General features: G+C 44.4%; 8 protein-coding genes across 8 annotated transcripts; 5 read left to right on the top strand and 3 right to left on the bottom strand.

Annotated features, from left to right (window-relative positions):
* Nucleotides 1–47,390: 47,390 nt before the first annotated feature.
* LOC131293262 (stress-induced-phosphoprotein 1) lies at nucleotides 47,391–48,985 on the top strand. The gene is made up of 2 exons (XM_058321346.1): nucleotides 47,391–48,593; nucleotides 48,674–48,985. The coding sequence occupies exons 1-2, from the start codon at nucleotides 47,686–47,688 to the stop codon at nucleotides 48,744–48,746; spliced, it is 981 nt and encodes a 326-aa protein (XP_058177329.1). The 5' UTR covers nucleotides 47,391–47,685; the 3' UTR covers nucleotides 48,747–48,985.
* A 3,892-nt stretch (nucleotides 48,986–52,877) lies between these two features.
* On the bottom strand, nucleotides 52,878–80,974 carry LOC131282532 (arf-GAP domain and FG repeat-containing protein 1). Its single transcript, XM_058312027.1, has 9 exons — nucleotides 80,958–80,974; nucleotides 77,670–77,849; nucleotides 58,341–58,529; nucleotides 57,418–58,172; nucleotides 56,594–57,171; nucleotides 56,404–56,512; nucleotides 54,885–55,118; nucleotides 54,376–54,803; nucleotides 52,878–54,290 (listed from the first exon to the last, which is right to left on the bottom strand). Exons 2-9 carry the CDS (start codon nucleotides 77,831–77,833, stop codon nucleotides 54,246–54,248), a joined length of 2,502 nt encoding a protein of 833 aa, XP_058168010.1. The 5' UTR covers nucleotides 77,834–77,849; nucleotides 80,958–80,974; the 3' UTR covers nucleotides 52,878–54,245.
* Nucleotides 80,975–83,695: 2,721 nt separating this feature from the next.
* LOC131288586 (reticulocalbin-2) lies at nucleotides 83,696–84,929 on the top strand. The gene is made up of 2 exons (XM_058317734.1): nucleotides 83,696–84,620; nucleotides 84,698–84,929. The coding sequence occupies exons 1-2, from the start codon at nucleotides 83,797–83,799 to the stop codon at nucleotides 84,867–84,869; spliced, it is 996 nt and encodes a 331-aa protein (XP_058173717.1). The 5' UTR covers nucleotides 83,696–83,796; the 3' UTR covers nucleotides 84,870–84,929.
* A 1,382-nt stretch (nucleotides 84,930–86,311) lies between these two features.
* Nucleotides 86,312–93,574, bottom strand: LOC131282035 (dedicator of cytokinesis protein 7). Its single transcript, XM_058311421.1, has 7 exons — nucleotides 93,439–93,574; nucleotides 93,240–93,324; nucleotides 90,720–93,158; nucleotides 88,312–90,336; nucleotides 87,180–88,224; nucleotides 86,714–87,113; nucleotides 86,312–86,635 (listed from the first exon to the last, which is right to left on the bottom strand). Exons 1-7 carry the CDS (start codon nucleotides 93,477–93,479, stop codon nucleotides 86,431–86,433), a joined length of 6,240 nt encoding a protein of 2,079 aa, XP_058167404.1. The 5' UTR covers nucleotides 93,480–93,574; the 3' UTR covers nucleotides 86,312–86,430.
* Nucleotides 93,575–94,654: 1,080 nt separating this feature from the next.
* On the top strand, nucleotides 94,655–96,259 carry LOC131294212 (glucoside xylosyltransferase 2). The gene is made up of 3 exons (XM_058322258.1): nucleotides 94,655–94,870; nucleotides 94,944–95,259; nucleotides 95,349–96,259. The coding sequence occupies exons 1-3, from the start codon at nucleotides 94,719–94,721 to the stop codon at nucleotides 96,018–96,020; spliced, it is 1,140 nt and encodes a 379-aa protein (XP_058178241.1). The 5' UTR covers nucleotides 94,655–94,718; the 3' UTR covers nucleotides 96,021–96,259.
* A 16,747-nt stretch (nucleotides 96,260–113,006) lies between these two features.
* Nucleotides 113,007–116,282, top strand: LOC131285490 (uncharacterized). The gene is made up of 2 exons (XM_058314350.1): nucleotides 113,007–113,154; nucleotides 115,720–116,282. Exons 1-2 carry the CDS (start codon nucleotides 113,007–113,009, stop codon nucleotides 116,280–116,282), a joined length of 711 nt encoding a protein of 236 aa, XP_058170333.1.
* A 2,110-nt stretch (nucleotides 116,283–118,392) lies between these two features.
* LOC131293519 (U2 small nuclear ribonucleoprotein auxiliary factor 35 kDa subunit-related protein 2) lies at nucleotides 118,393–120,499 on the top strand. Its single transcript, XM_058321595.1, has 6 exons — nucleotides 118,393–118,418; nucleotides 118,488–119,064; nucleotides 119,129–119,367; nucleotides 119,431–119,534; nucleotides 119,737–119,893; nucleotides 119,962–120,499. The coding sequence occupies exons 1-6, from the start codon at nucleotides 118,393–118,395 to the stop codon at nucleotides 120,497–120,499; spliced, it is 1,641 nt and encodes a 546-aa protein (XP_058177578.1).
* Nucleotides 120,500–121,044: 545 nt separating this feature from the next.
* On the bottom strand, nucleotides 121,045–122,514 carry LOC131293518 (putative gustatory receptor 28a). Its single transcript, XM_058321594.1, has 2 exons — nucleotides 121,249–122,514; nucleotides 121,045–121,164 (listed from the first exon to the last, which is right to left on the bottom strand). Exons 1-2 carry the CDS (start codon nucleotides 122,512–122,514, stop codon nucleotides 121,045–121,047), a joined length of 1,386 nt encoding a protein of 461 aa, XP_058177577.1.
* Nucleotides 122,515–136,431: the final 13,917 nt, after the last annotated feature.

Raw genomic sequence — 136,431 nt, 5'->3', positions numbered from 1 at the left:
CTGCTCGTTCTCTTCACGATCACTTACGTTTTTCAGCGCCAGGCGCCCGCCGGGTTGCGTTATCGAAAACTGTGTTTTGTGTGTTGTGTATGTTTCTTTTCCTTCTTTTTCTTCCCCCGACTGAGCTGATTAATTACCGGTGCACATCATTAAAGCACTAGTGCTCCTTTCAATTAGCATACACAACGAAACATTGCCGAAACCGGTACAACCGATTTGCGGGCGAGCTCGTGCCGGATCCGTGCTGATTGCGATTTTTTCTTCTCCCGGGGCCGCTTTTCCTGAGCCACAACACCTCCACCGTTGCTTTCTTCGGCCGTTGTTTTCACTGCTCCAGTAACCCGGAAAGTAATCAAAATTGTTTCACTCTCCGGCGATCCGCGGCACTGCCGGTTTGCAAACACACGATCACTCTCTGCTGGAGTTGGCCTGGACACTTCCTTCCGTAGTATTGCGGATAACGCAATTTGCTTACGATAAAGGCAACGATGGACGATTTCTGTTTCGAAACGGTTTCGAACAATCGCAGGAATCGGATGCACAGATGACGTCAATGCCCCCCTACGATCCTGCGATGGACGCGGAGTCACATACACACCGTGCACACCACCTTCCTGGCTTTCTGCTTCGTTCTTCTGGCCTCGAACCGAGCGGTTGGCAATCCTGCGTTATGCAGCGCAGCGACACAGCGACGTCGTCACACCGAACAGCACACTTTCAAACTGAATGCGATGGCGCGTTCCAAAGCAGCCCAAACATCTGCCCCGTCCGCGGAACGCGCAGCGTAAACCGCTCGATCCGAACGCGTTTACGCACACATGCCTGCCTCCAGGTGAACGCTGGAGGACGGTTCGTTGTGGTGGTTTCAGCTCGGGTGAAACTAGGGAGACCAGGGCAATGTGGACCAAGTTTGTTTTACTGAAACTGCATGTGGTTACGGTAAACATTAAACATTGGTTTGCTTTAGAGTTGTGTAAATCTGATTCAGATTAATGAATCTAAATCAATCTCTGCCTTATAAGGGATTCATGAATCTTTCGTCGAGAGATGCTTGAGGGTGATACGGGTGATTTTCGCTATGACGTGCGGTTCGTTAGGCTGCGTTCCGTTAGACGATGAGGTATTCTGATTCTGAGGTTCCATTGTGGATTATTTTTCTGATTCTTGTTCGATCGGGGTCACCAATATATAGTGTGTTTTATATTTATTCAAATGCTTCCCAGTTGGAAGCCAAGATTGAACTTGCTTGCAAGCTGGCGTTTTCTTCTTTATATACTGATGCACAGCTTGCTTGACTTATAATGTTTTACTTAGCCTACTTATTTCGATACTGCTATGTACGCTACATATTACTAAATGCTAGGTCCTAATATGTAAAAATTGTTTTCTATTCAAAATTTAAAATTAAGTTCGTACAGTTCACAGAGCCCTGTACACCCCTATCTTTATTTATCCGTTTACGATACACACGTTGATCAAAACTATAGGGGACAGCACTCTCTGGTCCCTTAACTGTCAGACGGCAAAAGCGGCAACAGCGCACCGCGGGTTCCAAGACCGGTACCGAGATGCTGTATCCTGAACGTTTCGAGGTTCGGCCGAGCACATAAACACACACACACACATGAGTACAGGGTGCATGCATCGTAAAGGTGTAGAAAACAATCAGCCAAAGGTGCAACACGGTGCAGCATGCAAGCGCTTGTACTGGACACCTTTATTGCTTGCGCCTCACGACGCACACTACCGCGCGGACCTTTGTGCAGAATGGCGGAATCGGCAAAAACTTGTTTAATTCGAAAGCGGTTTGGTTGTAGGAAGAATTTACTCAGCCCCGGGAGTTATCGTTCTTAGCGCATGGAGAACGAGCGCGATCGATCCGCAATTGATCGTGGGTGATGTAATTAAGTCAGAATAAATTACTCCAACTGTACTATTTCGCCCAGACTACAGTTTCAACAATTTAAAATGAAAGGAAATCTTTGCATCCAAGTAACTTAAGAAATGTTAACACCTAGTTTCAATTTGTATAATCTTATTTTTGTTTTAATCTAGTAATTGTAGTTGATATTTCTGTATTTGACCATTTTTAAACATCAACGTAATAAGTATATTTCATTAGGGTAAATGCAGAAGCAAAATTTATAAATATATAGTATTTCCGGTTGGAAACTATAAATATTCATTGCTTAATGTTCTCCATGTAGTCATTCGAATATCATAATGAAATGATTTTGGTTTTATACATCTAATAATAAAATTTGTTAATTCCACGAGAATTAGTTCCACGTCCAAATTTTCTTCATCCTTCCAATAACTTTTTCTCCACATTCTGACAAGAAACATTTTTATGCTCCTTGTGGCGTGTCGCGTAGACTATCCTCCTTGTATGCTCCGATCTCGCTATTTGCCCAGTTGTACCTTGATGATCCGTTTCCCTTCCTATGCCCACACTCTGCCTATGGTCCTTCACCTTCGCCTGCTCAATTCCTCCGTTTCGCTTCATCTGCACCCAGATTCTCCCGATTCCGCATGTTTCGTCTTCTCTTCGAACGAGATTCTTCTTGCAGACTGGAACGATAATACGAGAGAATGCGCCTACGAGAAACAGTTTGCGCATTTTTCTTTCCGCTGTTTATTGTTTACTGAAGAACAAAAACTGTTTACTCGACGATTCGCCCGATGTCTGTCGGGGATAATATGTCCTCGGGTGAGGTATGTGTAAAAAAAGACGGCAAGAGAAAAAAAAACTTTGTCCAAAATTAGCTACCCATGGAATCCCTTTCTGGTGGAGTTTAAAAGAAATCGTGCTGTTTAGGTGGAAAACAGTTGGACCACTCCATGAATATTGTCCCCTCCGTTGACACATCACGTCCATGTGGAATGGTTTTAATGTGCAGTGTCTCAGCAGTGTTTCGCAAAATTGAAAAGAAAAAACGCAACATCGTGTTGCTAAATCGAAAACGATAAATCTACGGCAACGAACGCTGCAGTTGAGGTCAGGCACTCAACTACGGGTCCTCCAAGTGTCAAGCTCGGGGCCCAAAGTAGCACAAGATCATTCACGGAACGGGATTTCACATTCTGCCCGGTGGAGGAAAATCCTGTTCGCCGATGCGTGTGCGCACACGGACGCCAACATGGCAAAATCTGACCGATCACATGCCGATACGTATGTGGGTATGTGTTAGGGGCGATCGTCGACGCCGTCTTCGCCAATGACCGCTCGCGAGAGCAATGAACGGGAAAATGCAACCTCCTTCCTGTCCAGCAGCGTCGTTTCGCCATCGCCAAGACCACAAATGCACACATGTGTGTGACGTTCGCTTGCGGGGCCGGGAGACCCGGAGGGCACAGGAAGGAGTCCCTTTTCTCCGTAGGCGAGGAACCCTTCGATCGGAGTGCATCGGTGCAACGGAAGGCGCAAGATGTGCCAAAACCGGTACGAAAGCCAATCATTTGCCTCGGCAAGAGGAGGAGAAAAGTGGTTCTATAGCGTAAGATCCGGCTGATTACCGTTTTCAGCGCTGTCCGGCCATTTCTCCGCCTTGCGTCCGGGTCGCTGTCGGGTACCGGTTTCCAGCAGGCCCCCGCCCTCCCGCCACTTCTGTGCAGCCGCGTCCGGGAGTTCGTACGAAATGTCAGCAGCTCTGACGCGCTCGGCACCTCGGCCTCGGCGACGGATGGATGTCTTGCTTGGCTATCGCCGTGTTTCCCCTCGCATCCCATCGTGGGCCATTTTCCACGCCACTTTTCGATTTTCCATGATGCTCCCTTTTGCCACCGCGCAGTGCCTCGGTAATTAGAATGTTCATCGCACATGTTATTAGCATGGAATTAAGACAAGTCTCAGTTCTGGTTCAGTCAGTACGTCGTGGGTAAGTGCATTGGCCCGGCACCGTTGCCCTTTTGCAACGTTGCGCAAACGATGCTTGCTTACGCAGTATACATAGAGCATCGGGAGCCACATACTCTTCCGCCGTCTGCCCCCGGAAATGGTGCCGAAAGGAGTAGATGGACGGGGTTTTCCCGAGCTCAAGCCACGCTAAGACGCGCAGACATCCATCGATTGCAGCGGTACTTTCTATGCTGCGGAAGTTCAACCAGGCGGAAACTAGGACCTGTGCGTGCATTCTTTGCATAAACCTCCATCCTCCTCATCCCCTTCCAAATGGCTGCTGACTGTCTTTGAATGGCCTCGTATGCAAAGATGAGCTCTTGTTTGATGCTTCCATGATGGATGGCGCCAATTGAAGCTTTTCTTGTCAATCTCAACGGTACTTTGATGTTAATTCTACTTTATAGAGCACTGTATCAAAGACTTCTGGGAAGACTAAGCCTTTCGGAAGACGGTTTATTTATATTCACTGAACTTACAGTAAATGTTAAAACAGGCGCAAGAGCCACTTCAAGTTTAAGTGGTTTTTTACACCTTAAATATTGAATCTGAATCTTACAGGAAACAGTTGGATATATAAACACAAACCTAATAAATATCTCCAATGAATCCAATTTTATAGCACGTTCTTCTTCTTTTCTGGTATGTTCGCTTTAATCAATGTAATGTTTTACTAAATCAAATTTACATAATCCATCATACATCACATGTGTAGAAACAAGATAGTGATTTTTTAAACATTGTTAGCATAACTACACAAAAATTTTAAAACGAGTTTTTAATCAATTTGTTTGAAAAAATATTCCATAAGATATCAAAAACCCACCTTGAATAAAACAAAATAAAATATGCACCAGGAAACATTCCTCAGGTTCATCAACTTGAATATTCCGCAGATCACTCAACTGATATTTGAATGTTTTTGTTAGCTTTTCTCAAACAATAAAATACATTGTAGGTTGAAGATGTTTTATATTTTATAATCAAAAAAAGAAAGATTGAAACCCATTTCTTATACATCGTCTTAAAAATGAATAGCAAATAAAAGGTTTTTTAATGTTGAAAAAGTACAAAATAAATAAGTATTTATAACTTTTATTTTGGTGCTGGAAGAGTACAAAATTTAGTTATAGCTTGTTGCCTGACTTGTCGAAATTGTTTGTCGCAAAATCTAATCCATTGTTTTGATATTTTCTTGTGCAATTCCGAACATAGCAACAAAGTAGAAAGCAGCGCAGACGCAGCAATATACAATTTATAGATTTTTTCGAGTTGCTGCTCGGTTCATAAAAAACTCCACCAGCGGATGCATTTCATTCTGACAAGTGTGACAAGCTGTCAATGGAACTGTATCGCTTCTCTTCAAATTAAACTGTTGATAAACTAATTATCGATAGCACCATCCCATCGCCGGGTTTAAAGAATGTCAGTTTGGTAGACACGGACAGACGACCATGGCTCGATGAAATGCAGCGAAAAAAAAATCTACCAGCCGTAAATGGGAATAGCATTAACACCAGCTGATAAATGTACCATCGCTCGTCGCTTCTTTGGAGTGTAGTTTTCTTCTGCCTCCTCTGTATTGCTTCTACGGCTATCTTTCAAAATGCCCTTCTCGAAGACAAATTAGTGCGCCTTTCCACGCCACGGATGGTTTGCGTGTTTTCCGGGTCGTAGAAAAAGTATCATTTTCATAGCTGACATCGTTTTGAAGTCGCCCATACGCGCCGCGGGATCCTGAGGCCCCCGATCGGAAGTATCGCTCGCCGGCACGCAACACACAGATCCTTCTGTCCGCTGTTTTTGTTGTTTCTCCACCCTCTCCCACTCTCTGTTGTCCGACCGATGATTAACGCTGCACCAAAGTCGCACTAAGCCCTTCGTTGAGAAGTTCAGCGTCGGTGGGAGGAAGGGGCGGACATATTAATTCTAACGATAAAAATAGCTGTAAATTATGATACTGGTTGCCCAATATTGAATTTCCTCCGAAATCGTACAAAATTTATTCGAATATCGCCGCTAATCGCCACGGCAAAGGGATGGGATTAATAAAAAGACGAACCATTTGGGATTTTTGGGAGCCGGGACCCTTTCGGTCGACGGCAGCGGATGGCAAGCGGATAGATAAACAGCCGGTCCAGATTGCCGGAACAGGTAGAAATGGACCTCGATCCGTTGCGTACATTAGTCATATGGACGTGATCGGCCGTAGATTATGAGCGGGCGCTCGGCGGAGTGCTGCTCAATCTGCTGTGCATCCCTTTTCCCGCGGACGATGCGGGCCTGGGATGCAGGGAACCGGCGCTGAGGTGTTGAATAAATGGCTTCATTTGGAAAGACATGCCGGCCGGGAACCTGGACCGGGGTTGCTAGATTTAAGTGGGTCTTGTAGGACAACGATTTGAATTTTCATTACAGTTTGTGAGGGTCTTTGGTGCCGTTGGAATGGTTGTTTAACTGTCTCTAGTGAGTTTACACAGAGTCTGAGTTTTATGAGATGGTTCATATTTGTTATAAAATGTATTTTCCACTACAATACTTCCAATATTTTAAAATATGTCACTAGCAAACAAATTGTTTATTTTCTACATTTATTTTCTGAACCGTAATATTATAAAGGATTTAATAAAGCGAAAAAAAATCCAAAAAGTTCAAACTAAAATCAAAATGTTCGAAAATCAAATCATATAAAAATTGTCTTACCAAAGAAAAATCCAAAAGATTTACGAAATTGTAGTGTTCATCATATTTTGTATTCTAAAATTTTGGTTTTTTGATTTCATACACAATATGATTAATTTTGAAATAAATTTTGATATAAATTAAAACAAAATGAAATTTGATTTTTCTAAACGCAATAGGACGTTATAATAATTGCTCCTCAGTTTATCAACCTAAGATTGATTACATTGTTTGCTTTCAGCTTAAATGTATTGAGCTTCAAATAATGAATAACAAAGATATGTTAAAATTCTCCATTTGAAAAAGTAACACCGAAAGTTATTAGAAAAACTAAAGAACATAAAAAAATGTCATGCACAAAAATCAAATTTTTCGATTTTTTGTCGTGATCGCAAACCTCTAAAATTTCTTGAAAAGTTTAACCGAAAATGTACATATTGAAGCTACTGATCATTAGTGTCTATCGTCTAATGTTTGTGTGTGGCAATGCTTTCATAAAGAGAGCCATTATTTACTAGCTTTAATGCACTCGGACTGAGCATGGAACATTCAAAAAGAATAAATGACGGTGCATGCATGCAATTTATTGCAACACACCCGCACACCCGCGTCAGCGAAGCCCAGAATGGCGCACATACAGCAACTCGACGCAAAGAAAGAGGCCTAAGACCGAAGGCAAAAAACTTACAAAACAAGAAAAGACAACAGACGTCTTGAGGGGGTTATTTTTACGATGATGTTTTTTTTTATTCTTGTTTTACATTGGGAGAAGGGCGCAGGCGAAAGGCACGGTGCTGGCAAGCCCGTATTTGCTTTGAAAACATCAGGTTTGGTGACAGGAGACACGAGAAGAACGGAGACCGGCGATGAGGGGGGGTTGGGTTAAGGAATAGTACAAGACACCTCCAAAAGAGACACGAGCAGCGAAGACGCGAAGGAGACGGATTGACGGAAGACAAAAGTGAGCAACAACAGCGGTATAGGGGCTCGGAAACGAGGGGCGAACCAGGGAGTTCGAAAATGAAAAGCTCTCCAACGATCAACAAGCACCACGATCCGCCGGCCCCGTTCCCTCCCGAACCCGTTCCACGCCAAGAAACTGCCGTTCCTTCAGAAAAAGGGAACGGTTCGGGTCGGAAACCGGGCAGCATAAAAGCCGCACTTGGAAAGGTGAACCTGGTAACGGCTTCGGGTTCGCCGCATCAACACCAACAAACCCGCCGGCAATGGCTGACGCACACACACACACACAGCAGCAGCAGCATGAGCAGCATAGAAGGCATGCTTTGCTGGAGTGCCCGAAGAGGTGCGATCAGGTCCGCGATCGTACGCCAACTGCTGCTTCGGACCACGAAGATCAAGATGGCTGCCGGTTCTTGTGGACTCGGGACCGGTTGGGAGGCTTTTAAATTTTTACATAAATGAATATTTATCGGCGTCTCCGAGCGCCCTGTTGCCAAGTCGAGCCAGCCCAGCATCAGAAAGCCCACCGGATTGCGGAGAGGAAAGACGGAGAACGGAGCACGACGCGACGTAAGGGTTTCTTTCTATGTTTTGATGAGGTGAGTTTCGTAGCGGTCCGCGTTTGCCTTGTTTTCGCCGTCATGTTCCAGGGACCGGACGCCGCTGGTGGGCGGTTGGGTAGGGTAAACTTGAATTTATGTTTTGACCAAAGCTTCGAAAAATGCGAGAGAAAGCAAACGGCGACGAGCTAGGAGTGGTGTCCACCTCTTCCGCGCAGAATGAAGAACGTGTTCTGGGAGACGATCGGGGGAGGCGGGAAGTCCGGGGTAGACGACGCAAGACGCTTGGAGGCTGCGGTACGTGCCAAAACGCGATGACGAGCATGACCGAAACGAGTCGCAACGGTTGACGGAAACGCTCCGGGAGATGGTTTTCACCCCGTTTTTGCCGAGCTCATTATCGCCCGGCTTGAGTTTCCTCCCGGGCGGCACCGACTTGTGCGCTCCGCGCAGCATCCTCCCCTCCCATCCCCCGGGGCGTGTTGCAGTGGAAATGATCGCCTTCCGACAAATTACTATTCCGCCACCGCACACCGTTTGATCGTCGGTTCGCGCCATCGACGGCAAGTGACGATTTACTACGGCCGTTTTGTAGTCCAACAACGCCGCGCACCATTTGTACGTTTAATTTCTTTTTCCGGATGTCCCGGGCGGTGATCGGTCGGCGATAGTGACGACCGGACGTGTCGTCGCTATGCGGACACATTGGTGTTTCTTCTCGTACGAGACAATGCAACTTTTCCGGTCGGTTTCCAGCGGAGCTCATTTCCTGGCGATTGATCGGAGAGAGCAGTATCATGGCTCATTTACGCTGTCAGGGAAAAAACGATTGCAAATTTAATAGAAAATATTTTAGTTGCGCATGGTCCTTTTTAGTCTTGTTAATGACTTATGAATTTTATCAAAATTGCTATAAAAACCAAAATATTTGATAATTTCTGCTAACAAAACTTAATTTCGAATAACGATTAGAATTTAGGTTGTTAGTAATGGTTGCTAATGCTACACAAAAACAACTTTTCTCTACCAACCTTCAACAAGGGATGCCAAATCTAAAAGGATCTTCTAGCCTGAGAATAAATTAAACTGGGATTTTTCGCAAAAACCTTTCTCAATTTGAATCTATAACATGTTATGCTATGAAGGTTCATATAATCATTGCGATGGAATGTTATCCTGGAACCTGTAAATACAATAGTTTCACTGTATTTTGGATCATTTTAGTTAGTTAGTTTTTTTTAACTATTTTCTTTGGACTTATTTTCATTCGACGAGTGTGAACACTAAAAAAACCTAAAGCTTATCATTAGGAAAAGAGTAGCCTTGTAATCGAAAATATGTAAGATCAATTAAATTTCACTATGGAAACGGAACAAAACCAGGAGTTCGATCAAACCAGACAATGATATAACAAACATGCAAATTGCAATAAGTTATCGTCTTGCAAATTAAAACATTAAAAATATTGATAGGTTTCATTCTAAATTGAGTGAACGAATGAGTTTAATTCTAATGAACTAATGAGTTTGAATAAGTAAAAATTTAGTAAAATAGTGACGATTACTGTTGACCTATGATTTAAAATTTTAGCTATGATTTAAATTGTTACGATGAATTTTGATGAACAATTATTGCTTTGAATCGATAGAAACATGTAAATAAAGAGCCGCATAAAAATAATTGTAAACTTCCCTTACAGCTTACAGCTTATCTTTAAGAGGACATAAGCTTCCCTTAAAGCTTGCCATCGGTGTCTCCAAGATGACTGGCGTTGTCTCGTTGTATTCTGACATGCTGACGGTTCAACGAAGTGGATCGAAGAGATTTTCCCCCCCTCACTTGCCGTCACGTGATTTGATTTGACTTCATAAACATATCACAAGTCACAAACGGACAGAAACCAGCGCTCTCGTTTCTCGGAAGATGGCGACATTCCGAGAACGCACGCACCCGTCCCGGGCCCTCGTACGTTGGCCAAAGTTGATGGTGTTCCACCCGGAAAGCTGCAGCGGGTGCTGAAACAAAACGGACAGACCCGGTTTCCATAAAGAGCGGCTCCGAGCGCTCCGTAAAAAAGCACTGCTATTTCCTTCACCGGAAAGGCAGTGAGGCGTTTTAAATTTCGCCAAAATCAATTATACAGAAAAGGATTTTTCACCACGCAGCAGCGAAGGGTTCGCGCCGTGGGACGTGATTCAAGCGTGCAAAACGTGATCACTGGTAATAAACTGCATTGGCAAGTTCGAAGGACGCACCATGCGGGGTTTGCGTACATCCCAAAAATGAGCCAACCAAATATCTGTCTTTGGAAAACTCTTCCTTAGTGGCGCGAATTAGCGCGCCCTCAAAACATCCCCATCAATCGGGTTGGGAAAAATTCAAACAGAACACGTCCGCGGCCTCCAACAAATCCATTCGTCATAACTCGAAACTCCGAAAGCCACCGACTAAAGTACTTTCTGTAATAAGACGATTCGGGGGAACGAACGGACGAACTTCTCCGTGCCCGTCATTTTCCGTGCCGGTGGCCATTTTCGGCGCACCGTGCGAGCGTCTTTTCGCCAAATTGAAACTCAAATTATGCGACCATAAAAGACGGACAAGGAAGGAGCGCATGCACCGAGGGCGGGGAAGTGATAGAAAAACTGCACCCAACTACTTTTGGCAAGTTGGTCCTCCTTTCGGTTCGCCCGATGGGTGCATAAGGGAGAACAAATACACACACACACACCGAAAGGAGGTGGGAGTGGGTTTGTGCGAAGAAAGAAAGAAGGGAAATTGCTCCCTCGGTCTCATGTGCTGCTCCGTTGGCATGCAACGCGGTCCAAAAGTCAGCCGATGGCACTGATGCTGCTGCTGATGATGATGATGATGCCTCCTCGTCCTTCTCCTCGCCTACTCCCGTCGAAACGTTTTGCTTCTGGTGGTTCCGGGGAGACATTTGGGGTGAAAACTTTTGGAGCAGATAACGGTTTATCTGTTTTGCTCCTACTTTATGAAGTTTGCTCACGAAACTTACCGGACAGGGCGACGCGAGCCTTCCCTCTGTTTGGCATGCACGGCGCGGTCCGGGAAATGGCCAGGAAGCGTTCCTTGCGCGGGTCCTTGCCGTGTGTTTGGCTTTGTGTCATTTGCTTCGCGTTTGTCGAAAACACGATTGTTGATGATTATTTTAGTGGTTCTTTAATTAAGATGTAATTATGTTGATAAAAACAACAACTTTTTGCGGACCCGACTGTTCGGGCCAGCATCGGAATGTCAACACGCGGGAGGGTAGTGGGGAGGTGGGGATCGCCCAAGAAAGGAATATTGGCAAAATATTGCAATACAGAGCGGGTCAACAGCTCTGGCGGAAATCGTAGCGTCTGGTTTTCGCCCAGGCCAAATTGGGGGCAACTTTCGGGCGGGAGGTTGTCGATGGTTTTGATTTTGCCAGAAACGGTCTCGGTAAACATGAAACTCGCGTGTTTACGGTGTGCCAGACTGCCGTTTCATTTCCAGAAGGACCGAAACTTGCGCTTCGTTGTGAAGTGAAGTTTTACTATCGGAGCGTCCGTGCATCGTCTTACTTTTGGCGAGTATTGGACTGCAAAATCTTACAGATTATTGATCCGCACCGGAATGCAACCGACTCGAGGCGAGGTATCGGTATCCAACGGGAAATGGTGACAATTATTCCAACACCATGTTTATGTTTACTATTCCAGCTCGGGTGAGGTTGTCTGTGGAAAGTTGTTCCGCAAGAATCGATCTACACAAAATTGTTGTGAGCAGATCCGAACGTTGAACGTTGAACGTTGAATTTTCACATTAGCAACGAAAGATAGTACAAGAAAATCACCAAGTGTCAATTATGGATGTTCTTCACCATCCATTCTGCCAGGGATGATGCTGAATGGAGTAAGTTTTCACCGCCATCAAAGTTTCTTCCGCTGGCTCTCCGTAAACCTCGCAAAACGAATCTTGCCCAAAACGGCGGAACTCAACTTTATCAATCCTTTTTCCCTTTTCCAGCGAAGATTGGTGCGGGTTTCGGTTGGGCAAATCGAACCTATCCCGGAATGCCGGGAAACGAGAAAGCGAGAAAACTTCAAGTAGCGTCACATGAGTGTCGCACACACACACACACACACACACACACCCGGCAACACATACATCCCGGGAAAGGATACGTTGTGGCGGGAAATGGATAAAGTTTTTCCTCCGTCAACCAAGCGTCCCGGGGCCGGGTGGCAGGCTGATCAATATTCAGGAATCGTAGCGTTTAGCGTAAAGTGTGCATATAATGGGAGCACTTTCAATCACTTTTCAAACAGGGAGCACATTTTAAAACAATAATCTAGTGGAAATAGAATGGAAAAGTTGCAGGGTGGTTTCGAAGGCGGTTCGGATTTTATGCCGGATTGCAGCGGGACGGTTCTGGTGTGTTTATCAAATTTAATTCAGTTTCGACATTCCTTTTATCAATCTGGGCCAGGCTGATTACTGGCGCGAACAAATGCTCCCATTATTTCTCCCATCCACCGACCACCGATGCGCTTTTCCGACGGACAGAGGGCAAGAGCGAAGCAAAAGGGGGAGGGGTGATAAAATCTCCATTTTCAAACGGGGTCTACCACACGGGTTTCCCGCGAAAGGCATTTGCCAAACATTTCCACGGATGTTATGCGGCTTTTGGCACCTCGGGGGCACACGTACAGGTACACACACACATACACAAACGCAAAACAAAAGATTGACAAAATGCTACTTAAAATTGAATTGAAAAACCGACACCGGCTTTCCGCCGGCAAGTAAGTCAGATAACTGTACCGTGAATCATTTTTCCACCGTCACGTAAGAGACTTTTCATTTCACGAAACGCCCGACAATGGCGCGGTGAACCATTTTTCTTGCCCGCCGGCACCACCTTCGGGCGGCGGCGAACGCGGGAAATATGCGGGAATCAAGTTTCCAGTTACCGCGACACGACAATGCCCATTATTAAGAGCATATTAATTCTCATAATCTAGCGCTGGAGGTTGTGCTAAATGGAAAAATAATTAAGCTCCAAAGCAACTGACACTCGGCGACTCCGGTTGGGTTGGGTTTCGGGTTTTTTGTTTTTTTAATTCCGTTTTTGTTTTTCGCTTACGTTTTCCATTTATTTGAACTGCTCGGTGCGCCTTCAAGAGCCTTCGCCCGAGAGTAAAGCACGGCGTTAACCTTTGGGGGCCGATGTAAGCTTTTAACTGCCCAACACGCAAATCGTAAACCGTCGCCAGATTTAGCTAAGCAAGCCACAAATTACACGCTAATCGCACTTTAATAACTCAATCGCGGGCATTGTGCTAACGATTTGACGATGATCTGTTTGGTAGGAAAAAGTAAGTTGTTAGGTCAACGCTTCGCGTGAGGCCGTCGTACGGTTTGATATGAAGTCGAGCGCTTGTTTGTTTTTCACCATTTCCACGCTTTTCTGGTATTTCACAAAATACCCGACCCACCATTAGAAAGCTTAAATCTTGTCTTAAAAATCAACACGTATAAAGAGCATCCAAGAGGTACTTAAAAGAAGGACAACCCGTCCAATTCGAACAGCTGAACCGTAATCAGAAAGTAAGTCATCTGATGATACGTCGAAGGACAAGCCAGCAGGTCTCTTGAGGTCAATATCCGGATTGGGTTAGGCGGAATTGAATTCATGATGCGCAAGATTCTTCAGAATTTCCATTGATATCTCATTAGTTAAGATTTTTTATAGCAATTTCGTGGAGTTCGTATCATTACGCAGCGCCAATGTTGCTCTTATCTCGATGAACTACGAAACAAAACCCGCAAACAAGAGAATCGCACAGGCAAAGAACAGTTAATACGGGCGAATTGTCTATGAAACTAGTGCATTACTGTGGTTCAAAATTTTTCTAATACAAGGGTTTTTCATTCCATTAAATGTTTTCCTTCATACAAAACAAAACATACATTATGTTAATTCAAACATATGATATAGCCACATCAGGAATTAAACCTTAACTACAAAGCGGAAATAATATTACCTCAACCACAATGGGGAAAGATAACTCATTATTTTATAATTCTAACATCCGCAAAAAATAAATGAATGTATAAATGGATATAAATCGTTAATTACTACTACCACGTTCTAGTTAAAAATTCTAATTGTCAAAAAATTTGTCCAAGTGAGATTCAGTTTTTAAATTCGTGAAAAAAAAAACTAATTCTTCGATTTGAAAGCGAACGTTTAAAAATAAGAACTTAAAGAGCATTATTTATGATTTTATGTTAATCAGATGTGTTGAAGATTTACAAATAATACCATAAGCAAACTCCGTACAATGTTTGAGGTTCGTTTTGTTTCGTTTCTTAATATAGAGCATGCATGTTTTTATCGGATGCTCAATAGTAAGAAAAACAGACAAGTCAATGCAAAATAAAACTGAATGCTTTAAAAAAACAAGTTTTTTGGTGAATAGAATACAAGGAATATAATTACTGAAGTATCATTATCTGCTCCTAAAATCACAGAATGAAAAACGCTGAGCCAACATTATCGGACAATTCTGAAAACATATCTTGTGGATCTGAAAATATATCTTGATGCAAAAACAAATCGGAGCATTAAAAGCGAATTGCTTTCCATGAGTAGCTCAACTAGCACAAGTGCAATCCTGTAACGACTCTTCCATTTATTACTAAAGATCACCCTTTTATTGTTATGCACATGTGTCGAGCTTCGATCGACATAAATGTGTTTTGGTGAATGGTAACTGCTGTTGCACTTGCACCAACGATTGTTACCCCACCGCCAGCCATGACTCACAAGGGAAGAAACCTACCACAACCGACCCGTTCCGGAAGATGATTCCTTCGAGCTGATACTTGACGCACCCTAGTTCTGAACAAAACCATTCCACATTTCCAGCAGGCACTTTGCGTGAAGCACAACTTCCTGTTCGTCACGACAACGGTTGAACTGCTCCACGAGTTGGTTTGTTTTTTTTCTCGACTTCCTCATTCCGGCACATATGCGCCACATTTCCTTCAGGTTAACGCAACTCAGTCATAAACCCGGCTCGACGAGGGAAGCTCCTGCAGGGGTTTGCTTTCGATTATTAAACAATTTCGGTTACACTTTACGCTCCGGCTGGCGTCAGTGGCGAGGGGCGATGGCGGTTGAAACTGCCCACCAGCACCGTTTGACGCCCATGGCTGAAACGGCCGTTGGGCAAGATGCACTTGCCGGTTTGGTAGAACCCTTAGCCGTTTAATTTCGTCCAGCCCACATACGATCGCGTGGGTTTGCTCAGCGGTTGACCCCGAGGGGAGCCGAAACAAGCGAACCGTGTGGACGCGCGTTCCATAACTTCGAAACGCGGAAGAAAAATGTCATTTCTGTCGTGACGATTGCTATCGGCACACATAATACGATGCACGATCGCTGCCCAATTCGGTTAACGATTTCACTCCAATTTTCCATTGTTTTCCACCTCTCTCCTGTGACGAAACGGTGGATGGTACGGAATCTGGTGGGACTTTCTTTTCCTGCGCCCGAATCGGGAGTCGCCATCAGGGATGGGATTCATCACGTCCCATTACTGTCACCGTTGACTGCCGGAAAACAATGTCCTGCCGATCGAGGTTTGTCGAGGAAAGTTCGCTCGAGCCAGTTCGTTTGTTTCAGGCAACCGTTGTGCTTCCCAGACCGGGGTAAAAGTTGACTTAATTACCCTCCCAAAACTCCTGCCGGTGTAAGGCATCGCGAGCAGATCGTTTCATTCTCAAACTGGACGCAACCATATTCGAAAATGGCCTCATTTCGTCCTCTTCCAGACGCCTACGCGCGATGAAACGCTTGAATCGTAGTATTGTTTCACGTTTCGTTCCAAAAACGAACGGTAAGCGGCTGATTAGGGGCTGAGCGGTAAGTGGCCAATCGTGGATCGTAAAGATGATTCGAACGAACGGGAACGAGACGGGGAAGGCGGACGTTGAACTGAATTATATGCAAAACTTGTTTGGTTTGACATTCAAATGTGGATCATAAACCTTTCCTCTAAAATGACATTATTAGACCAGTTTACACGAGCTGAATTCGTAACACGATCAAGCACCATAATTTAAATAAATATTTACGTTTTGGCTCGTTTGGTTAGAGTCATCATTTTACAATATTAAACGTTTTGGTAACATTTTCCACAGTCATTCTTTGGTGTTTAGCGACAAAGCATAAATAACTATACACACTTTTAAGTTATAAAATGTAGAATTGAAGATAGTGTCTTCTGAAACAGGTTCTATACAATGCTGATTCCGCGGGGATCCGCGAAGGCCGAGCGGTAGCGCCGGTTAGAAAATCGGCCCATGATCGCCGGGGCTCACCACCTCGACGGCGTGGGTTCGAATCCCAACAGAGACGGACCCTCCCCTGTACGAGAGGATCCACGTACAACAGGGAAACAAGTATCGTAAATCCTTAACGGGCAGGCATGACCAAAAGGTCGTTACGCCAAGAAGAAGAAGACCATGCTGATTGCATACTTATGTTGATATTGATGGCATATCACATCAAATGTTCAAACGATCCGCCATTTTGATGTTTTCAATAAAATACTAAAGCGTTTATTTTATGTAGTGTAATTGTATGTAATAATATTAATTTTATCTTACTGAACTCAGCTAATGAATACAAAGAGAAGTTATTGTATGTTGAAAATTACTAACAAATGAGCATTGCATCGTGTTCTTTCTTTTATCAACGATGTTAAAATAGTCTAAGTAATTTATAATTCTGAAATGTCAAATTTGTCATTGTCATGCATTTGAAACCATTTGTAAGTTATATTGAATCCATTTATCAAGTTATAAAATTTATCCAATTGACACACAGTCAAATTGAACATGGTATAAACATTTCCTTCCCAAGTTAGTTTTCATGTGACGCATCAGAAATAAACTAAATGAAACCCGCTGAAATAGATAAAATGTGGCCCTCGAACCGTTTTTGGACAAATTTGTTTCCCCATGTTTACCTGTCTATTCCCATGCGGTGCTTGTCGTGTTGGAATGAAATCGTTCAATTTACCACATTTCATAACCACACGAACGCACCGACTTTCGACTACTACTACTTCTACTACTACTACTAATACTACTGCTCCTACTACTAGCTGCTTCATCCTGCGCCGAGCGATGTGGCCGCTAATGTTTTGACAGCAACACACTAATCCAACGCAAAGTAAATACACCATCCGCAATAATCGGAATGGCCTCGGAATCCGTGTGCAAATAGCCTGTCACCGAATTTCAACTCGAGCCCGCATTTTCGACCACTCGCCACCGGATGGACGGATCGACCGGTGCAGCACGGCCCATCTGCACTTTTCCATTTCCTCGCATTCGTCACAATTGCACAAGCCCGATGGTGGGGATAGAGGGGCTGGTGGGTGGGGTCTCGTACGTGTGCATTAGATTCACGGATGGAGGCGCCTCGATTATAAGCTCGGCCCCGGTATGGGCCACATTGATTGAGACCGATTATTGCCGATTGGTGGTGTCGATCGGAGTGAATTTTCCGAAACACGGTAATTAAATTAGCCCCAAGTTGATATCATGTCAACCGATTTACACGTACGGTCGGGTACTTCCGTCTGCGTTCAACGTGCTCGATGTTGCGTCGGTTTCGTATTTTAGGAGGACTGTAATTTTATCCCCACGACGCACATGGCGCTGGAAGCTTTGGGGAATTTCTCGTGAATTTTGTATAACTCATGGACCGTTCGGAGTGCACACTCGAGCAGACGAAAGCTGTCACACTGGAGTGATGTTACTGACGGTCGCTATCCAACATTGATGCAAATTGTTACAAATATCTCGTACACTTCAGGTCGTTGGTTTTTCAAGTGTCACACTTGAACCCATTAAATTCATGTGAAGTGTGTGAACCCATTAAATTCATTTGCAGTAAACACAATATCATTCGAAATATCTGACTTAAACATGTCGAAAGTCATTTGAAACTCATCAAAGTGAGATTTTGCTTGATTTGAATACAAAGTCAACACAGTGTTTTTTCTAGTGGCGGATTTAACGGTGCGCGGACTGAGCGGCCACTGGGAGCACAAGCTCTCAAGGGGCCAACTAACACCAAAGGCCAAGTTCGTAAGATTTATGCTTAAACAAATATTCTTAACAATTCATCAATCTTCTTAATGAGCGATAAGTAAAAGATTGGAACGAGGTCAGTTTTACAATAGCTGGTTACTTACTGTTAATAATCTAATATAACAATTAATGCTAAGAAACATACTTATAGTATAATCAGAACTGAAGAGTAATAAAATAAAAATGTTTTACAGTAAAACAATTAGAACCAAGCGTGTATTTGCAAAAAAACAACAAGATTTGAGAATATATCAAGCATAGGGCTACAATAATGTGTTGAAAAACTTAAACAGTTGCATCCACCTGATATCGAGGAATGTGTTTTTGACATATCCAATTAGATCTTGCTATACATATGAAAAAGCTGCATACAATTCTATGTAAAAATTGTTATTCCTTCTAAAACGAGTTACTTGTTTAAAGGAATACTTCATGCGGATCTTAACGAGGGAAATTAAAATTGTTTAATTTTTCTACTCTATTGGTTGAATAAAAATTGTTGGGCAAAATTGACATAATCAAACATTGAGGAGATCGCTAGAAAACTTATTGATTTTGGGATAAAAGTAATAGCTAGTATTAATTTTGTTGAAAAGTATAGAAACAAGATGAAAATTTATAATTTTTTATGGTATTGCATAGGGACCCCGTTCATTTGACCGCTTAGGGCCCCCATGAATGTAAATCCGCCACTTAATTAGTGACTAGGCACCGATCACCACAGATGACAGAGAATATCTTCACTTTCTTCGTGAAGGCTTCAAACTGCACAATTTCCTGGTAATCACAGGCTCATTGGGCTACGCGAAAGGTTTGTAAACTGGTACTTCCGCAAATCACGATCGATAATGAGACGCCCATTAGAGCCCACGGAGGAGCTAATGAGACCAGCCTTGCATCCAAACCCATCTCTAATCGATGGTAAATTTATTATAATTTCCAACCCTCAATCTCATCGTTTCATCGCGGACGAGCTGCACGATTTACGACGCGACCTGCATTACGGTTCATTCGCCAAACTGCTTCACGGATAGGCAGTTCCGTGGAGACGTGATGCTGGCCCTCAACCTAGAGTGACAGAACGACCGCCGCGGCGTTGAACCCTCTTCCGGCGTTCATTGATAGGTGCTGGCCTTTTTTTGCCTAAACGGCGGTCTATTTTCTCCCATTTTTACGCACGCCTATCCATGAAATGACGGAGTTCGTGGTTTCGGGAGATCCGATCTTGTGGGAGGTAAATGAAGGTAAGATCAAGCGCGAGAAAAGGCTCTTCAGGGAAAGGAGGTGACCGTTGTTAAGTGGCCTGTAAAACTGGCACTGGGAGGAGTTGGACGAGCGGGAAAACTCCGTGTCGTCACGCGTCAAGCGGTCTCCACGGGGCCATCGACCGCGGGTGGCAGGGGTTCTGGTTCTAATACGGAGTTCTGCAGCCAAATACTCTATTCTGGTGCGCGTTCTTCCAGCGTGATCCAGCGTTTACGGCAGCCCAACGACCGGAACCACCGGAGGCCTACGAATTAGAACCGTCGCAAAGTTTGGCTAGGCTTCGGACACGCCTGACAGCGCCACGGTTTGGCCACGGGGAAGACCCGATCGGATCGATACAACTCGCAGCCATCGCTCGCGGAGCTGCCTCGGCGTGGGGAGGGATTGGTAAACGAGCGCAACGAAACTTCAATTGGAAAATCGTGATTCTCATTTGAATTTTAGGTACATTTATTCGCCCGACCGTCCGACCCCGAATTCCCGCTCGCTTTCCATTTATCTCTCCCCCGAGGGCGTCCTGTAGTTGCTTTTGGTGGTTCTGAAGTGGACAACATGAAATACGGTAGCATGTACGTGCGTTAAATTAATATGTAATTACATCACTGGCCACAGGGGCTCAACGTTAGCGATCGATGGTTCGCTCGGGGTTGATCGACGCATGGTCGGGACTCGTTTTGCATTCATACACGGTTGCGGTTGGTTTTGTGGACCATAAGCCCGAGTATGTGACTGCTCCCGAATCGATTATTTATACGATAATGAGCCAAACTACACCTTTTTCCCTCTATGCTTCTGAAGTGAAGGGATTTCAACTCCGTTATGCGGCCAGAAAGCGACCGAATAAATTCACTTCAGCTTCACATTTATTGCCTGGGTTTTCATTTTTCACACTCATTCCATCTAATTTCTTCTACTTTTGATCGCGATGAAAAAGATCCGCGCTAGGTTGCTTTGTACCGAATGTGCCAAGAACTTTCGGAACATGTACACAAATTTGCGGATGATATGCCCCTGAAGAACCGAAACCATTATTAGCCAGCGCAGCATAAAACAACGAGTCACTGAGGGCAGCGAAGGAAAATAAACGCCAAAACAATTGCCAGAAGTCTATTAGGCTTTCCGCTGCCCATGTCCACCGAACCATCGCCATGTTTACAACGCGCCTAGCCTAGCCGAGGCTAACTTTACTTTGTACTTTTTCGATTGCTGCCGCTGACAGACTTCGATTGTTTTGTTAATCGAAGCAAAAATTCAAACTCAATTACGATGCTCGTGAAATGCTATTTTGTATGTGGCATGTTCATATTACAGCCACACGCCACTCGTACTCGAACGACCGATGGGGCGATTCCGATCGGACCTGCGAAAACTGTACTCAAGGAGAAACTTCTGCATGTAGATAAGTTACTTTCCAACACCAGTGGTCGGCAAAGCTGTTAATCCTAAGAATTGTCTAACTTAAAGATTGCTTCAAAACTTAAATAGAATATTGTTATACGTATATTGTCCTAATTGGTTACAAATTATCTCTTGCACTGATACGATAAATCTTTGGTGTAGATTATAAATTCCAAAAACAGAACTAAGTTCCATAATGATGGCAACAGCTCCCATACAAAGGTAACCAATGTTACTTGTTAAAAATAAATCAGTTATTGTCGGTAAACTATCCGCTCTTAGATACGTTAGCATTTTTTAAATGTGAGTGTAGCAGATACCTAGTTATTCTAGCTTTATTGGTTATATAAGGCTCTCAAAAAATATTTCATAATATTAGTAATACGGGTATGTAAAACGAATATATTAAAGGGACAACCTTGATAAATTTGATTAAAAAACTAGAGGAACTAGAAACATGACAACTCTTGTTCCTTCAAGATACCAGAAACTGGAACTTAAAGTTTCCGATGTTTTGCTGAATCAGGCGAATAGATATACAATAATTTTCGTTACTCAAAATTGTATCTCTTACATTTCTCTTCCAATTCTTGAACTTAATTGATACTTAAACATAATAAAGGAGATCGGTTGAGGGAAGTGAACGCATCGCCACAATTGCTTCACTTTCGTCGTCCAGCAAAGGCCGACAGGTAATGACAGGAACGTAGAGGAGTCATTAGAGAGGCCGCACAACGAAAAACAACAGGTTCTTAGGATCATCATTGCAACCATTCAGAAGCAACTATTCTCGATGCAAAGCAGGAACAACAACAATGTAAACTCACTCGGAACGTCAATCAACCGGTTGCTTTCTACTAAAAATTGTCTAATGAGGGTCCCGTATCGGGCGGGGCACCGAATGCAAGAGGTGCGCAATAGAATCGCCCATAATTGGAGATAATTTGTGCGTAATCCAGTTTCTTCTGTTGCTCTTGTTCGGTAGAAGTACCGAACCTGGTGTGCCTAGGAGCTGCTAGCCAGATTGATCCGAGGGTTTGGGCGCCTACGGGCGCACCTGAGAGTCTCAGCAATTAAGCGGCCGCCAGTTCGGAGGTCATACTCTCGTCGGGCATCCTGGTGTTCGACGTGATTACTCGGCGAGTGAAAGACTTTATCCGTTTCTAACGATTCATCGCTCGATGTCGAGCAATGAGTTATACCGGGAGTCCCTCTGTAGCCCTTCTTAGTTCACATTTTTCTTCAGAACTTGGAAAGACCAAGTGGATGGAGCCGAGGAGCTGATGCAATTGAACTTTTCTATCCGCTGACTTCCGGCCCCGACCGGGGGACGGCACTGCTGTGAAAGGCTTCCTATTCATCGCCAACTTTTCCAAGCCTCCGGCGACTCACCCGACGTTGTCCAGGGATCCGCCGGATTTGGATCTATGCGGGACGGGTCGGCTGTCAACAGCCAATCCTCGTACTGACTCGGACCACAGCTCGTGCAACCACCAACTCTAGCCCGAGGACGGGATGCATCGAAAGCCAAATGGCTGCAAACAAATTCATTTCGTACGTGATTTTTTCCGGACGCAACTTTGCATACAGAACAGAACGTCGGTTGTCGAAACCCGGCGTTGACCCGGTCGATCTGTATCCAAGTTCAAGTCTCCGCCCAGCACCTCCGCAACCACGAGGGAGCGTTGCGGTTCCGAGTGCCGGGACATTCGGGACGGGAATGCTTCATTAGCATTCAACAGCACTTCAAATCCGCAGCCAAAGAGCCATAAAATAACAACGAAAGTTGACTGCCGAGGACGAGCCACCCGGAGCCGGCATCGAGCGGATGGCTCCGCGGGTGGGGAGCACTTCGGGGAGCAGGACAAAAAACACGACGATTCTTTGGAAAATTACTTATGTTTCGCTTCGGAAAGTTTTCTGTCGCGTTTCAGCTGTTTTAATTTGAAGTCACCCGCTGGCAGCGGTCAGGGCTCGGGCGAAGGGCGTCGTGGGCCGCCGCAACCATCGTTTCCTATCCGCCCCCTTCCAGGTTGTTCCCAAAATTAAATAGGAAAAAATATTCACGTCCCACGACCGAAACACAAAACCCACCAACTTCTGCATATAAAGGCTACTAACTTCGCACCGGGGTGGATTATAACTGGCCAAAACTCCCGCATCTTTTCCCGGACCGGCCGTGGGCACGATTTATTTCTGCAACGCGCGTAAACCGCGATGTTTCGGGTGCGCATAACAACGGCCAGCTTCCTGCCTTGGCGTTCACCTCGGTCAGGAGTGAAATTAAAATGAGTTAAATGAGTATATTATTAAACACCTCAACAAATCACCTTCAGAGAGACTAAAGAAAAAGATAAATAAGTTGAAAGAACAGATGAAAAACAATCATTGAAAATCTCCCATGGGATGGGTTTTTTGTGAAAACTGCACTTTACAGAAATTTTTATGACATTAAAAACGAAAAACATAAGAAACGATTCACGAACGAATTAAGCAATGTAAGTTTACAACTTAGTTCATTGCGTTATTTGTGATCGATCAAAAGAAAAACAATTGCCAACAATTCAGAGACCTTTACCAGACGTTTTATTCAATTTTACAAAAACAGACCACTTTTGTAACACCGAAAGAAGGTTGAAAAGTTTCATCTTTCCATTCGTAGTATGTAACCCCCTTAACCGAGCCTGGTTCGATGTAGTTACAGTTGCATACATTTAGGCGTAACAGCTTGGAATCGAGATTTCTGAATGATGATTGAACTTTACGTAGCAAAGCATGTTTAGAGCAAAGTAAATAAGTATTTTATCATGCATGGGAATATTAAGCTTATGTTTGACTGTTTCTCTCGCCATAATCAGCCTTGACGACGTTGTAAACAAAAACTTCGAAAAAGCTAATTGCAATAAATCCTAACGGCGGTGCACCCGCACGGTCCAACCATATCACAAACGTCGCCTCACTTCGGCCATCATTGCGTGCTTTCCACCGATGCGGCACCGATAACCCCGCGCGCATAAACCATAATCATAACTTTCGCTTTACAAGTGCAAAATTTAAGATGAATGTCCACGGGCCGGCCACATGCTACCACGGAGCTGCGCTTGCACCCGCGTAAGATACGATGGCTTTTACGAGGCCAATCTTTGACATTCGGTAATGACACTTTACACACTGCCATCGCACCTGATGTAGTTTGACTTTGTTTCGCGCGATGGATCGGTGGCCGGGGCCAACTGCAAAAAGCCGTCGGGGGCTGGCCTCCCCGGTGACTTCCCGGTGGGCGCAAGTTTTTGGCAAACGACCGACACGGTTGCACAGGCGGCGTCACACGGTCAACATTTGCACGTAGAGCGGTTTAAGTGAAACGGCTTTTGTTGACGCTTGTGGAAGGCGGAGGGTGGCGACGCTGACGACGACATGTCGGCGAGATCTTGGCTCGTGGATTTCGGTCGTGTCGCCGGGGAACTTGGATTGCCAACGCTTTATGACCACGTGGCACTTTTACACGAGACGGCCCCGCTGCGAGATGAAACGACAGAAATGGCGCGCCCAACGGTGGTGCTGCAAATTTTCTCCACTTCAGGAAAATCGTGGCCATATCTCGGCCCGGCGCGGATGTCACTTGCCGGCAGGTGGTGTTACTCACTCGTTTTCCACCATATCTTTCTTTTCCCTCTATCCGTTGGGCGCTGACTACATCCGCCCGTGCGACGTTTTGCCGGTGCTGGTCGCTCATTTTCCGCCGACCTTCGCGATATGCCATTACCGCGCTCATTGGGCCTCGCTTGACGTTTCTTTTATGTTGCAGCTTAATTTTCATCGTACTCCGAGCGAAATATGTTTTATTTATGACACGGTGGATAAGCGTTAAGCATTAAAAAGTCGTAAATCTTTCAAGCAATGCCCCTTTTCGAAAAATTTAAAATTTAAATATCGCAGAAAAGGAAAGCCAGCGGCTGCGAAGTGCAGTACCCGAAAGAAGAAACTACACAGGGACACAAACCGTCGAACGCCAACGCCCGGCAGCATTGTTGTTAGCGAACGGTATGGAGCGTATGGTGCCGTCGACCGTTTGCGATTTGGGCGATTTTCCAGCCTTTCCTGAAGCGGACAAAACACCCAGCTCCAGCAACAGATGGATGCTTCAAAGGGTTTGATGAAGCCTGGTTTGTAGGTGCTGGAAATGAACTGAACGAAATAAGTTGGGAACTTAAAATGGGTTGAAAAAATATTTCAGAATCAGTGATGAGGCGTACAGCATTCTTGGAACAAGGAAAAATTTAGCAAAGTACGGTGCACACCGAAACGTTGTTAGTTTTTTTTTTTGAAGAGTTAAACTAGAAATAGAAAATTTTGTATTTTTATTTTATTTTGGATAGATGAATTTATTTGGATTAAATGAAAAGGTGGTGCATAAAATTGTAGATTGCAAAATTAAGTCAGTTTTTTAAACCTTTTTTATCAAAAAAATATCGAAATTTAAAAGCTAAAACTTGATAGCCAATTTAAATTTTGTTTTACATTGTATGATTCTATGAATAAATAAAATGATAAAATTCACTGTTTAATTTTGTATTTTTATTTTATTTGGAAGAGATGAACTTATTTGGTTTAATTGAAAAAAAGAATCTAAAATTGTAGTTTGTAAAATTAAGTTATTTTAACAAAGAATTATCGAAATGTAAAAGGTTAAACTTGAGAGCCAAGTTAAATTTTATTTTTCCTTATATGATTCTACAATAATAAATAAAACTCACTGTTTAATTTTACGTATTGTACAATAAGAGGAAAAAACGCATTAAACATTGTGACATCAATAGTGGAATAAAATGGGTATGTTGTAAATTTTATTTATGAAAAGTTTATTTATTTGCTTATATTTATGAATATTATTCACACTTTAAATGTTCTCAATGTGTAACCTATGTTTTGCAAGTTATTTTGTAAAGTTGTTTAATTCTAACAAAAAAATTTGTTAGAATAAATTTTCAACAATGCGGCAACGTCCGTAATACCATGGTAAATAATAAAAATAAATAAATTAGATTAAATTTTCTAGCATTTGCTTTGTGCAAACTACGCGCAAAAAAACCTTTTACATATTGCTTTTACAATGATCGGCACGAGCTCACATGTTTCGCTTATCCCCTGAACAGTACTATTGAAGTATTCATCCATTTATACCTCAAATAAAAAGTATGTCCTCGTCATCCGAAATCGGTTCGTGCAACTGTTCGTCGGTACAATTTGCTCGTACCAGATAAATAAAACCATTTCCCGGCACAATCCGCACGGATTGGCATTTCCACCGCTGGCAATTGGTCGCGACTGCTCAGCGTGTCAATTTTCTACGATTTTCCATCACACCACCGCTCGCGGATGATAAATCGTTCCTCGCGCTGGGCCGGTTGACTGTCCCTTTTTGGTTTTGTTTCTCCTTCAAGGACAATACACCAGGATGGTCCGGTCCGCACATCGCATGTCGATTAGAGTCGTGCCATGTGGAACCGCCGAAAAACTTCGCCACTCCGGACGTTCGTGTCCAGCCGGGAGTGCGCAATAAAACCTTCGCAAGCGTGGTGGAAAATAAATGAACTGGTCCAGCGTGGTCGAGGACGAACGACAACAATGGCCAGTGGGCGAAAGGGAGGAAGCCAACAAACAGAAGCACCCAAGCCAGTTTTCCTCCCGACTCGGGTCAACTTTTCGATACGAGCAAACGTTTATACGAGCGAATCGTGACTTTGGCCAACGATCGCAGCTAATCGTCTCTTGCCATGCCTGCAGCCACCGTTTGTATGTGTGTGTCTGTGTGTGCGCGCGTGGAAAATTATCACCAAGAGCTGGTGACATCCGAAGAACAACAGTGGGCGAATTTCGGGCAGTTAGCGTGTCTCAAGACAAACGTCTCACTGACTGATGCTTGCACACACGCACACATACGACTGCGGCAGCAGCTTACCAACGCTGCGGCGTTTACGAGCCTGGCGAACGAAAAGCCATCTCGGGAAAATCCCGCTCCATCCCGCGGCGTGTGAAGGTCCGCGTGCGGTCGGATCGATAGACAATGAACCCCGAAAAGTCATTATTATTCGCCTAGCACACGCCGGCAATGGCTCGTAAAACATACGTTACGAAGCTGTTTATTTCTCACAAGTAATATGCATCTTCTTCGGATCGTATAATACGACCAGATGCCCCCCTCCAGCCCTGCCCCCTGTTCCGTCAGGCACGTAGGATCAGGTGAACGGTTTTTACGATCCGCCCGATCTCGGGGTTCGACTCCTCGACACGATCCGACCGAACCACTACCACCACCACAATAAAATGCCCGTACAACGGGAGTGTGTATCGAAAACACACAAAAGTGTGCACCACCCCAGGTCCCTCCTTACACCGCACCCTCACGCCGGCGCAGAGCCGGGGACAAATCGTCGTAAAGCATATTTTTCAATGGCACTATCAAAATTTCATAAACGAAATTGCCAGCATCCGGCGTCGCATCGTCCTCGTCGTTGCCGGTTGTTTATCCCGAGGACACAAGTCACGGGTGCAGTTGATTTGGCCGTTCCGAACCCATCCCGGTTCCGCCCCGGCAGCGCCATAATCCGATATCGGGGAACAGGGACACGAAAATCAAGCAATAGAAATGGGTAAGTGTCTTAAAACTGGTGTCCCGCGAACCGTTTTCCCCCGCCCCGTTGCATACCCTCCCCCAGTCTCGTGCGGGCAATAAACCATTCATGAGCTCCGAGAACATCTCAGGGCGCCAAGACTATAAATGGAGAAATTTGCCACATCCTTCGGTTCAACGGCACCGGGAAGGCGAAAGAAGACCGGGCGGACGTGGAGTCGACCATGCATCGTCGGTTTGGCTTGAACTGGGTCAAACGATGTATAAAACGGGAACGTAAGCAATGTCGATCGTCGATCGACGTCGTCTAAGATTTCATCCCTGGGCTAATCGTTAAAGGGTGTGAAATCGGGTTCCGAAACGATGATTCTGCTTGGGGAAATTCGGCATTCTTGGAAATGCACTTTTTAAAAACGGATCTTCACACTAGTTTTTGCTCGGGAAAGAAAATCAATCGGTTTATAATTTCGAAACAAACAGATTGAAGACCATTTTTTGTGAACTAATCACTGAGTCTCACCTAAACAAAATCCTAAAAGGAGAAAATTGAATTAGGAAGGATGCGAACATTGTAAATATTGACAAAAACAGATAGTATCATGCTTGAATTGAATTTAAAGATATTCTAAGATGAATACTTCTCAAACTTTCTTTTAAAGCAAGTCCACCTAGATGAACATTTTTCAATTTTTATTTTATTTGATATATACTTATAAGTAACAATAATACCTATTATATATATGACCTTGAAATTATTATATTGTTCTATTGATGACGTAAAATGTTTTCTTTTCTATAACATTCTTGCCTAGAAATCATTAAAAAAATAAAATAATTTAGATGATGAAATGAAAGTCAAATTTTTCAAAATAATTCTTTGCTATTATTTTGGTATTGAGTTTCTTTAAAACGTACAACATCGAAATACCTAATTTGTTAAAACATAGTATGATACCATCTATATTCCATAAACGACTTGTATGATTTATGGAAGCTTTAAACGCTCTTGAGAAAAACTTGATGTATCTTTGGTTGAAAGCTAAGTTTAGATTAGCAACACTAACTGAGAAAAACCATATTATTTTTCATTCCTTAGCCATTTCGGTCCATGTTGAAAAAAAATTATACGTTACACTGTAAGACAAAACATAATTGTTACATTTGGATGCTAAAACACTGATCAAGGAAATTACTCAGTTGATGCGAAACTTGAAGACAGACATACAGAACATCGAAAGTCGTTTTTGCTGGAAATTGTTATTGATTTGTGGAAGCTGTGTCAATTCGTATGTGCCCATGATGGAAATCATGTAGCACAAGGAAACTTCGCACCACCGGAAGGCAAAGTCCTTTCGTTTTCTTGAAAATTGTGTACTATCTAAACGATGCTGTCTCGTTCACACTACCCAGATGATGTCGATCGATTTCATCGAAGAAACAGATGCATCGAGTATGCTGACAACATAGGAAGTTGCGTTTCGAAGGTCAGAAAAAATAAATGCGACACTCGGTTTTCCTGAGTAGTGTCCATTTAGTATAGGATTTAAGAAGACCTGCTTTCTACGATTTTTCTCGTAGCAGACACATCAAACGAATTTATTATTCTACTCACTGTTGATAGCAATAAATTTGTCATTGGAAAAAATAGCAGAAGGTTAAAATAATCATATTTTTTTGTCTGCTTTCTTATCCAACCAGGTTTCGATTTAAGCGATTTTCAGTAAAACTTATAAAACTCCAATTTAAAGCAACTCAATAAGTGTCAAATTCAATTCAAAATAGTAAAAATAAACAATTAACAAAGTGACACTATGTAAATTAGGAAAAGTTCACCCTCGAGCCCTCAAAACCATATGTAACAAATTGTGTCAAAGAGCAAGATGGAAGTGGATAACAACGGATGAAAGTTTCATTACAATCCAATGTCACGTGATTAAGTTGCTACAGTGGCGCGAATTGAATGACCGTGAGTAGTTTCGGTTTTGTTAGCTGGTTCTTTATTTTGCGCGGACTAAAAAAGTTCTGTCCTCGTTCGAAACAACTCCGAAGCACCATTTAGCACATCTTCATAATTAACCCAGCTTGTAGTTTTCATCCGAACAAATGTCCAATGTTTCCATTTCACTGTAGTCCCCTCAAACACCTCCGTAGTTGTTATGCTTTCTCCAAAACTCCACCCTGCCCTCGGTCGCCGCCATTTTCCCATTGGTCGCCAACAAATTGGGTGGGTTTTTGTCGTCGTAATATTATTAGTATCATTTTGGCGATCAACTGAACAGGCTCATGCCGGCTTGCACCGTACGTTTGGTGAGTGAACGCCGGCTAAAAAGTTAATTACTTAAAAAGCTTTCACGTTTGTTTTATGTGTCTCGCTTTCCGAGCATCGCTGCTCGGCCACTATTTTGTGTTTTTTTTTTTGGTTTTTCTTTCCAGCTCCCGGGCCATTTTTGCCATCACCTAGCGCCTTTTCCGATGAGCCCAAATGACCAATGCTGGGGGCATTATTCGAGGGAGAGTCACTGTCATTTCCATCGTCTGGAAAAGTTCTAGCACTTACCCCGGCCTCGGTTGCCCGCCGATTGCGTCCGAGCGAAAGTGCAAGGCGATGAAATATGCTCAAGTGGGCAAGCAAAGCAAACAAAAAAAACACAAACATACACACACAGACAAACACACTCACCAACGGAATGCGCAGTGCAATGCAAACACTGGCGGATCTGCACGATAATTGCATCCGGTCTGTCCTAGCTTTTGCTGCTGCTGCTGCTGCATTTTGCACTAATTTGGTAAACATTTTAACTTAATTTACGCCTGTCGAGCTTCGGGCCGGCGTCTGCTACTAAGTTACGAAGGGCCGGATCCTGTTAGTGCTGTCCGCTGAAGTCATATTTCTTTACATTCTTGCCTGCCTTTTCCGCCGGGATTAACGCTAGACGACGATTCGATGGACCGTTGGTGAACTTTTTATTCCGCTTGACGCGACAGAAACAAATGTTGTCTTCGAGTCAACACTTGTCCAATCAACGGAAATAATTAAAAACCTGTTTCGGAATTATGATCTCACTTTATCGGGATGATTCTTGTTTACACGTCCCTCAGGTGTATAAATACATTGTAATCCGATTTAAATTTGCTGTCAACTACATCGACAATGCTTAACTAAAAAAAGGATGAGTGTAAACAATAAACTAAAGTGGGTTGTCTCTTAGTTTTCTGAGTCAACAAGAGGCAAGGAAAGAATGTTGAAATCTTTTATGATGCAACCAGGTTGAATCAAATAATTAAATAATTAGTAATAGGTTCAAAATAATTGCGACAATTCAAAATAATTACGTGTCAAAAATACAACTTTTTGAAGATGTTGTTTTGTGCAAAACATTCATTTTAGTAATTTTTTCAAAATATTTCAAAACAAATTATATTTTTTCGATGCTTATTTAGTCATATTTGTTTCCCACTTTTACCATCCATTGCTCGTGTGATAATCTCACATTCCATCGCATGAATAGTCACATCAAACTTAAATTTAGCTGATGGCTGTAATAAACCATCTGTGACAAAAGTTAGGCATTTCGTTATATGTCAAACATTAAAATGTTTCCGTCATAATCCTACCTCTTCCGTTTATTTATAAATAAAGTATAAAATTGAAATAAATGGTTGCGATCATACAAACTCACTTATAAAGCATCAAAGTGCATTTTATTTACGTATGAGTTGAGTGAAAGTAGAATTTCCAATTTGTAAAACAAAAAGTAAAAATAAATAATTTGAAAGATAGCTCATTGGTATGCACAATGACCATTCAATGACCGCTCGGTATAAGTAATTTCTGCTGTCCGCCCCGACCGACATTCAAATGCAGATATCGACCGAGCAGGCGACGGGCATTTAATCACACTCAAGGACGCGCATTATGAAATGTTTAATTTCGGCATTAAGATTAGTTTAATTACAACCTCTTCACGCTCCATCGCCGGGCAGTGAGAGCCGATATGGCCGTTCGACGCTTCCAGGACCCCAGACCGGAGAGCTGCGAAAAGCTGGACGTAAACACGTTTAAGGCCGTTTAAATTTATGATTTTAATTAAACCCCCTGCACCGGAAAAGCATGAACACTTCTACATTCGATCCGCCATGCCCAGTGTCCGCCGTGACACACCCTGTGGGTCAGTGGAAAAACTTAGAACTTTTACTGCCAACGCCCGCTGTTTGCCTGGGAAAAACAAAACATCCAGTCCAGTTCACAAACCGCGCGGGGTTTTCATTCGGAAAGCGAATAAATCCATCGAGCACTAAATGCGAACATGCCCGCGGTCCAATCATCAGTCCCTTTCCCTCCGTGTACCTCCGAAAAAAAACTCGATCGAGCTGCCCAAACGCTGAAAGGGATTTTAGTTCGATTTTCATCGCCCCCCCCGACCACCGAAAGCGCACCAAGGGGGAGGAAATAGGAAAATTATATTTTATAATTTTCACGTGCACCAAGAACCAAAGCCCTCCCATTTTCCACCCTCCTACCGAGGGATTGTCCGCATCGTCGCGCATATTGATATTGGCTCCGAAAACGGACGGCATCTTTCACATCTGATTAACCCTGCTCAAACAATGCGCACCGCAGGATGTGTACGCTGGGCCAGCCGTTTTTGGGAAAGTGTAGTTAGCGATCGACACGGTGCCTAGTGGCCTAGTAGTGGTTTCCTTTCGCCTTCCCCCGGCGAAACCGGAGTCCGGGCAGTCCGGGGAGTCGGTGTTCCGGCGTCGCCTAAAAGCATCCCACGACGCCATTTGCGGTGCGACGATGCTCTCGCCACTGCGCCAACTGCGGACCCGCATTATGCACACGCCATAAAGCCTTCAATAAAGTTGACAATATTTGATATTCTTCGCCGTTTTTGAAAATGCATTTCATTGTTCTACCCTCCGGTCCGGGCGTTCGGAGGGAGGTCTCTATCGGTGATTGCACCCGGGCCCGGGCGCGCCAAGTCAGTGGGAGGACGAAATCAAAATCGTACCAAGCCAGCATACAGCGTAGGTTTTGGGAAAGGGGACAGCGCTTCGGTTTGTTCCGGTGACAGTTCGGTTGGTCGGAACGGGTTGGGGCTGTTGATTTGGGCGTCGACTATGCGGAAACTTCGTGCCATTGCCGAATCTGAGAGCACTTTGGAACATCATCATCATGTTGAGCGGTAAAACAGTTGCGACACTCGTGTGCAGAGCATCAGCAATTGAATGCAAACGTTAAAATGTTAAATTTAGATTCTAGAATTTTAATTCTAATCTTCTAATGTCTCTAAGAAAGACATCGTAAAACAAAATTATTAACCAACAGTTTAAAGTAAAATTATGATCGAAAAATTAAATCACTAAAGATACATTCTTATGTGTTGAGAAACAAAATGGAAACAATCAACCGTTTCAAAATGAAACTAAGCTTAAATTTCGTCAAAATTCAAACTCCATTTTCGTAAATACGTGTTGATTAGATGGTTTGAAAATAATATGTTATCCGAAACCTATTCTTCACCGTTCTGCGACGATACACAGCGTTTCATGACGAAAATAAAATGACTGCAAATCGATCTGAAACAATCGGCGATCCTTTAATCCCGTCCACCAGTGTTCCAGGCAAATGTGGTGGCGCTTTTCAACGAGCCCGTAAAAAAAATGGACGACCCATTCGGTTTTTCACTTTCATGCTCCGGTGTCAAACGGATCTTGGTGACGGCGCGGGCACATAATAATTTTGCTATTGAATGCAATTTCCTACGATTGTGGTGTACAAAATTTCACCCCCGGGGCGTCCCCCGAAAAACTGCAAACATCTGTGATGATGACGATCCTCTTCCCCGATCTGTGCGCCCGCCATGACTGTCACATTGTGGCGTTTAATGGCGGAGCACGATAGGGCCGGATGACACTTCGGGAATCGGATAGAATAAAAGAGTGTAGTTGAGTGAGTGACACAGGGTTCCTTGGGGTGGGTGGGGGCAAACAGGGGCCGCGGAAAGTGCTGGCGGGAGATGGAAAAAATGGCTGGAAAACAAAGTGCTCCCAAGACCAGACGGGGAACGCTGATGTTTGCCGTAAGGAAACCAGCGTGGGGAAATGCTCCTCTGGCCCAAAACGTGCAGAGTAGGTTTGCTATAATGAAAACTTATTGTTATGCAACTCTGACTTTCCACACACTCTAACGTTGCACTTCGCTGCACTACAGTTTGTGAGTAATGCAGTTCCCATCCGTCTGGCTGGCGGGTCCGTGCTACGGAGCTTTCGTTGTGAACTGTCTGTTTGTCTTGTGATGGAACCCGGAATGGAGTCGGGATCCTAGTCCCTTCGCCCTCGCTTTGGCCAAAGTGCACCGTCCACCTGCACCATCAACTTCCATGGTCCCATGTGAAATAAACTCACTGCGTAAATTGTGCATGTGTGTCATAAAAATCGAGTCACGATAGAAATGCTACCGAGAGGATGCATAAAACGAACGAAAAAAACAGGATTCCATTTCTTTCAAGCCCAGCACGAGCAAAAGGCACCCGACGTACCGCACGTCGTCGCATCGGTAGGACGAAAAACTAAGAATCCCAAATGCATCCCCGTGCCGGTAGACTGGGCCGGCAGATTTCCAAGCATTATCATGACTACGGGCCATGCAGAGTATCACCGAATCATAAATAAGGTTTTGATTTGACATCATTCCCTTCCCGGCACGATCCAGCACCAGGAGAAGGGCTGGAGGGAGCGCAGTGGGACATGTTTGAAATAATAAAGTCAAAGGCGGCCGGGGGTGGGGTGTAAAATGTTGCGATGACGTATTGTTGACATACTATTTCGTTGGGAAAGTTTGCGGCAACACATTCAGCTTCGCTCATGCTGAACTGACGCTGTCGAGCAACATTATAGCATAGCCTTCCCCCTCACTGGCAACAAAGAAGCTGAGAAATTGCAAACGAATCATGCTGGAAGCTTAAAGCTGAACAGAAATCTAGAACTCTTTAGTTTTTTGTGTCTAATCTAGCTGTTTTATCCGTGCTTGTTATTTTGAGGATTTTAACCCACTTCCAAGAAAGCTTGACATGATTCTGTGAGAAATACAACGAACATGATAATGCTAAAGGATAGCATGGATTCTAGGGATAAGAGTTCAGTTTTTACTTTTATTCATCCCCCTTTTAATAGCATGCCTAGTAAAATTATTAACTGAGATGCTTTGGAAGGAATTAAAAGCAATGCATGCATAAGTTTCTCAAAATTATCAAAATCTATATCCAATTTTGTGGCAAAAAGTTTTTACTAAATGAAAATTATTTTCTCAACTATTCTACAGAATCATTCTAGTGTTAGATAACGGACAAACTGTTAACAGACTGTCATTCAAAGATAGTTAGGTAGAAATGTTCAAATTAAAGTGAATAGAGATTTTTAAACGTGCAGCAAAGTTTTTCTTAGAAGAAATGAAAAATCAAATGTACTTTTACGATTTTTTTTTATAAAATTGCTTACACAAGGGTTTGATCTGTTAATTTTGTTCAAGTACCTTGTAAAATATGGATCCTTTTTAGCTTGCGCTATCAAAACTTACAGTCTTAACTCACGTTTTTTTTTACTTTTTACCAATGAATAAAATAGTGAATAATTAATTTAAACGAGAGAAAAAAGCCAACAATAATGAGAGTAATAAAGAAGATTGGAGATTAGAGAATGCATTATACCATCTGATTTGGATCACAGATCATATTTGAAACTTTTTTTTATAAAACTTGCTAAACTCTTTGCTTGTGAAAAATGAATCAGTAAGGTGTTTAATTTATTTATGTGCAATTTGTAGAGTATATCACACATCGTAATTAAGAAGTAGCGTCCAACATCCGTTTGTTCTACAAAACTGAAAGCATTTCGTTATATTTTTGATTAAATTGGTCTTCAAAAGCTACAACACTTGGTTACAAAAGGTAGTACAAATAACAAGTACGGTAGATGCTTTTGACGGTAGAATAACTTTCTATAAAATGGAAGTCCACTAATGGAATCTCGTTAAACGTAAACAGACCAAACAAGTTGTTGAAGCCTCCGTGCAGTATAAATCTTAGCGCAAGCCCACCTCTTTCGCGCACCGCAGCAATCAAGCAACGCAAACAAATGCAATCGGCTCTATTTAGCGAGAGAACGCGCGGGCTTTGATTAGGATGTCAATATGAGCGTGCGTTTCGTCGAGTGGACGACGGAATGCATTAATTTCAATTTCCACCTACGGCACACGGGTGCATCTTTTTTTTCCTGCTGGGCGCTTACGGACACCATCGGTTGGAGTGGAAAGCGGTGGGCGTGGAAAGTGTAGATAAAAACAGCTCGTGGAAAAAGTATATCGTGGGTAAAATATGTTACTATATTGCGCGCGTTAAATGTGTTTACACTCACTCAGCGCGGCGTACGGACGCGGAACCGTTCACGTATGAACGCCACCATCAACGCATCGAGCGCTCATCCGCGCGGAAATGGAATAAACTTCCGGCGATATGATGATGGCGGCAAATGGGATCGACCGAGGGACAGAAAAAACAAGCTGCGCGTCGTGGCCGTGCCCGATGGAAAATGATAGAAAAACATTGCATCCCAATACCAAATCACCCGTTTAATTGGTACAAATTTAATCTGAACAAATTGAAAAATCTATCTGATTGGAAATCGCGTGCAAGTGGTGGAAAAACTGTTGGTGTGGGAAGTGGAGAAAGAATTTCCCACTTTTTTATCGCCATCGGCAGAGCGCCCGAATATGTGCCCCAAGCACTCGGCACCCTGAAAGTGGTCACTGATGAGGATAAATTTGTACAATTTATTTCATACAAATTGATTCAAATTTAACGCTGCATCTTTTTTTTGTATTTGCTTTGGCCTTCCCATCGGTGAAATATTGTTTCGACTGAGGCGTCCCGCTCTGTTTGATGCCGACTGCGAGCCAATTTTATTACGCCACTCTTGAACGGTGAATTATAGCGTAATATTTGTGCGCTGCTTCCGTTCGGTGCATTTAACTGTAATGAAGAACCTGCTCGATTGTTCCGCATGGCGAACATCCGTTGTGCAACAGGACGTTGCACGGTGAGTTGCTTTAATCAAGAGTCCAAATTAACTGATTCCGAAATGAAGCATTTTTACAATGCTTCCAGTGCTTGAAACATTCCACTTCAAACCAGTAACGTAAAATTAATTTCTGCTCCCAAATATACAAAGTGTTTTACACATGTCATCGCAATGACATCTTCTTCTTCTTCTTCTTGGCGTAACGACCTCTTGGTCATGCCTGCCCCGTTAAGGGCTTACGAGACTTGTTTCCCTGTTGTACGTGGATAGTCAGTCCTCTCGTACAGGGTAGAGTCCGGTCTCAGTTGGGATTCGAACCCACGCCGTCGAAGTGGTGGACCCAAAATGACATATAACTGTCAATTAAAAACACATTCCCTAAAATGAACAGAATTCGTTCGCTTGAAACGATGTTGATAGGAAACACTGCCGAAAAACTAGTCTTGTTTAAGGATTGGAAGTCACGAACGTTAATGTTACCTAAGACTTTATTGCGTTACCATTGAACGGTTAAGCATAAAAAGTAGTTATTTATTTTTTTCTAACATCATTGAACGGTTAAGCATAAAAAGTAGTTATTTATTTTTTTCTAACATCATCAAATCTAAAAAGAACAATGATAGAGTCCCTGTAGCAAACAACATGGCCGTTAACGTGTTACCAAAAAAGGCTACATCACAAACCTTGTAAAATTGTTTGCGGTATCGATAAATATAAAAACCGATTTTTATTATATTTTCAATGGTACTCATACGCTCGGGAAAATTTTATTCATGATTCGATTTTTATTTTCATTTGAAATATTATCTGTCAGGAATTGGATAACGAAACTAATCGTGCGTTAATCAAGTGTAACTTCTAATCTTCCATGATAGGTTTTATTTTCTCGACTACAATAATTGAAATGAACGATGTGAAACTTTTCTTCAATTTTCCTTTGATTTTAAGTCAAAAAATTACGGTGCGATTACCGTGAAAAGGAGGAACAATTAAATTATTTTGAATTTTGTGTAGAAAAATAAATAAGAGGTGTTACTAGATTCGTTCGAAATGAATAATCAATTTAAAACTAACCCAAAGGAGACTCTTCCCAATCAAAACTGGGTTTGGCTTTAATTTGCTTTAATTAATTTAGTGATAATAAAACTCACCCTTGCAACACAGATTTCAACTAAAATTTTAATGGATCTAATGAACTAACTTTCCGCTGCACAGTAATCACGTCATGATGAGTATGAGGTTTTATGTAAAAAAGAAATAAATCCTTGTGATCGACTGACAATATGTGTTCGTCACAAAAAAAGCGAAGGGATGCGCCATAACACTCCAATCCTGGACCGGTCCATTTATCGCGGTATCGTAATTCCCCCCCACTCCCGGCACTCATTCGCACGCTGTCGATAGATTTATGTAAACGGTCGTTAATCATATTTAATGTGACACTTTTAACACCGGGAGAGCATACATCATCCGCTATTAATAAGCACACGACGGACAGCGTGCACCATGGTGGTCAGTCTCCGGTCTCTTCCGGTTTCGTCGCTGACGTTGGCTCTGACTTATCGAATCCTTTCGAACGCGCCAGTCCTCACGGGACGCTTCTGCTGCACATTTCGTGCGTTCCGATAGCGTTCGGAGGTTTCTCCGCACCCTGACCACCTGACCCAACCGCTGCGGCTGACTTTTGATCCCGGGTGCTCGCGCGTATCCTGGGGTGCCTGTGATCAAAGACCAGCACCGGACCAGATGCTGACCGAACGCGATTAAGCCCAACGGGCCCTATTAGCAGGCTCGAGCCCAATCGTTGCTCCGGGCATCACACCGGCTCGGACATCCTGACTGCTTCAGTCGATTCCTGGAGGGTGCATTATCCCACCGACTCTTTTAGATCAGAGCCAGTTGCTGGGTGTGTGTATGCTTGAGCCTCCTTTTTCGAACCACCTTCCCCCCCTGGGCCAGCTGTGTCTTGCAGCAGCGCTTGAAATGTTCGACAATCGGAAAACGCTTCGCAATCGGTCGAATCATATTATATTTTCAATTATTTCCAGCGGCTTTTGTCCCGGTAATGAAGTTAATTGTTTCGAGATTAGCTTTCGTTCAATTTGTCTTTGCGCAGGACAAACCACGGCTGGAAGATGCGACCGAGCCATCGTCGGCGTTCCCAAAACCTCGAGCAAGCCTTCAAGTTTTGTCGCCAGAAACTACGTTTAATTGAATCCTCAGTACGATCAAGGCCGCGGCACGGTATGTGTCTCCGTGTCCCCGGTGGCAGCCCCGATCGGCATCGGCATCAGACAGGCAAAAGTTGCTGATTCCCGCCGTTGCATGCCGGGACGGGCTCGGGCAAGGAACCATTGTTGGCGTTTGCCAAAGACAAAATTCCTACGACGAGACAACGGCACCTTGGTGAGGGGCAGATCCTGGATGGGGTTGAAAACCTTAAAAAGCCGCCGATACCACGGCTAATGCCCCGTGGGCTGGCTCGGTGCCTGCCTGGCTGGCTGGCTGGCTGGCGCAATGTTTGATTAGAGATTTCGCCAGTTGATAATGTTTAAGGTTTGTGCCACCGTTCCAAACCGCAACAATAATGATGCGGTTTTGTGGTTCCGATTCACCGAAGCGCCGGCGCTATGGAGATGCCCCGTGCTGGGATTTGGGGATTCTCCAAGAAAGCACAATAACACACACACACACACACACACACACGTACAGCGTATGGGCCGGAGCATGGGGAAAGTTCCTGCGGGATACGCCGGGGTGTGCCTCGAGGGCGATCCCGATTGAATCACAGCGGCACGGCGGTTTTGCAGGAGATGAAAACTAAACTATGCTTATTGATAATCTTTAATTAATCCTGCGGCGGGCAAACAGTGAACTGATTATACGGACGAATTCCCGGCGAGATAACGGTGCTTTCTGTTCCGGATTGTGCCGGATTGGGACGTGATTAGTGCGACTATTGACGTATTGATCTGAAAACTTGGCGAAAGGATATGATGAAAGCTTATTCAACGGAAATAACATGACTTTTACCTCCGAATGGAATTGTCTTCATTATCGCGTGTTAGCCAAACAAACTTTGGGGGGATGTACAAACTAGCATAATATGAAAAACAGTGTTTGATTTAACAAACAGCTTATATATTAACTTTGAAGAATAATGCAAAATGAGAGAAAACAAAATAAAAGGAAAAGAAAAGTGTACTACACTAAGTTTATATTGTTGCGAAGTTATACGCGATATAAGAGAAATATTTTTATGATTAAAATTAAACTCATTGATAATTGTTGGGATAGATTTCAATCGTAATTATGCATGTATTAAAAAGCATGTTTCCAAGCTTAAACTTTAAATTTACATAGCTTTGTTTTCAAATGTACTGTTCAGGTATACTGATATTGTGTTGGTTACTTAAAATTGATCTAGGGTTTCTTATATAATTTTACAAATTCGAAAAGGATAATCTTCATATAGAAATGTTTTTACACTCAAAAATACGTTTGGCGAAATGGATTTGGTTTGGATTTCTTTTAAAATGACTTATCAAGGAGAGAATCATGACAGAGTTTCTTCATGCTCGTGTTTCTCGTTAGTTGAAAGATAATTTTGATCCTCTTGAAAACTAGTAACGCATATTTTCATTGTTTTATTTAAAGTTTGAATATTAGATCATCTTTATATTTTTTTAATTAAATGAGTAAACAAATCAACTACCTTACAACAAACTAAGAATCAAGCCGAATAATTTTATTACGACCCTTTGCTTACTTTTAACAACCGCCAGTAATGTAAAACTCCTTTCGCGATCCACCCCCGTTTGAAGTAATGTTACAAATTTGCTACTCTTAAGCATCATTATTATTTCATACGACTACCATCTACTCTAATGTCTGCATTACACCACGGATCACATCATGTTGCGCATTCAACCCAGACCCCCAAAGCCTTGTTCGCAACGACGTTCGCTCACAGTGAAAGTTACCTTTTAAATTATACTCCTCCGGGATGCGTAGGTACCGGCTGCCCAACTTTTCTACCGAGAGATCTGCCACCATGGATCCGTGGATCGTCGTGTAAGATCTTCAATTTCACTTCGAGCTCAGTTTTGTCAAGCATTATCTGACTAACAGCGTAATAAACATATAAACAATATAATATCACTTATGCTACCCCACCCGGGGGGATGGCCTTCCTTGTTGGTTCTTCCGCGTTTCGCACACGGAACAAACGGTCCGGGGGATGTTTTCCCGGGACGAAAGAAGCTTTTTACTATCTGTCGTGTGTTTCGGTGTGTTCCTGTCACTATCATCCCCGTTTCCGGGTTCCCGTGGATAAGCGCCCGGCAGACAAATGGGAGAAAACTTTTTTTTCGGAACGCGTCCCGCCAGAACGAGTGAAAGCGCTCGTGTTTATGTTTGTGTGTGCATCGGGGGGGGAGGGGGCACAGGTTTGGTGCGGTCGAGTTCTACACTTTCGGCAAAGCGCCATTGTTCAAGTGCCACCGCCAGTACAGCAAACATAAACACACGCGGCTTCGTGCCGAGAGCATCTAGCGCTTCTGGGGAAAGTTTCAACTGCATTCAACACTTTGCACAATGTCCCCCGGCTTCCTCACCCACCCCGTGCGACCGCCTTTTGGCACGAGCGCTCGCCGTTTTCCCTACATGTCGTGTGTAAAGTTTTCTATTTGCAACTACGGCAAGTGAAAATCCTATCTGCATTGGATTTCAAAAGTTAACTGAAATTTCAAATAAAACGTGTGATGTGCATGTGGAACTGGAACCGCAATTCACACCGCTGATACCTGAGGCATGGCGTATGAAGCGATGTTTCATTAATGTTGGACTCCATTTTCACCCGAGTGGCTGGTGGAAAGTTTTCACAGCCAAATTAAAAACACCCGATAGTCTCAATTTACCAACAACTAATGAACAGTCCAACACCGTTCGATCGACCATGATGGCATGAACATTCGACGAGCGGTCTATGTTGGCACCACCGGATGTGTGAGGCATGGCCGCCTGTCTTCCAGGAGCGTACGCTCGCCCTGGAAAGCCCCTCGGGCCGTGTTCAGCTAGGTACAATGCTCCGGTGTTGTAATCTTTGCCATCGGAGCGTCAGCTACAGAGCTCCCGTAAAATCTTTCCCATTTGCAGCGTCCTGTCGGAGCCAAAACGGAGCTGGCGAGAGGGTAGGAACATGGGAGGAAGTATGCCTGAGGTGAACATTTTTACCCTCCTCTCCCAGTTGCCACAGTACTTCCTCGTCCCGTGGAACATGCGCCAACAACAAGTGCATGGGAACGGCTCGGAATGAAGCAACAGCATTCGGGCGCCATAACCAAATCAGCCACTGCTTTTGGGATAGCTTGAGTGTTTTGCTGGTTTTGTGTCGGGTTTTTCTTCCCTCGGTTCCCGGGTTTCCAGCAACCGAGGTGTGTAACCACCGACCGGGCGACTACCGCTGTTCGTACGCTTGCAGCTGCGTTCCCGTCAACGTCCTGCTGATTCCGAAATGATCTGCATGTGTGAGCGGAGGGAAGTTCGCTGGAGTCGGTGAATAAAATGTTAAAACGTTGCTGTTGTTGTTACTATTTCTGGCGCTCTCGGCTCACGGGGATGATGTTCTTTCGCATTCGGCGGCCATCACCCACGTACGGCACTGCAACGTACACGCTGCTACGATACCAGAAAATGTGTAATTTTGTTGTGCCAACGTCGACTAGCGCCACCTAATTCGCCCGAAGCCTTACTCCGGCCACTAACACCTAGCGCTTGCCGACGGAATGCGTCGGTTCGGTACATCTGCATCTTGATGTTTCTACCTTTCCTCGGATCCTGTGTTTTTTTTATCATGTTTTTGGTCGGCGCAGTTGCATCCCGACCGTTGAAGGACGCGTTGGTTCCTACGGCCAAAATAAGACGTTGGGCAGAAGGCAGAATGTATCCTTTAAAATGAACGTCGCCACACCCGCGGCCGGAAAAGCGGTGGTGCCGAAGCTGCATTCGACGTTGGTGGTGTTTTGTTAATGAAGAAATGCTTATTAGTGCACGCTAGTCGGCGGTGGCGGATCCGTTGGCTCGGAAAGAAAGTAAATTAACGCACCGCGAAGCAGACACAGCAGTCGTTTTCCGGCAACAAGGTAACAACAGATAAACACACCCCCTCCGAGGCGGGAGTCGTCAAGATACTCGGCTTACAGAGGCGGCCAAAGTTTCCAGACAACTAATTATCAAACTATGTGGAACGTACGGAATTGTTGCGAACTAGATCGGTGAGAAACAGTTTGTGCACTAATTAGGTGTTAAGGTGGATATGGTACCCGAATTAATTATTCATCGTCGCTTCCTTCCGTTTATTAAGTTTGAGAAGCAGTGTTGTTAAAGTTAAAGTTAAAAAATTGTTTACGCATGTCAATATTTATTTTTTTTTTATTTTATGCACCTAATGCATTCAGAAAACAATTTATCGTCCTTAACATCATATTAAATTGTAAAGGATCAACTTAATCATATTCATACTTCGGTTCTTGCAAAACAATATGTCGCCAAAAGCCTCGCATAGACTTTTTAATAGTTTAATCTTATTACAAACATTTCTAGTTTTACAGATGCTTTAACACTAGATTCGCCAATCAAACATAATCAATCTTAAATCGGTCAGGAATTTATATGTAGTTTGTAGTTACTTTGTAAATCGAAAATCTCTTTTTCAAGCAATGATATTCGACAAAATAGAACGCCTAGTTTTGAATTATTAATTTATGAATAATGCCTAAACTTTGAAAAACATTTGCTATAAATTAAGGAGTGATATAAATTTAAAATATAGCTCCAAATTAGGGCTGGAATTCAAATTATCTTATGATTCTGTTCCGAATCCTAAATTTAAGATGAAATTGGTCTCTAAAACAAATTCAGGCATATAAAATAAAAACACCGCAAACCTGTAAAAGCCTTCCCAACGCATTATCGGCACAAAACGCCACCGAGAAACAACGCGACTCCCCGAATGGCAGCCAAAACCGAAAATTGAAAGTCTATGTTCGCGAGGCGTTAAGAAAAACAAACTCCCGAGGGCTTTGCGCGTGCACGTGCGAAACAAAAACAAAATATTAATGCATTTCCGGATGGTTCGTAAAAGATACCGCTCCGAAATAACTAGCATCGGTGGCCATAAATAACTGCGTATGAGTTGCTCGCTGCTTTGTAGGAAAATCGATTGAAAAAGCACCCTCGGGCGACGGGGGAAAGGATGCGTGGACGGGTGAATCGAAAGCTTTTTTGTTGGAATGTTCGAATAGGATCCCGCACCATCCCCCACTCACTCCTTGCTCACTGATTATTAATATGAACAACTATTTGGTGCCCACACGCCGGAGCTCGGACCGGAAAAGCCATTCTAAAATGTTCCCACTGGCACCTGATCTACATAACTTATTTATGGTGCTGTTATTGTTATTCTGTGGACGAATCAATTCCTGCATAAAACTATAAATATTATTTTGTCGCCTTTGCGGATCGGTTGGCTCGTTGTTTCGGTGCGAAAACGGGACCGGGTTCGGGTAAACCAGGAAATAATGTTAGTTTTTCGTTTCGTTACTTCGAAGTATCATTTGCTCGGGTCTGAAAGGGTGCTTTTAGCCCGCGGGGTGCAAATAACGGGCCAATTAATGCACTCGGCACCGTTCGATGCCCTGGGAAATATTTCAATTGCTTGAATGCATTTTTTCCCATTGTTCCCACTACTCCATTCGCGATCGTAAAACTTTCGACAAACGAACGTGAAACATTTTAAACTTTAATGAAACAAAATAAACACGCAGTGAAAAATTCAAAATCATGCACTACTGCAAAACCGCCACGCTGTGCCGAGTCGGGAGCAGTATACCGATAAACGGAAATTAAAAGTAGCACCAATGGCGGACGAAACTGCATACTGCAATTGTGCAGGTGCACTGCACTGGTGTTTATCATCGTCGCTCTAACGTGCACACGCTGGAATACAAATGCCGAAAGAGCCGAACCAACAAAAAAATGGTGGGGAAAAATGACTTTCAAAAATCGTTTGAAAGCGGAAATGCCACGAGCGGAGCACCAAACGATGAACATGCGCTGAGAGGGGTACGACGGAATGAAATTAATTTATTTCAACTCACTATTAACGCTCTCCGCGGAATGTTGTGTGCTCCATTTTCACCACGCTGGCGCCACTGATAGGAAAATCACAATGACTTTCACAGGGCGGGGGATGGGGAAGGGAATCGCACTGGGAACGGTGTATGCAAGGACAACTGTATGTGTGCACCCCGCGGGCTGCAGGTGTAATTTAACGCCTGGTTAAATGCTAGAGGTTGATTAAAATTAAAGCATCGAGTTGCAACACTCGTAACGATCAAGCTCCAATTCGTCCACCAGAGGACTCCCGCTGGTGTGTAATCATATTATCTCCCCTATCACTGTGTGCACATATTCGGTTTAATTATGACCTAATGCGCCCTTGGCCACAGGGTATCCTGTGTCCCGGAATCGTCGACGTCCACATCCGGTCCACAGCTGGTCCCGGCCTTCCAGAGGCAAGTCCTTTTCAAGTAGCCGGCAAGTGATGCTACTGCCCGATCCCACCCGGCACTCGGCAATGATGCAGAAAATACTTAATTGAATCGGTGTTTGGTCCTTTATTAATACAGCTGTGGGAATTTGGGTTGGCGGGGACCATGTGTGCGTGTATTTATACTTTCAATTGACAACCGACTGGGATTAGGTTAATCACCGGCGTGCACCACCCTAATCATCGGACTATTCACGCCGATTAAGTTTATTCACAGCGAAAGTTTCATCAACCATCAACCTCCCAGTATGACCTGCCAACGGACAATTGTAGACGTCCATCCAGCATTGAGGTGACACTCAGGGGTTTTAACTAACTCTCACACAATGCCGACACTTTTCGCTTAATAAAACACCCGTTGTTAAAGATTTTTCTTTTCATAAATAATGTATTTATGCTGGGTTTAAAATTTACATTACATAAAACCCCTATAGCTTACAAGCTGGGGAATAATGAACTATTCTCTTTATCACTACTTTAAGTTGTTTTAGTGTAACATTGAGTCTATGAACTATCGTTTTGTTTTTGACATTATCATTCAGGTATTTCCAATTCGAAACGAGCTTAAGCTGCTTATAGAATATGATTTATTGACCCATTTTATGTCTTGCTTAACTACAAGTTTTATTCGTCTGATTGTTCTAGTTATGCGCCGCACCACGTACGCTGTTTCAATGTGGTTATGCACCATTAGCACGATGACATTCCCAAAACGCAGTCTATCATAGGCTGGATCTGGCACCAAGGGCTAAAAAATAGGTTACAAAACTTTATCGACATGCCCAGTTACCCAGTACCACAAACGAGAAGTGGCAAAGCAAAAATACACGATCTCCATTTGGTCCATTTTGGTTTTCCACTTCGACCCTAAAGGCATGTTATTTATTCAGCTCTTAACCACAAATACATTTCAGTCCAGGAAAAAAACACACAAACGTGAATGGTGTGGTGGACTGATAACACGATTTGGAGTTGGTGCAGATAGTTAATAAAAAAAAACGATGGGGCTGACGAAACCAATGCCCTGCGATATTGCATCGTACTATAATGAAGCAGGCTTTAAAAATTGACAAAGGTTTGCAAACAAAAAGGTTAATGTTTTATTACCATCCAGGTTACAATAAAGATTTATTTTATCCAAACACTCAACAAAGGAGGGAAACATAGAAAACAATTTGGAAACATCAAGATTTTAACGTATGGCGGGTTTTTTTGTAGATTTTTGCTCTTCATTTGGATATTATTGAAATGAGGTGCAATAATAGAAAGAAATTCCAATGCCGTTAAATTTACTCGTGCAACCCAATGACAAATTATGTGTATTGAATTGTTTAGTAACCAAAAAAAATGTTTATTCAACCAATTATTCAATGATGGAGACGCCTGGTGCGCCACGACATCCTGAGGTAACGCAGAAGTTTTTAGAATTGAACTTGCAAGGAAGTAACTTTTCACAGTTTGAAGCCTAAGCATGTGTTAGTCAAAAGCACTGGAGATATGACAAATTGAACGAACAAAATATATTTACGAAGTAAATCTAGCGAATATAAGGAGCGGCCAATCATTAATATTATCGCCAAATAAAGTGATGGATAAACATGACTAGTCTTGAAACAGATCTTTGTATAACAAATACAACGCTTTGCGAAAATGTTACGTTCCAACCAAAACTGGTTTGCAACAAGTTCATAAATTTAAAAAAGTCGGTTGAAAAATCATTGTCCATTTTTTAAAATTTGACATATAAATATGCAACCCAGTGTAGCTGTCAAAATGAACGGCAGGTTACTGCAACAGAGCAAAACTACAAAAATTGAGAGCTTTGCTTCGTTCTGGTAACCTTGTGCGAATTTACTAAAAGCTGGTATTTATGACATACGCGTTTGAAATTCTATAATTAATTTAACTAATATTTTGTACTACAAATTCGAGAGGTAAATCAATTAAATTACAATTTCAAGAACTTTCCTATCTATGTATCTTTACCAACCGACGATTCGAACAGCGGAAACCGTCAAAAATGACATTTTGTAAAACTTGTCAAAATCAAGATAAAGAGCTCAAGAAATGCTTCGTTCCAGTAACCTTAACTGCAAAACATGCTTTTCGTTCTCGATTGTTCCACACATTTCACGAGAACACCAGTTCTAGATCTTGCAGCTGACGGTGATTTTACCATTTCGGTGCACAGTTAAAAACCAATAGTCGACGTATCGAGAAGAATTGCAACATCACGGACGTGTGTTCGGTGATACGATAAAATAAAGAAAAGTTGAATCATCGACGTAACAACTCAACGTTTGGCAGTGTAACGAAGCGGAAGAAAAAAGAAAGACCGGGTTTACGGAAAGTGTGGTATTTTCTCGTTTACTCGCTATCCTTTGTCCATCGCATTACCGAGCAGTACCGCACAGTGATTTGAAGGCCAAAAATGGCAACCTCTGAAGAAAATAAGGCGCTGGCGCTGAAGGAAAAGGATCTCGGCAATGCGGCGTACAAAAAGAAAGACTTCGAAACAGCGCTTCAGCATTACCGGGCCGCCCTGACGCACGACCCTACGGACATAACATTCCACAATAATATTGCGGCGGTGTACTTCGAGCAGAAAGAGTTCAAAAAATGCATCGAGGAGTGCGAGAAGGCGGTTGAGGTAGGTCGAGAGAACCGGGCCGATTACAAGCTGATTGCAAAGGCGTTCACGCGCACGGGCAATGCTTACCGGCGGCTGGAGGATTACAAATCCGCCAAGACCTACTTTGAAAAGTCACTGTCCGAACACCGAACACCGGAGGTTAAGTCGTTACTAAGCGACACGGAGAAACGAATCAAGGATATGGAGCGTCTGGCCTACATCGATCCTGCCAAGGCGGAGGAAGAGAAGGAGAAGGGTAACGAGTTCTTCAAGAAGGGCGACTACAGTATGGCCGTGAAGCACTACTCGGAAGCGATCAAGCGCAACCCGGACGACGCGAAACTGTACAGTAACCGTGCGGCTTGCTATACCAAACTGGCCGCCTTCGATCTCGGGCTGAAGGATTGCGAAACCTGCTGCCGGCTGGACGAAACGTTCATCAAAGGATGGATCCGCAAGGGTAAAATCCTGCAAGTGATGCAGAAGCCCTCGGAAGCGCTAACTACCTACCAGAAAGCGCTAGAAATTGACCCCAACAATGCGGAAGCACTGGAAGGATACCGGGCTTGCTCGGTGGCCGTGCATGCCAACCCCAAGGAGGTCATGAAGAAAGCCATGAACGATCCGGAGGTGCAACAGATCCTGAAAGATCCGGCGATGCGCGTTATCCTAGAACAGATGCAAAACGATCCAAAGGCAGTGCAAGAGTACGTGTGCCTCGGTTACAGTGGACCAAAATGCATTTTCTAATGTTTACCTTTTCTTTTCTTTTTACTGCTCATTTCAGGCATCTCAAAAATCCACAAGTTGCTTCCAAAATACAGAAACTTTTGGAGTCTGGAATCATTCAGATCTACTAAAAACGCTTATCGAACGCGATGGTATATGCAACGCATCAACTCTAATATCCCCGCTCATTCTCTACTGATACTACAACGATCCCAATCCGTACGGAAAGCGTGCTAGAAAATCGAAACAAGACCACACCATGACAAACACCGGCGCAAAAGGGACTGAAATTCGCCCTCCAACTACTGTTACATTGGGACATGTGTCTTAATTTAACATGCGGAACCGGCTTTTAACCAACATAAAGTCCTAGGGGGAGTTTTTGTTCGTTCCTTTCTGCGCATGTGATTGTTTACGATAACAGCAGGAGACCGGGATAACGGAAGGTTTAAACCATTGCCGGATGGTCGTTTTTTCGTTTAAATTTTACGTACCCTTAGTTCGTTTGGCCATTGAGTTATGGGTTTTCCTAAGAGTTCGTCTTGCGAGCGTTTGTTTCAGTGTTTATCCTCACTTCGCCATTAAGTTTGCTATTGCGTAGTTGAAAGAATATATCATCAATACAAAGGCTAGAGCGCTGTGGCAAGCACGGAGAAGGAGGTGCCCAATCTTTCCGACGTTCAGCCGCACTATTGCACCGCACCGCAGAACCGCCTAAGAACAACTGTTAAGAATCCAACTAAGCTTAGGGATACGTAAAATTTACTAATAGTTCAGTAACAATAAAACTATAAGGAAGCGATGATGATAAGAGAGTGCGCCAGTTTGAAAATAAAAATGTAGTGGTAAAAGGCGAAATAAAGGAAAATAAAATATTTCTACAACTAAAACCGCATTCAGTAGGAACTTTGTTTGTCTCGTTTTATTTTTAAACTATTAAACATCGGGATGACCGTTGTTGGTGTAAGTCTACTATAGTCTTCGGGTATAAAATTAGATTTACCGATCGAGAACGTAACCGTGATCTGGCAGAAAACTTGTTTATTGCGCCTCTGCATTCGAATTTTCCAGATTCGTAAAACCACAACGTTTAGATTAGGTAAAAATAGACGTGTCCTTACTTCTTGTCGTAACGACCGTCTTCGGCATTGTCTATCCGTTAAGGGCTTACTAGACTTTTTTCTTTTGTGTACGTGGATAGTTAGGCCTCTCATCAGTCTCCACGTCCGTGGGGAGGGTCTTTCACGGTTGGGATTCAAACCCACGCCGTCCAGGGAGTCCTTCGGCATCCGCGTTCTGATTTTTTAACCTGCGTAACCACTCGGCTATCGCAGACCCCCTGTGTCCTTTTTATTGTCCATTTTTACCCTTTTACCATTCCGGCAAAATTCAAACTAAGCCTTGCAAGCCGTGTTCAAAGCCGGCTACACCTGCTGTAAGACTATTTGGGTTGGGTGGGGGTTTCATTCGAAACTTAACTGGTTAATTAATATGTAAAAATTCATTAACCTGTATTCAACCTTCATTGCATGATTAGTTTAAACCGTTATGTTCTTTTAAGCGTTAGCGTTCATATATTCGAATGAAGAATGCATGTGTCACGCTTTGCATATCTTCATGCGCAACAGCGAGCAAGTAGGAAGACGATATTTTTTATCGATTGATAAATCCGCAAAGAATCATGGATCACCAAAGATTAATGAATCTTTTTCAATTTTTCCTTCATTAAAGATTCACATGAATAAATTTCACCCAAAGATTCATAAGATCCAACTCTAGTTTTGTTTAGTTTTAGATTGCACCGATTGCATACATTTAGGAACATCGTTTTTAGCAGGCTCACCAAAAACAGAAACCATATAGACATTTTATGAAAGATACATCTTAATCTATAGCAAAAAATAACTTATTCTTTCAACAATCTCATAGAAAACCAACCGTCATTTGTGAGAAGAGAAGATTAAATCGAATTGTGAGAATTGAGAAACCCAAACACAATCCATGTGTCACCTAATAAATATTAAATATTTTTCTTTATTTACGACTTTTGAAACATAATTAGCTCATAAACTTGTAATCATATGTTTATGTATAAGTATATATATAGACGAATCTTATCTTTTTATACCTCAAATGTTCCATTTCACTCTACGGTACCATAGTGTTGGTTGTATAATAATTTTTGTTCAGTTTAGAAGATGAATGTAACTTTTTCGATTTATATCGCTAGATCGCTTTAGTTAGTAGTTCAGTTTGAAACTTTGTGTTGAGTTAAAACCATTGGCTTACATAGTAGTTTTTCACAACAATTTGTTCATCTTTTTTAATTATTCGTGTACTTTTCCGTTCCACGTCTAACCAGCTCGTAAGCACGGCTTGATACCTACACCATACTACTTCAACCAAGAGTGAGAGTCTATCCGGCATGAATCGGTTTCGCTTTAGAGAAATTGATCGAAAGCAAGAAAGGTGTTTTCCATTAATGGTAATTAAACCATTTACAACAGCATTTTGGAAGCAAAATTTAACCGGACAAAGAACTTCTCTACTCTGTTAGGGAAAAAAGTATAACCGATACGAGGAAGCTGAAGGAATCATTATTCAATTTTCCAACTGGTCTCCGGCTAATGCCATCCGGAGAAATATAAATCTGTTTGCTAGCTCCCGTCCACCAGTAGCGATGGGAAACAATTTTAAAATGCACTTAAAACACAGTTGTTGCAAATTAAGGCACAACACAGTTGGATGTGTATCCATCTATCTGAAAATCACATTCACGTCAAATCACCAGTGCGTTACGCATAGATATACAAGCAAACAATCGTAAATCTGGTAGCCAAATCGCAATTGTTCATGTTTTGTTTGATATTTTCCGGTTGCGAGATACTCCATTGCTTAAAAAACAACCAGTAATTGTTCATTTTGTTCCGCTTTTACGATTAGAATAATAGATTATGCATTAAAGAAAGCGTTTTACGAGAAAATAAAAAAAATAGGAAGAGTAAATTTACTGAAAATGTCATTCGTAACCACATTTGTCGGTCGTTTCTTACTTTTGTTTTTCTAAGCGGACCATTTTCGTTCCTAATTTCTTATCTATTATATCTCACTATCACTTCGCTATTTATTTTTAGAAGGCGGTATTTATTATGCTCATACCAATTTCTCGTGTGTTTGCGCTATCACTTGCGTAACGTTTTAATATTTTTTATCTTTTCCGTTATGTTATTTAATATATTTCTTGATTTTTTAGCTCATTATGCGACACAGACGGATTAATCCGTATTCTTTCGCGTTTTCACTCTTAAAGTTGATAGTGAATTTAAGAACTTTGATTCGAATTAGAATTGCTAGCCAGGTAACTGCATGCAGTAAGGTTGATTCTGGAAATTTGATAAAACCCCTTCTTTCCGTCTTCTTAAAATCCCCCTCGGCTTAGTATATTTCACCTCATGATCATTCTAGCATGTCCACGAACACGCGGGACATCGAATAGGTACTGCATTTGGTTGGTATCCTTGGTGTTAGTCTTTTGCAGTAGCTGTTTGTCTATACTCTACAAACCTTATGATGCGATTTAAAAATCGTATTTAAGAGCGTTTGCTGGTTACGTTTTATTCTTGTTGTTCAATTTAGTATGTTTTTAAATATAAGGCCACATGAGCGTTTTCTTTAAAATCCACACTCTTTCGACCTTCGAAGCATCGGAGCGGAGCTTTGATCGCTAGCTGTAGGATTTATAGTTTTGTTTTAGCTATTTTTAATGCTGTTGGAGTTAGTGGCAATCAATCAAAACGAGACAAGATTGAGCAAACATTTGGTAGGGAGTGTGTTCCGAGTAGTTTTCCTCGCGACGTTTAGCTAACACCATTTCTTTGGCTTAAACGTTCAACTTGGTTTTCGCCCTTTCTATTGATTCTACCAACGATGGGTATAAATTCTTTAAGTAGAGAGAGAGATATATATATGTATAACATAGTGTAGTGGATTCAAACGCTCCTAATGTGTTACATTTCTTTCTTATTTGTAGCCCAATGACCGTTAACGTTTCTACTATCTTTATTTAACACCACGTCACACTCTCCGCATAAGGGAAGGAGCATAAGTCACCGTAAATAGGGCTCCTCTAGTGGCAGAAATCGTCCAAAAAGCTTGGTATCTAATACTCATATTTTATCACCGTTGCTCGCATATATAAATTCCACGAATTGTGAATGCTATGGATAAAACCAACTCTTATTAACTCCTACTTTGCGTCTATTTTTACAACCGTTCCTGTAGTTCTGATGCGCTTCACATTTGATTATTATGCGTACGATTATCGACTACTCTAAGAAGTTATAGGATTTCTTAAAAGTACCATAAAATCGCCTTACATTTGTTATTGGTCTGTAAACCGGTTGTTAAACGTTCTTCGATGTGATAGCTAGGCTACACGTGCTATGTGCATATTTTCTTATGCAACTTTTCTCTGCGTAAAAAAACTATACATTGACATGAAAGACTTAACAAGCATGCAGAAAACCCTTCCCGATCCATAAGGTACGGTAAAGCGGAAAAAAATCGTTTCAAATGGACTTTATCGTATCGGTCATTCGATCGAAATAGAACATACGTGTCCAAGAGAATGATGTGTCCGATTCTGAAATGCGTGACTGTCACATTAGCAAGTCTGCTAATAAAGAGGACGCCATGATATGGGGCACCGCAAGACCGCCGTCGATTCGAAAGCGTCCATTATCGTTCGTAGCGCCGGTGCGTACGAACCCAATGGAAGTATTTTGGACGATGGAAGATGTTCTCCAGTAAGGCTGTTTGAGTATTTTTAACACACCTTTTCCAGCCACCATATCGCACACAGCTTTGCAAACACTGCCAACGACCCTGGGGAACCGTGGCTTGCAGATGCGTCTCGTTCCGCATGAACATCCTATTTTGAACACTCAAAATCGGTACTGCAGGGGATTTTTTTTAACTATTGCACCTATTGGGTATCATGGCTAACGTACTGTCAATATACATCTATAATTGTAAATGGTATTTTCCGCTTGTTTGTTTTGTAAAATCAACGCTGAGAAAATTCAGCAGATGCTAAGCCGAGCTCGCTGCTAGAGTAAAGTGAAACCTCACGCATGTATGTGGACGATTTTGTGTATGTTTTAAAGCTCCTCGAATTCAAATCACTCACTGTGTGTGGTTGTGCCGATCAACGGATGAAAGCTAAGCCGGTGTCCCGAATCGCCGTAAAGCTGCATTTGCGTAATATGTCATGGTATAGCGAAGGTTGTCCGCCGGTTTGTTTACAGCATTTTGTTCTTTAAACTATGCCTTTCGTCGGAGTTTGCTTGCTTGTTCTACCCTCCTCGTGCGCATTTGATAGTTGATGATAGTTTGTTAAGTTAAAATCTATGTACACTTCTTCTACAACCACACCGTTGTAATCTCGTTCTGTCGGTTTGTCTCTGCCAGCATCCATCCATACGATTAATGACTTGCATTGTATGTTTCCAACTCGGTGCCTTCACTTATTTTCCAATCATCTGTGCAGATAATTTCATTTACATGTCGGTATTTGTTTTTTTTTTTTTTGTAAAGCAGATAATTTACTATCTATACAAGATCTACGCTACTCATAAGAAAGGATTATTCGAGCTTCCTGCTGTCGTACCGGTGGCCTAAAACAAAGGAAAAACGAGAGTGATATGTGTTATCAAACCATCGGCTTACAGTAACAATGGATCCTCATTCGAGCTTCCTTACCATAAACGGGTTTCCAAAGTTTCCAAAATGATGCACCGGGTTGGAGTTAACGCCGGGTACTACTCCGTTTAGCGTAGCATTAAATTGCCCAGCATGCAAGCCACCGTTCGGGCCACCTACTGCCATCGCGTATCCATTACCGTTCGGTTGATGGTACCCGGTGGGTAGATAGCTACCGACGGCTCCGCCAACATTCCCATTGGCCACTGGGGTACCATTGTACAGCTGCGGACTGGAACCGTGCACAAATCCTCCTTGGTACGGTGACGTCGCGTAGAAACCAGCTCCATTTGGCAGCGCCTGATCTCGCGGTGTCCCTCCGTTCATACCATTAACTGGCCATGCCATCGTTTGCTGCTGCTGTTGCTGTTGCTGCTGTTGCAGCTGCTGGAACGGATTTGCCGTTTTGAACGGGTTTGCCGTGGACACTGTGAACGTAAATGTGGAAAAATTGTATGAATATCGGATCGGATCGGAGATTACACACGGCACCGGCGCCAAAAGCATACCTTGGGACGCGTGAGGATCGGCTGTACCATGACCATTCGTTATGCCGTTGGACGTCACCGTATTGTTGTTTGCTTCGGCCTGCTGTTCTAATTTTATCTCCCGGAACTGTTCATCCAGATCCTTCAGTGCGGCGTATCGATCGACGGATGGTGTTGAGTGCATGGACGTATTGCCATTGTTGGTGCCGTTCAGGTTACCATTTGAACCGGTCGCTCCAAGCGGCATCGGAAGACCTACAGGCGGAAGAACATCAATCGGTTAGAGAAATGTTGCAAGCAAAACACGGTAACAGACACTCTTTTATGAAAAACTCAAACACTATTTCAGTATGATGCGTTATAAACACAAGCTAGAAAGGAATGTAAAACTAAGATTATTAACTGCAAAAATAAGCTTATTCAATGCAATCCACATGTATAAGTGTTAATAAAGATAAAAATGTTTGCAACCATTATTGTAACGAAAAGCGCGATCCTACAGAACAAAAAATAAATGTCTGATAACAAACGATTTGTTGCTAAAGCTAATAAGAAAATGTTTATCGTTTGGAAATTCATTCACCGCCTCTTCCCAAAACCAAAACCAACGGAATGTAAAATAACAGAAAAAATATTACCATACTAAAACCGATCAAATAAATGTACGGTATGAAGTAAAATTGTTTGTACTATTCACAATAATTGTCGTCGTTTGCAATTGCATTTAATCTATAAGTTGCTATTTTTAACACAAAAGTGGTAGTATATCACTTTATCTGGTAACTAAATTATAAATTAGCTTTACTTTTAACACATTGAACGCCAAATCAGCTACTCCCTAGCCCCAACTATAGTATTGGACTCATTAGCTAGGGTAATTATAAAAAATTATCCTTAGCAAATCCTAGTTTTGCTTGATTTTTGATTGCCTTACGATTAATACATTTTATAACCAAATTTTAGGGAAACTAATTGTACTAAGCTTGGCCGTCAACGTGTTAACTACATTCCATAGTTTTCAAAACTTTATTCAAACAAAAAAAAAAATTTTTCCTGTAGGCTTTAAAAGAAGTTCAGGTTATTCTGTACTATTGAATTTTGTCCTAATATGTTCATGGATATCTCGACACAAAACATAAGTAGAATTCCATTTTGCTTTAGTAGTTCAATCGTTATCATGATTCTAATGCAACAAAAAAATAAACCAGCACATTCAGACTGGAGGATGGAAAATAATGGACGAACATGTACAAACGGTGCCTAGTGTTACGATGGTATACTATAAAACAAAACTGAATAAAGCATCACCAAAAATGTTTAATAATCAAAACGATCGACCACAATTTCCGGCCGCATCGCCAATGAAGCACCTTTCCAAATGAGTCACTCATGCTCTGATATAAATAAATATCTTAAAACACGAAAGTCCAACGAAACGGAGCGGACAGCCAACACTCTCAAACACACAACCATCGAAGGGAAGTGTTGGGTGCTGAATTTCATTTTTTTTTTGTTTTGCGATCCGCCACACCAAACTTACTCCATCGATACTGATCTGAGCGATAGTTTGTTGTTTGGGCAACCGCAGCAGCATGTTGCGGACTCGTCATCTGCAGAGCATGATTGTTACGAAACGGTTGCTGCTGCTGATGCTGCTGTAGTTCCTGCAACTGTTGACGGTATTGTAGTTGCTGTTGCTGTTGCTGTTGCTGTTGCTGTTGCTGATACTGTTGAAACTGATCCTCGGCTGGCCAGCAGCTATTGCCAAACTGTTGCCAAAAGTTCCACTGTACCGTCTCGTTCGGTGATGTATCCTCGTTACCGGAGTTATTGTTGAAATGATTTGCATTCACTGTGCATCCCAAGGAATTTCCGTTACCCAGCGGATGGTTCTCCTGTAGCGAGCCCGGGCCTTTGGGTCCCCCCGAAGGTAAATGATACTGAAAGGGAGCCCCAGTGGGGCCACTCTGGATGGAGTTTGCATTCGGCGAAAAACGGGTTTCAGTGGTGAAAGTATTTCCGAACCCATAGCTGCGACTTTGCGGCTTGCCCGTGTGCAAATTGTCTTCCGGTGACATACAAGTGTAGCCGGCAGTACCGTACTTCGCCGACGGACCGGTTCCGGATGAGGACGCCGTCGGTGTGCCAGCATTGGACCCCGCGTTGCTGCAGTTGCCCGCCAGTGTGTGCGAGTAAAAGTTTGCAAACGGATCGGATCCGGTCAGGCTTTGCACGCTGGCCGTGCTGCTGACGCTGTTGGTGGTGCTGCTATCGAAACTGTTCGAGCTGAAGTATGATTTCATGTTTTCTACGATTGCGCGTTCCATTGAACAGAATGCCATATGCCACCGACGAGTCCAAAAGCCGCAGGAAAGGACATAAAGAATAGGATATAATGTATGTTTTATCGCAACTTCCACTGGTTGCCGTGTAATGAGTAAAGTTCTGAACCATAAATGCCTTTCTTTTTAGACCTGCTCCCATTCCCCCTCCCCCCACTCACCCAAGAATCAACGCACAACCGATATTAGCTGTTCAATCGTTATTTAATTACCTGCCGAATTGAAGATAGGATTGTGGTCGAAATCGGCAAAGTTTTCCATCTCCCTGGCGGACGCTTTGCCGTTGAGTCCATTGTGCTGCCCGTAGCTCCCGTTCTCGCTACTGCTTCCGTTCTTCAAACTGCTCGTGCTGCCGTAGTGGCTGCCCCCGTTGCTGACGTTGTTGACGATGTTTGCGCTACCAAAGTCGGCCACAAAGTCCCCGTCCGGTGTAAACTTGTTGGCGTTGATATCGCCGCTGCTTCCCGCAAAACCCCCACCGCCGGTGCTGCTGTTGTTAAGCAATCCGTTCTTCTGATTGCGCTCGAACGTTGGCGGCAGTTGACCCTTCGCTGCGGCGGCTCCTCCCTTGATCTTGATGCCGTTCTTTCGCTGAAGCGCCGACTGACCCTTCTGCGGTGTCGGTGGCAGGATTTTGGGTGGATCCGCCGACGTCGAGCCGAAAAATCCACTGTCGTCCGGTGAGAATTGCTGCTGGAACTGGACGCCCGCTGTCGCACCGCCTGCCGCCGCCGGGGCAACGATCGAAGAGGATGAGTTCACCGTATTCAGCCCGTTGCACGAGCCGGAGTTGTTACGATTCAAGCGCAGCTTGGCCGGTGGGGGCGTTAGCGTTGGCGTTTTGAGAGGAACTAAACTTTCATTGGCATTCTTGTTGCTACTCCCTCCTCCTACCGACAGTGACGTCAGCGAGCTCGACGCGTTCGTGGGCAGCGACTTCAGCGGACTAGCAGGTTCCAGGTAGTATCTGTGGTGATGGGGATAAGTGGGCCGAAGTGGAACAGATTCGTCAATTAGTATTAGATGCCGTGCTGTCTGAAGTGACCGTCGACTGGCGACTGTGAGGCCGAACCAATCCCCGTATCGCAAATAGTACTTCAGTGAACCGCCACGGTCCCCCTTTGGCCGTACCTACCTTTGCTTTTCGTATTTGTCTATCATGAAGTCACGATGTTCCTGCTTGATTGCACGCTTGGGATCCCACAGGCCCAACCACGTCCGGCTGCAGTTGTCGTTGCCATTCTGTTTGAGAAACTCTATTTCCTCCTGTGTGAATGTGGCCATCGAGATCGATTTCACTCGATGCGGTGGTGTGAGACCTCGTCTGAAAGGAAAGAAAATTCAAACACATTAATTACCACTGAAATTGTGTTCTTTTCAAAAAGAGACTTATTAGATAGATATATTGCACAATAGCCGTATTAAATTTCTCGTTCTATGAAAAAAAAACATTGGGTTCTTTAATACTATATTAACCCATTTAACGTTAAGTGCAGGTGCTACGTTTTTCAAAGAATTTTAGTTCACGGAGAACTGAAGGAACTGTGGCTTATGAATTTTCAGGCATGATTTATTCATATAAATCTTTCACCTAAGATTCATTCAGATTTTATTCATGAATCCCTAAGGATTCAAATCTTCAAACGTTGATGAATCTTACGAAACCTTAATAAATCTTTCATGGGCATTTCACGAATCTAGAAAATTATTTCATTTGCGTGGATCATGCGACAAAAAAACCGGGTCCCTCTATCTATTTTTTGATCTTTAAACATGAATGAATCTTTGGGATTCATACATCTCTCATTAAAAGGTTCATGAATCTCTGAAACGATGCAAAGAATCATTCACATTCATGAATCTGAATCAGAATTACACAACTAGAAGGAACAGCAACATTGAAGGCCGTTATAAACATATGTGCCAAATTTCCCCGTAAACATAATAACGATTCAGTCCTGCTGTGAGCAAATTAGTTGATTAAATAACTCCAATGATTGATCTCAATTGGGCGCAATTAAATAACGAATTCACTAAACGAATTAGTACAATACTATCCGAATCCAATTAGATCAACTTGCCACGGCATCTTCGGCTACTTCGGCGCATTTCTTAACCGTTTTCCCATCTTTCCGATTGCGGTAGGAAAATTGTGATTGATTGCGTTATGTCCGCCGGTGGGCCAAAGTCTAGCGATAATCAATCGATCGAGGCGCGATAGTAAGTCGATTACTCGCGCCGTGTTCGTCTTTTACGCTTTCGTCCGCCTGTGTGCCGCACACAACCGGGAAACGCCATTAGACAAATGTTTGTATAAACAGTGCAATCCACCGGGGCCGGGTGTCGGTGTGGGCCAGCCGATGGGCAAGTGGTAGGCAGAAAAGGAGCAGCTACGGTGGCAGAATTCGACGAACTTAATCACTCTCCTCACGTAACGAACACCCGACGCCCTTGGGCGGTTTGTGCGCGAATAGTTCCCTGGCGGTTAGCCTAGTGGTCCCGGGGTTGCTTGGCAAACGGTATTGCGCATTAATCTCATCTTAACAGCCGTGATTCCCGTGTCTGGTCGGGCCCGACCCCCTTCCCGAAGGGCGCCCCCCTAGGTGCCGGCGATGGTATGGCGTGCCGGGATGCATTTGTGCTCGTGTATTGCAGCTGTTGACGCCACGCTCATGTCGGCATCGATTCTGATCCTTCCCTTGAGAAGCCGAGTTCCAGAGAGAGAAATAATATAGTGCTGTAATCAAACCAAACTGACAGCCCAAAGCAAAACAAAGAAGTAAAAACAAAAGATCCTTCCTGTATCCTGTACTACTAATACGTATAACTCAAGATTTAGTATAAATCCCAGCTGTTTTGAAATGCAAATATCTTCATCTTAACTTCTTTTTTGCAGAGAAAACATACCGCGCATTTTAATTAGAGAAAAAAAAAACCAATGACCGGCTTTGTTTACTACACACTCACAGACAAATTCGCAGCCAATGGCCCTCGTAAAAGAACTGCCGTTATCGGCGAGCAAACAACAAGCGGATTTATCGCCGATCGGAACAAGCAGTCACGTAGCGCGTTTATCTTTCGCTTTATGATGGCACGTTATTATAAGGAGTAGAAGAGCAAACAAACCTCCCGGTGCAAGGGAAGTAAACGCAAAAAGGCTGAAGCGAGCCATTTTAATCTTTACTTGCGTTCAATCCGGCCCACGGACAACGGATTGGGAACCCGGCAGGTTTATTTTTGTTCCAATATCCTTTGGTGGCATTATCTACTGTCTGGAGGGATTTATCCTTTGTCTGCTGCTGCACAATAAAGCTTAACGGTTGAGGCTTAAATTTTTTATTTAACAAATTTGAAACCTATAAAGAAGTTATACCCCGTTGAGGGTTTTTACAAAGAGTTGTAGATCATTGTTTTATTGTGTTAGTTGTAGATCTTTGTTTTGTAACAAATTGTAAAACTTCTATTTAGCTTATATAAATCATATAAATTGTCATGCTCTCTTCATGGATTCTTTCAAAAGAAAGAAGAAGATCTGTTAGTTGTAGATTATTGTTTTCAAGTAAATTAAAATTTCAATTTAGCCAACGACACATAAAAATTGTTATGTTTTTATTGCGTTACCATTCTCAAAACAGTAGAAATTTAAATTGTAATAAAATGAGGAAAAATTAAATTTGTAGCTCAAAAACAAACAATCTTGATTTTAATTTCTATAAAACTAATAGGAATCAATCGACTTTCCCACGCGTCGGCACACTCCTTCTTCTCTACAAGTAGAAGTAATGGGAATAATCTAGCTCATTCTTCTGTAAATCTAGTTTCAAATGTCACGTAGTACTTTAGCACGGAGCCCAAAGCGCCTTTCACTGATTGTGTCATACACTTTTTGCTGTGCGGCGCCAAGTCGAAACTCCGAAGGGAACTCAAAAAAAAAATGCCAAGACACGACACGGATTGAATAATAGTGACGCACGCTAAGATGCAGCATGACGGCTCGACGGTAAAACGTGAGTCATTTTATTTGACTATTTTTCCCTTTTCGGTACATCTGCTAGCACATAGGCTTAGCTGAGGAGAGCCGATTGGCCAATATTCTTCTTCCTCAAATGTCAACGGCGAGCACAAATCGATTGCCGTCGCCATCGCTCGGTCTTAAGGCACAATTAGAATGGAATGTCTGCCTTGGAGGAGCTTGGAGAACGCGAATAGACGGAGATTGCAAAACTACAGTTTTCGAATGAATGGTGAGAATGGGATTCCACTGGAAATGGGTGCATTCGTTCGCGTGATGTTAACACGTTAGCGTTTACTGGAAGAACCGGGCTTGGGAAAGAAAGATGGACGATTGCATATTTTCGTTAAAGAATGCAAGGGAGGAAAAAGATCGGAAGGGCGGTGGTGTTAGTATTTGAACAAGTTCACTAGCCAGTGCTACAGAAATTCCTTTCTCATTAGTCAATATGTTTCCCATATGCAGTGTGTTCTCATATATTTTCTTCAATAAGGCAACGAAAATAATAGATCATGTAGAGATACTTTTCTCTCCATCTAAGGTATTTTTGACACATGATCCAAGCTATTAAAAACACATACTCTTCGCCCGTCTTGTCCATTTTATCTCAATCAATTTTGAAGCCATAATATGCCGCAACGGCGCGTAATCACTTAGATACGATGTTATACCGTCGTGCATGCCCGATTTCTCCTCCAGACGGCCGCCACTCCATCGGACACCACGGCTTTCAGCACGTCAATCTACGCACCACCGATGAGGTAACGCGATTGATCACATAATCTTGTCTTTTCACTACTATCGTTGCCGCGCGAGACTTTTCTTTTTATGCTCGCAATAGGAAGCAGTTTTTAAAACGACGCCAGTGGACAACATTTCTTTCTAAGGATAGTTAGAGAAAGAAAAATTGGAAGTCCCATCAACGGAAAGGGAGTATGAACGCTCGCCAGGTAAGCAATTGAGAAATGGAAGGTAGGTTGTTGGAATGGGAAGACCTAATTTTAGCCACAACACTAGCGGGTAAAAAAAAAAGGAAAAACACACCAAAACTAGAACCTATCCATCCCCATCATACCATGTGGCCGACGACGTAAGGCAATCGTCCGGAACTAAAATGCCTAGGCAGAAGTGGGTGGGAGAAACTATTTTTAAACACCTGTTTACATCCGTGATGTATTTCACGACCCCCTCCCTCGCAAGGCGGGGTTGTGTGTTTTTAACTTTGGCCAACACTCATTCACTCATCGATGGTACGTGTGGGGTTAGTTTTCTTTTTTTTCGCACAACACAAACAAGCCCTTTTTTGGGCAAGAAAAGAAATGTTGCCTTGATCATGGGAGGGGTTCCTTTTTCGTTTCTTTTTTACAATCACGGCAGAAATAGTGCGTGACGTAAGATAGGCGAATTCGATAATAACAGTGGCTGCAAAATAAGTTCAACGTTAAACGGTAGAGTGTACGCTCAGTGATGGCAGTTTTATTTGGACGTTATATATTTTTTTATATGAACCACTCGGAACCGAAATTCATGCGTTTTATGCGAGGTGTTCAGTGCGAAGCGCATTTGGTAGCGGAAAAAGTTCAGCCGTGAAAACAATCATCTGTGACGCCACTGGGGATGGAATTAGGTTGCTGGTTTCTTATTTTCCGTCACCGGTTCGACCAACCGAAGCTGCGAACACGACGGTGGTTCGGTCCGAGGGAAAGAAAACCTCATCTTTATGACCTACCGACTGACTGACTGCACGCGTAATGCACCACCCTGTTGTCGCCTCTTTGTTTTTGTCGGCCGGCCGACGTCTTGATGGCGGAACAAGAGTGTCGCGACATGGTCTGTGGCGGTTTGACGCCGTACCTTGTCGAAGGCCTCTTCTTGTCCGTGATACATCGTCGTCGTACGGTTGGTGTTAGACTCCGGGATGGAAAACGATCCCGTCCGCGGTGCAACGTCAGCGGTTAGTACTTAACGCTGCTCTGAAAATGCGCATTAAGACGCCTTCGGAGCTTCGTCTGAACTTTTGTCTTGGGTCTTAAGTCGTGCTCTGGCGAGTAATAAGATTAAATATCTTTTTGCCAACCATTTGAAGTTATTGACAACGAGTGCGGAATGAAAGCGAAGCGGAAGGCCACCACCGTAGACCGGTTTGTTCAGTCGCATGGTTTGAATTCAAATCGGTACCATTACCCATTGCAAAATGACTCATCTTAGCACCCCTCTGCCCCACCCTGCCTTTGTGTGCCCACGAAAGTGCCGAACCTAAAGTGAAAAACTTTTACTTTTGCTTGCCATTCCAATCCGGAGGGCCGGAGAGACCTTTTCGATAAGGCAAGGGGGAGTCACAAGTCTACCAATAACATACACACACACACACATTCCCTGCAGACATAATCCGGATAGGCAGCAGTTTTTTTCTTCTTTTGCAAACCACTTCACTTTCCGCGACGAGGCTTTTCCTCCGGCAAAGGCAGCGCGCGCCTCGGCCGCAACGGAGTATCGCATTTCCACGCCAGCTTGTCTCCAGTTCCCAATGTGTACCTCTCCCCGCTTGTGTGCGGACAAAACCCCCCGTTCGTCATGTGGCCGAATGAGTAATGTCTGATACGGCGCGACGAGCCCTTCTGGGGGTGCAGTGTACGGTGTTTGTTTTCCGCCAGCTCGCTTTATCCACTGAGCCATGCAACTCCTCGTGCATGCAGCACTGCAGCAGCTTTCTTCATTGTTTGGCCGCCCGATGGAAGCTACAAAAAAGGGAATTTGATTGTTTATAGCCAGAAGTGGGATGATTGTTTTCCAATCGTTTGTGCTGGCTTTGTTTTCCATTTTTCAATAATTTCATCTCCTTTTAAGTAAACTGAAGTTTCTGAAGTTCAGAGACGCTTTGGGACGCTAAAACTTTTATACCACAGTAAAAACACTTTCCAAATATTTAGTTTAAGGGACTGCAAATGATGTTGAAGATCTTACAACATAACATAACGTTTTAAAAAACACGTCTTTAAAAACATATTTCCTCAAAACATGCTTGTGTTGCATTTTAATTTTAATAAAAAGAGACCCTAAAATTAACTATTTTCAACGTTGTTAACACTCTTTGAATGTAGGCAATATTTTCCAACATCAGCATATGTGTTGTAAAACATTTTAAAGTTTAAAAAGCTATATTATCGAAATTCCACTTTTCTTTTGTTCCGAATAGGCTAAGGGGACCAGTTCTTGAACTTTTTCTTGAAGTTTTAAAGTTGAAAGTTTATAGCAACTCATGTTAATTCTTGTGTGCCGGCTTATCACGAATAAAAAGAAATAAATCAAGTGCAATGAGTAATCAAAGGGGGATGTAAGTTTTGTAATTGAAATTTACATTTTATACCCTAAAGGGCTATGTATAATCTGTAAATAACACTAGAGATAGGCTTTACAGAGCTGAGGCGCCCTTTCCGAGAACATAAGAATCTCTTTTCTTAATAACTAATACTTTGAATGACTGTTTACTTAGTAAGACATCATATATCTTTAAAGCTAGGTTGAGTCAATCGGAATTTATTAAAGTTTTCTACTTAAAACGTAGTTAAATATTTTCTGAGACTTTTTCTTGACGCAAGTTCAATTGCATGGCCGCTTATTTTGCGTTTAACACTAAAAGCGCAGTTCATCATGGCGACTGAACGGGAAACACAAACGGGCCGCACTGGTGACATTTGAGTTTCACTTGCACACCCCTCCCACAACAGGATCATTACCCCCCACCCCCTGAGGGGGAGGTAGAAAAGTCGTCGCGGTAATGACAATGTTCCTAGAGTACGGGGTTTGCACTTTTCTGCCTTGGCTGATCTCGCAGAAGAATCGGACGGGGCATAGCAATTACCCTTCGTGCCCAACGGACGCCGTCCCCGTCGTTCCCCCTTCTAACCTTGGCCCGTTCCGCGCAATAGTTAAACACATTTTAATGCCGCGTGTGCGCGGATCGACGCCACGGCCCGCCACACTCACTGCCCCATTATGCCCGACGACCCCGAAAGGTGGAAAATTGTCCTCACGGACGCCACCACACAAACACACAGAGTGTTAGAGCCGCTTTCCGCACATTAGACATGCGTGGTGTCATTGCTGAACTTCTTGCACCCTCAATGCCGTTCGCTCAAGAAGCCGTCCACCGGCAGCAGGCAGCCAAGAGTGGTGATGTCTTGCATCTGTCGCGAAACCGGAAGCCGAAACAAAAGCTTAGCGATCGTTTCGCCTGTTCGTTTTCCGGCCCGACGCCGGCAAACATACGTTGGCGGTGCTTGGGGGGGTTTTCTTCTTATGTTGCTCAAGCTTTGCGGCATTTTTAACGACCAAAGGGGTTCCGTTTCCTCCCCCTCTCCGGCAATGGGTGCCATGCGTGCGGAGGCCAATGTGATGTATGTAAAATGATTGCTGAATGGATAACACAATAAGACTCGGCTGAGCAGGTTTTCCATCTTGGAAGGCGCTCGCGTTGAGAAAATTAGAAATCCAGCAAGGACAAAACGCTTATTTTATGTATCCCTTGGAAAAAAGGCAACCTTATGTGCGGCCGAATGGCAGATTAATTATTTTCGGCTTTGTAATTCACAGCTGTCACAGTTAATTTCTGCCTAAAAGGTACAAATTATTTATATCGAATTATTTGTTTAAATATCGTCCGCCGGTAGTACATCCAATTTTTTGGTACACATTGTGAGAAAGAAGTTTGACTTAAAAAACATCAAATTATATTTGGTTGTGTTGCCACTAAAATCAAATCAAAAACGTATCACATTTTCCGTGTATAACGACCTCTTTTTCACGTTCAAAAATGATCAAAGTTCGATTAAGGGAGTCGTTATAAACGGGTAGTAACTTTTCGATGCGATCATAGAGTGGAGGTTAAAACAAACAAAAAATTGTTAGAACTGATGAGAATTAGAAAAAACAACATTTTTTTTTCAAGAATATTGAATTTTTTGGGAGGTCGTTATTCAGGGGAAAAAACGGTATATAGTTGAACTGCTATTAAACAATCGGAATTTAAAATGTAAACAAGGTAAAATAACAACGTGTGTTTATCTTTAAATTGCTTAATTGCAATTGACATCGCTGAATGTCGCTAAACTGTTGATCCTATATTGATAGTGTTTTCGAATGAAAAATGGTTGAACTATTCGCATGATAGTTAGCACTTGGGCTTCAATTTACAATTAAATTGGGTTATTTTATTCTACAAGAAAACATTATTTCAATAATACAACCACATCAAGTTGTTATAATGATGTTTTTTTTGTAATGGTTTCAGCATCCCATGGGTATTTTTTATCTTACATCTAATACAATTTCTGTACAATGTCGTGTATAAAGCTACGTTTTTCATCCAAATCTCAATAGAACTGAAGCTGTTTTTTTTTAATATTCTAGGTGAACTAAATATGACTTTCATTCATTTACGATAAGCATATAAAAATTATTACTATGAACTATAAATAAAATTATTCGTCTTTTTCTATTTTTTTAATAAATAAGCATGGCATCAAAAAATGAAGAGCTAACAGCGATACACTTTTTTTTTTAAATTAAACAAATTCAGTAAAAAATCTATGTTGTTAGTAAAACAACTTTAAAAAGAACTTGTTCTAAAAAACCCACTTTTAACTGGGATGATTATGCGAAAATTGTGTAAGCTGTAAGATAAATATTACCGGGATGCTGAAACAGTTAATAGTGCTGGCGTCAATGAGCTCTCGATATCCCTGAACTGTAACACGCCATGAATGGGACTTCCTCAAAGGCCCGAGGGACGTTAAATGGACGTCAAAGCACTGCAGATATGCAATAAAACGAGGAACTGCATCGTACTGATAAGGGTGTAACCGTTTGTGGCATTTGTCGTCTGCTTCCGGAAAGACGCTGCTATCAACCAGACTGACCCTGATTTTGTCGTACTAAACTACGTCACTGTAAATTGATAACCTATCCATCCTACGCTTCTTGTGCGGGATTATATTGCATCCGCAGCTCATTAAAATTTGATGTAAGCTTTTTCCAGCTATGGTTAGAGAATAATTTCCCGGACTGACAATCGTTGCAAATCGGTCGTAATCGAGTCCCCCCACCCTGAAGTCCTCGTAAAAAGGAGATTAATAGTGCAGTCGGTGGGACGGGAGAGATGGTGGCAGCCATCACTAACGCCCCCGAACATTCGTTCGTTTGTTTAAAGGCGTTTTTAACAACGATGTAAATCGTGTACTACAAAACCGGCGTTCCACAAAGGCGCACGAACGGAAACCTCGACCGTTTGGGCGGAAGTGGCCGCGTGTTGGCTTACGTTCGCTTCACGTCCCGTTCGCGGGCGCCTACAGGTGCCTTAATGCTGCTCGACAGACTTGCCAAGCCGCCCGCCACCCAATCAGGCCAATGGGATTCCGTCCGCCTTGAACGAAGTGAGCATTAGAGGCAAAGAAAAAATCGAGCGCCAGCGCGATGATCTGTAACACTGCCTCATACACCTCCTCTCCTCGGCCAGGTTGCTGCAGTAGATTGTGGTACGTCACGAATCAAGGCTTCTGATTGATGCATCACACGCAATGCTGGGTGGTGGATGGGTCGGTTAGTTAACAGGTGACTTCGGTTTCAATCGTTGATCGCTTGACTAGGCTTTTTTTTTCGTTCGGTTTTAATTCGTGCATCGGCGAATTAAGATAGCCGACACTTTAGAAGCATTTACCGAATGGTAAACGGGCTCATGTCTGACGTGTTCCAAGGTAATTGATTATCTAGTACCTTTGCATTCCAAATTAAGACGTTAGTCTATTCGCAATGTAAAATTTGAGGTATATTTATAAATATTTGATAAAGGGTTGCGTTTAGAAAAAAAATCCTGTTTTGAATGATCCTTCAATGTTTTGTATAATTAACAAGGTACGCTTGGTAAATTTTATTTTTTTTTTAGAAAAGGAGTTTAACGATTTTTGTGCTGTTAATTGGGTGCCGGCTTTCAAGCTATTTTTTCCAACCAATCAGACCCATTTATGAGAAACTGCATTGCAGTGCCCTGCTCCTCCGGATGGCATGATGCGCCTGGTATTCAAAGTCCGTGCACGAACCAATAACCGTTTCTCATCAGCAAGGAGGACCCCCTCGCACATGGCTAGCGAATTCCATTCTATCACGGGCAACACGACAACATTCGGGCAACATAACTGACCTTCCGTTAGACATGCATATTTGGGCCACTGCCTACCGGCAAAGGTCCAAAGAAGACGCGAGAAGCTGACACCAGCTCGGCTGATACCGACGATTGATTTCGGTCGGCGGGTCCTCCTTAGGTCCTCCGCTGCAGTGCGACGAAAAGGGATGGCATGACCCATGTGTGCGCCAAAGGAAAGGTATCGAAACGGACCTCTCCTAGAAGGTCTGCGCGCCTGATACTCCGGCCGCGGCATCAAACGATGCCGACACCTTTTGATCATCCCGTGTGTTTGCGTTGGGTTTTTCGATTCGCTTTAATGCGATAATAATTGTTTGGCCCCGGGACACCCCGAAAGGTCCGCTCCTGACCGGCGAATGGTGGAGGCGAGGCGAGCATAGTAGAACACAGCGAAGGAAGGCAGGCATGCCAACATAACACGCGAGGCGACTTCTTGGTGTTTATGTCTGGTGAATGTGTTCAGGTGGATGTTTTCACACGCGCGAGATAGAAGAAAAACACAACTGCCTCTGAATATATATTAAGAACGATTAGAAAAATGTTCATTAAATGAAATGATTCAATTAAATGTAGGACTAAAAACGACAGGAAATATAAACATTGATAATTTTAATCCTACCAACTATCATGAACATTGAAAGCTAATTTTTCAGAAAACTTTCGTTTCCGATTGCTGTAAAATTTGAGCTAGTAAAAACTAATTTAGAGCGATTTAATACTAGAATACGATTTTTGAAGATTTTTCAAAAAAGTTAACGGCTACTTTTTAATATATTTGTTGATTTTTTTTGCGGTTTTTGGTTTTTCGATGCACCTCTTCATCCTTCCGCTAGCTCGGTATAAAGCAAAGAAGATCTATGTGAATCGAATTTTAATCCTTCTCAACTTTTACTTTTTCGAGTATTTCGCAAATGCACAAAAAAGTGTGCGTTAGAATGCTGATACATTAGGCCGCCAATGAGGATTTACATAATACATTTTGAAATAATAAAATCTAAAAAAACCTCTTTTCGTCCTTTTTTGCTTTACTACGAGATGAAGAGATGCATCGAAAAACCAAAAACGTTAAAAATAGTCAATAAATATACTGAAAAAAGTCTTTTACGGATTTGAAAAATCTCCAAAAATAGCGAAATTATAACGGTTTAAGAAGAGTCAAATTGGTTTTCGGAACAGGTCAAACAAAACAAAATTATTTTAGTTGTAGTTTTGGATTTTAAGAAAAGCCTTTTTTTGCAAAAAGCTGTTAAAATCGAAGAAATCGTTGCGGTCAATATGACCGCTGTTTGGATTCTCGTGTTTGGAAATAACACATTTTGTACGAACAACGTGCAAACATGAAAAATTGACCAATCTCTGAGTCACCTACTACTGGTTCGGAAAGTGAATGAAGCCCCGGCACCGGAACGTCGTGGAACGCTTTCTCAAGGCGCTTTCACGAGCCTCGACATTGATTTGGCATGCAAATTAGATCATTAATCCTAGCCCTCCCTCCTCATCCTACCCCGCCTTCTTCCGCTCACCCTGGGGGCTCAGACAGTCTCATCCTTCTCACCGTTCGCCTGCATTTTATGCCCATCCGATGTAGCGTCGTTTGGCTTTCTCATGTGTCTACCTTCGCCCCTTCTCACTCTCCCCCGTTTGGCGAGACCTCTTTGTCGAGGAAGCCAGTTTTTCCTCCATTGTGGCATTGTTTTCGCCTGCAATCTAGGTTTTCCCGGTTGATGTGCATGCATCTCATTTTTGCCGACCGACACACCACCAACTCGAAAGAAGCCACTCGAGCGCAAATGAAACTGGACAGTTGGAAGGCTTCTTCTTCTCCGTTCCCCCTCCCCCATGGGCAGCTTCGGTGACACTGCTCCACTGTACAGCGAAATTTGTTATGCATTGCAAACGCCAACAAAAAGGCGCTTGGTGTGGCTTAACAGTGCATCATTGCGATCCGGCGATCATATTGCCGCGGCCGACCCAGTTTCCGGGGCTCCCAGCGGCCGAAGCGAAAGAGAGAAGCCGGCTTCCGATGGCGATGGTTGTGGGGAGGGAAAAGTAGTGCAACGTTTTCATTTTCCGCTAACGACATTGACTTATTTTCATCAGCCGGCGGATGTGGGGATGGTGGGGGAGTCACTTTCACATCTTAGGCTCATGAATTTTCCATACCGTGCAAAATTTGCTTTTAAGATTTGATCGGAAACTGTGTCTCGGCCGAGATAGAAAACAAAATGCGCGTGGTTTTATTGTTTTACGCCACAACCGGCTCGTGAAAAACACAAGCACTAAAATTAATTTAGTTTTCAGCATAAATCATTGATAAGGACCTTAACAAATAAACCACAAGCCAGTTTGTGAAACAAAATGTAGTTTGTAAGATAACTGTAGATCTGAAGCAAATTTCAAACCATGAAATTTAAAAATTAATATGTTTTAAAACAATATTACGGAGGCTTCCCAAATGAAACGATGAAATTTGTACAAAAGTTTAATATATTTTTTAGTATAGGTATCTTACTTTAAAAATATAAGAAATAGTAGGAGAAATACGTCAATTTTAACTTCAAAAACAAATAAAACAAACATTAATCTTCAAATTGGTGCTCATTTTTCATATTTTTTGGTGTACCTGCTTTAATATAAAAAAATAAATACTATTATGAAATTAATTTTTGAAAATTTTATTTCACAAAAGAGAATTGATGTAGGGACATCTGGCACCTCAATCTACTTCATATTTTAGCTTTTTCTTATGTATGGAGTTCTGTGTACACTAAAAACTCGACCTATACTGAACCGTCGCTTCTGAAACTATTCACACGTTAAGTTTAAGTACTGCAGATGTTGTTGATGGCTTGTGTAGAGTAAGTATATTTTTGTATGCAAACCGCATTGTAAAATCATGATTGAACATTTTCGTTAAATAAACGATTCCTACACGACCATCTGTCGTTTCGTCAAACGACTGCAAATAGTGATTCGTTTACTCCACGGTTCACTTCAAGTGACCATACTGGTTTTAGCTTGTGTTTGCTTTTTGGTCCGTGGGTTTTGAGTGTGAATACTTCTTTTTGTTTGCGGCCAACGTTGTTTGCCACGGTTTGGTGATAAGAGACAATCTCCTAACCAGAGTGTCACGGTCATGATGCCTCGGTCGTTTGGCTCGACAAATCACCGACAACATCGAGCGGACGAATGACTGACCATTGACATCATCCGAAAAATAATGGCACAGCAGCACGTTCTCCCATACTAACCCCTCCCGGGAAAAATCTAATTTAAATTATAGCTCACTTGTTTTTAATTTATTTTATTATCGACCCCAGGACGACGTTGCCTTGGAACAGTTGCAATATGAACTATTTCATGCACAAGCTCTGTCAAGAAATCTTCAACTACTTTTATAAACAATGCGTCTCCTTGTAGAGGAGGACATTTCTAGGTGGTAAAAATAAACTGAACGAGATTGAAATTGCTGCTAGAGTGAGTAGTGACGATGCAATTTTTCCCCGCTTTACGTACGATTTGCGTTGAAAGTAAAATGCAACACGCACCAAGGGGCCATTTTTCCGCGTCCAGTTCGCCAAACGAACCAGGCGAACGCTTCAGTTATGCGGAAAGTGAAAGAGGAAAGTAAACCCCCATATGCCGACACAAAGCAGCACCCGGACGGTATGGTGATTGGTTGGCCACGACGGCGGGAATGGAGTGTGTTTGGAGGAAAAGATGTGGAGAAATTTTAATAATTTAACGACCGCCACGGAACGGGTTGCGGCGACCGGACCAACTCCACCGTTTGCGTGGTGAGTGGGGTGATGAGTTACGTACTTCGTCTTGTGTGAAGATAAACCCCAAGCTTAATGCTTGCCAGTGGAGTGCAGCAGAAGTGCTAAATACTCCACATTTCCTTTAAATTTTCCGATTGCAATCTGGCTTCCATGAACTGCGGGAATCCATAGCTGCAGCTCCAGATGGTCCGACGGGGCTCTCTCGGCATCGATCGAGAATTTGCATTGCACATCTCCCACCCCCATGCTTTTTTTTCTTTGTTTTGCACACCACGATGCACACCAAAGCACACCAGCCCCGCCGGCGAACGACGGTGCGTAGGAAGCATTTATGTATTTTGCCGTAGAGAGGTGGCGTCGTCAAACATTTGAGGCACTTTCGCGGAGACACCAATATCCGGTTTCGCCGGCGCGAAGAGAGAAAGGACAGAGAAAGGGGATCAGTTGTCAATCGATATTCCAACGACCTTTTGCACCGCCCCCACTGGGGGCAAACATCCTGGGCAAACCTTTTTATTTTTCGCAGCCCGTTTTTCTCCATCCATTTAGCACGCTCGACAAACACCGTCGAGAAATGCAATTTTGAATTGGGCGAGCCGTTTTTTTTCTTCTTCGTCATTCCCAAAGGCGGGCACACGGGGGTTTGGAAAATCGAACAAGCACCCTTCCTCGCAATAGGGGTATCATTGGACTAATGGAAAAAAGGATTCGATAGTATGGCTTTTGGCATGGTTGCTGCAGCGGCCTACATTCTTCACGCCAACCGAAACACGTGTACGGCCCAAAGCCTGAACCAGAAAAAGGCGATTTTATCGACAGCCAATCGAAACATACACCGATTGGCGTTCATTCCCCGTGTGATTGCCAACACAAAAAACGAGAAAAAAACAACGGCCAGAAGCAGAAAGATTTGCAAATCAATCCCTGACAATGTTTGGGTGATTTTTTTTTCATAAGACCAAAACACATTACACGCCTCCGTTTTTGGGAGATGGATGTGTCATTTTTGTTCAATTTCAAGGACAGTTTTGTTTCGACGATGGGGTGGGGGGAGGGGGGGGGGGGGATGAGTGAGGGATGGTTTTCAATCAATTCAACTCATCCATTTCCAACAACCGGGATGATGATTGGGGCAAATATAAATCACCGGGCGAACGTAACTACCATCCACCAGGACGATATCATGAAGTGACGATACATTTCGTTCGTAACCGTTATCCACTTAATTTTGATCAAATAAGTCCATCAGCGCAACAGCATCCTACGGCCATTATCGACGCGTTCTGGCATAAAAAGGTACATTATTCATGGGCGATGAAACCTGTTTCTCATCGGCGGAATGGATGTGACCCAAAAAAGCTCACAATCACCCGGGTATTTGGGAAAAAGGAGGGCGAAATGCACATTCGTGGGGGGGTAAGCAGTCTCGACCAAGAAGCGCAATGGACCGCTGTTTAATTGATGACTCATCCGGTGGCAAGTGCGGGTCGACTGTCACATTCCGGTCCTCATTTCTGGGAGAAGGCGTCCCAGACAAAAAAGGGGTTATTTTTGTGAAGAGAATCCACCATCGTCGATTATTTGGGATTGGCCGTTTCTTATGTATTTTTATGCAATGACTTTGAAAGATTTGTCCTTTGGATGGTAAATAACATGTTTGCATAGGTACACCCTAGAAAAACACAGGGCAGAAGATCAACGCCGCTTCTTTCTACGGCTCCATCATCGAGCGTTTTCGAGTGAAGTTGCTTCCTTCGTCGGCATGAGTCAACGAGTCATCGAACAAACGCAATACAACCGCCGAGCAAGCTCGCGAGCAAAAAATGCCAGCAAGCGGGAAAGACCAGTATCACGTACTTGGCGAACCGTACGGGGTAGCTTCGGAGCGGTTTGGAATTTCATAAATGGAAACGAAAACCGGTTCTGCCATCGCCATCGAAATGACGGGCGGGCGAAAAGGGGTTGGGGGGGGCAAATCGCAACTGACCGAGCAAGCCGCAGCAAATCGGACACAGAAACGCGACTGGAATGGAATGCGCGGAAGAAGCTGGCCCATGGAGGCGAAGGGGGCACCCAGCGAAGAAGCCTCCGACGTCGTCGTCTCTGTTCGCCATGCGAGAGTTTTTGTACTTTGTTCGCGCCCTCGGCGGCGCTGTTGTTGTTGTTGATGGAGGAAGTTTTGCTTTTGGTCGCGATCGCTCGAACCTCGAGGAACCTCTTTGGCGCTGCCACTGGCCACCACCGTCTGCCAACGCGAAATGAGGTTTGTTTTGAATGCATGCGCTGACCTAAACAACGGAAACGCCGCGCAATGGCCGCGATCTCGCCGCGGCGCAACTATTTTTCCAATACACAGTGTGCACGGGCTGAAGCATTCAACCATCAAGTAATAATAATAACAATCCCAAGAGAACATTCTGGCCACTGATAAGGAACAGTGATTGCAGTTGAAACTAGTCGGAAACGGAAGCAAAAGTGTTGGTTGAAGCAATTTACAAAATGAGATCATTAAAATCAATCCAAAGATAAACGAAGAAAAAACCCTTGCAAAAAGAAGAGCATATACAAGACATATGGAAAACATAAATCAAAACGTAATAGAGCTGACTTGGTTCTGTCTCGCCTGAAACCTATTTTTAGCAACGATCGCATGTGATCGCATTTTAGATCGCATATCAGGACCAGATAAGTAAAACGTTCAATCTACACTAGAATCGTCTATGTGGCTGATGAATACAATAAATTAAGAACAACTGTTCCGATACGGGATACAAAAAGGACTTATTTTTACTAATTTATAAATGAAGTTGTACAACGTTGAAAATTAAAAAAAAAAACCCCAACCCCCATCATTTATTTATCCATCAATCCGAAATGGTTCATACTCGGATTTTATACTCGAAGTAGTTTCTACTACTAGCGATTCCCCACATGTCTTTCCTACTTAAATTAAAAAATGTGAAACGTCAAAATTAATCCAAATTTAGGTGATGATCATGCCTAAGCCTATCGCACTGTCCAATGGCACAAGTGTAATATGTCATGTTTAATTTAGGGATATTATTTGTAATCCATAAAGTACAGTATAATATCGCTTTAACATTTTTTCCAGTTTTAAAACTTCTAAATGTAATAGTCTACTAGCATGAGACACGTCTGCACTTATTAATGGAACACATTAATGTCTACTTCAAAGCTTAATAACTGTAGCATAGTCGTTTGTTTAAACTGCCATCGAGATTTGCTTTGATATTGCATACTGCTTGAGGAGCAAAGAATAAATGCATTTTAAACGAAATCGGGACCGTGGAAAGTGCATCTGTGCAATGGGAACTGCTCCCTTCGTGTAGCCTTAATTTACGCGGCAACAGTTAACTTCGTGTCGCTCCATAATTGTGGGCCGGTGCGAAGGACTTAATGCAATGATCCATCGCCGACAAGTGAGGAGCGGAGAGGCAACTCGTTAGGGACCATCACAGCTTGGCTGCCATACACGGGCCGGAAAGGCAATCATCTCTGCTGAACTGTGTGTATGTGTTGACGGTCGTACCTGAAGGGTGTCCATTCGGTTCCCTTCTAAGTAGGATCGCCCGAACGGTGACCGTGTGTTCCATATGACACCATTAGGGTGCTCTCATCAGGGCCACTACTACCTGTGCGACATGTCGGCCACGGTGAGCCCATCATCCGGTGCAGTTATGTGCGCTCATTCCGAACCAGAAATGCAGGTTTCTGCCATCAACGCCGCCCGAGGGGAAGGTGGCCAGGTAGGTCGGTGCAGCCGTGCGATCGTCTCGGCAGGTGGGATGCTGGGGTGGTGGACAGAAACATAACCACAAATACCTGACGGAAGGGGACCTCGTTCGACACAAAGCTCGATCGCAGCGGAAGCGGGCCATTCTACCAGCCCAGCGCGGGATCATGGGATGTATTGAAATGTACTTCTACCACGTCCGCAACGGGGCCCAGCGGGGATGAGGGTGTGCGGGGAGAGGTAGCTGGTTGCTGACAAAACGACGCGAAGAGCCTTAAGAAGCGGAGCTGATGTCGCGCTGGGTCCGTCAACGTCAACCCGGTGGCAGTGGCCCCGAGATCGTCGCTGTCTTCAGGCGTCTTCGCGTGTGCATCGCACTGTAACGAATTGACAATTACGGGCGAACGACCTCCGACTTCTTTTCTTCGTTCGTAGAAAACCCCAGTGTACACGTACACAAGGCACGATCGATGTGTGGAAATGCCGAGACTATGCGAGATCAGTTTGTGCCGAAAAGGAATGGAAAGGAATGGGACTGGAATGTGCTCAATTCCGATGCGCTTAGGTAATCCCAGCCAATGAACAAGACGTTGGTCAACCGTGTAAAGGTTCCCTAAAGTATACGAGGCGGATAGCATTTGGGAGTAATACGGAACTGCCCTACACTGTCAGACCTTGGTTGGTTATTACCCCTATCTAATGACATTCTAGCAATGTACAAATGAAAATTAAATTCAATTGCTTGCTGCCATAATATAAAGTGCGCTCACCGTAACGTTTTGGTTTACAAACTAACTTTTTCACGTAGTTATGTGGGATCCCTGTTTAGTGAGGGATCCCTAAGAGAATACCTTTGTTTTACAGTTTCTACCTAAAATTGAAATTTCGTGCCAGTGTTACAACACATGAATTTGTTTCATTTGAAATTTTACAATTGGGATGGCGAAGTAAAGGATGTAAAATATAGCAGATGCATGTTGTAATTTAATTCCTACCATTTTGCCTCGCGTTAAGGAAGCTTGAATCAATTCTATTTAAATTCACTTCAAGGTTGAGCATGATACTGACTTTTATAAACAGTTCCAGTCATGTAAGTGAATGTATATAATTTTCTGTATTTCACTACAAGTGGTGATTGACTTCTAATCTCATGTGTTGTACATACAAATATCACATAAAAACATAAACAAACCTATGGGTTAACCATGATAGCAAGATGCTTACAATTTGCATAGTGATACGGTAATCGTGAATCATCAAGCGAACAGGGAAAGTTTTGCGAATGCTAAAATAAAAATACAATCCTAAGATGAATCACACGTCGCAAAACTGAAAGCTGTTGACGCCAGAAGAATTTGAACAGCTTGTTTTTTTTACTTCTTGACCCTTTACCATTCAGATTCTTCTTATCAAACGGTGCATCCTGTCCAACATCTCAACCCTCCCCAGCCTCTCCTTGCGAATCCGCCTAATTGTTTGGATTATTTACTCCCCAAAACCCGGCGTGTGTGGTCAGATAGTGCTGGGGAAAACCCTGCGTCGAGAGCAGTTCTTTGCTCGCGCACGATATTGTGACACATTGTTTACAAGAACGTGCTTAACCGTTTCATGGAACCCGCACTTGAACCGGAGCGGAAGGAAAGCCGCGCGGGAAAACCATGACGGTCGCTTAAATCAAATTAACGGCGTCCAGAGGAAGGGCCGGGGCTAAAACTTACAGTATGCCGGAGCAGCTGGTGCAGACGAAGGACCCGATGGTCATGTTGATGTAGGTTGGCCCTTTCTGGCCACAATCGAAGCATTCTTTGTTGCCGCCAACGGCCACCAGCTCCCGTAGCGTTTTCAGTATTTTGTCATCAAGTTTCTTCCGCACCAGGGCCATGGTGGTGGTTATTTGTGTTCTCTTTGCTTCGCGCTTGGGTTGGGGTTTGTTGTGTTTCTCCTCTTTTTCACGTCGACTGTTATGCTTTTACGTATGCCCTCCCGCGCCGAGGAAGAAACTCTTTGTTGCGTCGCACTCGCCTTCGCCTATCTCCGACCACTTCCGGTTGCGATGGGGAAGATGTGCTGCGGCGGCCTGAATTTCACCCGCACTACCACCGCACCTCCTCTCACGCAGCTTTTCTTGCTTTTCCGCAGAACGGACGCGGCGAGAGCAGAGAACGCGGTTCAACGCACTTGACACGGGGAATCCAGTGTTGGGAAGCGGGTGAATTTAAACACTTTCTACCACTTAGGGGCACATTTTTGGCCGTGCTTTCGTTTCACAAACACACGGTACGATGACACTGAATACTTTATAAACAGCAACACTATTCTATTGGTTTTTCCCAACTGCCCAGTGAATGACACCGTCGATGTCAACGGAGCACTTTACAGGCAGAAAGGCAAACCCACAACACGAACCCTCTCCAAAGCAGTCTCTGCTTTCCGAGCGCGCACAAAATCAACAAACGAACTGAATCAGCCACACAGCGACTGCCGACTTTCTCTTTTGTGCTCCTCTGCACACACTGCACTGAGCGATGCCGAGCCAGCAGCCAGGGAATTCCGGATCACACAATCGAGCAGCGCACTCCGTCGTCGTCGTCGTCGTCTTCGCCGTCGCGAGGCTTTTTCACTACTCGCAAGCAGCAGTTTTTTACCTTTGCATCTTGCCACTTGACAGCTCGTTTTCTTCGCTTGCGGGACACACAACCACTACTCGCCTACTGCCTATCGCACTGAGAAACAAACACACACATCGTCGAGCCCGAACGCAATCGACAGCAGTTAGAAAGCGATGGACGATAGACGTGAAAGGGATCGCGCAAAGATGAAGAACAGAAAAGAAAAACAAACAGAAAAAAGGTGATTTAGAATAAAAACATCAGCGCGGATCAAAATCGTTGATTCATTCGTTCGTAAACCAGCGATTTTCGCGTATATTGTGCGTGTGTGTGTTACGACCCTTCAGCGGGGAAAAACGGTCAGCCTACTGCGGGCGAAGGTGCCACACACGAGGGGACGAGAGGGCGACGGGGCACACGAAAATATAATTCAATTTGTGTTACGTAGTCCGAATGGCGTAGCGGGTTTTCAGAGATACCACTTCTCACATCCGATTTCTCTAGACTGCTGCGTTCACGGTAGTGATGAGAAGAAGGAATAGCTTCTTATGATCCGATCTGCTCTCTTGATTATATGATCTGATCTGATCCGAAGATATGAGAGCAAATGCTCCATTATGATCCTAGTGACGCCATTACCCGTAGCGCTATGGCGATGTGTTCTGATCTGATCCAATACGCTCTTTACCGGCAGACCTATGGCGATGTGATCTGATCTGCTCCATTATGATCCTAGTGACGCCATTACCCGTAGCGCTATGGCGGTGTGTTCTGATCTGATCCAATACGCTCTTTGCCGGCAGACCTATGGCGATGTGATCTGATCTGCTCCATTATGATCCTAGTGACGCCATTACCCGTAGCGCTATGGCGATGTGTTCTGATCTGATCCAATACGCTCTTTGCCGGCAGACCTATGGCGATGTGATCTGATCTGCTCCATTATGATCCTAGTGACGCCATTACCCGTAGCTGTATAGCGATGTGTTCTGATCTGATCCAATATGCTCTTTACCTGTAGACCTATGGCAATGTGATCTGATCTGCTCCATTATGATCCTAGTGACGCCATTATCCGTAGCGGTAAGGCGATGTGTTCTGATCTGATCCAATATGCTCTTTGCCGGCGGGCCTATGGCGATGTGATCTGATCTGCTCCATTATGATCCTAGTGACGCCATTACCCGTAGCGGCATGGCATTGGAGTACGATTATGCTCTTCTGATCTGATCCGATCTTTGACTAAGAGCAAATGATCTGATCTGCTCCTGAAATTTTGGAGTTTTCTCATCACTAGTTCACGGGACTGGCAGTGTTTGCTTTCTACGGGCGGCCTTCCTCTTCAGCACGTCGGTCGATTGGCCATCACAGTAGTGTGTTGGTCTTCAATTACCGCTGGCTTATTGCACTTCGCACCATTGCACTCACTCGCCCATCCCAATACCCCTAGCTTGGTCAATTAAACAAATAAAACTATTCTTACTGTCCTCAAAAACGCCCGTAACATATGGCATCGGACGGACGAGCGAACGCAAACGCAATTGCTCCCTATTTTCGACTATCAAGTGACAATTTCCAAACGAACACAACAAAACCACTAGAAATTTCCTCCACAAAGCGAAGAAATGTATGCTTTGCTGCCATCTGTAAAAACCTCAAACGAAGTTAATTTTCACTGGCAATTTATTGTCTGGCAAATGCGGACCGAACGATATTGCGTTGAGTTGACGAATCAGGACAGTTTGTTATGAGGTACCACAGAAAGATTATTTTCTCTTTCAACAGCTTGCTAAACTACAACGAACAAATATTTACATTTTTCACTTATTCAACTCTCTTGTCAGCTTGACAATGACAGCCAAGATGCATATACCTTTCTTTTATATTTTTCTTGGCGACCCATGGAACAAATCCGCATTTGTTCCCCCGTCTTACCAATTGCGTTTACAACCCTGGATCTTTGTTAACCGTCACCCGTTCAACCGCCTACCCGGGTAGTTTTTGGAGTTTTGTTTTGTTCTAACTTTTGATTGGATTGACGTATCGGCATGAAATTTATAGAATACCTAGAAAAATTCATTTTCTATCGTTCTGCTAAAGAAAAAAAAATTTCCAAGGAATTTAAATAATTTTTATTTGCGTTTTTGGGTTGATACCCCTCAAACGTTCAACCGGACTACCCGGGTAGTCCATACATTTTGTATGGGAGATTCCGTTTTCCTGTACTTAAGACTTAATAACTTTTTATCTAGTCGTCGGATCGATTTGAAATTTTCAGTGAAGATACTTGAGGATGTTTCCCAAAATATTGTATAATTTTTATAATTTTAAAAATTCATTCAGTATGTTAATTTGAGGTTCCACAAAATTTCACCATTCACATCTATAACCATTTATCTGTGTAGTTCATATATTTTACATAGAACTTTGCTTTTTCTGTATTTTAGTACTGATATATTTGCTCGTAGATACTTAACTACTTGAAATGTTTTGGAAAATTGCATAAAATATTCTAAAAATTAATAAACTCTTAGTCGCTTCATGCTATCTTCATGCTTCAACTGTGAACAGAGTTTTGTCCGTTATTTAATTCTTTTTTAAAATGCATTCGTCAGAAATGCTGTTCCTAGTAATTCTTCTATTAGTCTGTTCGGTTTTGTCTATTCTAAGGATTGAGTTTTTCCATAACGTTCACTTTTACTTAGCTGTTGTTGTACTTTGAATCACACGCATAGTCGACTAGAAACGGATTAATAAACGTGTTTGTGGCGCAAATTTTCTGAACAAAATGATGTGTAGCATACTTGTATTTAATATTAGATTAAGATTTGAATACCTAATAGTAAGGCATAAATGTTTAAATTATTGAATTCGTGTTTTCGAATGAAAGAATCCTATTTGAACATTGAACATTTCTAGAACACTTTTAGAAAAAAAATTGAATAAATTTCTGAAAATTTCAATTAATTAAGATTCAATGATCAAAGATACGTATACTGAAATACAGAAAATGCAAAGTCCTATCTAAAATGTTCAAGCTGCACAGGTTTGGGTCATAGATGTGAAGGGTGAAATTTTTTGGAACCTCAAATTAGCATAATCAATGAATTATTAAAATTATAAAAGATACACAATTTTGTGGGAAACATCCTCAAGCATCTACACTGAAAATTTCAAATCGATCCGACGTCTAGATAAAAAGTTACTAAGTCTTAAGAACAGGAAAACGGAGTCTCCCATACAAAATGTATGGACTACCCGGGTAGTCCGGTTGAACGTCTACGTATGTAGGTTTGGTTGAACGGGTGACGGTTAACGTTCGGTGGTAGGGTAGTATCCAACGAGAAATTTTGGCGTTATTTTGGGGTAAAAGAATTCTCTTCAGAACTGCACGCTCTTCTTTTCAGAATTCTTTTACCCCTTCTTTTGCAGCAGATTTCCTATACAATCTAGGCGTAAAGCGACTTCTGAAAAGAAGTGTAAAACAATTCTCTTTACACTTGCGGTACACCTCAAAAGAGAACGCTTTTGACGTGACTGTGCGTTTATAATACCTATTTCTGACTATTCGCGCAAAAACCGTATACCCATTCGTAGTAGATTACAGTCTGTTCCCGAGTTACGCGGTTTTTGCGTTCCACAGAAATCCGCGTATCTCGAATTTCCGCGTATCTCGAATATTGCTTGACACATAGTTTATATTAGGAGTTAAGAGATCGAGCTATTGTGTACATGTATCATCGAATATTCAAAATTTTTCTTTGTCCATTAATATGAATGCAATGCAAGCGTATTCAAACTACATAAATTGCAACAAACGAAATTAAAAGCGTAAGTTATGCAAATGTGTAATTTACACATTTTTTCGTGTGGTTGTACATCTCAGGAATTTAAATCGATGTAATAAACCCAATCTACTGTCAAGTTTTGAAAACCACGTATCTCCGAATCCGCGTAAGTCGAGAACCGCGTAACTCGAGAACAGACTGTATATGAGCTGAGTTCAGGATATATTTTCTTTCCCATAATAATTATTTTCATGGAGGAAAATATTTTTGTTTGTTTTATTTTTTTGATATATCGATAATAATAATAAATTATCGTCCGGTTCGGAAGGCGATCAGGCGAAACAACCTGAAATGTTCCGACCCCTCCTCTGGTTCGTGCTGGCAAACAGCGACCATGGATCGTAGTAGGCTCCTTCGATGTACGATGTGCAGCACCACTCCGTGATGGCCAGTGAAAACACGTAGAACGCGTTGATGTTCACTTGAAGCCGCTTCTTCCTCCTTGTCGAGACACTGAAATGTGTGAAAAGCGCGGAAAAATCATCATCAGTAAGAACTCTGCTGTGGGTTCTTACACACGTACTTACTGTCTGATGCGAGTTAACACGGCCCCGGTTAACCACCCCGAGTCGGTCGATCCAAGCGCTGCTATCGAACACTGGCCACCGATACTATGTTACACCCGGTAACAACCGATGATCGCCGCGATGTCCAACCGCCACCGACCAACTATTAACGCTGAGTTGCAGTTTCGGCGCCTGTCGCTAAGGGTCATCGTCTCATCCTGTTTCCTTTCCTGCCCTTTTCCTACCATGTTCCATGATGTCGTTTAAAAACTTGTTCTATAAACTTCACTCCGATTCCGACACCCAAACCCGAGAAAGCTTTTTTATTAACTCCCGCTCCCGAACAAGTTGCTTCGATTTCATTAAAAAGAAAACAAATTTTGGCAATCGAAGCCACATGACGTTTCGTACGGCGATTGTGCCGAATACGCTTTGGTAGGTTATGAGGTGTAAATGGCAAAAAAAAGCCTACCAAAAATACACAATACACTTTGGATGGAGTCTCTAAACGACGCTTGCGTTATCTTAATAGCTCCGGCGATCGTATTAATGTTTTGGACGGTGTCACTAAAGGCTTTGGCCATCGCGCTAAATAGTGGTAAAAGGTGTAAAAGCTACTGAGCATAACCGTCAATTTAAATGTGCAAAGGAAATACAAAAATGATGTTTCTACACAAATGTCAAATGGAACCTTAATGAGCAACCTTGATGGAACAACTGTCACTGTTCGGTAATCCCCAGGTACATTGTTTACATCACGATCACGATTTTTCCTCCACAATCGTTGGCTACCTTCTGGTGATCATTCTGCGGTCAACAAGGAATCCACGTTGAACGGATTCTAGATTCGCTACAGATTCCTATCCGCGGCAGAGGAACGGAATGGCAATGTGGATTTCGGCGGTCTACATTCTTCTGATTGCCGCCTGTGTGCAGAGTGCAGCGACACACAAGCATTCGCATACGGTCAACAGGGAACGTACGGAAGATGGCGCATATGCACCCCGGGATGCCCATCATATGGAAGGCGACGAACACTTTTCCGAGTTTGACCACGAAGCAATCCTGGGCAGTGTGAAGGAGGCAGAAGAATTTGACAACCTTTCACCGGAAGAGTCGAAGAAGCGCCTGGCTGTGCTGGTTACGAAGATGGACCAAAACTCAGACGGTTTCGTCGACCGCCACGAGCTGAAGGCGTGGATTCTACGTTCATTCAAGAGCCTGGCGGAAGAGGAAGCTTCCGAGCGATTCGACGATGTCGATTTGAACAACGACGAATCGGTAACGTGGGAAGAGTACCTGCAGGAAACGTATGGCATGGACAGCGATGACGAGGAAGGTGTGCGTGTATTCGAGGAGCCACGAAACGAGGAGGAACGCAAGCTAATTCAAGATGATAAGGAGATGTTCGATGCGGCGGACAGCAACAAAAACGGCATGCTTGATGCGACCGAATTCGTTCAGTTCGTTTCGCCGGAGGAGTTCCCCCAGATGCTACCAATCATTTTGAAGCAAACGCTTCGTGACAAGGACACGAACAACGATGGCCGTATCGATTTCCAAGAGTTTGTGGGGGACAATGCGATGGACCACGATAAGGAGTGGCTGGTGGTCGAGATGGATAAGTTCAAGGAGGACTTTGACAGGGATGGCGATGGCTATTTGAATGGAAACGAAATCCTTTCCTGGGTTGTACCGAGCAATGAGTAAGTAAATCGTTTAGTGATGGATAAAAAGTGACCGGTTGTATCTAATCTGCAATTCTTTTCCTTTACCCCCGCAGCGAGGTAGCTAGCGATGAAGTTGACCATCTCTTCGCCGCCAGCGACGACGACCATGATGATCGGTTGTCCCATCAAGAGATTATCGAAAAATACGATATCTTCGTGGGAAGCGAAGCCACCGATTACGGTGACCATTTGCAGAACATCCACCACTTTGACGACGAGCTGTAAGGAAGTCAGTCCGTTTAAGGATTGTAAACGGTACTTTCGTATTTTCGCGTTTATGACACTACTCTTTTAATTTAAGTCGAAAAGGAGTAATAGGGTGTTTTCTTCGACATTGACCGTAAGGCATAACCGAGCTTTATCTGTAGAAGAAGTGTTCCCTTTGCATCCGTGGGAATATCTCTCGTACTCTCTTATGGTTGAATTATACACGCGAAATACCCTAATTTAACGGCTCTCTGGCGCGATTGTCTTCTATTTATTACGTTTTTTAATTCGGTTCAAAAAGTAATTTTTCATTTAATCTCTATCTAGCGCAAAACTAACTTTCTTCGTATGTGTAACGAGCTGCCATAAAGATAGTCAGTCGAATGTGTATGTCCGTATGTTTTACGTATGTTTACCAAATAGTTTAGACTTTGTCGATTTATCATGCTTTTTAAATCAATATTTAAACTTCTACTAAACCAAAAGTTGTTGGAGTTTTTCTTTTATAGAAGAAATGAGAAAATATCACAAACAAATGTCTAGAATTTAAGGCTAGAATTCCTTTAATTATATTCGCCTCTTGTAGATAAAATTTGGGATGTTTTACCAATGTATATGGAAAGCCTTCGTCGATTGTATGTAATGGGCCAAACTGGCCCAAGTGCGAAGTTATTCATCTGGGCATCAGAATGTAATATTTCTTTCACTCCAATCATAAGTTGTGGATTAAACTGTATTGCCAATAATATGTTATGTTTATTACCATGGTACGTATGAAAAAGCTCACTGTTGAATTTTCTTCTTTCGTATAAAGTATTTGCCACACGCTTTTCCTGCTTCTTGCATTTCAAGCAATGCTGACCCTAGTATCAATTCAAACACAACTCTCAGCGTTTCAAAGTGACAATTACTGTCTAAGTTCGATGGAGAGCAGAATAGTCTACTTAAAACGAGAATCTTGCATAAATTCTCAACTGAAAGTAGAACAAGAACCATTCGAATCTGGTGCGAAAGCAAACACAATCTAATTGAACCGCGAGTGTTGTTCTGCTTAGTTATGCTTCTAGAACCTTGCATTATGTTGCTGGTTATTTTCAATTCTTTGGCACTCACTACTCGCATTGCTAGAGATATACGAATCGGTGGCAGTAATTCCAACTTCTTTTTTCTAACTTAAAGAGATAAATTCATATTCAAGATTGAACTTCAAATGAGGTATAGAGAGCAACGTTTTAATAGGTGCTTGTATTGTGTGATCAAACAAATATTCTATGTTCAAACAAACGCATCGGTTCTGTGCACCGTTCACACTAATCTACCTTGTGCATACAAAATGAACATTTTAATAATGTTTCGAATATCTTAACGCTACTACAAATATGACAAATATGATTAGCAATAATCGCACACGTACTGTCTCCCGACTTCGTTTTTGTCCTATCAATGAACTTACAGGAATAATGATATTTTTTTGGTTAAATTGTTTTCCGCTTCCGAATAAATCATAACGGTGAGATACTCTTGCAAATTAAATTATAGAGAGGATTAAGAGAGCATTGTATAGTGCGTGGGGTTCGCTTTAAAAACGCAGCGTACAGGTTAACCGATTGTTGTTGTGCATATCGTTCTTTACCGCCACTAACCCTTGGGCCTGCGAAGGGCTGATGGTAATAAGCGGCGAAAGGCGTTCGGTGAACACCTGATAGTTGCGTTCCAGTTCCTTCTGATAGTCCTTCTGATCGGGTAGGATGAGATTACGGTTTTTCTTCAACGCATCGGCGCATCTAGAACGAAAAGGGCGTTTTTTTAAAAAATATTTTTAATTAAGAACCCACCACCGCTCCAATGCGGTTGATGCGTACTTTTTGGAGAAATCCTTAAAACAAAGTCGCAGTTTGTTCTGGTGCTTCGTCGGTATGGTGTTTCCGTTCGCAATGCTGGACAGAAACACGTGAGCCATCTCCATTGGGCCCTGGTTGACGGTGGTACCGATGCATCCCTGCAGCACCATTTGCAGGATCTTTGGATCGGCCGGCTCCTGCGTGGTAGCCGTGGCCAGCTCTGCCGTCTTCTTCTGTATATCCTCAATGGCCACCTCGATTGGCTCGAGCACTATCTGCTGGCGGTGGACGACCTGAATGCGCGTTTTTACGTACGGAAAGTGGTTGGCCGTGGTGAGGATCGTTTTGCGCTTGCACTGCTCGTGCAGATCTCCGTGTGCTTTGCCCGATTTGGTGAAAGGTGTTGCGAAAATGAAACGCTCTGAAAGTGAAATCAAATGAGGATTATTTAAGCCCGCAAGGTAAAGGTTGGCGAGACACGACTTACTTATATTGAAGTTACGCTCGAAATACGTTTCTCTGTAGCGTAGCTCGTACGTTTCAAAGTACGGCTCTACGTACGTAATCTGTATGTAGGCTTTCTCCGGATCCAAACTGCCCACTTCGACGGCATTTGAGTCCTTTATGATCTGCACCACATCCGGGCCGAATCGGTCGGCGTAAAAGTTCTGCAATCGACTGAAAATCTCCGGCAGCTTCGTGAGCGTCGGCTCCTTGTAGATGAACTCCTGCTGGTCGAGATCGCCAAACTTGGTGCCGTAGAAACCCACCCGAAAGTAGGTTCCGAAGACCCGCTTGCCCTGCAGCTGCGCGATGCGATTGAACGCTTCCAGCAGCTTACCGTGGATTTGCGCCAGCTTGCGGAAGTCCCGATTGGCCTCGCAAATCGGTATCAGCACCTTGTAGACGTCGTTCATCGCTTCGTACATGCCGGCGGCCTGGAACGCGCCAGCCGCATGATCCAGCAGCTGCTTTAGGCCACCCTCGGTGAAGCTGTTCCCGAGACAGATGCCATCTTCGCCCGGACTGACCACATCATCCGAGACGGCCGACTCCATCAGCGCGTTGGGGGAAATGTGCTTGAACGAGACGGCACCAACGGGCAGGTGGGTTTGCGATTCGAGCATGCTCAGATACTCCGCCACCAGGGCCGCGCTGTGGACGTAGCACATGGCCGCCTCGGTGTGGTTCGCCCGTTCGGTGTGCTTTTTGGCCATGTTCTCCAGCCACGTGAGGCGCAGGTCCGGGGAGTTTTGGTATCCCTTGGCTATGCGGTTCATCAAGTCGAGCAACATTTCCGGGTCCTCCTGGTACTCCTTCATCTTGACCGTGTCGGAGAGGATCATGTGCAGGTTGAACAGCAGATCCTGAACCTGCTCGGGAAACGACGTTTCCTGAAGATCGGTGTCCGACTCGGCGTAAACGAGAATGGTTTTCAGTGCTCTCCGCAACGATTGCTCGCTGAACGATGAGCTGGTTCCGACGAGCGAACTCAGCGACATGGTCACTTGCATTTTAACACGTGCAAAATTCTAAGGAATAAAATGTTGAGATACAATATTGCGTAGACCTATTATGTGATCATTGTTCTTCTTGTTAAAGAAATTTCTTTTACTTACATTTCCAATTTCAAAATTTTGTCTCATCAGCAAATACAACGAGGCAGCCGCCTGTGACCGCACGGTGGGCAGCTGTGAACCGCAATGCTTCAACAGCAGCAAGCACAAATCTGCACAGTTGTCCGTTTCTTCATCAAAGAGCAGATTGTGGTACTTGAAGACCAGCGAACGCTGCGACGCGAACAGATTCTGCAGTGCCAGCGTGCTCTGGTTGCGCGAGAGAGCATGCAGCAGCACCTTCAGCACGGTACCGAGCAAATTGTGATGCATTTCGGAGGACGACGCCACTTGCACGATCATCTCGAGCGTGTCGAGAATAGTCAGGCATACTTCCGTCGCGAGCGATCCCTCGATGAAGTTGCTCATCTCGAGTTCGGCCTCGTTCTTGATGTTGCTATCGTAGAACTGTGTCCGTATCTGGTCCTTCTTCCAGCGCAGCTTCTCCGTCGAGTTACGTCCATCCTTGCGCCGGTTGATCAGGTCGTTGCGAGCCGAACCGGTGCCGCGGATAAATTCTTCCAGCTTTTCACGCATGTCCGGCGTTTTGCGGAAGCTCGAGGTGTTCCGCTTGGAGGCGCTGGCCGGTTGCTTTTTGCCGCGGTACTCAAAGTTCGGTATGCAGATGTTCAGCACCTGCAACATCTGGTGGACACGATGCGGACTGAGACCCATCGTGTACTTGACGAGCGTGCTGGGTTCGAGGTTCTTCAGCACCCACAGGAAGCAAGCCAGCAGGTGGCGCGTGTCACCGGTGAGAGCGGTCTTGGGTTTCGGCGTTTCCGACACGTAACTGTAGCGCCGGATGCCCGAGATGGCAAAGGCTACCTCGGGGCTGATGGTGCTGGTTGCCGGCACCGCACCAGATGGCCCTTGATAGTCATCCAGCTGGCCGATCGTATTGAGCCGATCGTGCGACTGTGACACGGGAATGTGCAGCTGCGGAATGACGTCCATCACGATGCCCAGCAGTGGCAGATAGAGGGCGGCTACGCGGGCCCGTGCCTCCACCTCACTGTATCGCGGGTCGAGATCGTGCGAGGTGAGTAGATTGCGAAGGCAGCGGATTGCTTTACCGTGCAGCTGCGTGTTCGAAATGTCCAGCACGTTGGAAAGCTCCTGCAGTACCAACCCGACCAGGAAGTGTTGTTGACGAAACTCTACGCTTAGATCCGAGTAGAGGCCACGATCGTTACCCGTCATTGCGCTGACGTACGAGTTTTGACTGTTGTTCGAGGTAACGCTCGGCGTTGGACTGCACGGGGCTGATAGGACCGTGTACGGCGTACCGAAGGGGAGATTCAATGCTACAAAATGCTCGTGGCTACAGACGATTCGCAAAAAGTCCAGCTTGTAATGAATCATGTCCGGTGTGGACGAACTTTTCGTCATGATCACCTTGTAGTACGTCTTGATTAACCCGTACACAAAGCCACGGTCCATGATGCTCAGCAGATCGAAGATGAAAAATGCTAGGCTGGAATTGATCGACTGTGCCAGCTTCGGATCGCTGCTATTGTAGCCGACCACCTTCGTCGTTACGAGATGCACGAGCGTAGCAATATCGTCCGTGTACTGATGCGGGAACCGACTTTTGCGCGGCGAATTCAGCGCGTTCGTTAGGTCCAGGTGCTCGATCATGCTTTTCACGATCAGCTCGAACAGCATCCACGAGTTGGTCATGGACAGCTCGGCCGCCGAACCGCTGGCCACTACCCAGTTCAGTGCTATTTCTTCGTGCAACAGTCGCACCAACCCATCCTTCACGCCCGATCCCGGCGAGCATCCGTCGGAACGGATGTTGAGCGCCCGATCGACGGTACGACTCGTGCCCAGGTCCACCAGTGCCAGCAGGTCGGGGTTACTGGTGCTGCGGTTCATTTCCTCTGCCGACGCTGGACGCCTTATGGGCATCTGGAGTGAGGCGAGTTTACACTTCGGATCCATCGGGTGGGGAATCTTGCACTGGAATTGGATGTACGTGCTGAGGATGTTCTGTCGTCCGTAGCGTTCTTCCGGCTGCAGAAACTAAAAGTAGAATAAAAAACACAATCATTATCAAGAATGTTATTATTTTTACAGAAAATCTATAGAAAATGATTGTGAAAATTATTGAAGGGTACATTAACATTGGAGTGAAATTTTATATAGATAAAAATGATTGATTTAAAGCTAATAGAATGCAATGCATCCTGATTCTTAAGGACATCGATTTTTAACTTTGGTTTTGGTTTAGAAGAAAAATGAAGAAGCAAATTTAATTAATGTTAAAGAAATATTACTTGCCATTTTCAAAAGCATTGAATAAACAAGCCGAAGCATGGTCAGAATGAATTCAATAAAATTTGATCACTAGTTATTGCTGCTTAACAGCACCAAAATCACATTAGGTAAAACCGCTTAATACTTACGAATATTTTATCCGATATCTGACAGATCGTTTCAAACACGGTCTGCCCGAGCGAGAGCGCTTCTCCGCCAATTTTATAACTCGTCACCAGCAGCTCAATCAGTTTGTCCAGTATGACCTGTAGGTTCTTCACCAGCTGCTCCTGGTCGGCCGCCTGCAGCTCCTGGAGCGTCTTTTTGAACTCCTTCTCCATGTTGCCCTCGCCGATGCGGGGCGGCACCTTGCGCATATCGAGACACTCGCAAAGATAGATAAACTTATCCAGATAATCGTCCAGCGCGTGCACCGACGTGACGGCATCGATCGTCACCGAGAACACCTGCCGGTGGTTATCTAGCCACTTCGTCCCGGGAAGCTGCACGTCCGGCGGAATGAACGAATAGTTGCTCGGAGGTTCTTCGACCATGACGGGAAGGTTAAATTCGCCCACGTTCAGATGTCCGCCGTCCTTTAGCACCGGCAGCCAGGTGAAACCGACCGGCGTCTCCACCGTTGACTGTAGTTCTTGCGGTTTCTTCTGACAGGACACGTGAAATAGGGTGAAAAGTATGTGATGGTTCTGCTTCAGATTGGCGGGAAGTTCGATTTTGATTTCGTCGTAAAACGTTGGCTGCTTGTTGTGATAATTGACGGCACTGTACGCCTCGGTGCTAAACTCGGCACAAGAGCTTCGGCCGAATATGGCCGGCAGGGCGTCGTTTTGCTTCTCGCCGGCCATCAACTGCACACGCACGGCAATGTTGCGTGCGGAACCGGCTCGGGTAGAGAAGTTTAGTTCCTTCGGTGATACGAACAACATGTTCCGGTAGGCGTAGTGTGGATTCAGGACCGGAGTCGATGGAAATTCCAGTATCTCCTTCACCGGGCGCGTGTGGCCGTCGGGGTAGGGATCGATTTTCGCCAGCTCGGGCGTTAGAGCGTACTTTAGCTCTTCCGGAGCCGGCAAAATCTCTACCTTGATCGAGCCCGGTATGCATTTGTGCTTTTTCATCAGCGCTGCCGGTCGTTTCAGCTCCGGCAGAAACTTGTACAGCTCTTCGTCCTTCATTTTATCGGACTCCTGCTTGAAGAAGCTCGCCACCGTAATGGTGATGGGTCGGAACGTTTCGATGCTGTTGGCAAAGTCGTCCGGCGACCAGGATCGTCGCTTTTCCATCTTACGTTCTAGTGAACCACGACGCGTCAGTGTACCCATGTCGCTGGCTCGCTTGCGAAACTGATCGAAGCTGCTGGTGGAAGATTTACGATCCAAACTGTTCGAGCTCGATGCCGAACCAATACTTTCGCGGTCCTCCTTCTCCATGCTGTCGCCATTGAAGATGCTCGTGAGATAAATGCCCGTCCAGGCGAAAGGCATACGGTACTTTCCCAGCCGCTCGCAGTAATCGGCCGCGTTCGACTTGGCCTTATCTTTATACTTATCCTTGTCGTCCTTGAGGTACGGCTCGACCGAGTCTTTGATGTCTCCCTGAAGCACTTTTTCCAGTCTTATAACCAGGTACAGCTCATTGCTGGGGTTCGTGATGTCGAAAATGGCCTCACGAGCTTGCGTGCTGATGTCGGCGGTCGGCACATGGTTCACCAGCATGCGCCGCAGTGATTCCGTGTTCATATCGAAGTAGAAATTTTCCGACAGTTTCTTCTTCTCCTTTGCGTCGTATATGGCCATCGACGCGAAAATCGGCTCGACTTCCAACTCCAGCTTAAGGTGCAGGCATTTCACGTGAATTCGGTTTCCCAGATGTTCCATCGGCATCTCCGCCGGGAGTCGTTTCTCGATCGCATCCTCCATTTCACCCTCGGCGTACAACCCGAACAGGGCCTGCTGGCGCTCTTCTTGTCGTTTTGCTTCATTGCTTTGGTCGATGCTTTCCGGAGGTACCCGCTCCAGAACGCCCGTAATCAGAGGATCATTGACCGAGCTTCGCAGATCGAACGATGCCCACGAGCCACGCGGCGTAAGCGTGTCCGTGCAGGTGGACACCGACGATAGGCTAGCGATCGATTGACGGCTGCTGGGCGTGCAGCTTTCACTCGCGTACAGTGTGGTCGACGTGACTGACTCATCCAGCGATACCAAGCACCCGAAATCACGATCAATTTCGAACTCCTGCTGGTACGAGGTGGGACTAAGCGCCCCTTTATCCTTCCGTTCGCGGGCACTGCACGAGCTGGAGTGATGGCGGGCGGACAGCTCCACCACTTTCCATGGTCGCGTGAAGCAATCGACGCAATGCTGCACGTAAAGGGGCAACTCTTCCAGCGGCTCCTTCGGGACAACATGCTCGATGGTGCGAATTTTTCGAGGCACAATTTTCACCTGCACATCTCCGGGAGGGAAATCGAGGATGGACCTTAGGTGATCCTTCTGCACCAGGGTGCTATGTTGCGCCAGAAACTCCTCATAGTCGATGGGTTCCACCAGTTCGCACAAAGAAATCTGTGAAAGTTACCCCGAGCAAACGGATGATGACAAAGGCTTTCCCATAAAAGGTGTTGTTTTTTATTCTCGCATACTTACCGAAGAGCTGCATACGGAGCTGCTGTCGCTTTTCGATAAAAGTTGGTAATTTGCCACGTTTTTACGGATGTCGGAAGAATTGTGCCTGCGGGAGGTGCGGTGTTATATTGATTTTGGGTGGAATCGAACACGTACAAAAATGGTGCTGTTTGCATTGCAGGGCGTTGTATCAGAAAGCACTGCTTCACCGTATACTTACTTTGTCAGTTTCGAAGCGAATGCACGCTGTGCAGACGACATCGTAACTGTTTTACTTAACGGATGTGGGCACGTTTAAATCGAACTTTACTTTTTTAACGCACCTTTGACTCACTGCTTTTCACACGTAGTAGCACACGGATTGTTTTGGTTTTTAGACGCCATAATTGAAGTGTACTGTCGAGTAGTGTTGACAGAATCGGGATTCGAAAGATTCGAAGACTCGTTCCCTTCACGGATTCCAAACGATTGGATTCCATTTAAGGGAATGAGATCATATTTGATTCACTTAGATTTGAATCAGATTTGGTTTGTTTTGGATTCGTTTTGATTCGATTCTTACTTGATTTAGTTCTCTATCAATTCGAATCTACTTGATTTGTTGTGTCTCTATTCTGACACGAGTAAGCTCATTTCACCAACAAACGAATTAGGTTCGAGTCCCAAGTATGGGTTCGATTATCCCATCACTAGAAGCTGGCATCAACAAGCCCAAAAACACCTTGGTCACAATTTGGAATAATTGCTGAAATAACTAATTTATCAATAACTTTTTAGCTACTTGGCAAATTTAAGCATTAGACCGATCGAACCAAAGGCCGTTTGAAAACAAACAAATTCAAACAACAAAGATTATTTTTAAATTCTTAGTCCAAGGTGCATACAAACTACCCTTCTGTGATATAGCTATCTTGGGTGCATGTTTTTCCAAAAAATGTGATCTAGTTTTAGTTACAATCAAGTGATAACGACACAAATTATTTTGGAAGATTTTATCAGTTATTATTTATTTCAACATTTTAGATAAGCTACTTCTATTTCTTAAGCTTTTTAAAAAGAATTTTCATAATTAGATCACAATACTTCTTCTTTTATAAGAAAAGTAGCACATGGCTGATTTTGACAGTTCTTCGGATCCCGATAAACGCAACAGTTCAGATCGATTTGTTTAGATGGAACGGATATTTTATGAATCGTTTTCCATTGCGACCAACAAGTAATTTGAAGAAAGTTAACAGAATACTGTGCACAATCGTTTCGTAGATCTAATTTGTGTATATCTAATTTGTGTGTTGTGTCATTAACTTGAGCACGTGGAGCAAAAGTCACGCTTAGCATTGCAAACAGAAAGCAACAAAGCTTACATTCATCCCCCACCCGTGTGCCGTGTTGGGAATCCTTTATCAATTATGGTATACCAAGCCTCGTTTGCCGTTTAATTCAGACCGAGGCCTATCGTGGATTAAACGATGCGCCAACGCGTTTTGGAGCTAGGCAAACATGAAAGCTTACAAATATTTACTGCTTCTTGCGGTGACATCCTTTTTACTCCTGTGCTACTACATCTACCGAGTGGGCAATGCTCCCACGTACGGCGAACCGGATTTGGTTAACCAGGCTTTTGGGGCAGCAAATAAGCTTGTCGCACAGAGGTTCGTATAGTATTATTCTATCCCGCAGAAAACGTTCAGTACTAATACAGTGTCATTTCAAACGAAATTAAAGGAAACCGTCGGAAGATGTTCTACCAAATGGGACGGAAATAGCAGTGGTGGTCGTTGCGTGCAACGAGCGGCACAACGAAGCACTGAACATGATTAAATCCGCGATAATGTTCAACCGCAATCGAGCTCCGTTGCGGTTTGTCATAATTGCGGAGGAGAAGCTGAAAATAAACTTCATGGAAAAGCTTAACGATTGGCAGGAGCTTACGGAGCGCATATTTACATACGAAATCCATTCATTAACATTTCCTCGCGCCAATCAATACGAATGGAGGAAACTTTTTAAGCCATGCGCAGCGCAGCGCCTGTTCCTTCCTGTAAGCACCCGAAAGCATGCGCCGGTTTGCAGTTTGAAGGTCGAGGTTTAAATCTGACTGGTTTGGTTTTTGCTTTGATTTATTTCTAGTCGCTTCTGACACATCACGATGCGGTGCTGTACGTAGATTCCGATACAGTATTTCTGTCTCCGGTGCAAGAAATATGGACACTGCTGCAGAACTTCAACGCATCCCAGTTTGCCGGCATGGCACCGGAACACGAGGACAAGAATGCGGGATGGTACAATCGCTTCGCCCGACATCCGTACTACGGCGAGCTTGGTGTAAATTCCGGCGTGATGCTGATGAACCTTACTCGAATGCGCGAGTTCCGCTGGGAGGAGCACATACTGCCAATCTTTCGTGAGTATCGGCTGCAGCTCGTGTGGGGTGACCAGGACATTCTGAACGTGCTCTTCCACTACCATCCGGATCGGTTGTTTGTATTTCCCTGCGAATGGAACTATCGGGCCGACCATTGCATGTACATGAGCGTGTGCGAAGCGCCGGACGGTGTGAAAATCATCCACGGCAACCGAGGGTACTTTCACTCACGGGCGCAGCCCATTTTCAACCTTATCTACACGACCATAGAAGAGTATACCTTCCGCAGCGATGTCTATGGTAACTTTATCCGCACAATCGAAGAATCACTGGTGCTACCAAGTAACTCGAACTGTGATAAACTTTTGGACAAATTTCTTCAGGATCCTCGAAAATACTTCAAGGAAAATCAGTACGACGATATGGCTCAGCAGTGAGCGTTGATACGTATAGTTAACGATATTATTTCTCAACTCTCAACCACCCAACTTTGACTCGAACTCGCAACGTCCATTCCGAGGTACATACTGCCAGGGATAACTTAAGAGATAAACGACCAATCGGTATGGAGGGGATTTCATTAGTTGGTAGCGAACAATATCATACGAACAAAAGTAGTGTTTTCGATGTAAGTAGTGTAGTATAAAATAATGAATGTGTGTAAATAAACATGATATTATTTTTGAAATTGCTCCTTATGCTGAATTCATGTGAGAGAAAGACGAAAACCTATCTTATATAATTGTCTCGATTTTCAATTGATATATATCAAATCCAACCACATGATTTTCAACCTTTTTGATGAATTCTGTTTTTACACATCGTATTACGGTTGAAAATGGTTTTATTTGTATGCTAGCATGTGAGAAAAATCACCAACCACGATAAAAGACTCCTGAAGAAACAAAAATAATCATTCCATTCCAGTGTACGTACGCAAAAGCGACCGTGAGCGAAGGTAATGAGGTTATTGCATAGTTACCCTCCCGCAACAAACGTTTGCCAGCATCTTCACCTGCTCCGTGTCGGTAGGTACAGTTCCGTTTCTTCGCGAATTAGCACCAAAGGCAAAAACAAAAAAAACATTGCAAAGGCCGTTTTATGTGTTTTTCTTTCATCGTTTTACTCAAATCAGAAAACAAACTTCATCGGGTACTAGCAGCAATGGCTCCTCACGAACCTGTTTCACATGATGAATCCGAGTTCAGACGTCGCCACAGGTGTACGTACGGTCGGGTGTGAAGGCAGAGGTAAAGTTCAATCCAAATGACGATATGGTCTCAGAGGTTACACAGCTGCCTCGAAAAGCCGGTAATCGTCTCGTCGCCATCGCCACCAGCAGCATCTCGTGGTCGCGACCACGACGTCTTCGCCGTCGTCGTCGTTGTAAAGGTCGTATCTTCTGCCAATGAATTGGCAGGTTTAGCGGCGGCGCAAGGCAACTTTTGCTAAATGCACTTGGCGGACAGTTTCATTAATAATAATGTAAAACTTCCCCGCGCTTGTTGGCCCTCGCCGGTGCACACGGTGAAAAGGTGGCTGGATGGCACTCTGTTAGTACCATCTTCATGAAATGTACACATGAAGTAGAGACTCTTGGTGCCGCCCGTTCCACTCTTCGCCGGTTCGGTGTTGGTCTGTAAATGTTGTTAAACTTTAGAGTCAATATCAGCTGGGGTAGTCCGTTCGGTTCGTCAAGTAGAGCCAGCGCTGTGTGCCGCCGCATAGACGTATTCGTGCGGTGGGTTCCGTGGCGGACAGAGAAGTAGTAAAAAGTAGTAACACTTTGCTTGCGTTGACATCCGACATTCGTTGGCCGCGTGCAGTCGAGTTTGTTGCGGTATGTCTGGTCAGGCCTAGGGACTGGATTTGTATTCCGACGGTGAACCAAACCATCCATAAGCATAATAAGCCAGCGACTATTTCAGTTTGCTACACGCCTCGTACCAACGGACCACAGCTCGCCGGTTTCCCTTCCAAATAGCACCTGCTTTGCGGTGGCGACTTCTCGCCTGACGGCTTAATGTGGCCGAACCGTACCCGGGAATGCCGGCAGGACGAAATATCTTCGCTATGCGATGTGTAAATATGTATTCATATTCGAGCACCCTTAGCGGGTCGTTACGATCATCTTTTCGAGGGTGCATTGTTATGCTGGAGACGACGCTCATCTCCCAATCGATTGCGTCGCGCCGCTGTGACTTGTTTATCATCCACCTGTTTCGGGGAGGGCAGCCCACCGTTGGGAGTGGTCGTCGGGCGGCCGCGCTCCAGCAACCTCCATTCGTAAGCTACGTGGCGATGGCATCGATAGTGCCGAAAATGAGTCAAGGTTATGCCTGTCCTCCATCCGTCGCTGGCCATCTCCCGTGGTGGATGCTGCGAGGTGCAATCGGTCGAAAAGGTTTCGGACCCTTCGCTACTGCCCCATCGTTCAAGTCACCGCTAGCACGTGGCGGCGTTTTTCGCCGGCGATCACGCTTACGTGCGCCTCACCGTTGACTCCATCGTGCTCGCAGGTTTGCTTCGTTTACTGTTGAACCTTTAAATTCACATTTTCAATTTCTTTTTTCTTTTGTTTTGTTCGGTGGAAAGTGGTGGCATAGGGAACGTTTTAAATTCACTATTTACCATTGGTACAGAGCGCGCATCTTCCATGCTTTCGATTGCGCTACAGTAGCATCGTCCGGATCTCGAAACGAAGCATGCAAAGAAGCAGAATTTCGACACGTTACTTAATGTAACATTTAGTATGATTTTGAGTCCATATTACGAAGGTACACAGGGAATCAAATGCATAACATGAGACATTGACATGTTTTAAGGTGTAAAGCCTTTGAAAATTTTAATTTCATTAATTTGTTTTTGGTGAAGAGATGTCTTAAAAATATTCATTTCAAAATATACTGAGACAATTATTGAACTATTTATTTAAAATTGACGCAGAAAAATGGTAGGTTCTTTCCAGGGGTTTGACTTTACAAAGAGTACACGTTGTTTCACCGTAGCGTTTATTCACACACAGAGCAAGAATTCCTGGCGCGCTCGCCATTTTATATAATCCGACATATGTCACAATGACAGCTAATGTCCCATGTAGCAAACTGCTAACATAGAGGTGGTAACATTGTTGTTACCGCAACACTCCTCCTCAACGATTGTTGCCACCGCTCGACGAAAGTCCCATCATCTTACTGAATTTTAGTAGTTTGACTGCACCTAGCGGCTTAGTCAGAATGTCGGCGGCCATCTCCTCAGTGGGGCAGCACTTCAGCTTAAGCACGCCACGGTCACCCAGCTCCCTGACAAAACGTCCACGAGCTTCGATGTGTTTCGAGCGACGACTGGAACGTTCAGATCCTACGAACGCCATACAGCCTTGATTATCCTCCAGAGTCTTGGGTTCAATCTCCTCCTTAAGCATAACTCCATTAGCATATGCTTCCTCGATCAGACGAACCGGAGGGATCCCTTTCGTTGACCGGGTCGACCGTCTATCGGTCTCATTCAGTCCAGGTTCTGCAGCTTCAACTGCTTCATCGGCCATACAGAATTCCTCTCCATTCTCTTCCGCGTTGTTGTCCGGATGAACTTCAGGAATTTCTATTAATGGTGCCTCACGACCAGGATCGTCATCAGCATCTGCACATGTATCAACAGCAACCTCCTTTATTTCCCCCTTTTGCTGTTGTACTTGTGGGACTACTAATGGAATGAGGGGAATGTTGGCTTCAACCTTCTCTTGCGATTTGAACGGAAAATCTTTTTCGTTAAATCGAACATCACGTGCCACGAATACTTTCTTTGACACCTGATTCCATAGACGATATCCACACGGCGCATATCCAAGCATTACGCAACGTTGGCTGGTTGGATCTAATTTGCTCCGTTTCTGTTTCGGTATCCATGAGTAAGCCGCGCATCCAAAAACTCGCAGGTTTTCTACCTTTGGCCTCACACCATGCCACATTTCCGCAGGGGTCTTATTCTTCAGAGCTTCTGTAGGACTTCGATTTAACACGTAAACGGCATTCAGCACCGCTTCACCCCATAGTGATTGTGGTGCTCCAGATTGAATCAATATAGCTCGCATTTTCTCCGTTACTGTTCTGTTAAACCTCTCTGCTACCCCATTTTGTTGTGGTGTGTAGCCTACCGTTGACTCGACTTGAATTCCACGATTCTTGTAATAATTCAACTGTTCGTTGCTGAAGTATTCTCGTCCTAAATCGCAGCGTATTTTCTCGATTTTGGTACCGAATTTTGCTGTTGCCATAGCCTCATATTCCTTAAAGTGGTCGAACAACTGGTTTTTCGACTTCATGAGGTATACAACGGCAAAATGGGTGTAGTCATCCACAAAAGAGGCAAAATATTGGAATCCATCATGTGTCGCTGGTGTGATTTTCCCACAGATATCTGTGTGCACCCTTTCCAGTGGTCTTCTAGTGGCCGGTCGTGTACCATTGAATGGTGAACGAATTGCTTTACTTTCCGCACACGTTTCGCAGAAAGTTTGTTTACGTCCTATATCGAACTTCAATCCATCCACCATGTTCAGCTGCTGCAACTTAGCCACATTTTTGTAGCCCAAATGGGCGAAGCGCCGATGCCATAGTTCCATTTGCATACTGCCTTCTGTTTCGTGTACTGTTAAAGCAGTATTCCCAGGAACTTCCATGGTAAGAAAATATAGGTTACTTCGCATTACTGCTTCGCCTATAATTTCGCCATCTTTGGTGAGGATTGCTCGATCCGGCTTGAACTTCACATTGACACCAACTTTCAAAAGGCAAGCAAGTGACAGTAAGTTGAAGCTAAGGTGCGGTACGAATAACACTTTGCTGAGCTTTAATGTTAATCGTCCACCTTTTGTAGTTACCTGTCCTCTTACAATGCCTTCAGTCGCGCTTTTCATGCTTGCAGTGCTTTTAGCGCTACTAATGATAACGGGATTTGGTAGCTTAACAAACGAAGAGAACAATGTTTCATCGTTTATCATGTGTCTACTGGCCCCTGAGTCAAGAACCCAGTCCAATTTTCTGCTGTCTCCATTGTTCCGCGCGCTATAGCTCGCCAAAGCTACCTCCCGATTATCTACCACTGCTGTTTGTGCATGAACGTGTCGCTCTTTTCTCGCTTTGGAACATTCTGCTTTCTTGTGCCCAACCGCACCGCACACAAAGCACTTTCCAGGAAATTTTGGTTTTCCATAAGTTTTCTTCGTTTTTGTCACCAGAACCATACTTTCACTTCCACTCATTGTGTCCGTATTTCTGCCCAAACGCTTTCGCTCCTCCGCTAGCAAACGGGCCTTTATAACGTCCAACCTTATTTGATTATCTTCAAGGTTTTCCATTGCGGTTGTTACCACATCGTAAGAACTTGGTAGCGAAATGAATAGCTGACTTACTTGGTCAAGCTCCGTTACTGTTGCCCCGGCTTCCTTCAATTGTCTAATGAGTTCGTCGAATTTTCTGAAGTGGTCAACCAGCGCCGTTCCTTCCTCCATACGCAACAATGCGAGTGTTCTACGGATATAGGTTTGTGACGCAAAACCCTTTTTAGAAAACGTGTTGGCCAGTGTTTCCCACATCGCCCTGGCAGTCTGTTTGTCCCTAACGTACTCCAGGTGGGTATCCGCGATGTACGCTACAATCAACGCCTTTGCTCTGTCGTCTTTTTCCACGAAATCACGTTTTACTTCAGCACTTGCCTTCTCCTCGGGTGGATCAGAGGTTAGAACCTCCTTCACACCATGGGCGGCGAGTTGGGTTTCCACTCGAAACTTCCATGTATCGAACCCTTCTCCTGAGAACTGCACAATACCAGCTTTTCTTGCACTGCTGGCCATTTCCGTGCTTTTTCTCTAACTTGCCGATTCTCACAATGCTTCTTGTTCTAATTTCGTGTTTCCCTGGGCTTACGCAGCACTGGGCCCATAACCTGACGCAGAAAAATGGTAGGTTCTTTCCAGGGGTTTGACTTTACAAAGAGTACACGTTGTTTCACCGTAGCGTTTATTCACACACAGAGCAAGAATTCCTGGCGCGCTCGCCATTTTATATAATCCGACATATGTCACAATGACAGCTAATGTCCCATGTAGCAAACTGCTAACATAGAGGTGGTAACATTGTTGTTACCGCAACAAAAATATTATCGCATTCTTCTGTATACTAATTATATGGACAAGAAATTAAGTTCCTGGTTGTTTCTTGTTCCATTAACTTCGTTGCATACGAATGTGCGTTATAAATGTCGTTTAAATGCCATTAAAATAATGCTAGCAAACAAGATAAACTCCAGTAAGTACCAATATAACGCTACATCCGATATTCTTAAATGAATGTGCATGAATGATGCACAGGATTGCAAGCATCGAAGCAGACAAAATAAAACATTTTTAATTTTCTTGTAACTTCCTAGGACTTTCTTTCTAAAAACATCATTTCTTATTCCTCCCTTGAAAATTCGGAAGATTCAAAACCAAACACATTAACTTTTGTGAAAACAGACATTGCTTGTATAATGGTTTTGCAATGGTATAACCCGATATCGTTCCACAACTATTGCGCCCACTTTGCACAACCAGGACAATATCTGGTTCGACCTGACCGAATGCGAAAGCGCCGAAAACACTTGCACTTTCGCCAAAAAATATTCGAAGGCCAATGAAACAGCCAGACACGTTTTGGCATCGCCGATAACACAACGGACAGGTTTAATTAGCACCACGCGGGTTGCTAATTATTTTGACGCTGGTGACATCCAACGATTCAGGATACGCGATCGTGCGGACGTTAATGCATCGATCCATTAGCAGAACGGTGAGGGGGTGCCTACTTTTGCAGAAAATCCGACCTCCCGGTCGACCACACGCTACACATTTTGCTCCCAAAAAGGAGCTTGATTATATCGGCTCTATAAGAAGACGTCTCCAACCGGACACCTTTTGTCGGGTTGCGTCATGATTGTTTGTCGATTTGCGAGCCCGCAAGGAAGCGGAGCCTCGGGTGGCAGCACCAACGTCTCAAGTGTTTATTGATTGTTTGATTGTTACACCACCACTTCGGTCAGGGTAGTTCGGTTGGCGGAGCCCCGCGAGATGTATCTCACCTCAGAGGGTTTGCGGTTCCTGTTGTAAATCATATCAGCAGCCCCAGTGCGCAAACACTTCGACACCCTCCAGCGGCGTCATTTCGCTGTGGTCGTACTGAGAAGCTATGCTGGGGCCTATCAGAGGAAAAAGTGCGTCGATGGTTTCGGTTTCTCTTGCGTTCCTCTCTTACCGCAGATGGTAAATAAATCATGTTGATTTAATAGATTGCCCAGCTTCATTATATCATTCCGGCCCTCGCCCTTGCCGAGAGTTTGTAAATAAGGCGACTTTGGCGAAATGGGCGTCAACCTCGAAAAGGGACTCTCTGTGGGCACTATACAGGATAGCGGTGGAATAAGGGGTATGACAAGTGCCTCAAAAATGTTCGTCTACTCTAATGTTCGTGGACAAAGACTCAACGTAACAATACGGCCAGCATACCAGAGGGAAAGTCAGACTGTTTTTATCAACTGCATTTCTCGTTTTCAGGAGTTTATACTTTCCTTGAAGAAAATTTAAATTTTGCACAATTGCTAGATGGTTTACTTAATTTTTATGCATAACTGGTCGTATATGTAAGGAGAAAAGGGGTCGACAGTATTTGAAAGTATTTCCCAAATGTACATTTTATATTTTCAAAGGCTGCAGAAACACAACTTCTCAGTTTTTCAATTTAAATAATTAGTTAGAGTTTTGAAAAATGTTATAAGCGTCAAGAATTACGTTTTTCTGTAAAATGTATCGAAACTGGAGAAATTTAAAGGAAAAAATGGGTAAATTTATTGATACCCTCAGCTTATTGACACAGACATAAAATACTTGATAAAAAATCATTTCAACTCAGCACATCGAATGCTAAACGTGGAATTGGAAACTTGATGATAGGAAGCTGATTTCTTGACTCCGCGCATTCTTTACCATCCACTTAACAGTGTGAGTCAACAGTGGAATCTTCCGCGTCGGGGATTTCATCTGATGGAGAAAAACGGAAATATTTGTTGTTGTTGTAACCTTGAGGATTTTTTTGCTTAGATAAAGTATTGAATGATGTAGGCAAATTTTTCAGTAACTGGTATTTGAGCATAAAAAACGGTAAAATAAAATTTCCCACTATCTTCGTGGCGTGAATCAGAGCAGATGGGTTCGGTATAATTTTGCATAGTCAGTAATGCTTAACTTGCAGAACAATCGTGATTGTGCGACACAAAACGAAATTAATTTCCAACCTAAGGGAATGGGCATGAATTTTTGAGTATTTTTTTCCTCCCGTTTTTGACGAATTACTGCGAAAAATTATTCATGCAGAAATGGTACACAACAAGATTGAATGACAAGATTTTATGGTCTCATCAAAACCCAAGCGGACATTTCGTTCGAAATCCGCCACAAGTGGATACTCACTTTCTCCTGCCAACCAAGCCGTCGCGTTGTTGCGCCTGGCTGGACAGTTGTGTATTGATAAAGAAAGCTTTTGATGTGCACCATTAATCACGATAGCGAGGTATTGTTTTTCATATCTTAAAACCATACAAAGCAACGGAGCAGTCGGTATGTCATGGGTCGCCCGGCAGGATATGTGCAGAAATTCGCGTCCGAGGGCTTTTTCTTGGCGTAGTGATCTTTGCGGTAGCAGCAACGTCCGCGCTGGAATGTCTTGCAAATCTCGCACCAACGTACCTAAGGCTGGCCGAAAACTCCCGATGGCGTGAGTTTAAGGCGTTGGATCCGGTTTAGCGAGTTCTATGTAGCATCCGCAAATATTGTTTCTTGAAACCTTTTGGTCAGTTTTCTTTTACATACGTTATTTATGCTTTTTTTGTTTGTAAATGCTTTGACCTTTTCGCGATTAGAATTGTCAGAAAACGATATCATGCGAACTGCATGCGAGGTTTCACGATTCTCTGTATATGGAAGGAAATTTATATAATCGATATCCCGTGGCGTGGTGATGTCTTCGCGAAAAAATCGGAAGATGTTTGCAGTTTGCCGTTTGCATTGACAAAAACTTACACACAAACATAACGTGAGGTGTTGAAGAAAAAACTTAAAAAAGGTTCTACTACACATGCCTGAAGATCCTTCCAGCCGTACATAAACGTCGACATTGACCTCGAAGATAATTGATGACACATTACAGCAATTAAGCTGGGAATGGCCAAGGTAACAGTGATCTTCTTCGTCAGCAACGAGTACCGCCGGTTGTGACGATGGGAACAACCACTCAGTGGCCATCAAGTGGAAATATCACGACGAGAATTTCATCGATCGTTTCTTTATCGAAAAGACATTCAATTAGTTTCGTGCATCACGCGTCATTTTTCGGGAGGAGAAGAACTTCATGGTGCTTGGCAGCGCAGTACGGCAGAAGTGACTGGCAACCGGTCGACAAGGCCTTCCCAGCGCTGTTGGGTGTTTTGCCACTTTGTCACCGATTTTCTCACGAAGCAATTGCAGGAGTAAATGCCTCGACTCGATCATACTCGCCCCGTGGATGATGGGCAGCCTTCGGAAGACACTTCACATCAAACACTATTAAAAAAGACATGCAAGGTTCATTGCACACGTTCTAGAACGCAACAGAAGGATGTTTAAATGTGATCATCTAGGATGGCTGATCTTATGACTCATGGAACACTGTATAGGCAATCAAACAATGAAATAGATGTGTGATTAAAATTCCTTTGTTTGAAGATCATCAATATGTAATGTGAAGCTAAAATGCTTTGAAAATCAACTTTCAAAGCAAAGCTTCCCAAAGAATTAGTTTTCATTACTACTATAGCTTTGATGGAGCATTTGTATTTGTTAATGGGGAAAACATTTTACAAAATCCATGGCAGACAGCGTGTTAATAGAGCACAGTCAAAATACAAATGATATCGACTTTAATAAATATTGTACTTTTGTCAGGCTCTCAAAAAAGAGCTTTTTATAGTTTGGAGGAGCTTATAGTTACAAACTAAGTGGTGACTCCAACACATTTGTGTGATTATTAGGACACGGCCAACAATGTTTTGATAACGTTTCGTCTTATAGGTTCCCGACTTCTGTGTGAATAAATTTCTGGAAACGCCACAGTTTTATTGGATGAAACTCGAACATGGACACAGTAGTTTATTTCCCAAACCGTTATCGTTACCGAATACCTGGATTACGTCAAATGCCCACTGTCAATACGTAGTTCAGCAGCATCCAAAGGTGTTGAAAGCATGTCAAAATATGTATGCCCTTGTACCCGTTTGATAATCCGTGATAGCACCTGCATAGGGCTCGATGGTCAGCTTGGACGCTCACAACTAGCTCCCGACGTTACTCTGCGGGGTTTGAAGTTGTTGGCACGATGACCCACGATGACCATTTCTAGATGCACCGGCTCTAGACGTAACCGGAGTTTCATCGGCCGGCATGATGAGGCTATTCCACATTCAGTAGAATCTTTTTACGAGAGTTGTGTGGAATGATTTTTTCCTGATAGGTTAGCAAAGAAAAGGGAGAGAGAGAGAGGGAGAAAGAGACAAATCCGGACCGATCAACTACGCATTCTAAACTCCGTTACGCATGATAGGCTTGAAATGTCGACGGATGGCATTGGAGGCATCTGCCTTGGCGCGACGCTACTCTATGCAAAGCTTGCACACAGCCGCTTGCAACTCTCACTTTCAATGGACGCATCCGGACAGGCGGCGATCGTGGGTTCTCGACGTCCAGCCGGGGTGTTGAAGCCACGGTGCGTTCTCCTTCGGTGACAGTGACGAGCGATCCGGTTCGATCTGTCTATCCGGACGCAACGAGGGTAATTTGAGCTTAACCCTGACTTTCAAAAGGCACATCGTAGAGGATGTGCTAGATGACAAAAAAGGCATACTATCGACCACTCTCCGTTCGATTAATAATTCGCAAACTAAATCGATGAGATAATATATACCCAACATGTGTGTCGCGTGTGTGTATGATCCGGCTCAGGGGGAGAACAAAAAGCGTGATCCGACCCAGGAGGTGCTCGGTTCACTATGCGGACACGTGATGAATTCCAATCAGCCAGCGCGCAGCAAATCGATCGAGTTGAATCGAACGGATCGAATCGATCTGCTTGTTCGGCGCGAGGTGTTCGGGTGGCATCGTCACGATGACACCATTTTGAGCAGGGCTGCCCTTCCTCACACACACACACGCTCACAGCTACGTTACTAATCCTCCGGTGGGAATTCGAATTCGGTCGAGCGCATTTGTTTACCGTTCGCTTACTTCAATTGTTGCTGGTTGTAAGCTGCACTCTCATAGTCAGCACACGGTATGATTAGTGAGAATTGCTACCCGGGATTTGTCGGCAAACGGCTCGGCGGTCTGTAACGGATCTAGAGATGAGTAATGAACGCAAAGATCACATCGCCAGATCGGGGTCCACGGATCGCATCCGGATCCGGGGGCGTGTAGAAGGGACGCGGCCGTAAGTAATTGGCTGACATTGAGCGTGCGGTATGCATGTGCATCGCGTGTATAATTAGTGTGCTGGGGAAGCGAGAACCCCTCGACAGAAATAAACGGAAACAATTCCTTGATTTTAAATTCCGAAACAAAGCGAGCGGAATGAGAAGCGTTTATGATGAGCCTCGCGGCACGTGATATGTTCTTCGACTGTCAGCGTCAGCCCACGGTTTGGCAGGATGGATGGCAGGATCACATGAGCCGATCTACCGATAGGGACAAGATGGAGGTGAGGATTGCATTCATTTCGGTACGCCAATGTTGATAAAAATTGCAAACAAAGCGCGAGATCGTGAGGCGAGTGGTGAATACGTTAGGTTTCCCTCACGAGCGTAACGCCATCAGCGTCGTAACGCCTCTGCGGGTGCATCCGGCATCGGTCTAGCTTAGGAATAGCGGGGACCGATTGGGAGGCTGGATGCTTGTTGGGAGATTCCTGGTGCATGTACCTTCCAGTGAAAGCGTACAGGTCATGCACAACGGGAGATAATTCTTGATGATGCGTATCGTCCGCCGATCGGCTAAACGTGTCAAAAAGGAAATCGCAACGTCGCGAAAAGGTTAGGCCTCGCATGGTTTCCTGGCGGCTAATGAAGAAAAAACGTTGCAGATCTTGCAGCCGCAACCGAAAACCGAAAAGCCGCACACCTTTGCTCAAATGAAGCAATTAAACCGTGCTTGCGAAATAGTTGCCAGGATATCGGCGCCGCTCTTCGTCCATGTCTTCCAAGAATCTTACTCTCAGCAGTCTTGTCAAGCAACTCGATTGTGCACGCAAGATCTGGTTGGCTTAACTAACACCAGCAGCGTGCGAAATTTAATCCACGGAACTTGAAAAACCACACACGTACAGTGCTTGCGTCTTGTGCGCAGGTACACGGTCTGAAGATTCACCATCTCGCGATCCATGGCGCGATCCGCCGATACGAACACGATACGGTTGTGTATATTCTAAAGTTGAAGCAGCCTCGCGCCGCTACCAGTTGGCCGCGAGGAGGGAGTACTGCACACGTGGTCGATCGTCACCACCACAATACATGCGCAGAGAGACTGGCGCGCCATCGCGGACGGCGGCGGAATATCCAACCAGCACCTTCGGGGGCTCACAGATATTCTCCCAGCAGCAGCAGCGGGATTGATTGTGTTCCCCACTATTTTTCGCACACCCGTCCGCGATTCCCAGCATACCGCCGGGTCGTCGTCCAACATGCACCAACACACGGGCGAACACGATCGATGCCGAATTGTTGTCCCTCGGATCGTGGATCGCCGTTGGAGCATTGTGGGATTTCGTACCTCGGTATGTGTGTGGATCCCGCGGACCGTGGCCACGGTCGGGGCTAGTGTGTGGGTCCGCCAGCTTGCGATGGGCGTCGGGAGCTATAAAATCACAACACCCTGGCGGGTTCACTTTTGTTTTCGTTCGGGGCTCAACCGATCTAGATAAAAAGCGGATCCGCTCAGCAGAACCGTGTTGGCCGTTCAGCGTTTGCGCAGTGCAGGCAAGTCCGTACAGGCAATCTTCAGCTCGGAAGGAATTCGCATTCGTGAAAGGTAAGGATGTGTTTTGCATACGTACCAGTGAGCCAAGGGTCGGACAAGAGAAAGTGTTCCAGGCGCAAGGAGGAGTCAACAAATCACGTCACCCATTGTCGGCAGCTCAAGCGCTGTGAATGTTTCGAAAAACCCCTTCAATTTTGTGAGTGATCAAACGCAACTAGAAAGAACGCGAGGTTTGGTGTTTTATGGACTGTACTTGTGTGCAAAGCCAGTGTGTCTCAAGATACAGAACGGTTAAAGTGTTTGCTTCTGACGATCGGGAGTTCTAACATTGTGCAACTGTTATCGGTACTGTATCTTACAAATATCTCACTCAGTCAAGAGCCAGTTGTGATCTTACGAACACGTTTAAATAGGGCGACCTGTTCAATATGTTTACGTTCTTCTTAAACGATAGTATTTTGTATTTAGAATTTTTAAATTTTCCCAAGCATAGGTAGAAATAAACAATTTTTATACAATAGTAGGTTCTTAAACTAAGCTTGGTTGCGTAAAGCTTGGCCGCTTTGAAATCCACCAGGCGTGCGCTCGCCGTTCCCAGTGATTTGGTGCTAGATTTTAGAACTGAACCTGAATTTTCATCAAAAACCACCGTGCGTCACGGATCGTGACTTTTCCCCTTGGGATGCAGATGTAACGCAGTGCTGTTAAACGGCGGCAACGTCTTCAGTTTCCGAGTGTTTTGTGGGAACGAGATTTAGCCGCGAGCCATTTGCGCCGAGGGGGTTCCCCGAGCCCGCCAACGACCATACGCCGACGATTATCTGAAGTCGGTGAAGATTGATGATGCCGTAGTATTCACGATCGGTTTTTGGTGTACAACCAGCTAGTCAAAAACTTGTTTGAAAACAGCCCGAATAGGTCGATGTTTATGTAAGGATCGTCGTGGAAGCGACGGTTGACGTTCGTTGGAAAAGCCTGCGCTATTGCACAATTTCTGCCAGCAGGTTATCTTAAATCTTCCGAACAACGGCAATGTGCTGTTTGCTGGGGTTTAAATCCATTGATTTGTAATTCCCATACTCAAAACCATTCTGGCTGTACTTTGAGTTGTTTGAAAGCAGTTTCTGTGCTTTTTTGTACACCTCCTCTAAACGCAAACCGCAAACCGGATACGTGTTGCAGAGGCCACAATGTTTTCGTGTTATTCTTGTTTTTTTTTTTTTTAATCCTCGTCTAATAAAACGTTTTAAAGCTGCTCGACGGGTTCGCAAGATCACTGGTTTTGACAGATGGCACTCAATCACCCACACCTAAACGTCGGTCCAGGATGTGCACGTCGTTCCAAGAGCCGGCCAACTCACGCAATCCGTTTAAAAATAGAATCTCTCAACGCGGATCCCGCTTATACAAGCGCCGCCTTTAACCGCACCGCAAGAGAAGGGTCCCTCGGTTTTGGTGTTCTGGTTTAAGCTGATGGCTTATTAATCCTCCAGATCCATCCCAAGGAGGATTGGAGTTTCTGAGTGAAAGGAAACAAAAAGAGTGTGCTTCTAAGCTGCAGCGGTGGGCATCTGCTACTTATTCCAAGCTATTACTCCGGCAGCCTTTTGGACCCGAGATTTAAAGCGTTCACTATGGAATGGGGCTGGTAAATTGTCGCTCTGAACGCCACAGTGAACGCCACCTTTCATATTTTTGAACTTGCCTCATCGTCACGCGTTGATGCTGCAGACGAGTGAATATGTTAATTCGATGCTTTCGAAGCAACGTCTCTCGCCAATCGCCAGTTGCTGGCGATGGATGCAGTAGCAGGGTTGGAAAGATCGGCGATCTGCTTTGCTTAGCCGCGCGACGCCTTCCAATCTCCGACGACTCGGTGGTTTTGGTTAGGCGCAGGAAGCCCAAGAGGACAAGCCGAACGAGCGAAAGACAATCGCCGACAATCGGCAAGGCAAAACGCCCGACCACGCTCCTGTCCGCCTTTCACAATCTCTGGAATCTTTAAGCCTTCAGTACGAACGAGATTGTGTGATTTTGGTTTCGACTGGTTTCACCCGCAATTTCCATTTCAGGCCGGAGGTCAGATTCAGTTAGTTGTCTAGTTGATCTTTTTGCTTTTATTAGAATCTGTTGATACTGTTCGATCTTTCTTGAGGATGAGTTTAAATTCGTACTTATATCGATGCTCAAGAAGCTCAGCAGCTACTGTTGTTTGGTTTAAATTAAAGGCTCTTGGTTTTCTCAGCGACTTGAAAAGATCTGGAAGCTTTTTTGTTTGCTTTGTCGTCAGATTTAGTTAGTTGTCTATTCCATCTTTTTGTTTTATAAGGATGCGTTGAGCTTGTTCAATGTTTCTTGAGTTTCCCTATATTTAAATAAATTAATTTCATTTTCATATCGTTTATTCCAATAGCTATTAATCTTAGTTTTCCCGACGACTTCAAAAGATTGTCATCCAAATTCTTTAAGCTTCAGTATGTTCTGTTATTATTTAAGTTGAAGTGACTCATTCTCGGAAAGCTGAATCACTCAGTCGCTGCACAAAAACAAACAAGAATCCGATCGTTCCAAGAAGATCTATTTTCCACCCGCAAAAGATCGCTTCTACAAGATCCGCCGCGATCATGCGAAGCAGAGGTTGTTGGGTTAACATCACTCCGCCGCGGTGGCATCGCTAATGAAACGGCAATCATCATTAGGCCAGGAAACAATGGTGTTTTATTGGTGCTCACCACCATTTCGGAAACAATTGTTCCGATAAAAAAAAACACCTGTACTAGGAACTGGTGATGGTGGTGGTGGTAGTTCATGGTGAGTTGTTTGTAGCAGCCATTTGCGAGCTGGTTTACGATTGCGGTACGCATATGCAGCCCGGTGCGTTTCTTACTTCACGGCGTGCGTCTGCATTTCTGCACCCTTGCATGCTGAAAAGAACAATAATTCACCCGAGTGAGCCACTAGTCAAGTCGACCCCAAGCAAGATGACAAAGAAATAGAGGATTGCTAGCACAACAATGATCGATGGGGCTGGAGTTGGGCGGTCGGAATATGGTCGCAATGTAAAGTGAGAACGATGCACCAATGCAGCTCGTCCGTTGCATAGCATGTTGCCACTAACGAGAGTGTGTGTGTGTGTTGGAAGGTTTACCGGTTGTCGTTTGACGCTGTGTGTTTTGGTCCATGCTCGTTGTTTTACAATTCTATTAGCTTATCTACCAATGGCGAACCTTCTAGGTGTCTTACAAAGGTCTCCTCCGCCATTAAACCTCTCAACTGAATGGAAGAACAACGCCTGTACAGCGTTTTACTGTTCCACAAACCGTACGAGCCGATTGGTACTGAGATATTGTGTCTTTATTAGTAAGATACCTACTGCCGGCGCTCCATGCCCCCTCTCCTCAACTCTGCCAAGCGCATGTAGGGTCGTCGTTTTTCCACAAATCCATTGTTTTGCGCGACTACGCAATAGGTTACACCAGGAAGCTATCAGTTACGAGCGGTAGATGGGACACCGATTGCGCGCTTATGTGGCTTAATCCGTCCCTGCCACCGGCGGCTGCTTTACTTTGTGTAAGCACACTTAAACCCGGCCGTTTATGTTGTCGAACATCCGCCCCTTTGCAGCATCAAATGTTCGGTTGTGCAAGATAATCACTCGATCGTTCGGGTGCAACAACGCGAGGCATCGTTTTAAAATTAATCGTCTCTAAATGTGTGCTTATTTGCGCGCTGATGGAACCATTCGGGCCATCCGTTTCCATTAAGGTTAGTCGTTTGCGGGACGGGGGAATAGAAAACAAGAGGACGTCTTCAAGGGAAGCGACAACAAACGGGCATGCTCCTTGGCAGCACAACCTAGAAGGATTCTCTATTGAAACCCGATCAGATATGGTAGCGGTACAAAAAAAAAAGAAAATCTATTTAGTCTTGTCCTCCAAAAACCCCGTACGCGGGGACAGCGGTACGACAAAACAATAACCGCTACCTTTACAGAAGCCAAGTGTTAAGTGCAGGGAAAGAGGAGGCAACTAAAAGAAATAGAAATAAAAAACATCCAATCACGATCGATGGCTCACGTACGAAGTGCAGGCCCCGCACACTCTTGGGGCTCCCTGCTCATTTGGGACCGCAACTGTACCGAAAAGGTCGTGCTTGACCGTGGGGGAATTAGCGCTTTGAAACAACGACGTCGGTCGAAGGTAACGCGCCACTCTCGCCGACGAGCCGTCCCCGATTGTTCTTGTCCCCGGCCCTTGGTCTTCTTCGCCGAGCTTCGTGCTTATCCTGGAGCGTTGCATTTAACTTGTTTCTGTTTCGTTCGTGCCATCCGCAGATGAAGCTGCTGCTGCTCGTAGTGGCGTCCTTGGTCGCCGTGTGCCTTGCCGAACCAAAGCCCGCCATCAATGAGGTGAAATCAAATCAGCCTGTGCAGAAGCCGGGCCGCTTCCTGTCGCTGCCAGTGCCGGAGAAATGTGCATCCCGTAAGTAGTTCACGATAATTACGATAAGCTAAACACACAAACATGTATATATATATATATATTCCGAAGGACTCTGAAGCAGTAATTCCTGAAAAGAAGAAACATAAAAATAAAATATATTCAAATTCCATCGCCCGAAGGTTCGTCGCTTTTATAGCGAATGTTTGCATTGAAGTCTTTCGATGTCGAATCACCACTCGAACGAGCAAACGAGTTCAACGAACCAAGAACTTTGAAGAAGCTCTCGAAAATTCCTCCTCCAACACGGAGCGTGTGTAGTTTTTAATGCTCAGCATGTTTCCCCCCTTTTTTTTGCCGACACGAAGCTGTCGGTCACACCCAAACTTGAGCCTTCGCGTAGCACCAACAGGTCCGGGAGACCTTGGGCTTCTAGTGGCCCACCGGGGGAGATGGTGGCGTGCAAACCGAAACCCGTTGTCCAAGACCACAGTGCCCTGCTGCGACATCTGGTAAACGAGGAGGATGGAGCGAAGAAGTACAACACAACAGCGCACAAATAAAAAAGGATCGCTGCTGAAAAAGATCGCCAACACGGGCGTCCCCGTCCACCTCCCCCTCCCCCCCCTCCCCCTCTCCCACTCTTGCAATACGATTACGCTAATTTGTTAGCTTTTAGGGTGTGGCGGAGGTGGTGGTGGTCGCGGGTGACGCCCGAACGCTCCGATTCCCCTCGACGCCCGTCACCCAAGCGACGACCGGTTGAGGAGGGCATAGGGTGGTTGTTCAAAGTTTCGGCCGGAAAGCTGGTTGGTGGTGGTTGGGCAACGATGTTTACTATTATGACAGATCCGCATCGTCGTACGGGTGGAAAGGATTTCATAATAAATTGGCACCATCTCTCGGCACCAGCTCGGCGCGCGTGCTGGACTGGAATGGGGTGGAGCCCTCATCGACCAGCCGATCGACGATCGACCAGGTGACTTCTAAGTATTTGCTTGACGTGGACGAACCGACGCAGGCAGCCAATCGGACGGATCCCGTCCGGTGGTAACGCCCCAGGGCGGGAGGGCCATGTTCAGCGCGCAGATCTCGCCCGATCGTCCGAAGTCGCCGAGATTCCAGCGGTACCTTTCGACCTTTATTTATCGGTGTTAATAAGCACGGATTTCTTAATGTGGCCGCTTGCTTGCGCGGATGCTTGTGACGTTGTGGCATCGTGTGGTGGACTTTTCTTCTCCCCTCTTCTTCGCACCGGAGAAGGGGATTTAGTCTGTGCGCCCGTACAGCTATCCCCCGTCCCTTCCCCCGGCCGCTCCATTTCTCCCTTTCCATCCCGCCCCTGGGGGGATGAAGGAAGTCGATGAGGCAACTTCTCGGGGCGCACCGTGAACCACATTAGCGAGGCAGGATCGGATGATAACGGGGCCACGACCGAAGCGGGACAGAGAAGCGATCGGCGGCGAGTGGGAGGGAGGGTTAGGCGCAATAAAATAACAGGTACCCGCCGACTTATCGCCGTTGGCCTACTTATTACGCCCGCTCGGTGTGGACACGGGGGGAAAAAAGAAATGGAAAGTGCTCCCGTTGGGACTCGCGATTTGGAAACCGAGCGGCGCGACGAATCGCTGTTTTGCGGGTTTGAGAGTAAAAGTATTCCCATAACCGCCCGATCGATCGATTCACCTGGTGTGGTGGTGGTGTGGTGGCCAATCAGGTCCGCATCAGGTCGGACTTCTGTTCCAGACTGCGCACCTCATCGTAAACAAGTGCCTCTAAGTACAGCAGCAGCCAACTTCCCAACGGTCGTAAAGTAGCATCGATGATTCGCATCAAAATGGAGTTGATTTATGCCGCAAACTCCATGGTCGCCATTGGCGCGCAGACGCTCAAGGTGTCGAAACGGGACGGCACAGGCAAGCCTCGATTGCGCAATGACAAATTCAGCGTCGCCCATCAGGTGAGCGGATTTCCGGGGGTTTGTGCGCACCGGGGAGGCCAATATTATTAGGATAGTAGTAAACGCCAGCCAATCAACCGGTTGGGTTTCTTACACGCACGCAAGCACACACACACACACGCGCAGGGCCATGCTTGCAAAAAAGAAAACAAACCTGAAATGGTGCTTCATTAATAATTAATGAAGCACTTGAACTTTGCATCTTCATATGAGAAAAATATGGTATGGATGACGGTCGGGTGAGCCAGCGCTGTGAACCTGGTGTTGAAGCGATGGAAAAGAAGAGGAAAATGCAAAAAAAGATCGTTTTCACTACCAGCTGTCGTTTGACATGCGAGATTTGGCGTAGGAATTCGTTTGCCGATGCGTGCACGAGCGTCTCGAAATTGTCGATCCCAAAGATTGGCCTGAGACATGCCACGCGATGTACGAGGGAGATGCGAGTGGAGGAAAGACGTATAACAAACAAAACGCTAGCGAACGCTGACATTTTGTGGTTGGAGTCTCGTAAGATTACGTGTACGGCAGTGATCTTTCGCGATTGGGGGGATGAAATGGTTTCCTGTATTGTAATCAAGGAATGCTGCACGACGGATACTAACGATTTTGTTACTTCTTTTTTTTTCCCCGGCACATCCATCGGGCAGGCCCGAAGCAGTTCAGCTACCGCGGACATAACTACTTCTACAGCGCCCATGTGCCCGCCCTGGCCGACAAGCGAGTCGACTGGCTCGACGGTCGCAACATCTGCCGCGAGTACTGCATGGACCTGGTGTCGCTGGAAACGCAGGAAGAGAACAACCTGATCTTCCGACTGATCCAGCAGAACGACGTGCCGTACATCTGGACCGCCGGTCGCCTGTGCGACTTCAAGGGCTGCGAGGGTCGCCCGGACCTGGAGCCGAAGAACATCTACGGCTGGTTCTGGTCGAACAACCGCGAGAAGATCCACGCCACCAACCAGATTCCGAACGGCTGGGGTTACAACCCGTGGAGCAAGTCCGGACACAAGAAGATCCCGCAGCCGGACAACGCCGAGTTCGACATCAACCAGACGACCGAGTCGTGCCTATCGATCCTGAACAACGTGTACAACGATGGCATCGGCTGGCACGATGTGGCCTGCTACCACGAGAAGCCGGTCGTCTGTGAAGACTCGGAGGAGCTGCTGAACTACGTGTCCGCCACCAACCCGGGCATCCGTCTGTAAGGAGCGGCGCGGTGTGAAGGCATGCGGTGGCAGGCGGGACCCGGCACTCGGCATTCTGGTGTAAAACTGCCAAACAACCCTCCCTCCCCCAGAACGCACCGCACCACCAAAACTATTCACTCGAGGTTACGAACGGTCTCCGTTTCCTCCTCGTCCTTTTCTTTCTCCTCAGTACTTCCCTTCGCTACTCAACTGCTCATTCGAAATTGCGTAGTACTTTTCCTCATTTAGTAGTTGAATGTTGCAGACGGTATCCAGCCCTGTTTGTTTGATTTTCAGAGAACAGAGACCACTTATTCGACGATAGAACCGAAACCGTTGCGATCGTGCGTGTTTCATGAGCACTACATAAGAACATCGCTTTGACTCGCCAGTGCCATTCGGGCATTTCATTGTTTACTGGCACCATCCAAAACAGTGTCTCATTTCTTCATAAAACAAACAGTAACAACTGCGAGAACAACGTCCATACCATACTGGAGCACATGCGAAATGTTTTCAAAATGTATATTTATTAAATAAATAGGCTTTTTAAGAAATAGTTGAAGGTGTTTTATTTTTGTTTTCACTATTGAATTATAAGTTTTTCCGAAAAAAAGTGTTTTTCCATCGAAGTATAACGTAACTGTCCAGGATTACTACCACGTGAAAGAGTAACATGATGCTAGTAGTGTCATATCGCTTGTAATAAATGTGAGATCACTTAATATCATACTTTTTTCAATGTGTCGCATTATTTCTTTCTGTTCAAGCCCCTTTCTTTGTCCTATACGATGAAAATGTGACGATATGTGTGTAAATCAGGTTTCAATGAAGGAACGTTCTCTGGAGGTACAAAATCATTATCGAAAATATGATGTTATTGGTCAAAGATCGTTTTCGTGTCCAATGTTATAATATACATTGTTTGTTTGTTTGTTTGTTTGTTTATTTCAGTATTCAAGTTGTCCGCCAGCAGACTTAACAACTTACTTATGCTAGAACTCCGCAGGGGAGAGGGTTACAAATAGGAGTATAGGGTGGGTTAGGATATAAGAGATTCTAGGAGGCAGGCTCTGAAGGAGGATAGTGGGATATGGTAGTCAAACAGATGGCTATGAGTATTAAAAAGACGCAGAGCGCGCAGAAGAGGATCGTTAATTGGTCAGAGTAATGTTAAAAGATCAAAAAAAAAAAAAAACAAATGAATTTTAAATAAACACGTGCGATACCACAGTAGATCTGCGAATGGAGACCAAGATGTTTGAAGTATGTCCAACTAACCTTGGTCAATGGTGCTGTCAGTTTCATTTTGTCTAGTAGTGGTGGGAAAATCAAATCCCTGCAGTGACTCGAATCTTTCGATTCAAATCCGGTATGAGATCCTTCTTCTTCTTCTTCTTATTCTTCTTCGGCGATGATTTACTCCAGTACGGCTATTGAATCCAGCTTCCTGGCCTTCGCTAACTAACCTGGAGACAAATACCTCTATTGGTGAAAGAACGGCCACTAAGGCCATATGCCCTGACTTTCTGAGGCTGTTATGATTTTCTGTGGGCGTCACATTTTGACTACCATGTGGCCAGGAGCACTGCTAACCAACCACGCTAGTGCACAGACAAATTGTGGCTGTTCACCCGCCGTCACGAAAGGAATATTTCTTTCCGTTTGTCAGATCGCACGAAACTCGTGATCCGCTTGATTACTCGAACAGCACGAGATGTGTGGCGGCTAGGATTTATCTGACTTGAGCTCCAGCTCGGCGGCTCCACCATGCGGCCGATATAACCTTATTTTCCCCTAACTATTTCAGGAACCCCGTATACGCTAACGATCCGCTCTGATGCGACGCCGAACTGGAACTGCGGTATGAGATCCTACTGTCCAAAACCGAATTCCAATCCGTCATATCATGTGCGCACATCGATATGCTGATTATTTCGATCATTTGTTGAATTTATTGATGAATATCCATCAAATGGGATCCAATCTTTTAGAATCTGTGTAGGGAGCTATCTTTCAAATTATTTGAATCCGATCCCTGCTAACACCACTAGACAGTGATGAGAAAATCAAAACAATCAACAAACAACATTTATGTAGATGCCGCTTCTTTTCGTGCGACGTAGAAATGAGCTCCGTTCAATGCAAAATAAAGTAAGATCGTCCTTAAATTTAATGTTAAAGATAAAAGTTTTTTATTTCCAAGTTTTTCTACTATTCCAGGCGGAAAGAATGGAGAAAATTTTGCAAGAAACGGCGAAGAAAGCTCATACGACAGAAGGCGGCCAAGGAACGCGATCGATTAGAAGAAGAATTACAAAAAGAAAAAGATGCCGACCCAGAATATCAGAATCTAATGATCGAAATGCTACGGCAGGAAGAAGTGGCCGCAGGTCGGGAAGCCCTGGAGCGTGCTCTCCGTAATGCAAAATGGCTTGAGCAAGAACACAAAGCCCAAAAGAGATTCGAACAGTTGCGACAACAAATCGAAACCAAAGAACGTGAAGAACGTGAAAAACGGGAACGAATCCGGCGGGAGTTTGAGGAGCGTGAAAAACGAACCGAAGAAGCACGAGCAGAGCGCCACCGACAGCAAGAGGAAATGCTACGCCTGATACGGGAACGACAAATGAAATTGGAAGAGTTTTCGGTGACCGGCATCGATGACTACTTGAACGAGCTTCAAATGGTACACAACACCCGGGCGGATGCTGTGGATTGTAAGTTTTTCACTAAAACAGGAACGTGCCGGCATGGTTTAAGATGTAGTGGAAACCATCCAACGCCTGGCTTAAGTAAGGTAAGATTTTTGATGTGTAAATTGTTTGCATTTTCACATGTTTGCAAATGGATTTCCTTGACAGATTATTCTCATCTCAAACTTCTTCAATCATCCGGCGCTGGAACGTACCGTACACCAAGAGTATGGTAATGACGGAAGGCTTGAATTCGACGAGGACGACTTAAAAAATAGTTTTGTTGAGTTTTTCCGCGATATTGTTGATGAGTTTGAGCGGTTTGGAAAAATACAGCAAATCTTGGTCTGTAGAAACTTCGGTCTGCATCTTAGGGGCAATGTTTATATTGAGTATGAAAACTTGAGGTATGTTAGTGTTTGCTTTTTGAAAGAGTGGTTATTTTAATCAAGAATCACATTCCCTTCCAGAAACGCTGCGGCCGCCTACCTTCGCATGAATGGAAGATTTTACGCGAAAAAGCAACTGCATGTGGAGTTCCGAAGCCCGATCGTTTGGCCAGCGGCGGTGTGTGGTAAATGAACAGAAATTCAAATGTGTATCCTTTTAAAATTATAGAGCTGAACCATTGCTTTTGCGAAAGATTTTTCAAAGCAGTTTCTTAAAGTCCTTTATCCTTAACTCATACGAACATACTGATCGCTTGTTTCCCATAGTTTTGCACAGGAAATGAGACATGCGTTAATCAATCCCCACCATGGATTCGAAATTTCCAGGGCTATTTGAGTTGAAACGCTGCCAGAAGGGGCCAGGATGCAATTTTCTGCACATCTTCAAGAACCCTGACCTTCGCTACCAGTACGATCATTTCCAGGAGAGTCGATCGATGCGTAAGGAGGCTTCAATTGTGCCTGCCACGCCGCTTGTGCAAAAGTATGCAGTTAGGAGCTATCATGGATTCACAGTTATTAATTAAATTTTTAAATTATCATATTTTACAGGAGCTGGGATGAAATCACTTCCGGAGCTACACAACCGTCCCGAAATGCTGTTAATTGGCGATGGTCGGAGTCACCGGAACCGGAAGCAAGAGTGACCGGTTCTAAAGCAAACACTGGAGAAAGTGTACGTGAATTAGAAAGCGGTAAAAATGACAGACGATTCCGTAGCCATACTCGCAGCGACAACAGAAGAAACCGTAGCCGCAGTCGGCGAAGACGAGACAATCGAAGTCGTAGCGGCAGTCGGCGAAGACGAGATAATCGAAGTCGAAGCCGCAGCCGAAACCGGAGTCGAAGCAGTAGCTATAACAAAGATCAAGGGCATGGTGAAAAGAACAGTGCGAGGCGAAAGGATCCTACATCGGGTAGTAAAAGAAGCAATAAATACAAACGAAAGCATCGAAGTCGAAGCTCTAGCAGTACAGGCGCTGGGAGCTCTAAAGATACTAAAGGAAAACGACAGACTAGTCGTAATAGAAGCCGGGATCGTGAAGCCAAAAAAGGATCATCATCGAAGACGAAGAACCGTGAGCTATAACTGTAAGAATATAATGTGAAAATTGCAGTAGAATCCGTGAATTGCTGCGAAAATCAACTTCAAACGGTTTGTTCTTTCTTTCTATGTATCACAACTTGTCCATATAACTTTAACTTTTTCTTCATTGTTTACGTTCGCAGAAACTTAAGATAAGATTTTATTTATTTATTCCAGATTAAAGCAGAGTTATACTCACTTTCAAAATGAATACTGTTTACAATATCAACATTTGGTTGAAAGTTACAAACAGTGTACAGCTTAACTCGTTAGTGGTAGAAATCTTAACATCAGAATATAATTTTTTTTTTACCTCTACAAACGTGTCGAACAAATCAGTGTTAAGTGTGGAGACGCTAATAGACCTCATTGGCTTGCATAGCATGTAGATTTTATGCAAAATGATTTGTTCGGTGTTTTTTTTGTTAACCAAGGCACAATCTCCCCAGACGAATGCTGGTTGAGTTCTAGCGAATTCACCTAAGGATTTATTTTATTACTCTTCCTTTTGAGTAGATTTGCGTACATATAAAAATAGTTTACCTTTTTCATTTGTTCCATGTTTCGTTCCCTAAAAACGCTCTGGCAATGTTTTGGTGCCTGTTCTCGTCCATGCTCAGCTCGTATTGTATCAGTATGACCAAATAAGTTGTCGCAGCGCCCACCAACTGTAAATTTGAAAGAGCAAATCGTTTATCAGTAGAGCCGAAGTGCTGTGCCATGCAATTTCTTCGAAGCATTTCGTGCCGTACCGTGAAAATTAACGTAAAATCCAAACTAAATAATCCACAGGCAGAAAAGCGCACCTTGCGGTGGACCATCTGGAGCGACAGTTGCATCAGCTTGGCGGCGAGCTCGCCGTCCGTCCCAGTCGCCACGTTCAGCAGCTTGTGCACATTGACGCCGATGTTGTCGTTTTCCCGCACCAACGAGCTGCTGCCGTACACGATGTTGAACACCCCGAAACCGTAAACGATGGCTTGACCGAGGAAGAACACGGCGAACTGACTCTTGGAGAACGACGTGTCGTTCGAGGTAGACCCGATTAAGGCGTCCAGCACGTAGTACGAGTTAAACACGATAATCACAAACACTATCGTCACGATCGTGAGCATTTGGATGGTGAAGTAATCCTCGGCGTAGCTGCACGCTTCGCACAGCGCGTCCTGGATGTTGGCCACGGCGGTTACCACGTCCGGCATCGATTTGTCGTTGTTCGAGTAGACGGACGCAATCCCGAGCGGACGCTGGATCTTGATGGCATGCCAGTAGCTAAGCCGACGCTGGGGCGAGACACGCTTCTCGAGCACCGCCTGGCGGAGATGCTTCAGCACCTTGTTCAGCAGATGGAAGCGGTGCTTGGTTTGGTTCACAAAGCACAGAAATACCACGATCACCATGGACATCATAAAGTACGGCATTAGGAACGAGATCCAGGTAGTCAGATTCGGGTACGTGCTGGAGGAGATGAACACGGCCAAACACAGCAGCAGATACGCCGAGGAGATTATCACCTTCGTGCACATCACCAGCAGGTTGTAGTGCAGCGTGCTCTTATAGTTTGTCTCCAAACCGATTTCCTTGAACCGCCGATCGATGCTAGCCAGCGCGTGGAACGCATTGATCAACTTATTACGCTGGAAGATGCTGCAGAAGAACGTCATGACGAGCGCCGTGATACCGATGGTGAACTGCAGCACATCGCCCAGCGTGCTGATGTCGGTTTGAAAGAAGAACCGCGTTATAGTTTCACCCTTCAGCAACGCGCCCACGTAGCAACTGCAGAACAGGATCACGTGCAGGCTGGTATTGATGTACCCGAACGGGGTGCACCGCAACATCATCAGCTCCGTCGGACCCTTGACCACAGTGAACGGTGTCATCCCGGTGAGGAAGGATACCCGCAGCACTGGCCGCTGGGCAGCGTAAAAGTCCGTCGGATTAAGAAAAGTTCGCAGAAACTTACGTACCATGGCGAACCGATATCGATACCAGGGATCTGTGTCGGATGATACCATGTGGCGTACTGGCACGCTTACAACGCGCGGTAATTCACACCGATTATACTCCACATCCCCCCGGTTGCTACTTACTGCCAGCTTTGGTCGAGCCAAATGGCCATCCGGGAAAATGTCGTGCCAGGTTAGTGCTGTTTATCTAAATAAGAACATCATTTACATTGTTAAGTACCGTCTCACCCGGAAAACACCACGGTGTATCACACCCTTGCGGGCCCGCTATCCCCCCAAAGTGGACTAATTTTCAGCCTACACACACACATACACACACTGGAGTGGGTGGCGCGAATACCCGGGCGCTTGTTGGGAGCAGCATTCGGTTTCACATATTGGGTGATGTGACACGTCGCCGGAAGGACATCGCGGCACCCAACAGCCATTTGTGGAAATGGCTGTAATAAAGACGAAAAGTCAGATCCTATCATTGAAAAGGGATCAGTTGTCTGTCATTGTTGTAGGAGTGGCCGTAGCGAGGTGGTTGTTGCACGAGTGAGGTTTAACCGTTTCTTCGCGGTGCCGTCGTGTCAACACATCAACGCACTGGTTAAACATCAAACCCATTAAACTCTTTCCCTTTGCTCATTTCGCCGGGGCATGGCTGAATTTTCAACCAGTCGAAGTAGTACTAAACATACTGTTGTACCGGGAACGTCGTTACGCTCGCAGTGAAATCGGTGGTATCCTTCCCCTAGTATGGGATTGATTTTCGTTCCAACCAGCAAGGATCTGTGATATTATTGATATATTCCAATTGTTTTGAAACGTTGTGACAAAGTCTCTCGTTACAATAATAAGTAAACGTGTGAGTAATTACCATCAGTAAGGAAAAAACTATTGCGGTTGTGTTCTTACGACATTATTAGTTTGGAAGATTAATTATTTTGGAAGAACGTAAATCAGTAATATTTAACTTTATAAGCACTTTAAAACAAACCATTTTTTAACGTCAATTTGATGAAACTTGCAGTATTGTTAACGTTTACATTAAAAAATAGACAAATTTTCGTCCGCAATAAGAAAAAAGTTTATGAAGCTAATTGAATGAAGTAAATTTTATTGTAAAGTTGCATCACTTAAACCTATAAGAATGAATGTTTGTTTGTTCATGATGCTAAAAGTCAACATCGGCTGGACGAATCTTGATGACGTCTTCGTATGATTTGTTCCTCTTTACTCAAGGAAGGTTTAGGAAAAAAGAGAATTTGAAAATTCCCAAGGGAAAGCAGAAAATGGAAAAAATCGGTAAAAACGGGTTTTTTTCCATATTAAAAAATAAAATTTACTTCTCTAAAGAAAACTAAAAAACGGTTGGACTCATCCCAACGAAGTCTTCTAATGATTTGTTTCTTTTGGCCCAATAAAAACAATGAAAAGTTAGGAAGTTCCTAAGGAAAAGCCAGAAAACCAGAAAACATGATAAACGCTTTTCTCCATACAAAGATTAAAACTTATAAAAATGGGTGTTTGTTTGTTTTTAACGTTAAAACTCAAAATCGGCGGAGCCAATCTTGGCGACGTAATCGGATTATTTGTTCGTTTTTCGAAGCGATTCTATTCATAGAACACATAGGACATAGAGGTATTGTTTTCATTTAGCTTCAGAACAAATTTACACAATCCATGGAAAACGAATACCTTCGATTTGTTGGAGCCATTGCGGACTGCGATGAGCATGGTGTACAACTTTGCGAGAAGCATATACAATTACAATGGCTGAAACATCACCATCATCACTGGAATCTATGAACGAACTAAACACTTCTAAAAGTGTCTATACTTAACAGAAAGATTATTTCGATGTGTCAGCCATTAAAAGTCACGTTGATTTTGGGATACGTATAAAAATGACATCGCCGAAGATATTTCATAGCAAAACCATTCATGTTGGGATGTTTTTCAGTTGTTGGGGGGCTTTTATGACCAAATGCTACTCCGTTTGGGCTTTAAAATGTTGGAATATGTCCTGCCTTTAAGAGTTGTGAATGTTTTTTTCGATCGGTTGTAGTTGAGAGGCATAAGAAGGGTTAGTAGTGCTGGATATATTAATATAAGCCTTTGCATTTCGGGATACTTACAAAAAGCTAATGATACTCATTGGCGCCTGTAGTTCTGAACAACCTATAAGCTTCGTAAAGATAACAAGCATTTCTCAAATTCAAATATTCTAGCGTAATATATTGATTTAATGGTTCTTATACCATAAATCGAAATCAGAATGGGCAACTGTTTTCCACTAAGTAAAATTGTTGAATTATAAATTGGCATATTTAGATTGGTTTTTATATATTTTAGTTTATTATTTTCACTAATATTTTAGTTGAGGACTTTACTTCAGGTTTAAAGCTTCTTGTATAAGAGATTTATTTGAACTAAAACTTTATGTTATACTAAAACGAAGGACTACAATAATTGAACACAAATCTACCTGGCAACTTAAATTGCAAATCGGTGCAGTTATCGAGTGTGATAATGTTACGTTCACCTTAAATCAAACCACGGCCATTCGGTCTGCCCCGGAAGGGCAGCAAGATCGGTGTTGCATCGAAGATTTGGCACCGGAGACATCTTCAACGAGTGAACGGCGATGCGATAAAGGTAATTGGAGTCGTTCAAAAAAATCATCAAACGCCACCATATGCCTCGCGGACAGCGTGGGGTCCGAGGCGATGGTACATACCATATGTGGCGAAGAGTCTATGCGCAAACATTCAGGTAGCCAGTGATACAGTGACCTTGTTATGATGAATGGACAGCGCGTAGAAAAAAAAGAAAATGAGAGGATCGTTGATCGGCCGGTACTGCCAGCTCGTCGTTCCGTGCGGATCATCGCTTCGTCTAGCCGACAGATGCCAAAACCCAAAGCCGACGGTTGTCATTGACGAAAGGAAGCATCCAGAATCAGAATCCGCTCACCGATCACTCGAAGTGATGCGCGGCCGCTAGTAAGCCTCCAGGGTCTTTGTGGGCCCGGCAAGCCTCATCGGAACCAAGCGTCTCGGGGTCGGCCGTGAACCAATTGAGTCACGCCGGGACCGACCTTGAACCGGTCGCGGCATCGTATTATTTTTTTGACACCCCATTAGTGCGGTACTTGAAGTTGAAACAAAACGATTACGCTGCGGAAGAGATGATGCTTCTCGTTTGGTGTTGCTATGCAAAAGAGTGATGTTCGCGACCTAATCTTGTTTCAATCTTTCGTTTTCGTTTCGCCTTCTTCTAGACACCACCGATCGATCCGCAGAAGAATGTCCTTTTCGTGGCGGAAGTGAAATTGGAGGATCATCCGGTAAGACTCGGCTAGTGGCAGTATAATTATCGGTGATGTCAACGCGATCAGGGTCAATGAAAGGAACCAGTAAGGCCCTCGCGATCTACCTTCGTCTCGGAGCGGATCGACCACTTGTCCATCGGTTCGCTAATTTGTTGGTCGTACATTTGACGGGATTGGCACGTGACCGGAACCGGTTATATCATGGAGCGACTGCATCACCCGGAGAAGTGCTTTTAAACTTGAACTTCATCGTTGCTGGCGAATGGATGCGCTTCTTTATTTTTTTATTCCTCCATCGAGAGGCACCAACAAACACTCGAGGCAAGTTTACCCTGGCTGGGGATGACTTTCATTTTCCGTTTCATCCTCAATCCTGGCTGCCCGCAGACACTGACCGTCATCGCCCGCCGCCGGGCCAGTAGGTCCGGGCCAGTTTTAGGACATTTGACATCGACCAAAGGGAGCACTGTGGCAACGACTCGCGTCTTTACGCAAATGCAATGTGTGTGTGTGTGTGTGCGCCGTTTGACTGATCATCTACTCGCTAAGTCGTCCAAGGTGGCCGAAACGTGGTTTGGCGCCGCTTGGTGAACGTACCGGGCGAAGGCTGCCGATGCAAATTGTCGTTTTACTTCCAGCACGATGGCCCACCGCAAGCTCATCTGCTGACGGCACCTGTTTGCGAATCTGCATCGCGCCATCAGCTGACGGAGCAGCATGCCAGAGGTGATGCATCAACGACACGGTTTCCTATGCTTCGTGCGGCTCTCACGCGCCAAGATGGCCGCTGGCAGGTACATAAAAATAATCACATTATCGCCTTTGGGCCAGTTATCTACGACGCCACGGGACGCCTGTCTGCAATGAATGTAATTATAGCTATTGTTTGTCTGGTGTAGCTTCAGATTCAATAGCAAACTGCCCAAAATGCTGCTCGGTGTTGTTAAGAGGCGTTGTTAATTCGCACTCTAAATGGCTGTCCCACATCGACATAGCTGTATATATTTCAGCCGACCGCTTTGTGCAAACCATTGGTTTCCTTATATGCATATGGCGACGGGGTGACGAGGAAAACAAGCTCCACGGTAACTGATGATTGTCTTGCGCTTATCGTATGTTTTCTTTCAACGTTTGCTTATCTGATTAGCTTTAGCATTTTTCGAAGACAATAAGGGAACGCTGTGAGGAACCACAAGTATACCAAAGCTTAAACGGCAAAGCTTAAAATGCAATCCTGCAATGTTACAAAAAGCGATTTACAAGCAAAGATTAAAGTTATCAACCATGGTGAACGCCATAAATATCAATAGATCAAACAATATCAGGGTTTCACAATCATTTTTCTAAAGGAAGGCAAAATGTTGTCAAAAGTTGTCAGGCCCTAGAAGTTGTATTTACCGCAATGCAATGCAATGAATCCAAAAGTCTAGTCAATCTTTGATTAGTAAATTGTATGAAATTGAAACAACACCTTCCTTCACAGTTGATGGACATTTGTCTCAAAAGTGTATTTTAATGAAGGAATATTTCAATTTTAACTGCTCCATAGAAACACTTCTTCCCATCCTTCAAATGAATCGGCTCATGCTTGCTCATAGAACTTACAACAGCTTTTACGATTCAGATTATTTTCGTTTTCGTTCACAATTCCGTCTGTGCAGCTCTTTGCATAACAATCAAAAATGTTTGTTGGCCGCTCGGCGATGGTTGTACTTTCTCATGATCCGCAATTCACTTCATTGTGGAAGATGTGCGTTGACAGCTCCTCTTAGAAACGATCGCTAGCCGTTCATTTTTGTGAAACTTGAACTGATTCGTGGATGGAACTGACCTTTGGCAACTAGCAGTAAGATTGCAGGGCATTGTTTGAAAAGTTTATCAGTTCTTTTTTACTATTCTTGGTGCTTCGTTAGTATGAAGATCTCAGGTTTTTTGACTCATTTTTTAAAAATTAAGTGTTTTGCAATTTATCAGTTTGTAATGTAATAGTAGATTAATTTATAATTGTGTATGATTTGAAAAAATCTAAATATTCCCATTATTACTAGGTGCGTAATCGGTGCTATTTTCTACTGTTTTGCTCATCTCCACTTTCTTCATAGTTTACCCCTTCACATTCCTGCCAAGTTGAAAAAATTACTCAAAAAATTGTCACACTTGTTTTCTACATTTTTGTACAGGTTTTGGTCTATAAATGAGAAAGAAAAAAAATCCTAAAGTTTTTTGCATTTTGTTGATTAAATGATGGTCAGTTCCCAAATGTGTTATTTGAGATTGTAAACTGCAATAATTGGCCGAAAATAAAATTTGGTTCAATTGCATCGAATAGTGTCAAATATATCAATAAAAGCTTACAAACACATAAGAACGTGTTTTCGAAGCAGGTGCACGCGGAAAAAAACGACGCACAACGAAAGTAGAAACAAAACGTCCAACAAAAAGCTGATCGAGTCAGGCTCGGGTAAAACTGTGAATGGTTTAAATAACAGTTAAACGAGTGATTTTTTAAAGAATTAATTTACAAATTGTATATCACTTCAACCACAATCCGCCTTTTGACAATGGTTTGCTTGTATGAAACACTTTTAAATATAATATGTTCTAAATGGTACGAAAAACAAGATAGAACGAACGGGCATATAGAAATTGGCTTAAAAATAACAGTAAAATAAATACTTTTCAAAGTAGCAAATGTGGATTGAAAACAATGATTTAAAGGCCTCAACAACCATGCAATGAGTCGTTGTTTGCCGACATCTGGTCCAACAATGATGTCAAAGACTGTCCCAGGTGTCCTTCGTAATAGTACTGCCCTTTGCTTCTTCCTTTATTAATTGATATTTGATTGGTTGCATGCTTCGAATGCTTTACTCTCGCGGCAAAGCACCGCAAACCAAACCCGCCAGTCAATTGTTTAGACAACAATCGTTCAAGAGTCGTTTAATCGAAAACGATCGGCGATCCCATCGGCGGGCGGGGGGAGGCATGAGATTTATGATTTATGTAATGCCTCCCAATCGGCGACCCTTTTTTCATCGCTCGCACTGGAAAACGCCGCGGTGCCGCGCCGATTTGTCGGTGGGAAATGCGGTAAGTGCGAGCGTACGTGTACGTGTCGTAAGCGTAAAACAGCTCATTACAAACCGGAGCATCGCGGCCGAAGATTGGCGGAGGCGCCTAGTGGATTATGGACCGTGGGGTACCATTAAACTTACGTACAGCCCAGCCTAACTAACCGTACGGCTGCATCCGATCCAGCACACCGATTTTTCCGCGTCGAGTTGGTTTGCAAAAACCGATCGATTGATCGATTGGAAAGTCCAACGAAGGTGAAAGGGAAAAGCGCGCGGCCACGGTGTGCCAGAGGGGTTTGAATTGTATAACTGGGTGTTCTTAAAGGGAAAAAAAACAAAAGACTGATTCTCAAACGACGAACCTCTCGAAAATTAAATTTGGTACATGGAATCACTGACGTGCCGGATAAACATGCCGTGCGTCACAGAGTTCAATTACAAATCCAATTTCATACCATCGTTAAACTTGCCCCAAGGTTTCATATCATGATGAGTTTTCCTCTCACAACCGCCAGCAATATGTCGCGAATATAATTGCAAATTCCAAACATGCGCCAGCCTCGCGTTCCAGTACTCTCTTGATCCTTAGCGAATTGTAATGTTCCACCCGCCGGCGGCACAAAGAATAAAGATGCGCTGGATCCACAAAATGGAAAGTTGTTTTCCATCCCCCCTCCCTCCTTCGGTCTTCATTCTCCCGATCTTGTGGCGTGTGACGTGTGTGTGCGCGATGATAAATGACTCCCAACATCGCATCTCTATGCTCTATGCTATGGTGTTCGGGTTGCCCAACGTGGTACAAGGTGTACGGCACCGAGTCACTCGTGGAGCCACTGTTTGATCGACGTTGCGGAGGCATTCGGAGGAGTGGTGCTGCAAGTGTAGGTAATAAAGTACCATAATTATGTTCCCTTCTTCTGCCACGATCGGACACCGATCGTTTGCAAGTAAACGAAGGCTCAACCTCATCTCACAGCCTGCGCGGTGGTGATGTTAGGACTCACAGGTTTCAATCAGCTCGGTGCGTTTAGTCTTCGCCAGATGCCTCTCACTCGTGAGTAACATCCTTGCGCAGTGGATGCAACTGGAGTAAAACTGAAACCGAACAGCACTGACCCACATATGAAAGTTGAAGGAAATGAATTCCTCTATGTCACACTCGTTGACCTCCCACCCTTCACCTCAAAAAAAAAAAACCATCCCAACTGGAATTCTCTCACGCTTTCCTCCAGCCTCCGATCGGAAGCACACAGGCGACACACCGATGCCAATTGCGCCGGTGGCTATATAAACGAAAGTGGTTACGCAACAACGACCCTCCGGCTGAGGCGGCCACGGGGGGCCGGGGAGGGGATGCGACGGGGTCAATCGTTGGGATGGCCAACGCCTCCCACGCCTCCCAGCTCCGGCACGACTCTTCGCACGATTTAGGTCGAGAGAGCCGGCAAAATTCCATCGGCGGATGCGATGGATGGCCAAAGGGCACTCACGCGTGGTTCAGGGAAGAGAAAGAGCCGGGTGAAATGCCTGGCAAAAACTAATAGGAAAAAGCACTGGAGTGGAGACTGCGCTGGGGAAAGACACTGACAGTAATAGCAGTAAAAGAAACCGACCCTCCGGTGGGATGACGATAGATGGATGGGTTTGATCCGACGCGGAAGACATTGGGTCCCTCCTCAACAGCCCCCCCTTTCAACGCCAACCAGCCAAGTGCCATCATCGAGTGGCGGCCGGTGACGCAATTTCCTTCAAGCACCCGACCCCGAGCTGCATCGTGGTTTTCGGGGGAGGGTGGAAAAATTTTGGCGTCCCCCCATAATCTCAGAGCGTCGGAGGATATCAATTCTGACCCCGCCAACATACGAATAGCTAGAGTGCTGAGCCGCTTCTTTAAGGGTCACCGTTGCGTCACCAAACCCGAACGTTTTGTGCGTGCCCTCTGCAATATCCACGTGGACCGGGAACACTCAGGTTTCGGTGGTACTCGGCGTGTGGAGGGCACGTTATTCAACGCACTTGCGATGCGCGTGACAAGATCGCCGAGGATGCTGGCCACAAAAGCCCGCGCTGAGGAGGTACGGGCTGGTGGGAACCTGTGGTGTTTATCTTTGGTCCAGATGGCGTGGAACGGAACGGTGTGCAATTATTAAATGAGCTTTATGCAACCCGCCGTGGTGGCGGAGTGTTTTGCCGGCCATCCACCATTGTCCCGTCCCCGAACGTGAGAAGATGCTGCTCCCCCCCCGGGAGAAGGGTGAAGATGCGTCGGTGTGCCGTCAATGTTTTCGACGACGACCAGCGCAATTGTTGTTTGCGTTTGCGAACGCGCCATATTTATTTTGCCATCTGTCGGGGGCGAATGCGATTTTCCTACCCCCCTTTCCCCCAATCATTCCCAGGACGCTTTGGACACGTTAAATAGCAAAATCCACAACAGATGACCGAATCTGAAATGCGAACCTGTTTCTAAAACGCGGCGCGTTTCCCATCGGTAGCGATTTTTGGCCATTTCAGGAAGCATTCGCCTTTTTTTTTTTTGGCAGAAGTTACGACGAAAGCACAACGGGAAACGTTTTGAGTAGGATCAGTTAATTGTTAGTCTCGCGTCCGACGAAACGGGGCGTAAGCGAATCCGTGTTTTGTCACTTGCCGTAAAAATGCGTACTGCTAACGGCGGAAGAAGGAAGAAAGCTGTTCCCGAGCGATTGAGCAAGCTGTTTCGTAATCGTTAGCTTATTGCAATTGCCGCGAAAACCCCTTGAATAATATGAATGGGGTTTCTAAAAGACACCAAAAACATTGTACACGGAGAGAAAAGGCAAAGCGGTTTTTGTGTCAGCTTTATTTTGAGTTGATAACTATTGAAAGTTGTTGGACATCCGCCATCGCCTCTGCCTCTACCGAAACAAAAACGGGGCAAAATTCCTTAAACAACTCAATCAATATAATGATTGCCAAATTAAACACTAAACGCCGAATGTCGGGCGGAATTCCACCCCACAAACATGCTAATACGCTGCCTTGCATTGGCTCGAACACGGAATGTGATAAGTTGTTTTGTTTTGTTGTGCTTTTCGCTTCACCCAACTCCCGGCAGCATTCCGGGCCAATTTCGTTAGGCTGTTGGCGTTGAAGGGCCGCTTTAAAGGCTTTTCGCACGCATCGACCGTTGGGGGGAAAAAGTGAGAGTGGCGGAAAATCGAATCAAACAATCATTCCGAACGGATATCGTTACCGAACCGTGCGAAATGAAACAAATCATGAAAACTGTAGTGCGGATGTAGACTGTTAGGGAAGCGGTTCGCGGAACACACACACACGGTTTGCAAAACGCCAAAAGGGCCACCCGAAGTGTGTGTCCATGTGTGTTGCGGTCCAGGTGTGCGCCACGTGCTGTTTTGTCGGCGCGAACACGAACAGGCGGGAAGAAATGCTATGCGTGCTGGGAAACAGTTTGTTTGGCTTCCAAATTTTGGTTATAATGTTGTTGATAACCTCGTTTGGTTTTTTCTTCTTCAAATGGCCGGATTATTTTATAAAACTGACTGAGGAATTAGTCCAACTCCAGCCTCGTCCCGGTGGAATATACCTACGTTATGTATACACTTGACCTGAAATTATGTCTATGGTTTTGGCGAGGACGATTGCTACCATCGCACCTTCTCTAGGCATTAATCTTCTGGCTCATTTGCATTGGTGGCCATTTTTTTCCCCACCGAGCCTCCGTTAACACTTTTCACCGGCGAAGATCCCCGGTGTTATCTAATGTGCATTACACGATGCACATTTTGGCACGATTGGTTGGCACGACGGATGGGTGAAAAAAAAGAACCAACCAACTGCAGGCAAGGGATCCTCCTCGTGCGTTGATGATGCATACCTCAAACCCACGATGATCCACGATATCAGCGGGCGAAGAGAAATGGAAAGGAAACCTCAGCAAAAAATGAAACACGCCTCCATCGTCGAATGAGACCAACGAGAGGGAATAAATAATTGCTGTCAAAAATATGTTCGCCAAGACTAGACGCGGGAGCCTGTTGAATATGCATGATGGGGAACCCGCTTACCGGCAGACGAATGCTATCCGGGTTAGCCGGGCGCGATTTGGGCATCTGCCCGAGAGGGCACTCCAAAGAGTCTCGCCAAAGTGGATCCAAGGTTGGATCATCTGCAACGCATCACTCAAATGGGGTGCAAGTTTATCTCGTCTTTGTAGGCTTCATTTCAGCGAACCAGACGCACCGAACTTTGGGGACAAGGGACAACCCTGCCTGAAAAGTCTTCTTAACCTCTGACGTTGGATAGGGGTAGGACTAGATTGAAGGTGGACTTTGGAGGAATCCAACCAGAAATGGTTGGATGCTAACTTGGAACACATTGGCCTACTTTGTTGGGCCGCTCATCGATTATAGAACTACAAACATAAGAATGTAAGTATGTCTTTCATTCTACACTTCATACTAATGCAGAATTTAAAAAATGAACTTTTTTAGTTACATTCTTGACGGGGACCCGAAAAACTGTCGATCGTCAAGCCATTTATCGTCTGTAACAACTTCCAACCAGCGTCCACAGGCTCCATTCTGGCCTGTTTTCTGCAAACACTACTGCGTCATGCTTGATGGCGATTACGGTGCGGTTATTGCAATAGACTCCACTATTGGAACCGCTATTGCTGGAAGTTCCCAACGAGCGCCAGACTAACGGGCGATGTTAAGTATGTAAAGAAGAGATCAATGGAAAACAGAGAGAATCGGAAGGTGGTGAGAGAGTGAGAAATACCAGAGATCTCCGACTCAGCAGAGAGTCATCTTACTTCCAGTGAGCCCCATGAAATCAGCCGAACGTGCCGTGTCGGTTGCCCTGTGGCGGACAAAGTAATTGAAGCTGTTGATCGTGGCAAGTACTCTTCGTTGAAAAGCTACCAATGCAAATTGCTTCTGAATGAAACAGAATGTCGGTCTCCAATATGAACGATGGGTCCAGCGGGTTGAACAGAATTCCCGCCAGTTCGAAACTTCCAGTCGAATGGAATGGAAAGATCGCGAGCGGGAGTAACTCCAGCGGGCTCCACGGAAAAATGCTCCGAGAGCGTCACCCACGGACGCATCATCTCGTTCCGGCCGCTCATTTTCCCGATCGGCGAGTGGCGAGACCTTCGCGCGATCAGCTATAAACCGACCTCGCGCCTCGAGCTGCGTTCAGTTTCGACTATAGCCGCCGACGTGCGCCATCCCATCGAGTTAGTGATTCGTGTGCTCTCGAATACCCCGTGTAGCCGTTTGTAAACAGTTTCCCGCGGTGAATTCCTCGCAGTGGGTGCGACCAAGACCAAGTGCCAAAACCAGAGACTAAGAACACGTAAGTGGAACAACACGCACCAACTCCAGCCAGGGTCCCGTTTTATCGGTAAAAGCCACCCAAGCCAGCCAAGCAAACCAAACCAGTGTAGATCGAGGAGCAGTTGCAACAAAACGTCTTCCTTCACAGTGCACAGTGCAGTCTCGGAGTCGATCGGAGCGGGTTATTATTTTTGTTTTTGGTTTTTGCCATAACTGGCCACCACTTGTCGTTCGGGGCGGGTGCCAAACGGTGAAATCGACCCGCCCGGCCCAAAGATGCCGAAGAAAAACCGTTATCCCTCCGCACGGGGGGAAGGTTGGGACGGCGAACGGGTGTTGAAGGCGCGAACGCTGACGGTGATGATGATCATCGATGATGGTGGTGGTTTTATTTTAAACTGTTTATTCCACTTCCCGCACGGGCATGACCAGTTCTACGCGGCCGGCTGACTGACCAGATCGACGGAATCGATCGGTTGAGCAGTTTTCTCCGACGAAACCGTACGGTGTGACATAAGAACGGATATTCGGCCCAATCGGGGGCAGCTTTCTATGAGTCACGGCACTGTTTTCGCACGCGGAAGAAAGCTTCGTTCCGTTGGGGCGGGTGCTGCTGAAGTCTTTGCAAAATACTTCCATGGGAGGAGAAACTTCTGGAAGCATTTGGATGATCTTACAGGTCAAGATCTCTTGGAAACCTTGATCTCCGGAATTAAAGAATTGCCAAAATCGAATCGAACGATTTTCTCACAGTTTTTGGTAAAGGTTGGGCATCCTTTGCACTCGACTAAATGGATAAATTTTCATAAAAGTGAAGTACATTTGCATGTCACTTATCGAAGTTCTAAATGACCCATCAAATCGTTCATTTTCACCGATTTAGGAGTACTTGCCATCCGCCATAGTGTTGTTAATAACCAAAATTTCGTTTAGTCGTGCAGTTTAAAACCTTGTAAATTATTCAGTAGGGGAAAGTTTAACATTTTAGTGGAAATCACAATCAATTTAAAACTCAAACAGTGTTGAAAACCTCGGGACACAACTAATTGATGAGTTCGTAAAAATAAATGCTGCCAAGCTGAATCTCAATAATTTGCTACTCTCAACAGCAGAAGGTGGAAGATTCGGATTTGAATTTTATGCACATTATGTTGTGTTTTTGTGACCATAAAAACACGCCGCGTTCGGGTCAACCCCATTAACCTACAATTAATAAATTCAGCGCTCCTGTGAGGGTATTATAAAACATAACATCTTAAAAGCTTACCTCAAAGCGGGAATGGAAGATTTAAAGGAACGCTCGGCTAACATACGATTACCGGAGGCTACGGGTCCTCACCGGTTGGCAAATCTTATCAACGAACCGTTTTGCTTGCTTGCTAGGTGATGCAATACCGCGCGTCCGGAATTCGGAAGATTCGTTGGGCATTCGAATTAGCGCCGATTATTGGGTAACATCGCCGGTTCGGTTGCCGCCGTCTTCCGGCCCGGAATGGTGACATTGTGGGGAAAGAAAATAGAAAGCTCTAGTAGCTTGAGAGGAGGACGTCCCCGAGGAGAGGGGGAGGTAGGGTTGCCGAATTGAGCCACCTCCACACAGAAGTCGTCCAATTTCGCTACAACTCGCTTCCAGCACGTGGTGCGAGTGGAATAATGCAAATTATAGTCGCCACGCTTTGATTCGCATCAAGTCCTGTGCCCTTTTCCTGTTCCCCCCACCGACCACCACCGCCCGCGTGGAGTGTTTTAATTTCCGCCTGTCGAAAACACACGTTCCAAGCATTCCGCTTCGGGCCGTAAAAGTGGTGGGCTTATATTTTGAACCAACCCTTCTTTCCCGGCTGCGTACGCTACCGGGTTCCGACTTTCAATTTCGATTGATCCGATGCGAGGACGAATGTCTTGTGGCCACAAACCCGCAACCCGAATAAACGGGGAAGCTCCTACGCCACTCTAATGTCACGGCTTCGTCGTGCCGCTAAAGACTCCCCCGCGCGCACACACACGTTTTGCGCATTATGAGTACTTTCACAGACATTAGATAAGTTGCGGTTCTGTGGTAACGTTGGAAGACTTTCTCCCCGGTGCCGGTGGTTTGTTTTTTCTTTGTTTTTGCCAAGCAAGGTGGCGCATCGTGCTGCATCGTCTCCCGTCACGCCGTCAAAGGTCAATTCCGGAGGCATTTGCGAAGGCACCGCGGGGACCGGTTTCGTAACTTCCAATTGAA

This window comes from Anopheles ziemanni, chromosome 2 (genome assembly GCF_943734765.1).
Source record: "Anopheles ziemanni chromosome 2, idAnoZiCoDA_A2_x.2, whole genome shotgun sequence".
Classification (NCBI taxonomy): Eukaryota; Metazoa; Arthropoda; class Insecta; order Diptera; family Culicidae; genus Anopheles; species Anopheles ziemanni.
The sequence above is the reverse complement of the archived record's forward strand: the minus strand, read 5'-3'. Positions and strand labels throughout refer to the sequence as shown.

What these genes read in the sequence shown, in the direction of transcription:
- LOC131293262 (XM_058321346.1), top strand. Translation starts at nt 47,686, where the DNA reads ATGGCAACCTCTGAAGAAAATAAGGCGCTGGCGCTGAAGGAAAAGGAT. An exon ending in GATCCAAAGGCAGTGCAAGA is followed by an intron (nt 48,594 to 48,673) that starts GTACGTGTGCCT and finishes TGCTCATTTCAG; the next exon opens with GCATCTCAAAAATCCACAAG.
- LOC131282532 (XM_058312027.1), bottom strand. Translation starts at nt 77,833, where the DNA reads ATGGCCCTGGTGCGGAAGAAACTTGATGACAAAATACTGAAAACGCTA. An exon ending in CAGCCGAGGATCAGTTTCAA is followed by an intron (nt 56,513 to 56,593) that starts CAGTATCAGCAA and finishes CTACAGCAGCAT; the next exon opens with CAGCAGCAGCAACCGTTTCG. An exon ending in CGATCCTCACGCGTCCCAAG is followed by an intron (nt 54,804 to 54,884) that starts GTATGCTTTTGG and finishes TTACGTTCACAG; the next exon opens with TGTCCACGGCAAACCCGTTC.
- LOC131288586 (XM_058317734.1), top strand. Translation starts at nt 83,797, where the DNA reads ATGGCAATGTGGATTTCGGCGGTCTACATTCTTCTGATTGCCGCCTGT. An exon ending in TGGGTTGTACCGAGCAATGA is followed by an intron (nt 84,621 to 84,697) that starts GTAAGTAAATCG and finishes TTACCCCCGCAG; the next exon opens with CGAGGTAGCTAGCGATGAAG.
- LOC131282035 (XM_058311421.1), bottom strand. Translation starts at nt 93,479, where the DNA reads ATGTCGTCTGCACAGCGTGCATTCGCTTCGAAACTGACAAA. An exon ending in GCTCCGTATGCAGCTCTTCG is followed by an intron (nt 93,159 to 93,239) that starts GTAAGTATGCGA and finishes TAACTTTCACAG; the next exon opens with ATTTCTTTGTGCGAACTGGT. An exon ending in AAAATTTTGAAATTGGAAAT is followed by an intron (nt 88,225 to 88,311) that starts GTAAGTAAAAGA and finishes TTTATTCCTTAG; the next exon opens with AATTTTGCACGTGTTAAAAT.
- LOC131294212 (XM_058322258.1), top strand. Translation starts at nt 94,719, where the DNA reads ATGAAAGCTTACAAATATTTACTGCTTCTTGCGGTGACATCCTTTTTA. An exon ending in AATAAGCTTGTCGCACAGAG is followed by an intron (nt 94,871 to 94,943) that starts GTTCGTATAGTA and finishes ACGAAATTAAAG; the next exon opens with GAAACCGTCGGAAGATGTTC. An exon ending in CGCAGCGCCTGTTCCTTCCT is followed by an intron (nt 95,260 to 95,348) that starts GTAAGCACCCGA and finishes ATTTATTTCTAG; the next exon opens with TCGCTTCTGACACATCACGA.
- LOC131285490 (XM_058314350.1), top strand. Translation starts at nt 113,007, where the DNA reads ATGAAGCTGCTGCTGCTCGTAGTGGCGTCCTTGGTCGCCGTGTGCCTT. An exon ending in GCCGGAGAAATGTGCATCCC is followed by an intron (nt 113,155 to 115,719) that starts GTAAGTAGTTCA and finishes TCCATCGGGCAG; the next exon opens with GCCCGAAGCAGTTCAGCTAC.
- LOC131293519 (XM_058321595.1), top strand. Translation starts at nt 118,393, where the DNA reads ATGAGCTCCGTTCAATGCAAAATAAA. An exon ending in TCCGTTCAATGCAAAATAAA is followed by an intron (nt 118,419 to 118,487) that starts GTAAGATCGTCC and finishes CTACTATTCCAG; the next exon opens with GCGGAAAGAATGGAGAAAAT. An exon ending in GCCACGCCGCTTGTGCAAAA is followed by an intron (nt 119,894 to 119,961) that starts GTATGCAGTTAG and finishes CATATTTTACAG; the next exon opens with GAGCTGGGATGAAATCACTT.
- LOC131293518 (XM_058321594.1), bottom strand. Translation starts at nt 122,514, where the DNA reads ATGGTATCATCCGACACAGATCCCTGGTATCGATATCGGTTCGCCATG. An exon ending in ATTTTACGTTAATTTTCACG is followed by an intron (nt 121,165 to 121,248) that starts GTACGGCACGAA and finishes TCAAATTTACAG; the next exon opens with TTGGTGGGCGCTGCGACAAC.